Here is a 141,961-nt window from a genome sequence, read left to right as displayed (position 1 = left end):
GATAACTTGCCATGGTCACCCAGCTAGTAAATGATGGGGCCAGGATTCAAATCCCAAACCTACATTCTTACTGATGTATCTAGAAGAGATTTGCCCAAGGTCACGAGGCAAAAAAGTACTGGATTCTGAACCAGAGAGCCTGATTTTTCATTCTCATCCAGTGATGTCTCAGAATTTGCAGGGTAGTGTTAAGAATCCTCAGAAGCCTGAACTTCCAAGGAAAGGGAGGGTGAGCCAGTTCCCTTGGCCTTGATTCGTTGCTACTGGAAGGTGTTGGGAGCATCAAAGGGCACTGTCCTGCCTCATTAGCAGATGTCTCTGGGGGGAGGTCCTGTCCGGTTTGGGGGCCTGGGAGTGATACGTGTTCCCTAGTGGGGAGCAGTGCACTCTGGAGGGGCCTGACATTCCTGCCTTGCTCTGCCCCAGTGTTTGAGAACGGCAGCAAGATCGTGATCGTCATGGAGTACGCCAGCCGGGGCGACCTATATGACTACATCAGTGAGCGGCAGCGGCTCAGCGAGCGCGAAGCCAGGCATTTCTTCCGGCAGATTGTCTCCGCCGTGCACTACTGCCACCAGGTGAGCGGCACCTGCCTCAGGCCTGTGCTGAGGGGGTGGTCCCTGGGGCTCGGGGGCTGGTTTCACCAGAGAGATTTCATGGCTGGTCCAGGATCACACAGGGAGATCGAAAGAGGCAAGACTCAATTCTGGACTCAGCCTAGGGAACGTTGGTGTCTCTGGCTCCAAGTCTCTTGGCTGGGGTTGGAAGGACCATGATTTGTTGTAGTATGTACCAGTAAAGATGGGCCTCCCAGCCTACCTGTGCTCACCCCCACTCGGCCCCCTTTGTGTTTCCCTCACTGTCCAGACCAGGTCCTCATGTGCTTCCCTCCCTGGTGGCCTTCCCCTGACCCTCATCCCTCCCTCTTTCAGAACAGGGTTGTCCACCGGGATCTCAAGCTGGAGAACATCCTCTTAGATGCCAATGGAAATATCAAGGTGAGCCTCACTTCTTGTTTAAAGCTGCTTCTCTCCCCCTCCCCAGCCTGTCTGCACTGTCCCTTGCCAAGCATCTCTAAGCCCCTAGGGGGTTCCAGAAGGAGTTGAGCAAAGCTCAGACTCTTATATGGGTACTGATAAGGACCTTAGCCATCATCCATTTCAGTACCTCATTCTATGGATTGAAAGCTGAGGCCTTACAGATAAGCAGTGATTTGCATAAGGTCCCATGGCTAGCGAGTTGCTGAGCCTCAGCTAGAACCAAAGTCTTCTGACTCCCTGACCAGTGCTCTTGACATCACAAGGCTGAAGTAGTCTAGATCTAAGGTTGGCTTCTGCTCACGGCCTTGGGACTGGCATAGAGAGGCCATGGCCTGAGTTCTCCCCACCTGCACGCATGCACATACACGCACGCATGCGCACTTTAATCTGCCGCAATTAGGTAGCCCTTTAGCACCTTTCACCACAGCAAGCACTCCAGAGCCAGCTTCCTGCTTTCTGCAGCTGCTGAATTCCCGTGTCTAAGTAGTTAAATTTAGGCCCGAGAAGTTCAGGTTGATGTGATAAACTCAGGTCTCAGGGCTGGAAGGGGAAATGGCAAGGGCTGGCCCCTGCAGATACCTGGAAGGGCTCTGACTCTGCAGTCGGACCCTCCTCAGAATCTTCCCGAACCCAGATCATAGTCCTTTCCCCAGTGACCCCTGACCTGTGCCCTGAGGCGCCCTGGCACTGAGTTCATTTTCCTTACCAATTCCCGGAGTAGGTGGGGCTCTCTTTGATGTTGACCAGGGAGGGGGAAGCCAGAGCCAATAAATCCACACAACCCAGGCAGGCACGAACTTTCCCATCTGCACCAATCATCTGCCTCATTATAGGCTTCAACTGATAACTGCTTGATAGGAGGGCAATAAAACCCATAAATGAAGGAGCCAGAGTTCATAAACAACTTCTCCCCACCCTGGGCACACATGACCCTCTGCTGGGGATGAAGAGGTTGGGAGCAAAAGGGCATTGGCCTCAGCCTTTGTCTGAGGATAGCTGGCGGAAGGGTCTTTCTGAGGAATGAGAAGATGGGCTTGGGGCCCCTCAAACCCTCAATATCAGAGGGCTCAGGAAGTCCTGTAAGAAGATCCCTTCTCCTGGGCTATAACCATGGCCGTAATCTTTGTTCTTCCTTCAGTACTGCTTCTCAGCTTTACTGGGCTGACCCCAGTCCCGCCACCATGTTCCTGTCCGGGTGTGGGCAGAGAGATGTATTCTTTGATGGGAAGGGCAGCCCAAGCCCAAGTCATGGGGTAGCTTGCTTCTGAGGTTCATGGCATTGGCATGAGACATTGTCTGTCCCCCTCCAACTGGTAGACCCTTCCTTCAGTCAATAAGTGGCCATTAGTCCCACCCATGAGTCACAGCTGTGCTAGGAGTTGCAGGAGGGGTGGGGGCAGGAGGTCGGCATGGGGAGCATATTGATGTGGCAGTATGAGGAGACGGAACTGACAAGCAGGGGCTACCGTGAGCCACTGGAAATTGTAGGGCTTCATGGGAGGAGGAGATCTCAGGGCAATGGAAGGCTTCCTGGAGGAGGTGGGCTTGCTGGGTCAGGAGGATGTGTGTAGGCAGAGAGAGCATCCCTGGAGTAGAGTACAGCATGAGCAAAGGGGCCTGGGGAACAGTGAGGACCCTGGAGCTCCCGCACACCTCTGCCCAGGCTCTCCTCATTGACACAACTTCCAAAGGGCTCTTTCTTCCAGGGCCTGAGCTGTGTGGGTGGTGCCTGGTATGGGGTAGGGGTCATGGGCACCCTTTCCTCCTGCTAGGGCCTGGGTTTCCCCGGGGTCTGGCGGGGGGCAGACCAGGAGCTATAGAACAACACAGGCCTTGGTGTGACCCCTGCCTGTGTTTGACCCAATTCTGCAGATCGCTGACTTTGGCCTCTCCAACCTCTACCACCAAGGCAAGTTCCTGCAGACATTCTGTGGGAGCCCCCTCTATGCCTCGCCCGAAATCGTCAATGGGAAGCCCTACACGGGCCCAGAGGTGAGTGTCTGGACTCCTCTGCCAGCCTGCCTCAGCTTAGATCCTGAGAGAGGGATGCACTAGTTTTCTAGTTATTCCCTTTCTCAGATCACAGAACTCACTTCCCCACCAAAGTAGTGTGTGGCCGGGTCTCTAGTGGGAGTGGCAAAACTGGAACAAGAACTTAAGTCTTCTGACCCCCAGTCTGGTTCTGGGCCCCTCACCTTCCACATTCCCATTACCTTTCCCAGCCCCAGCCAGCCTCCCTGGAGGGATGGCATCTGTCATAGCCGCCACTCCTGGCCCAGAAGGGATGACCTCGTCACTGATCTTGTGTTTGTGGCTGCTTCTCCCAGGGGAGGCAAATGACAACAGCTCTCCCCATGAACCTCAGTGCCTTCTGCAGTGTCACCCTCTCTGCCCCTGGTACTAGAAGGAGGTGGTCCTCAGATACACTGGGCTCTGAGTTCTCCAGCATGGGCTCCCTTTTCCCCACGGTATTGAAGGTGAGGCTGGAAGCCCTCTAGCCTGTGGCATGAGGAAGTCTTGGCTGATCCTCTCTCTCCCTCAGGTGGACAGCTGGTCCCTGGGTGTTCTCCTGTACATCCTGGTGCACGGCTCCATGCCCTTTGATGGGCAGGACCATAAGACGCTGGTGAAACAGATCAGCAGTGGGGCCTACCGGCAGCCGCCTAAACCCTCTGGTGAGTGAGAGGTGTAGGTGTTCTCATCTAGGTGCTGGGTGTCCTTTGCTAATTCCTGAGGCACGAGTTAAACAGTGACAGTAAAGTGAAGAGGGCAGCCCACTGTAGATGGAGTGTACCTTCCACCTCAACTCCTGCTGTCATCTCTTTGCCTCCTATGTCTGAGACCTCCGAGGAAGGAAGGGATAGCTCCTTCCTTCCTTTATGGGCAAGCTTTATCATATTTGGAAAGTGCTTCCTAAGGTCTAACTTAGATCCTCTTTGCTACAATTGTCTCATTTCCTACTGCTTTTGTCCTTGTCCTTAGAAATCTTTTTGTCCTTTCACGTACGCTGTATAAGGCGAGAAGAAAGGTGTGAGGACCTTGGTTTACTCTTGAGCAGTCCCTACTCTCAGAGGGTTGCATGTCAGTGGAGCAAAGGGGGATACACACTAACACATAAACATGGCTGTGGTCCTGAGGGGTGGTGGGATGGAAGAGGAAATTGACAGTCAATCCAGGAAAACTGGAGACTGGGGAGCCGGCCCAGGCTGCGGCGTGTATGGAGCCATAGGTGGGAGTGGCATATCTGACACAGGAGTGAGCAGTGTCTTAGCACAAATGGGGGTAAGCCAGTGAGGGGGACTGTGGGTGCCCATGCTCATGGCTATGGATCTGAAACCCTTCTTCTTCTTTTAGATGCCAGTGGCCTGATCCGGTGGCTATTAATGGTGAACCCTACCCGCCGGGCCACCCTGGAGGATGTGGCCAGTCACTGGTGGGTCAACTGGGGCTATGCCACCCGTGTCGGGGAGCAGGAAGGTCTGCACGAGGGAAGGCACACCGGCAGCGACTCTGGCCGGGCCTCCGTGGCTGACTGGCTCCGGCGGTCCTCCCGCCCCCTCCTGGAGAACGGGGCCAAGGTCTGCAGCTTCTTCAAGCAGCATGCGCCTGGAGGCGGGAGTCTCGCCCCTGGCCTGGAACGCCAGCATTCGCTCAAGAAGTCCCGCAAAGAGAATGACATGGCCCAGACTCTCCAGGGGGACCCAGCCGCTGACACCTCCCCTCGCCCTGGCAAGGGCAACCTCAAGCTGCCGAAAAGCATCCTCAAGAAGAAGGCATCAACCTCCTCGGAAGGGGCAAGGGAGGGCCCTGAGCTTGGCCCCGTCCCTGTGAGCCCAGGACAGGCTGCCCCCCTGCTCCCCAAGAAGGGCATCCTCAAGAAGTCTCGCCAGCGGGAATCCGGCTACTACTCCTCTCCTGAACCCAGTGAGTCTGGGGAGCTCTTGGATGCAGGGGACGTGTTTGTCAGTGCGGACGCCGTGGAGCACACGCCCCCCCAAGCCTCAGGGCTGCTGCGCCATCGCAAGGGCATCCTCAAACACAACGGCAAGTTCTCCCGCGCGGCCCTGGAGCTCATAACCCACACCACCTTCGGTTCTTTGGATGAACTGGCCTCACCTCACCCTCCAGCCCGGGCCAGCCGCCCCTCGGGGGCAGTGAGTGAGGACAGCATCCTGTCCTCTGAGTCCTTTGACCAGCTAGACTTGCCCGAACGGTTCCCTGAGCCCCCACTGCGGGGCTGTGTGTCTGTGGACAACCTCATGGGGCTTGAGGAGCCCCCCTCAGAGGGCCCTGGGAGCAGGGGCCTGAGGTGCTGGCGGCAGGACCCCCTGGGGGATAGCTGTTTTTCCCTGATGGACTGCCCGGAGGTGACAGAGGCCTACCAGCAGGCACTGGGGGTCTGCTCAAAGCTCAGCTGAAGGTGGGGGGCACTGCCCCATCCCGGCTAGCTCTAAGATGCAGCTGGCTGCACCCTGAGGGGAAACTGCCTTCTTCCCTGCCTCCCAGGACCAGCATCCCAGCCCAGAAGGCTGAGATGGTTTGCAATTGAGCCCTGGGGAGGGCTGGATGTGGGAAGTGGGCAAGTGAAGTGCACTGAAGGTTCAATGTCTTCAGCCCCATGGATCCAAGAAGGTAGTAGAAGGGAAATGAGTAGAGAAGTAGAGAGGAAGGCCCAAGGCTGAGTCCAGGTTGCCTGTTTCTTGTACACATAGTAGGGCCACAGAGAGCTGGAAAGAGCGCTCTCAGCGCCCAGCTCCTATAAAGGGTAAGTTTTGTGCCTGGTACCTTCCTGCCAAGGTGGGGATGGAAACTCTTTATTCACATACACATTCCCATCTCCGCCGACCACTCAAACTGGAGTGTGGCACCCCCTAATGTGCCTGGGGTGCCCTGGGAATGGTCTTCTAGAGTGTGCCCTTCCTTATTTATCTGAGCAGTAAAAGAACACAGCCTCTGTTTCCTCAAAGGTTCTCTCCCCTTTCACATCCTCCAAACCTGGCCCAAGCCTCCTGGAGTCGCTGCTATGAATCTAAAAGACTTGAAAAGGCTCAGGCTGCTATTGGACATCATCTCAAGGGGCCCAGATTCCCCTGGACCCCACCTTGGACCTCAAAGACTCTGAACTTCTCTAGCCTCCAAGCTGCTCCTGCTACTGAGAATGGATGTATCTGTTTCTCTGGGCTTTCAGGGCCTAGAATGTTCTTATTTATTTTTATGTTTTCAGCTCTGCATTTTTAAAATAGTGAATCTTACTGTTTTCAATAATGTGAATACTATGTTCTGGGGAAACGCACTATGACATCTAAGTTTTGTGTACAGGGAGATATTTTTGCAATGATTCCCTACTGATCAAGGGGAAGCCGGGGGCCTTTTATAAATCTACATGTCCTATCGCACTATCTGGAAGGGGTCTCTGGCTCCCTCACTCCACGCCCTGATTCTATCTACCTGATGGTCCCTCTTCCCTTCTGTGGTGGCTAGAAAGAGCCACCCCATTAAAAACCAGAACGATGATTGGAAAATAGCTTCTGTGGTTCTATTTGGGGAAGTGGGGCACAGGTCTTCGAGTTTTCTCTTAACACACACTCCCTTGGGCTCTCCCAGGTGGAAAAAAGAGAACCTGCTTAATAAAAACAAAACACACACCAAAAACCGAGCTCTTAGCTCCAAAGGACTCCCTGTTATACCTCCATCAGCGGTTCTGCCCTTGTAAAAACACACAGCAGGGAGGGTGCCCTGGGCTGAGGGTCCCAATTTGCTCCTCCTGCCTTTAGCACTAAAGAACTGGGTTTGGCAGATTATACAGCCCTGCCCCCACCCTTCCCCCTCCTCTCCCATCCCTCCCCCATCCAGCTCCGTCCCCTGCTGCTTGTAGGCACCTCCACCGCCTTTATTCTCTCCCTCCAAAGAAATCCCTTTCCCTCCAATGCAGGCAGCTGCTCCCCACTCCGCCCCCCAACCGCCTGACTCTTGGAGGAAGTAAAGAATGCGTGGAATGCCCCCCTCGTTGGCCGTCCCTCTCCACCCCCTGCAGAGCATTCCCCGGACGCCCGCTCCATTGAGAAACTCCCAGGCTCTGAGGGCTAGGATGAAAGGGAGGGTAAGGACAAAGTGCAGGCAGGCAGCCGGCTGGCTCCAGCTTCAAGCAGGCTCCCTCCCCCATACCTCACCCGGCTCTGGTGTTCGCAGGCCTCCACACAGTCTACTCCCCGTACACCTGCCCTCCTGCCAGCCTTCCGTGCCTGCCGGTGTGGAGCATCTGCACTGCCCTCCCCGCCCCTGCATCTGGGGAGCTGGCAAAGTTGCTGAGTCTGGGGAAGAAGTGGGGAGGCCAGGCAACTATGGGATCAGGATGGGAGAGTAAACAAGAAACCGTTTAGGCTACAAATGGGGTACTTCAGTCTGATAATTTTGAAAAGGCTCCATGTCTCCTGGTGATGGGGTTCCCACCTCCAGCCTTTTCATGGAGACTTTTCAAAGCTCTTGCAGCCCCGAGGCTCCACCACTTGAAAACAAGGCAGGTCCAACTGAGTGCTGGATCTCTGGGCTAGACTGTGGGTAGACACAGGAAAAATATAAGGGAGGGTCTTTACCCAAGAAACATAGAGTTCAGATGTGGAGTTAACTGTGTTCATTTATTCATTGACTCAGGAATCAAGCCCTACTGTGTGCTCAGCTCCGTGGAAGACAGAGGTAATTGCTCTGTTTCTGGCGCAACGCATAAGATCCTAACCTCAGAGAGGTTGCAGACTGAACAGCAAGCCAGCATGCATAAAAATAAGTAAAATTCAACAGAAAAATTTTCAGTTCAGAGAATGTTGAAGGGGAGTTGGGATGATGAGAAAGAAGAATTGCAACTTAGGAGATAACAGGGCTACCATTTATTAAGTGCTTACGTATCAAACACTTGATATGTTATGTAATGCCCAGGAAAGCCTTGTTAGTTCGGTACAATTTTCATCATTCTTGGGTCACAGAGGAAGAAATTGAGACTCAAAAACATAAAGTAACTTGCCTAGTTAGCAGGTGGGAAAACTCAACTCAAATCCAGGTCTGAGGGATGCCAAATCTTAGCGGAGTGGGCGATGGGGGGCTCATTTAAACTAGATTGGGTTTGGAGAGTTGGGAGAATATCAGTGAATGGAACTACAAATACTTATTGAGACACTATTACATGCCACACTCTTGTCCAGGCACAAGGAGTATGGCAATTCCTTCTGCCCCAAATGCCTTCCCCTTACCTCCAAAGCCCCAAAAGGGAGCTGGGAAATAAAGGGTGAGTGAGAACACGGAGAAGCTAGAGTGGGGAGACAGGACGGGAGGAGAGAAGGGACGCCAAGCCCCTGCAGCCCATCCTACTAGCACTGCTGGCGGGGTGGATTTCTAGGAAGAGGAGGGGATGCAAAGGTACTTGGTCCTGAGATCTTTGTCCTCTTTGAGGTCTGTTTGCTTAACCTCTTCCAAGCCAGGGGCTGGGAGGGGTGGGCAGGAGAGGGCATGGATGTGGCGGAAGCCCGCTGGGGAAAGAGATTCTGGGTGGGAAGAGAATGTCTATTACTCCAGCCCCTAGAGACCCAGGCTCAGGGATTCCATTTGCACGGAGCTTCCCCTCACTTGCCAGGATGCTTCATACCAAAAACATTCCAGAAAGCAGGCTCAAAGAGATGACTCTGGGCCCCAGGGGTGGAAGGCTGGAGCCCTAGGTATATTTAGTGCCACATCAGTGCTTCTGGAATGTGAATAACCCAGACAACCACCGGGGGCAACTTTGGGAGACAGGAAAGGGCCTTCAGAAACCAAGACAAGAAAGTCTTGGTCAGATTTCTCACCTTACCCTCAGCCCTTTCCTGGGGCAAGTCCATCCAGGCTGTCCCTGAGTGGAAACCCCCTCACTGGGTAGTACCGAGGCTCCTCTGCGCAGAGCGGGGAGACCCCCACGGCAGGCATGTCAGGAGGAGCCCTTCCCTTCTCCCCAGACCCCATCCAGTCAGGCTGCCTTGGACCTTCTGATGGGCTGGTGGGAAGGGGAAATGTCACTTCAACAGTCCCCCGCATGACACAGCGCCCACATCCCACTAGAGCTTCTGCTCAGCTCTGCAAGTCAGAATCCAGAGACTCACTGACAGCCAGAGCATGTCTGGACCGCGATGAACCCAGGACAAAGGGCTAGCTGAGGAGCCTGGGCATTTTTAAGAGGAGACTGGGGTTGGGGGGATACAGTTGTATACAAAACGGACAAAAATCTCTACCCTTATGGGGTTTCCATTCTAGTGGAGGAAGATAGACAAAGCAATAGATATAATAAATAGGTGAATTATATAGTATATTAACAGGTCATAAGCATGAGGAGAATGGGAAGGGGACAGGGAATAACGTTTAAATTGGGGTGATCAGAGAAGGACTCATCGAGAAGGTGGCATTTGTGCAAAGACCTGAAGGAGGGAGGTGCTAACCACATAGATATTTGGGGGAACAGTGTTCCAGGTGGAGGGAACAGACAATAGAAATGCCTTAAGGTGGGAGCAGGTCAGGCAAGTTCTAAAACAGCCATTGTGGTTTTTGGGCGAGCAACGCGGCGCCTGCCATGCCGGTGGTGATGGTTCTGCCGTGGCCCGCAGCCCAGGGACTCCTCCGGAAATGTTGGGAGCAGCTGCAGCGGAAAGTTCGGCAGAGCCGGCCAGGCTTTCCCAGTCTTCAATGGGGACCAGCATTAGCGGTCCAAGGTCCAGCTATACTTACAGAACCAGCAAATGATACCAATGGAAGTAAGGAGATTTCCAGCTTCTTGGAGAGCATCTTTTGGATGGCAGCTCCCCAAAACAGACGCAGCATTGAAGTTAACAGGTGTAGGAGAAGAAACCCTCATAAGCTTATTAAAGTTAAGAACAATAGAGACATTTCTCCTGAATGTGGTCACCTGAAACAGAAACACGTCCTCTGTGGCTATTGCTATGAGAAGGTGTGTAAAGAGACAGCGGAAATCAGACGACAGAGAGAGAAGCAAGAGGGAGGCCCTTTCAAGGCTCCTACCGTGGAGACCATGGTGCTGTACTTGGGGGAGACACCCTCCAAGCAAGATCAGGGCAAGAGGATCATTGAGAGAGCACGGAAGCGGCCTTCCTGGTTCACCCAGAATTGACACCAAACATGTTTCGAGAGGATAACTTCACATAAGACGTTTCTCCTGAAAAAGAGGAAGATTCTTTGTTTTTATGTTGGTTGTGTGCTTGTTTTTAAATCATCAGCATAGCCTAAAACATTCTTTATAAGCAGTTAGTTTTTTGTGGGTAATTTGAAGAATGCATCAGGAGTAATGTCTGAAAATGTTTGTTTATGCAGAGGCTCAGTGGATTTATGTGTCTGTTTCTATTATACTATGAAGTTTTAGTAAACAGAATTTTCAGGACAGAAAAATAAAACCTAATTTAAAATTCGTAGCCAGAATTATGCGTCTGGGCTCTGGTGGTGTTTGTTTGCCACTGGTTTTTCTTACAAGAATACTTACACAAATGTTTTTGTTTAAGTAATACCTGAAAATAGGTTATTTAAATTCTGGGTGTCGTTTTTTTAAGATGGTAGATGTAGCAGTAAGAAAAAGTTCGTTCTGTTTGGTTTTTTTTGTTTGTTTGTTTTAGCAAATTAAAATTGCCTTTGTGTGGCACTTTAAAAAAAAACAAAAACAAAAACAGCCATTGAGGCTGGAACAGAGTGAGTGAAGGAGAAAGTAGCAGAGAGAGGGTCAAGATAGGCAGCAGGGGTCGGGGAGTAGAGCACCTAGGGCCTTGTGAGCCATTACACAGGTTATGGTTTTTTTCTGAGGGAAATGGGGAGCCAGTGGGAAGTTTAGAGCAAAAGGAATGGCGTAATCTGACTAAGGATTTTTTTTGTTAATTCCTCTGGCTGCTTGTTGAGAATAGCCAGGGGGTGGGGGTGGCCTGAAGGACTTGAGGGATGGCGTGTCCACTATTCCAGAGGGGGAAAGGAAGGTTGCAGGTGGAGGGGGGTGGGGGAAGCCAGGGAGTGCTTCGACCTCCAGGGGCGATAAGAGGTATAAGGAGTCTGGAATTTGGGAAAGAGATGTGAGTTGGAGATAGAGATTTAGGAGTTGTTGCTAGGAAAGAATTTCTGCTTTGGGTGGAAAATCACCTTAGTTGATCTCTGAAGTCTCTGAGCTCTAAAGGTTCTAGGGTTTTATTGAATAGGAAAGCAGTTATTTGTATAGCCAATCAGTTGTTTGTGAAAGCTTGACAGCGGGGGAGGTGGGTGTTGCTGAGTTGGGAAGGCAGTTCTGTCTGTTTGGAAGACAACTTCCTCTCCTGAGGAAGACAACGGGGCTTCTCCCATCTTTGGGAGAAGGCTGGGGGGCAGGGTGGGCGGGGAACAGTCCATTGTAGAACCGAGTCTTCCTGTGCGAGAGGGCTGTACTAAAAGACTTCTCAAGACCCTCCCGCTCTGAAACTTTATGACTGTGCATCTTCTAAGGCTTTTACAGATTTTACAAGAACATTGGAAATGTCACCCTTGGGCCAGGGCTCTGCCTCTGACACTGGCAGAGGGGATGGGAGTTGCCTTGTACAACCCAGGCCCCAAAGAACAAGCCAGCTCCCGGATTCCCAGTTCTCTTCCTGTGTTTCAGAGCTTCCTGCTTCAGATCACTGGGGAGCTTGAGCGCAGCCCACAGGGGCCTGGGAATCTGCATTTTTAACAAGCCTGGTGAGTGGCTCTGATGACAACAAAGTTTGAGAACTGACTCCAGGTGAGAGCCTTAACTTACCTCTACAGAGCTGCTGCCTTTAGAGGAATTTTATGCCACTGGGCACACAGCTTCTCTCTGGGATACAAACCTCTCTTTCTCCCTCTCTCACTCTTATTCTGCCTCCTTTTGGCTCTAAAATCCTCCCCTCGCTGATTGTTTCTCAGAAGAATTCCCCATTGCTTTTCAGGCTCTTCCCTCCTCACTCCAGCCACCAGTCCTCTCCCCCAGCTAATCCCACCTTCTCAATTTCACCTTTTCCCCTCTGGGGGCATTTAGGTCAAGTTGGGGGAATGAGTCATCCTAGGGTTGGGGAGGGGGGCTTTAAGTCCATAAATGGGCAAAAACTCTGATTTCAGGTCTCAGTCTCTAGGAAAGAGCCAATTTCTCCCCCACTGTCCCCCGCCCCCAAAGGAATTCCCCAGAGAAAAGGAAGGCGTTGGGAGAGGTGTTGACCAATGAAATTTTAGAAACAGCAGTTTTTTAGGAGATAGGAGACTGACTCAGCTTCCCTGATAAACAGACAGTGCCGGCCAGGATTTTCCCAGCCCAAGAGGCCAAAATCCCATTTCCGGGTGGAAACGAGGGCCCAGCCAGCACCACCCCCTCCCTACTCCTCACTGCTTTCCCCTCCTAGGAGAATGCAGCTCCAGGCGGCGCTGACCTGGGCTCTGGACGGCACAGGCACTCAGCTATCCCAGCAGGGCTGACCACATGCCTCACCCAGACCCCGGGGAAAGGGTGCAGTGACCTTTTAAATTTCCCCGGCTGGATTCTGAATCACCCTCCAGCCTGGCCTGCAGTGTCTTCCTGATCCTTGGCTGTGCCCATCAAGCAGGTGGGCCCCTGGTTGGTAGCAGGCCAGCCGCTGGCATGGAGCCCCCCTCTGCTAAGGGACCCCTGGCTTGCTCTGCCTCCCAGCCCAGTGCCCAGTTCTCTGTGAATGGAAAAGCCGTTGGCCAGGTGGCACCTGGGGAGAGCTGGCTGTCTCCTCCTCAGAGCCTCACACAGTGGCCAGGTCTCCCTTGAGACCCTTTCACAATTCAGGGTCTGGGCCTCACGTGGCTGCTCAGAAACCTTGCTTGCAACAGGCCCAGGAGACTAGGGGGCAGACTCACAAAGCTCCAGGAGATGAACAGACCCAGCCAGAATGTCAATTGTTGATTTATAATGAAAAATATAACTGCTGTGAAACCAACCAGACACTCGGGTTTGCTGATGAGCACATTCGCCGTCTGTTGGCCATTTCACACGAGGGGAAGCCGAGATTCAGTGGGAAGGTTACTCGGGGAGCACGGGAGCTGGGCAGGGAACGCTGTGACCATGAACGGTCTTCGTGGAGTACCAGCCTCTCAGCCAGGCCGCACCAGGTGGCCGTGTTCAGGACGCGCTTCCCCAGTACAGCTCTGGAGGACATCCCACACATGTATTTGTTGCCCCAGAGACAAGCTCCTGGCTTAGCACGTTCCTCCTTTAGGCAGAACACAGTGCAGTCACTTAGAGAGCCCCTTTCACAGCACACTCACACCAGTCCTGTTGCCCCAAGGATTAAACTGGATGACTCATGAATGTGCTTTGTAAGCAACGCCTCCCCAAAGAAACTAAGGAGTGGGAGAAGGTACTCAATAAATGTTTAATAAAGGGCCTCCACCTGCTCTCCCGGCCCCAGCCCCTTAGAAATGGGACTCTGATAGTTGAATCAGTGAAAAGCCATCCCCTAATAAACCCATCCATGACTCTGATAGTTGAATCAGTGAAAAGCCATCCCCTAATAAACCCATCCATGTGTATTGAGACCTTACTTTGTTCTAGGTGCTGTGGAAAATACAGAAGCAATAAAGGCATGGTTCCCCCCTTCAAGGAATTTGTATATAATAAAGTTGAAGCTATAAAATAACACCTACAGGATGATCGTGAACAGCCCAGAGGTGAGTGTGCTAAGGGTGTATGTCTGGTACAAAAAATGTGTAGGACACTCATGTTCCATTGGACTTGGTTGTAATGGGACCACTTGTGTGGACGAGGGATGGACCACTGGCTGTTTGGGGTCCCCACTCTTTTGTCACTAGATTGGTCAGTAAAGGAATAAGCTCCCCACTAACTAAAGTCTCTAGGTGTCTAGGCCCCAAGGCAGGGTCTCACTTGAGTCCACTCAGTTGAAATGTGAGGGCCCAGCCGTCCTTCCTCACAACCACTAGCCATGGCAGGAAATGAGAGGGAGGGTCAGAATGAGCAGATGAACACCAGGGAGGGACGGGGAAGTAAGGTGGTCAGCTCCCTCCTTGCTAGCCATGGTTGGGGCCGGTTGGGGCAGCGAGGACGTTGGTTCTTTGACCCTGTCCCCAGGAGCCCATCCATTCTTTTCTCCCTGCCTGGAGGAGTTTACCTTCTTTAGAGCCTCTCAGAGCCTCAAGATGAGGCAGAATTGTAACTCTCTCTCTGACTCAGCTTGGTCCACTTCATAACTTGTGTGCCACCCCTAGGTCCCTTGGATCCGAGTCTTTCTAGACCCATTTTTTTTTCATCCCTGCTAAGGCACTAGGCAAGATCCGGCCTCAGCCACCTCCTACCCCCACTACCTATCTCAGAAATAAGAACCAGCTTGGAATCACATTAAATTATGTGTGCAGTGTGTCATATCCACCCCAAATCAATGTCAGGGGCAAGGTTGCTGCTACTGATCACCACTGAAGCCTCTGGTGTTGCTCTAGTGCACCAGCTCTCAAAGTGTGGTCAGGGACCCCTGGGGGTTCCCCAAGTCCTTTCAGAGGAAAACAAGGTCAAAACTGTTTTCATCATAATATGAAAACATCATTTGCCTTTTTACTTTCATTCTCTCATGAGTGCACAGTGGAATTTTCCAGAAGCTTCATGGTGTGTGATATTATAACAGACCGGATGCTGAAGGAGACATAAGACTCCAACTCTGCACAGCAATGTGAACATACTTAATACAATCAAACTACACACTTAAAACAGTTCGGATGGTAAATTTTATGTTATGTATTTTGTTACCACAATTAAATTTTTTAATTTTAAAGAAAAGAATCTGTCTCTTTTTCATTAAGCCAAACATTAAAAACATTTGCAAAAAATGTAGAACAATGCCACTCTTCTCACTATTTTGTTTGTTTGTTTTGGAAAATATAGCAAGTTTTTGTAAAAATGTTTTGTATATGTAAATGTGTAATGAGTTATTACTGTCACTTTTTAAAACTTATTTTAAAATAAATTAATAAATATTTTTTAATTTCTAATATGATAAACATCAGTTCACCCATATAAATGCTCTTTGAGTGTCCTCAATAAGTTTTTAGAGTATAAAGGGATCCTGAGACCAAAACATTTAATAACTGCTGCTCTACTGAGAAGGAATACAGCAGGTAGGGTTGCCAGATAAAATACAGGATTCCCAGTTAAATTTGAATTTCACATAAACAATGAATAATTTTTTAGTGTAATATTACCTAAAACATGCTGCACTAAAAAATTATTTGTTGTTTATGTGAAATTCAAATTTAAATGGGTATTCTGTATTTTTATTTGCTAAATCTGGCAACCCTGACAGCGGGAAAGATTTAGGTTAGACTGAGAACTTGAGTCAGATGTTGGGATTCTGACCCAGGAAAGGATGGAGAATTTCTGACAACTTTGAGAAAAACGAATGGGTCTGCGGGCCCTAAATGCTGAGGGCTGGGGGTTACAGCCAGGAGGGGGCGCGGGGACAAAGGGTCTTCCCTGAGCTGGACCCGAGACTCACTCCAAGAAACCCAGGCAGCTGGAGGATGAGCAAAAGCAGTGGAAAGTGAGACCCAACGTTGGGAGGACTGAGGTCTCCGGAGGATGTCAAAAACATGAGGCAGTGAGGTCATTCGGCCCCCCTGACCTCTGCTAAAAATAGTTGTGGTTGCCATAGGGGTGAGAGCTGTCAGGAAGCCAGGGGTGAATCTCCATGTCTGGTTGGGGCTGTGCAGAGATATAGCTGGGGCGGTTGGGCCATCAGGCCAGGTGGCAGGAAACCTAAGACACACGTTTGGGGCTAGAAATAACAGAGACAAAGAACTAGTCTTAGGAGCAGCCCAGGGGAGAAGGGCCCACACCTCCAGCTAGAATGGAGGCCAATGACAGGTCCCTCCTCCCATCAGCATAGGGAAGCTCTAAGAAGCTCTTTCCTTTAAGAGAGGCAGGGGTGCCCCAGAAATAAGACTAGGAGGGAGGTTTTGGTGCTTTTTTAAAAAATTATTTTATTTTTTTGCCTTCAACATGTATTTAGCATTACTCTATACTTGGCATTGTACCCAGCCCTGAGGATTCTGAATTGAATAAATGTGGTTCCCACCCTCCAGAGTCCGGTGGAGGAGAAAGATGCATAAAACCAACACAAATTTATGAACTCTTTTTGATAAGAGTTAATGATCAAAGGCCCGAGCAGCAACCCACCCACTGCACACCAGGCCCCTCCCTTTAGCAACCCCCAGCCCCAGCCCGGGCTGCAAACCAGCTGAGGGTGGAGAACCACCCAGATGCCTGCAGAGCAACACGCCAAGTTCCAGACCCTTTCTCTGCCCACACATCTCTGCCAACTGTTTGGAGCAAAGGAAAATAACCCAGTTTGGGGAAAGACATAAAAATGACAGTATTCTTTCTTGATCCTTCTCCCTCGCCACGTCCCAGCCTGGGAAAACCTGTTAGATGCTTCTTGAGAGGGTTTCTAAAGGCCATTATTGGCTTCCAGTTAAAGTGGGTGAGTGTGTGTATTGAGGCGGACTGGCTTTCGTTGACCATGGAGGTTTGGGACCCAGTTCGAAGTCACAGAACAGGTAGAGACAAAAGACAGTCAGTCATTTCTGGTGTCTAGAGCTTACTGAACAAACATGGATTGAGCCCCTGTTGCCAGGGACCAGGGTGGGATGTTGAGTCCAGAGCTCCAGCCTGCTAGGGGCACTGTCATTACACAGGACACTGGGGAAAGCTTCATGGAGGGAGTGAGCTGAGTGTTGCAGGCTGAGGAGTTTTCTGAGTCAAGTAGAGGGGTTTTTAAGGAGAAAGAATTCCTTGCAAACTTAAACACTGACCTCAGACAGTCAAGTCTGGTGCCTGTATGTAAACCTCATTCACTCAGATGTGCTCCAGTATCCTGACTGCCACCCCTCTCCAGCCCCATTTTATCCTCGGATATGCCCCTGCCAAGTAAGGTGTCTGCTGTCTAGGGAGAGGCAGGGTCCAGGGGCTCTTTTTCTGTCCCCCGGGTTCCTGGGGTTCAGGCTCCAGGCCTGGTTTCTGCCCTTGTCTCTCCTCTCTCACAAGCTGCAGCCTGGTAGCTTGGCCCCTCACTGCTGTGCCACGAGGGAGGCTGTTAGAAGCACAGCTCAGCACGGGGGCAGGTTGGGTGTGTCTCTCTGGAGCAGCAGCAGGAGCCCGCTGGGCACGGTCAGGAACGGTCAGGACCAATCTCCCCTGAGGCCAAGGGCAGCCATTTCTCTGTTGTGTCTTCCCCACGGTCGGACAGACTGTGTTGGCTCCTCTGAGGCCCCATGTGAGATGGAGAGTGTTGGCTCTGCCCAGATTGGCTGTGTGACCTTGGTCAAGTCAGTGGACGTTGACCTCCTATTTGTTCAAGTATAATCTGTACTCTAAGGTCTGTCCGAGGCAATATGTGTGAACACACTTTGTGAGCTGTAAAGCACAGCACTGGTGTGAAAGGCTGTTACTTTGTGGGAGTCCTGAGCCCCCATGGTTAGAACAGGGAGGCTGTCTCAGAGTTTACTTTTCAGGCATCATCTTCCAGATGGGGATTCCTAACCTGGGGTCCCGATGTTCTGCAGGGAGTCCTGGTGGCATTTGTAGGGTTTTTGAGAAAGTACGTTTTCTGGGAAGATGATGCAGAGCTTTTCATCAGACCCTCAAGAGAGTGGACAAGTGAAGACCTGTTGAGAGCCACTGCCTGAGCCTTGGGCTTCATCCCTGGGGGTCATCTGCCAGGGAACCCCGACCCAGGAAGGCCGAGGGGCCTCCGAATCGTTGGAGGCAACAGTCACGCAGGCTGAGTGACCTATGTGTACCCACTCAACAAGGACATGTCTAAACAGCCACATGAATCCAAAATCGCCAAGGAGGTGTTTGCTGAGCCCAAGTTCAATGCAGGCCAGCAAGACAATAGAGCTCATGGGATCTATATCATGCCAAAGTCTAGGAGGTGATTGTTCTGTACTGTTCTCTATGTTGGCCTGATTTTGACTGGAATGCCAAGTCCCATTCTAGATACCATGTTACTCTAAGAATGCAGATAAATGGAAATATTTCCAGGGGACACAGGCCAAGCTGTCAAAATGTCTTGAAACCAGCCTTAGGAGGAATGACTAAAAGAACTGAGGGTATTTGGCTCAGAGCAAAGAATTACAGAGTAGATGGAGACTGCGAGTGGACATTAAATTCTTGAAGTGCTGTCTAGTGGATTCTATAGGGAGGCAGATAGTAACTCAGTAAAAGGAAATATTTTCTAACAGTGAGCTTCATGGGGTGGTTGGACTGGAACTCCCCACTACCCCACATATTTGGTCTTTTGGAAGGGAATAAATTACAGGGTCTAAGCTCTATCCCAGAAGAAGAGGAAGAAGAGACAATGACCATTCCTCCCGTGGGACTCAGGGAGAATGGGGGTTGCCTTGTAGAGGGGAGAAGGGGCAGGGCAGGGAACAGCAAGCCAGATCTGGGCCCCTGTGGCCTCTGCCTGCTTTCACAAAGGAGTCTTCTCTGACTGCCTGGATCAACTGTGCTCGAATCCCTTCCTCCATGGACCCTGCTGTCTTGCACACAGCGGGGAGCAGGGCTGGGTGAGGAGAGAGGAAGCTGATGGCCAGAAAGGCTGGTCTCCAGCCCCCTTCAAAGACAGGATGGGCTGTCCTAGGCAGGCCAGAGGGGTGGGGATGGGAAGATGGCTCACTGGTGAATCACCCATGGCCATTGTCTGCTCCTGCTCCCTCTGGGGAGGGTTGCTGGGGGAGACAAACCTCTGGCCAGCTGGGCCGATGAGGACAGGTTTCCCACTCCTGTCCTCACAGCTCTTGGGGCCCTCCTGGCCCACCACCCAGCAGGGGAGGGCCTGTGAGTTGGCCTTGGATGGATGTTGAGGGGAATTCGTCCAACTCTGCTCACCCTTCACGAAGGATGGGGGTCCCACAGAGGAGCCCAGAGACGTGGTCTGCAGGGGAAGCTGCCCGGCCCTGTCTGGCACAGCTGAGGAATCTGGCAGGCGTGCCCCCTCTCTAGTGACCTCACCTGAGCCTGCCAGGCACACCCTCCCTGCCACACCCTTCCTAAACCTCCTTCCAAACCTGCCCTCACCCAGCAGGCCTGTCGAGCACCACGCCCCACCTCAGGGCCCCAGGGGAGCCTAGGGAGAGTGAGGTAACTGCGGGTCAGCCCCTCACCAGGGCCTGGTCTGGTCTGAGGCACAGGGCTGGCCTCCTGCCTCCAGTCGAGTCTGGGTCCCTGATGACTTCTGGGGTTGGAGGTCACAGAAGTGCAAAATGACAGACTGTCAGGGTTGTTATATATATGGAGAAACTGAGGTCTGCAGAGAGCAGACACAAGCAGCAGGACACCCAGTCTGCAGTGGGAAGCTGGGGGACCGCATGACAGGAGACTGCTGCCCTCCTGGCTCCGGCAGGCCTCTGACTTGGGAAAAGTCTGAGGTTTAGAGCCACCTGACAGTTCTCCTGCTGCCTCCCTTGCTTCTTTGCTTTTTTGGACCCATATGAAGGTGTTCTGGAGGGTAGGAGCGAGGTTAAGAAAGGGATGGCCCTGTGGGGTCAGCAGCGTGGGCTTTGGAGCCAGACAGACATAGGTTAGAACCCTGGTTCCTGCCACCTCCTGCCAGCAGGACCTTGAGAAGTACCTAGGTCTCGCTGAGCCTCAGTTTTCTCATCTGCAAAATGACAATAATTACTATCTCGAAATGCAGAATGTGTTACATCTATTATCTCATTTAACTCTCACAGCAAACAGTTTGAGGTAGATATTATCTCCAACCTTCAGATGAGAAAACTGAGGCTCAGATACATCGTGCAGGATCTCGGGAATCCTGATGAGTGGTAGAGCTGGGACATAACCTGTGACTGTCTGATCCCAGGGCCCGCGCTCTGGACCACTCTGCTATTCTGCCGTGGCCTCCGAGGATGGTTGGGAGAAATGACGGGGGTGAGGTAACAAGATATAGCGCCCCTTCCCCAGGACCTGATGAGGTGTCGCAGGGAGCAGGGCTGGGTGAGGGAAGAGGAGAGAGGGGCTTCTGGGTCCAAAGCAGAGGCCACTGCGAGGGTCCCGGGCCTGTGGCACTTCGGGTTAGTGGAAGGGGAGGGACCGGAAGTCTTCTCGAAGGTGGATGAGGGCAGAGCCAGTGAAATAGAGATTCTGTGGTTAAAGCAGCCCCTCAGTGTTGCTGAGACCGTGGGGCTGAGGGAAAGGCAGACTCAGGAGGAACACGTGCCAAGCTGCTGACAGGGCTTTCCCCTGCGGAGGGACAACATTTTTACTCTCCAGCCCCCATATTGTTTGCATTTTTTACACCGACTGTGCATTATTTGAATTTTCTTTTAAAGGAAAAATAAAGGCTAGAAAGATGTATGTCAAATGCTAATAGTGGGTGGAGGGCATCACCTGTGACTGAAGTTCCCTCAAATTTTCTACGATAAACATGTATTAATCATTCTCAGGAAATATTATTTAAATGAGATTATACATGTCAAGTGTCTGGAACAGCACTTCTGCCATGATGGAAATGCGTTCCATCTGTGCTGTCCAGTACGGCAGACACCAGCCACACGTAGCTCCTGAGCACTTGAAATGTAGCTAGTGCAGCCGAGGAAATGAATTTTTAATTTTATTGAATTTTAATTAACTTACATTTAATTTTAAGTAGGCCTGGCCTTTGAGGGTTCAATAAGACAGACAGTGGATGATGATGCCGGGCTTTATTTATTTATTTTGGCCGCGCCACGCGGCTTTCGGGATCTCAGTTCCCCAACTAGGGATTGATTGGACCTGGGCTGCGGCAGTGAAAGCCTGGAATCCTAACCACTAGGCCACCAGGGAACTCCTGATGCTGACCTCTAGAAGAAAGTTTGCTGCGCTGTCACCATCTGAGCCCTTCCTGATGAGTGCCCTCTTCCCTGCCCTCTCTTTCCTCCTCGGCTTCAGAGCTTCCTCTACCTTCCTCTACTGCCTCCCCCTCAGCCACCTTACCTTCCTTCTCCGACCCTGTACAGAGCACAGGGGTTCCTCGGCCAAACCCCTCCAGGTGTGCTTGCCGTGATGTGCCCAGCTGCAGGTGAGAGCCCAGGCTCAGCACCGCCTCACTGTGGCAATCTCAAGCAAGTCACCACCTCTATCTGGGCCTCAGTTTCCTCATATGTATAATGGGAGTCTTGGCCAGAGATTCCATAAAGGCCTCATGGCCCTTCACCTAGCTGCTGAGGTCACAGGCTGGGATCACTGGGCATGGCCAGGGGTACTGGGCACTGCTGAGCAAGAGAGACTTAAGTGAGGTGACAGAAAGGACTGTCTGGCTGGAAGGCTTATGAGGTGCTGGGATGGGCGAAAAATGTGTGATGAAAGATGTGTCATCGAGGGAAGAGAACTTTGCTAATCCAGCTCCCCTCCAGCAGCTAGCTGCTCTTTCTTAGATCATAACTTCGTTTTAGCAGTTACCAAGCTCCGTTGTCTTTTTTTTTTTTTATTTATTTTCGGCTGCATTGTGTCTTCGTTGCTGCCCGCGGGCTTTTCTCTAGTTGCGGTGAGCGGGGGCCACCCCCTGCTGCAGTGCGCGGGCTTCTCATTGCGGTGGCCTCTCTTGTTGCGGAGCACGGGCTCTAGGCACGCGGGCTTCAGCAGTTGTGGCACGCGGGCTCAGTAGTTGTGGCTCGCGGGCTCTAGAGCACAGGCTCGGTAGCCGTGGCGCATGGGCTTTGTTGCTCCGCGGCATGTGGGATCCTCCCAGACCAGGGCTCGAACCCGTGTCCCCTGCATTGGCAGGCAGACTCTCAACCACTGAGCCACCAGGGAAGCCCTCTGTTGTCATTTTTTTACCTCTGTCTTCCTGTATAGATTTTGAGATGTTTGAAGAGAAAGAGTTTGTCTAGTTCACCTCAGTATCCTCCATCTCTTACATAAAACATGTTCATGTAGGTTTGATGAACAGATGAATAAATTGTTCCTTTGGATCCTCCCTAGGCTTTTCCCTCTGGGGTTGGCATTAAGCTCTGTGGCTCAAAGGACTTAGCCTTGGGAAAAAATAGAAAGTCAATGAAATTTGTAGAAAAATTTTTTTCCCTTTCTGCCTCCTTGAAAATGTTTTTTCTTCAACCTCTCAAACCCTAACCTTCTCTTTCTCTGGCAGAGTAAAGAAAGTGTTCAGTGGGATAAACGAATTCATACTAAGGTGTGAATGGCTCAAGGTTTACCCCTCGTAGGGGCACCTGCGTTTGTACATGTAACAAGCAACGCTTAGCCTACCTGTGGGTGTCAGGCTTCAGCTACAGCTGCGGTGGCGTTGTCAGCAAGCCTGCGTTTGTCCTGGGGCAGCCATTCACCAGCTGTGTCCATGAGTAAGTTCCCCTCATCTTTCTGAGACTCGGTTTGCTATCCGTAAGTGGAGTCTCATGTCACCTCTCTAGCTACCCACTAGGGTTATGGTGGAGATAAAATGAATCCATGTACACAAAAAGCATTGTTAGCTGTGAGGCCTTGGATAGGAAAAGGGATTGATATTGCGATGACTTTGGGCCAGGGTGGGGAGGGGTCTCCCCACACCCTCAAAATCATACCTGAACAGACCACGGCTGTGCGTGGAAGTCACCTCCCTTTTAATCTCACAGCTGCCAAGTGGAGAAGAGAACCCTGGCATTCTCTCATCTTTTGCCCTGCTCCCGGGGAAAGGTGAGAGGGAGGCCAGGAGAGCCTTTGGAGCCAAACTTGCTCTCCGACTCACCTCCAGATGCCCTCCCCCCAACCTGGGCGTCCAGCAGTGAGGACTCCCCACGGTTAGAACACCGGTCCGGACTCCTCTGTCTGCATGCATTCCTGCTCACAGACCTCACCCAAACCAAGCCGCCTCTCCACCACACCGGGAGCCTGCCCTTGAGTCTGCTTCACAGAGATACTTCCTGGATTTCCCAGAAACTCACTAGCTTCGTCAATCTCTCCATCCTAAATTCTCCATTTGTGTGGAGGTGGGGACCCTAAAGCCCAGAGAGGTTGCATGACCGTCTCAGTATCACACAGCATAGTTGAGTGTTAGCCCCCAAGTCCCTAGACTTCCGGATGGTCCCAGATCTTCCTGAGGAGAATGCTTACCCTTTCCCTTCTCTCCCCAAACTCCCCTCACCTTCCCTTTCTCTTTCAAGCACCAACACCCCTCTGAAACCCCCAAGTCCCATAAGTTCTGGAGTGGGGGTTCCCTTCCCCTCTTCCCTCTCCCTCTCACTGGAGTGGCCTTAGAAGCCCCTTCCCCAGGTATCCTGCCCTCTGGGGTGTAGGCTGGGCAGTACTGATGCCTGAAACACCGCATATCCCTTCAAACCATGTAACGATGCCTCTGTCTCACCTGCAAGCCCAGAACCTGACCAAAACTATCTGCTTGGGACACTCTCCCTTCTTGCCTCTTGCCCATCCTTCAGTGCTCTGAGAAACCTCCCCAAAGGTCCCTATCAGAGTGGAGCTCTCCCTCCCTGGACTTCCCACCCCATCCCCTGCTGCAGCATTTATCTCTTCCTGCCTCTGTGTTAGAGGGCTGTGTGTGTGTGTGTGTGTGTCCCCATGTGTGTGTGTGTGTATGTGTGTCCCCACTAGGCTGTGAGCTCCATGAGGGCATGGACCATGTCTTACTTTTCTTTGTGTCTGAGTGCCTGGCACAGAGCAGGTGTTCAAAACTGCATTTCTTGAATTTCATTGAACCTAAAGCTAGTGGTTTGGGTTACAGGCTACCTGGACTACAGGCTGCCCATCTCTGATGAGAGCTCCAAGACCAGCAGAGAAGGAAATGCAGAGGAAGGAATGGGACCCCTGGTCAGCCCCTTCCTCCTCAGCATCCACGCTGCCATCGCTCAGGTCTTCCCATCTTTGGCCTGGCCTGGCCCTGCCTGGCTGAGAAGATGAGGAGGGGACCAGCCAGAGACATATAACAGGTCTGTGCTGGTGACTTGTCTCTTGCATGAGTTTATTTAATGCCCAATTTCGTGGGCAATCTTCTCCTCCTCACCTCTACCTCAACTCTGGGTGCTTGGGGCTGGGCTCAGGTAGAAAAAGAACAAAGGGACCCAAGAGAGTGGTACAGAGAGAACTCAGCCTTCCTGTAGGAGCCCAGAGATCAGAGCGCCCAAACCAGCTGGAGACCCAGATCTTTCTAAAGGATTTACTTTAGTCTTCTCTTCAGTGAGCTGAAATCGCTACAAGAACAACCAGAGTAAGGCAATTAAAGGACCTTTAGGCTGGGAGGTTGGCCGGCAGCAGGGTCCAGGCACCCAGAGCTTGTGGAATCTCCTCCGGGTGCTTTTGGAAGCAGAGCCAACTTGGTGGGTGGCTGCCTGGGGGCAGGGGCATGGCCGAGGTGGTCTATTGAGCACCACTGGGCCCCTCATCTTGACAGTTAGACTTTGGAGGGCAGGGGAACCAAAGACAGGGATCGGCTACCGGGGAGGGAGGGCTCTTCTGCGAGGACCCGAGTGTGGGAAGCAGTGCCGCCGTCACCGACCTAGACTGTCCTTCTAGCTAGCTGGGTGACTCAGGTCCTGCTGGCAGGTCTGGATGTGCTGGGACAAGTCCCAGCCTTCCCTCCCTCTCCACCTCTGTCCCCGCACGCGTGGTGGAGGCCGAGCCTCCTCCTTCCAGCCCCACTGGGGGGTTGGCTACAAGCCTTCAGCCTGAGGGGCCACTGCCAGCCACTTTCTCAAGCCCTGCCCCAGGCCTGGCCCCGAGCAGGTCAGAGCCCTCTGTGGGCACCCCAGATGGCCCAGCAGCATCCTGACAGTTGTCTCCCTTAGGGAGAGAGATCTGGGAACCTGGGGTGCAGGCACCCATATTTGACATCTCCTCCGAGCCTCACGAATGCCCTGCCACTTGGGCAGCCCAGGCATCCTTATTTCGACGAGGAGACGGAAGCCTGCAACCTCACAGCCAGCGCTGAGTGGCTGAGCCTCCACTCAAACCTGGGCCTGCTGATGCTGATTCCTGAGCACACACCTGGGCCCGTGGTCTGGAGGAGGCTGGGCCCCAAGCACTGATATACTCACAGGACCCGGGTGGAGGCAGCCGGCCTGGGCCAGGCAGGCCTCATCCAGTCCTGTCTCAGGCTGGGGCCTGACTCCCTGGGACTGGGCCGGCTTTGTCTGCAAGTCCTAGAGGAAAGGTGTCTGGAATAAGCAGGCTCTCAGCTCGCAGGGAAAGGGAGCTGTGAGGGCCTCTACTGAGCCTTCAGGAGTTGGAGGCCAAGACCTCCTCAGTCACCCTCAGCCTTGCTCGTTTCTGTAGGGTCTGCCTTAGACGTCTCTGAGCAGTTCTGCACTTGAACATCCCCTTGGCTTCAGGATGGAGGAGGAGTCATAACTTGCCTTGGTTAGTCCCTTATTACGTTCTAGGCACCAGGCTAAGGTGTGACACGCAGAATGTCCTCTCTCCTGCACCCCAAACCTGTAAGCCAGATGCCATTTGCTTTCCTATGGGCAGAGGAGGAGGCTAATCTGAGACTGGAACCTTGTCTGAGGTGAGTGGCAGCACTGGGACTGGAGCCCAGAGCTGCAGGCTCCAAAGCCCAGGCTCTTACATTGGAAACCAGACCTCACTTAAGGGCCCTGTCACTGACGGGGGCCTGCCACGTGGATCCATCCAGGCGTCCCGGCTAAAGCTCCCCTCCTCTCCCACCCTGTGGCCCCAGGTCTTTCCTCCTTTGCCTCCCCCTCTCCCCAGAATCACCCTTGAGTCACCTGGAGGTGCGGGGGTCAGGTCACTGCCCTCTGCCCCGTGCCGTCTGAAGGCTTTGGTGTGGGCCCAGGCTGCACCTGCTGCAGTGCCACCGTTTCCACAAGGCTGGCAGGTAGCACCAGCTCTGCACGGGCACAGCAAACATGGCACAGCAAATACGCCGGCTCCAGGCCAGCCAGCTGCCCGCCAAGTGCTGCTGGAGCACTACTGCACCAAGCAGAGATGAGTTCTCAGCTGCCCCCAGCCTGGGCCACTGAGGCTGCGGGAGTGTGCTGGCCTGGCTGGGCCCTCTGAACCCCAGGTGTGGGGCTGGGACCTGCAGGACGGACCCCCGGGGAGAAAGCCTGCCCGTTGGTCCTGCAGTCTAAAGGAGGGTGGTCCCCTGCAGAGGCCACCCTGACTCAATGTCTCACCCTGTGACCCCTGGTGGGAGGGGCAGGCAGGTCCAGATTGGAGCAATTTGTCCCCTTTTTACAGAGTGGAGAGAGGCTCAGACATAAACAAGGAATGGCAGTGACTGTCAGAGGAATGAAACCCAACTCCTAGTCAGGGCCTGGGCTTAGCGAGAAGCCCCTTGTCACAAAGAGGCAAATATAGAGTCTGCCTGTTCCGTCCTTTTTTGCAGAAGATGGCTCTGTAGCCGGGGCTGATGTTCCCCTCTCCTAGGGCTGTTTGTTTACTTTGCAGCCTCAGGATCAGCTGAGAATGTCATCCCCCAGCCTCCCTCTTCCCTCCTCCCTTTCAGTGTGGACTGTGGCAGGCAGTGACATTTAAGAACCAATGCAGGGAAGGCACCTGACCTTGGGGAGGAATGTGGGAAATGTCTGCAGCCTGGAGCAGCCACCCCCCACCTGGGGCCCAGGAATGTGGGCTCCTGGCCCAGAGCCCGTGGCCCCCAAGGGAGGTGTGCGTGTGGTTGAAAGAAATGGGTGGTGCAGGGCCCAGGAGTGACATTGTTGGAAGGCCCTGTAAGGTCACCTGGTGAAACTCCTACCCGGTTATAGAGGGTGAAGATGAACCATCAATGCTGCCCTCCTGCCAGCGCCAGCACAGCACCCTCTCTGATCCAGTTAAGGGCACAGTCCCTGACTCCTAAAGTCCCCTAAAGCCCAAGGTCATGGATACATCTGTAACCTGACTTCTCAGACCTACAGAACCACAGAATGTCAGAGCCCTTTGAAATTAGCAGCTACTGCATCCATCCATATTACAGATGTAGAAACTGACGCCCAGAGAGATGGGAATTGACCACAGGTGCACTAATTATGGGCCAGGGGTCTGGGGTAGGTGCTTTCCCTACAGCCCTCCTGCCTTCATGAACTGGGGGCATCTCCTTCTCACAGTAGGGAGACTCAGGTGGGCCCACTGAGCTCCCACAGGGTTCCTGCTGGGAATCCAGTGCCTTCTGTGGGTGCCCTCAACTGTCAGGGGTGGGAAATACAGTACCAGAGCAGACACTGAGGGCCTGGCCTCTATGCTCAAGGCAGGTTATCTCTGCTCTGGCTGGACAGAATTGAAAGGCCAAGCTAACGCCAACAGATGCTAGTCTTTGGAGCTGAACCCTAAGAAAGTGCTGAATAAGTACTCTGCTGCCCTCCTGTGGCCATACCTGGGCATGACTGCTGTCATCGAGGCCTCCAGCTGCTTACGTTCTCCAAACTAAGGAAATCTCTCCCAATTCCCCTCCTCCTAGAAAGCACTGCAGCGGGGCTGGATGGGGTGGACATCATCTCACCTCCGTATCACCCAGGCCAGAGCTTTGGCTGTGGAAAGCAAATGGGAAGGGTGGATGACGCTTTGTTCAATGTCAGATCCTGGAGGATGAAGGCCGCAGGCCAACAGGTGAGGTCCAGTCTGTGTTACCCAGAATGCTTGAGTGTTGGGAGAGACTCGGTGGTTTCCATGGAAACAGCCTAATCAACCAACGCTAGACGGGATGGTTTGAAAACTTAGAGGATATTTATTTCTCGGGAAGGTCCACAACAGCTGGCAGGCACTGCCCTCCCCTGTTCCAGGGGATTTCTCTCTCCTTTTCCGAGAAATCCCCTCTCTTCTTGGAAGTGCGCTTGGGGAGGCTGGGATGTGAAGAGAAACCATACACAACACTCCAGAGCCTTAAAAAAAGGAAAGCAACAGACAACCTCCCCCACACAAATACACACATACAGAATAAACAGACGTATAAAAAGAGGCTGAGGCTCTGCTTGGGAGAGTGGGGCTGGGCGGCTCTGCCCCACTTCCCCCAGCCAGGAGTCTCCAGATCTAAATGGCATGGAAGTGCCTGACAGCCAAGCAGCAGCCCTGGCTTCAGAGAGAGGACCGGGGAGGGAGGTGGGGGGGGACCTCTCCCTGGAGCTCAGGGGGATAAGGGACAAAGGAACAAATAAATAAATAAATAAACAGACCCCTAAGAGTTCGGGCTGAGGCTCGGGACCCCTGGGGTCTCTTTCCCTGAAAAGAGCAGATCCAGGGACAGGCAGAAAGAATAACAGGGAACACACAAATCCAAAGCCACACCCAACTGGCCTCCAGAGCCTGCATCCTTCAGATCCCAGAAGGGCCCAACCCAGAACCCAGCCTCAACCCAGCTCTGGAGGAGGGAGGGGTGAGCTGGGGAGCTTCCCCAGGGCCAGTGGAAACTCTTGCCTTCATCCTGACCATCTCCACAAAGAGGGAGCCGGAGCTGCCTCCAGCATGGGCTGTTCCCTAGGAAAGCCAAGGCATGGCCCTCTCCTGCCCCTCTTCTCATTGGCCTTCCTGACCCATGGCATCTGCATCAGCTGGGAGGAGCCCTTGTGTGACTGTAAATAATCAAAACAGTCCATCCGGGTGTCCTCTGCTCCATTTGGCCACCAACGCCCCCACCACCTCCAGCCAGGGCTACACTTACGGCTCCCTTCAGGCCAACAGGGAGGAGGCACTGGACAGAAGAAGCAAGGACAGAGAAGGGGGCAGAAGTTGCTGGAATGGACAGTTTGGGCAGGAAGCCAAACTGGACATATGAAGAAGTCCAAGGACTCGGGAGTCCCAGGGTCCCCCCGGAGAAGCATGGCCAGCGGGGGGCTGGGGAGAGCACGGGGTCGGGACAGGCCGGCCACTCAGCTGGGCAGTAGCACGTGCTGCAGGAGGTAGGTGAGGGAGTCCCAGTGCTTCCAGAGGAGGAAGAGGACGAGGACCAGGAGGGCGGTGCTGGTGATGCGCAGGCGGGTCTTCATGAGGGGTGTGATGAAGTTGGCGAGAGTGGACACGAACACCAGCAGCACGGCCATGAGCGCCAGGATCACGTTGATGAACTTGCCCAGCAGCGCCCGTGCGTTGGCGTTCTCCACGCCCTCCAGCTGCACCACCTGTTGCTGTTGCTGCTGCAGCTCCAGCTTGGTGACCCGGGTCAGGCAAGACTCCACAGCCTCCTGCAGGGACACAGGGGTGGGTGCATTGGAGCTCAGGGCGGGCAGACCCCCAGCCTAAACCCTACCTGCCCCTCAGAGGAGGTGACAATGCTGTGCCCCCTCCGAAGGCCAGGCAGGGTAGAGGGTGATCAGCTGCAGCTAGGGGCCCGAGTTCTTTAATGATGACTATCTGGGGAGGCTGGTGGGAAGTGGAAGTCTTGATTAAGGGGAAGGGGTGGAACCAGCCCACTCCCAGATTCCTCCTGAGGCTGCTGTACCTGGATGTCCCGGGCCCTTTCGTAGGACTGGTAGGCCACCTTCTCCTCCATGCTGGCCAGCTCCTGCTTCAGGTTGGTCATCTCATTCTGGTGAAGCTCGGTCAGGTCGTTGAGCTGCTCCTCCAGCCGCTCATACCTGGCGGAGGGAGAAGGTATGACACCAGTCCCAGCTCCCCAAGCCTCTTGTCTCCCCCCAGGATCAATTTCACTCATTCTCAACAATGACTCAACCCACCCCAGGTGTCCAGCCCTGTCCAATTTTAACAGCAACAACAATGAAAGCTACTACGTACACAGCACTTCTTATATGCAGGCTCTGGGCTAGGCACTTTAGCCACATTATCTCATAGGATCCTCCCCACAAACCTTCAAGATAAGTACTAGTGTCATCCCCATTTTACAGATGAGAAGACTGAGGCATAGAGAGGTTGAGGAACTTGCCTGAGATCACAGAGCTCATGAATGGAGGAGTCAGGGATTGACTGACTTCAACAACCTCGGCCCTTAAGCCCTGGGCTAATAGGCTCTCTTGGGTACCAGGGACACAGGGATATAGAGACACAATCCCTGCTCTGAAGGCACAAAATATCAGAAGATGACTACTATGTGGGGGCGGGGGGGGGTAGTTAGTTTTCAGGCAGGTTTCCCCCTCAATTTTCCAAACCTTCTTCACATATATGAAGAAGAAAAAGTGCTAACTAAAGAAAAGATCCCTAAGAATCCCAAGGAGCAAGTGCCAAATGCCACACGAGAGGCGCAGAGCAAAAGCAGAGCAGACAGAAGGAAAGGAGGGGACAGGCTGACTCAGGACCCTCGGCTGGATGTTCACATGGACCATGCCAGACACCTACATACGGTGACTTTACAGGTTTGGACTCAATCCTCACAAACCCTATGAACGTTATTCCCGCTTCACAGATGAGGACACCGGGTATGGAGAGTATTAAGAACTTTGTTCAAGGTAAAGAGTAAATAGTAGAGCTGGGATCTGAACCCAGGTAACCTGGCTCCAGAGTCAGTGCTCTTAGCCAGAGTCTCTCCAGATAAGAGGCCATATAGCTGGCTCCTGCCTCGGTTTCCCCTTTTGTACAACAACCATGTAATCATCAAGTAGGGATGCTCAAAGCTCCTGAGACAGGCAGAGCCTTCCTTCCACAGGCCCCATAATCCTAACTTCCAGCTGCCCTGGAAGCTGGTGGAAGGGTCCTCGGAGCCTCTTCCTGGCCCCTTCCAGCAGCCCAGGACCCTTCTAGATGCTCCCCCATCTGCTGCTACCACCAAGTGTGAAAGCCGGTGCTCGGCCCCTCTCCCCAAGGGTGGGCCGGGCGGCACACACCTGTAGCGCTCCTCCTGCAGGCACTGGGTCATGTAGGTGTAGTCCCTCTGCAGCTGAGCCTTCAGGTCCTCCATCGAGTCCTCCAGGTGGGACTGGCCCTCCTTGATCTCCCGCAGCTCTTCCAGCACAGCATCCAGGTTTCCGGGGGCTCCGTACAGCATGTTTGACTTGGGGCTCCCCAGCGCCGCAGCGGGCCCGGCCCCCGAGTTGCTGCCCGCCCCGGCCGAGCTGGCGCTGGCGCTGGAGCACTCATCGTCGCTGCCGTACTTAGGGCTGGACACGAGCGTGGCACTGCCGCTCAGCGCCCGGGCCGCCTCCTCGGGGGGCCCGTCGTCCAGAGGGTCCTTCAGGTGGGCGATGTTGTCAGCGCTGCCAAACTTGTTCCGGATGAGGCTGGCGAACTCCCGGGGCTTGGACACCACGGCGGTGTGGGTGGCCTGTGAGAGGCCCGAGAGGCTGCCCTTCACGCCCTCCACCACGCCACCCCCAAAGCCGCTGATGCCGGCGCGCATGTTGGCGCCCACGTCCTTCAGGCCCTGCTGCATGTCCCGCAGCACATCCTTGGGCTGCCGCGAAGGCCCGTTCTGCTCGATCTCCTTCAGGCGCCGGCGGTAGTGCTCCAGCTTCTTGTGCAGCTGGGCGATGGTCTGGGCCGACTTCTGGTTCTTCTTCTCGAACACCTGCTTGATGCGGGACACCTGCTGCTTGTCGGCGTTGTTGGCGAGCTTCAGGTACTCCGCCACATTGTCGTCCCGCGCCTCCTGCTCGATCTTGATCTGCTCTGTGATCTTCAGGATCTTCTGGTGCAGGTGGTCGATGGCGGCCTTGGTCCGCTGGGGGTCCGGGGCCCCGTCCGGCACGTCCAGGCTGATGGGGCCATCGGTGTCACCATGGCCAGGGCCGCCAGGGAGGCTCAGGGCCACGAGGTCCCCCTTGTCGACCTGGGGAAGAAGGCAAGCAGAAGAAGCGTAAGTCAATCAGGAAACCAAGGGAGGGGGCCCACAGGAGTCTCTCGTGTGTCCCTGGACAATTCTGGACTTGGTTTCACTGCCTGGAAAACGGATGTAGGATGAACAGGAAACTTTAAGAGTCCGAAAGAATAACGGCAATGACAACAGGATTCCCTCACAGCTGCCATTTAGGAAGGGCTTGCACATCTGCTATTTACCCAATCCCCACAACAAGCCTAAAATGCAGTCTAGGCAGACCTGCTCCTCCTTTGGCCCAGAGAGTTCAAGCACGTTGCTCAGGGACAAACAGCTTCAGGAAGACAGAACTGGCAGCCCAGAACTCTTTTTGCCCCATCACATGGACCAAGCAGGTCTGAGGCTTCACTGCAGTCACGGGGTTATTTCTCAGGGATGAGACACACTGCCCCTCTGGACTCAGCCCTCCATAAGGCTCCTGCCTGGAGCAGGTCTCTCCCTCAGAGCTGACCAGAGCCTACACTCGGGCCCCATGCAGGCACAGGAAGCACTCCCCTGCACCCTCCCCACCTGGGCTTCCCCAGTGCAGCTCAGCGGGCCACCTGCCTCCGCGGACACCTCTCCCAGCCCTGCCCTTACCTTCCAGCTCCCTGGAGCCGTCAGCAACCTCTTCCGCTTCATGATGGCGGGAGCGCCCAGCCCTGCCCGGTCTCCCAGGACAGGGAGAGGAGCACACCCCCACCTGCCTGCTGGCTGGGTCCCCAAGGGCTCGAGTCCCAGAAGTAACCCACAGGCCGAGGGAAGCAGGGCCCAGGCTGGGGGCCTGGGGGTGCCAGCCATCCAGCGTGGAAGGAGGTGAATGTGCAGGAGGGAGAGGACAGCGCCTTTTCCTCGCAGGCAGGCAGGCAGGCAGGCTTCCTGAGTGCATCAGGGTGGCACAAAGAAAGGAGCAGAGAGACTGAGAAAGGATAGGGGGCAGGGAGAAAGGGGAAGGAAAGGTCACAGAAGATAGGAAAGATGGGAAGCAAGGTCGGATGAAAGCAGGCGGGCCTGGAGCCCCACTCTCCCAGGGCCAGACCCGCCTCAGCCTGTTGGAGGACCACTGTCCACAGCCGAGTCCCAGTGTCTTATCGCCATGCAACAACGGAAGCAGCAGGAAATGGCTCAACCCCATGTATTTTTACACACAGCACACCCCTGGCCGGGTCAGATATTCGCTCCTTTTGTGTATGCGGGGGTGGGGGCAGGGTGAGGTACACATGGGGGAAGGGGTTAAACACAAAGAAAGTGGCCCCAGCTCACAGCTCACGCACCGGAAGCAGCCCGTGCCAACTGCAGGCAGAAGTCACTGGGCTCCATTTCTGCCGAGGTGCAAAATTATTGGCAAACACTGTTAAAAACAACAGCCCTGCCAAACTCAGGAGCCAGGGGAGGGTGTCTCCTCTGTGGGCTTCCTCTTCAGCCTTTTCAGGTCCCAGTTCCACTGGGGATGCTGGGTACAAAACCCATCCCTTCCCATACCTCCTGAAGTCAGGACTTTCCTCTGACATGTGTTTTGGGTCTCCCCGCATGTCCCTTTGCCCTCTGCCAGGTGCTGATACCTGCAGGACCTTGTATATCAGAGGAGCCAATTCCACAGTCTCCCTTAATGACCTGTCCCAAGGTCTACTCGTTGCAGCAATCTGACTTCAAACTGCATCATGCAGTGAAACCCCTTCTTCCTGTGCTGTTCCCTGCAGTGACGGCAAACACCCCATCTCTCGATTTTCCTGACGCTCAGTATTCCCCCCTGTAAAATGGGGATAATCACATCTACTCTCAGGCCTTTGGTGAGGGTTACACAAGATGATGTCTAGCAAGCACTCGGCACGGCACAGGCAGACAGAGGCACTCATCGGTGCTGTCTGGATCTGGCAGCACAACGTTTTTCGTGTGTGGCGGAGGAAATGAAGTTTATTTAAAAGATTATACTAAAAAATTTGCTCAACATTGATACCATGAGACAAAATTTAATTCTATATGCAACACAAAGCTTTTAATATTAAAGAACTTGACCCCTTTATAAGGCCGCTGTGCTTTCCAAAGAGAGTCAACACTTTCCCTCTCTTCCACCCTCTTTGTGGGAGAAAGAATACCCAGAAAATGAGTTGGGATCTGGCTGCCTCACTGCCCGATGCTCAGCTAGGTTGTGGGCTCACCTTTATAAAGAGGAGAGCATCGGTCCCACCTACTTGGAGGAGTGTGGGAGGACCTAATGAGACACGGACTCGCTGTGAAATGCAAAAGTGCTTTGGACGACAAGGGAGTGTAAAAGAGCAAATTCGCTGCCTGTCTTGGCTCCAGTCTGGCAGCTTGGAGCCTTTTACCCTTCAATTTGGTGGCTGTCTGGCTTACAAGTAGAAAAGCAGAGTTGAAGCTGGCTGTGAAATCCCCATGAATGAGAGAACAGACACTCCGGGAAAATCAGCAGGGCCTGGTGGTGAGCTGAAGTGGGCTGGGGTCCCACCCGTTTCCCCACCGCCCGCCCCTCTTCTCTGCCCTGGGGCCCAGACTCAAGCCTGGGGTTCCTGCGGCAGTACCCCAGGCAGTACCCCAGCTCCGTCCTGCCCCTCCACTGGGTCTACAATGCCTGGAGCCTCTGGTTGGCTCCAGTCACGGAACAACCCTCTTTGTCCCCGCCCCCAGGGAGTTCTCCACTCCCTCCCCTCCCCAAGCTCACCCCCCCAAGGCTGCAGCGCACTTTCAGGACGAAAGGGAGACAGGGTGACCAGGGAAAAAGAGCCAAGGAGGCTGCAGACAGACAGGCAGAGGTACAAAGAGAGATTATGCTTTAACAAAGGAAGGAAAATTAGAGCATTAGAAGAAAAAAGATGAGGAAGCTGTTAAGAGGGATGAATCAAGCAGAGCATGAGGAGAATGAGATTTGCTCACAAAAAATAAAAGAAGAAGAATCGCAATGGGACAGGATACAAGGCCCATGCAGGACAATGGAAAGGGCACTAAGTGTGGAAGCAAACACCGGTTTAGAATCCTGGCTCTGTCACTTACCAGCTGTGTGCCCTTAGATATGTCATTAACTTTTCTGGGACTCAGCTTTCTCATCTAGAAAAAGGGGGTATTTCTACCCACCTCAACGGATTGTCAGGAGGATAAAATGAGACCGTGAAGGCAATGATCACAGTACAATCTCAGGGCACACAGCAGGTGCTCAGAAACAAATCACAATCAACTGACACTTCACATCCACTAGGACGGCTATAATTGAAAAAGGAAAATAACAAGTGTTGGCGAGGATGTGGGGAAATCAGACCCTTCACACCTTTGCTGGCGGGAATGTAAGATGGCGCAGCTGCTGTAGAAAACAGTTTGGAGGTTCCTTAAAAAATTAAACATGGATTTGCTTTATGACCCAGCAATTTCACTCCTAGGTGCAGCCCCAAGGAATTGAAAGCAGGTATTAAATAAGTACTTGTACACATATGTTCACAGCAACACTATTTACAATAGCCAAAGGGTGGACACAACTCAAATGTCCACTGATCGTTGGATAATGGGTAAGCAAAATTGGTAGAGTCACACAATGGACTCTTATTTGATTATAAAATGAATGAAGTACTACAGGCTACAACTATAGGCTACAACGTGGATGAATCTCAAGAGCACTACACTAAGTAAAAGAAAACAGATACTAAAGGCCACATATTGTACAATTCTATTTCTATGAAATGTCCAGAATAGTTAAATTCATAGAGACAGAAGGCAGACTAGTGGTTGCCAGGGGCTGGGGAAGGGAGAAATGGGGAGTGACCGCTCAATGGGTACAGGTTTCCTTTAGGGATAATGAAAATGTTCTGGAACTAGATTGAGGTGATGGTTGCACAACCTGGGTGTGGAAGGCCAGGGCCCTCAATCTGCTGGCCTAGGTTGCAGGGCCAGCCCATGTCCCATTACAGAGTGGGTCTGTGGGAGGGTATCTGGGTCCTTCATCTTATGGGCACACTTTTAACACAGCAGAAGCTCTAGCTGGGACTTCCCTGGCGGTCCAGTGGTTAAGACTCTGTGCTTCCACTGCAGGCATGGGGCACAGGTTCGATCCCTGATCAGGGAACTAAGATCCCACATGCTGCTCAGCACAGCCAAAAAAAAAAAAAAAAAAAGGAAGAAGCAGCTCTAACTCACTCACTAAAAGAGGAGCAATACAGATCACTGAACTCCCGGTCACTAGCAGGTGAAAACTCCCAGGGTCCCCCAGCCTGGAGCACGGCAGTGGGTGGGCTACACAGGCACTGCTGTTCCTCTCTCGAAACTGACACAGAGCCTCACACGGTCCAGGCCACCCAGCCCTCTGTCCATGCCCAGCCACCAGCACCATGGCCTCCTTACCCTACTCTCCTGCCTGAGAGGGGCCGGACACTCCGCAGGCACCTGACCCCAGGAGGAATCCCTGTGCACAGGGGGGAAAGTTCTAAGAAGAGGAGAAACGTGGAGAGTGGCCCATGCTTCTTCCATGACCCTTATCCACACAAGGCAACCCGGAGGCCGGGTCACGCTCCCTGCTCAGGGTGCCCACCAGCCAGGGCTGAGGTCACTGACACTGTTCTACACAGACAGTGATGTCCGAGAAGTGCTGATGAATGTTCTGGAAGAGCCAGAGCTGGGACGTTGTCAGAAGTGTCCGGGGCACAACTTTCCCTATTCGTCTCCCTGCTCTGGCGAGACACACCCTTGGGAGCACCCCCTCCACGAGGCTTCACAGCCCTTCAGACTCTTCTCCCTGCCCGCTTCCAGCAGAGCTGAGCAAAGCCGGATTAGGCGCTCTGCCAGATTACAGGGCTCCCACCTCCTCCAGGGCCTGAGCTCACATCTCCATGTTAACCCGGCCAGACACGGGACATGGGTCTTCCTCTCACACACTGGCCCAGCAGCCTGGGTCCCTGAGGCAGACACTGTTGGGACAGAAGCATCCAGGCTTACATGAAGCTACTCAGTGCAAAGGGGAAGGACGCTAGCCATGTAAGCTGTGAGATGTGAATCATGGGTCTATTGCTCCAGCAACAGTACAAACACATTATAAACATGCTTCAAGATGGACCATATCAACAATCACACTTGCAAGGAATGCGTACTCCACACCTGCACTCCCAGGTTCCCAGGAGACCGCAGATGGCTCCCAGCCTGTGACTCCCCTCCCCCAGGGACAGGCAGCCCCTTCCTACATTTACAAAGTGCTCCTGTCAGGGTCCCCAGAGCAAGCTGACACAGAAGATGATTCCTGTCCTAGCTACCTGCTCAGGGGTTGGAAAGCCAACACTAAGGTCACTCTTGGGAAAAAAAAAGAGGAAAGAAAAGAGCTTTGGGGCTCCTATGCTTCCCTTTAGGAGAGCAGGGTGGCCCTGTAATCCCGGGACAGGTGGCCTGTGTGTCGCCTCCCAGGGCGGAGAGCAATGGAGTCAGGTGCCAACCCTGCTTTGTCTGTGGGTCTGACCAGATGGGCCGAGGTCCATGCAGGGTGCTGCTCCTGGGCTGCAGTGACTAAGAGCCCTGCGGGTGAGTGTGACAGGCCTGTCAGGCCCGGGTGACTCAGCAGAGATGCTTCCATCTGCTGACTTCTGGCCCTGTGACTCTGATTTGAGCACCCTTCTCAGGATGGAGAACACACAGATTCCCCTCTTCTACTAGTTCCCCGAGGAAAAGGGAGGTAAGCCAGGCCAGGATGGAGAGGAACAGCCATGGCCAGCTAACACCCCGCCCCCTGCCCAAAGAGGCAGTGTGACCCTACAATGAAGCTGGGAGGGAGGCAACCTGACATCTCCCACACCAACCTGTTGTCCCAACCAGAGCAGACTGGGAAGATTATGGCGACCCTTGGTCCTTAGCCAGGGGCTGCCCCCATTCTCCCAGATACTGCAGGCCCCAGCTCTGGAGGCGTCATCACAGCTAACCCAAGCCAGGTGGGGGAGGGGCGGGGAGGGGCAGGAACAGGCAGGGGGGGTGGGGAGGGGAAGGCACCGGCTCATCCAGTGGTTCCATCGGTGCCTGGGAGCCCAAGTGGCTTTTCTCCAGAGGACAGGGAGGCAAATGCTTAGATAAAGGGGTACACGTGGAGGAGTATATATTATACATATACACCTGGGTCTGTTCCTTGGGGAAGAGTAAGATGAAAAACTCCTGCAGTGAGACCCCAGCCGCCACACGAGGGATTCAAGGGCAGGTGCGTGAGGGACCTGGCTCTTCCTGCAGTGCCCCTTCCTCGTTGCATGAGTGCCCTCGGCGGCTTTACAAGGAATTTTACGCTGCTACAAGGGACTGCAGGGTGCAGAGTCCATACAGATGAGGAAACTCACTCTCGCATCCTTTCATGCAGCACCTGCGACCTCCAGGCAGCCGGGCACTGGGCGGAGGCTTCAATCAGCCTCACCTGCAGCCAGCAAGTGCTTCCTCCCACCCTGATCCTAAGGGTGACTCTTCCTGGCAGAGCCACACTCCTCTCATCTAGCCCTCGGATTCCAGTCCTTTCTGATAGGTCCACCCCTTGGCTCTGGTCAAAACTACACCCTCGGCTCAGCCGCCTCATTCCCTGCCCTGCTGAGAACAATGCCCTTTTGTCCACACAAATGTCCTGCTGTGCGGTCCCCTCTGCCTCCTCATACCCACACCCTGGCTGGAACCCCGGGGCTGCCCTCCCACCTTGGCGCCTCCTTTATTCTCAACCCTCCAAATTCTCCCAAAGCTCTAAGTACCCAGCACTTTGCTCCTTCCGGACCCTCCTACTGGGATCGTGCTCACTGGCCCTCCACATTCCTCCCTCCCGGTCACTGTTTCTCCATAGACAGAGGCAACCACAACCAGGAACACCCCTTCCGCTTAATTTCATGTCAGCTCCTCTGGCCCCACGCGGAGTGACGTCTGGCCACTGGTTTCTGTAGGTTTCTGTGCCAGGGCTCCCTCACCCAACCCCAAGGGCCCTGCCAGCACCCGTCAGCCTAAGCCTGGAGGCCTGGTGTTTACCCCTCCTCCCTTCTCCCATCTCTATAATGGAGAGAGAAGAGGAGAGGGGGCCACAACCCAAGAGACTGGAGGGGAGCACAGCCCGCCTGATGAACTGCAGAAATGGCTTTCTTCCATCCCCCAACCCCACCCCCATCCCTACCAGGGCCTCACCTGTGTGGGTACCATTTCCCAAAGCCGTGCTGGTGATGGGGTACCAGGGGCCCTGAGGCCCCAGCTTTCTGCAGGCTGTGCCAGGCCCCCGGGATCACAGTCCCTGGGCAGCACGGGGCTTGCCAAGGAAAGCCGGGGTCTGCGAGCAGGTGTGCCGGAGCTCCCAGGCTCTGCAGCCGCCATCTCCAGTCTGAGGCCCAGCCTGGGGATTAGGGGCGGATTGCGCTGGGAGATTTCCCCCTCCCTGGGGCTCATGGCTGCTCCTTCCCATCTGGGAGGAGAAAGGGAGGATCACCAAGTGGGTGCCCTCCTCCACCCTGCCCATCCCCAAGTCCAGCTGTTGCCACTATGAGTCCAGTGTTCATGAGGACATCCAGGTGTGACAGACAGCAACGCCTACCTGGGGGGCAGGTCGGGGAAGCACATGGCAACACGTGCACCTGCATCTTTCACACAGCTGGATGGATGCTCCGCCCCTGCCCTCCCCTCCCCTCCCCTCCCCTCATGCACGTACACAAATGCTTCTGTCAGAAGCCCCTCTCACAAACAGACACAGTCCCATGAACTCCCTTCTTCAGCCTCAGAACAGAAGTGGACCTCCTAGCCAGGCTTCCAGGATGGAAGCGAGCTCTTCAAAGCCAAAAAGGCTGGAGCCTGGAGGGGACTCCTTGGCAGATGCTAACACAGCCAGCTCAGCCTGCAGTCTTCTGCCTCTTTCCTTGCTGTCCTGTCCACAGGCTGAAGGCACCATCACTCCCAAGGCTTCCTCCCTACTCTAATAACTGCCTGGAGGAAGCAGACAGCAGCCAGCCTCACCAGGGGATTTCCTCTTCTCTGAGATCCTAGAAATCGACTTTCTGCTCTGGACACCGCTGAAGCTACTTCCCCGCTAGCTTCTGCTTCCCATTCGTCACCCCCCCACCTCCACCTCGCCCCACCCCCCCAACACCCAGCAAAAACACCCAAGATAAAACATGGATGGTAAACTCACAGCCGTCTCTTCCTCCTTGGACTTCATCTTGACAGTCCCAGCAAGAAATCCCGTGAGCGGCCAGCAGAGGGGGCCAGAGGCCCACAGTAGCGGAGAGCAAGCTGTTAGGAGGGTGCCGGGGTGGCCAGCAGAGCTCAGGTGTCTGCTGGGTCTCTCTAAGGGCAGCTTCCCACAGCAGAATCACCAAAGACGACGCAGATTCTGCACCCACTTGAGCCTGGTGAGAGACTCAGGGCTTAAATATTAAGGATCGGCATGGATCACGCTGACGGGGCGGCCCAAATTCAAGAAGGTGCACGGAGATAAGGGCCCAGTGCTATCTCTAGGGCCCAATGCCAGGGCCCTCAGCCAGAACACCAAAAGCAGAAGTCCCCACACCCTAGGCTCGTGGAAACCTTACAAACATTTGTGGTGGCAATGACTTGGGGTTTGTGAGGACAGGGGCCTAGCAAGGGCACAACGCTCAGGTCCCAAGTTCTGGGGCCGGCTCAAGCATAAGCAGTCAGGGACATGTGGGGTCAGGGACACTTCTGGCAGCTTCCCACATCTGTAAGTGACCTCCCGCCTATGGTACTTGAGTTTTTTCTTTATGCTTTGGGCAGGTGCACTGTTCCTATTGCATAAACAAGTCTTAGGTCTTAATGCTCCCAGGAAGGCAGGGATCAGATCTTAACTATATCCGGGCCCTTCACTGCGTCTAGCAAAAGACTGACCCTCCCTAGTATTGACGTCTGTAGATGACTGCCTGATCTATCCCACTGAGCTGAGATGGAAAGCAGTCCATCTACTGCAGTCTGTCCTAGGTAGCCACGGAGGCGGCCTGGTCTTCTCACACTCAAGACATCCCTCCTCTGCCCCCCTCCTCTCCAGGCTCCGCCAAGCTAACATTTGTAACCTTTTCTTACAAGCAAAACAGGGGGAGGAGAAAAAGGAGAAGGCAGTAGCAGCAGAAGCCCAGAGGCGAGGAGGGGGCTGAGTAAGCCGAGCCCTGGGGCTCTCATGACACCTCACAAGGTCTCACTCCCCAGCTGCCCAGGATCATGAAGGCTCAGAAGCACCAGAAAGAGGTTCCTTCAAGGCCTCATTGCACCACCAAGATGACCCTGAGGTGGTATCTGGCATCTCCCTAATGGGAGGGTTCAGCTCCCCTCCAGGGACAACTCACCCATCAGCACAGTAACTGAAGGACAGGAAAAAGAGGGGTGGAGCTCAGGGTGAACCATTAGTCTGCTAAGAGAAAAGGGACAAACAGGAACCAGGGGGATGTCTGCCAGGCAAACCAGCAGGAGAGAGGTCCCTTTTCCTCTAGAGTATGTTCTTGTCTTAACATGTCTGAAACGTTCCCAAATCTGCCAAGGATGTAGAGCTTCCTGCTCTGGGGGTGGGAAGCAGGAGCCCAAGGTGCCATGACGTGGTGGAAAAGGTGATGCCCAGGGTCTGGGTCTCAGCTCCATACCTGCTATGGGAGCTTGGTGGAGTGAGCACAGGCTCTGAGACTCAGTGTCTACCACTGCACTGGGAGGGGTGTGTGAAGGGAGGGGGGCTTGGAAAGCCCTGGCAGGAGATGAGAGTGCTGCAGGAAGACACCTCGCTCCCTGGGGGCAGGTTACACCTTTCAGCCCACGGCAGAGGGCTCGGGTCAGAAGGCCTGCTGTGACTCCTCACCCCGCCACTCGCTAGCAGTGCGGCCTCCACAGGCCCTGTACACGCCTCTTCACAACTGCAAGAGGAGGCGGCAGCACCCACAAAACAGCAGGCTGGAGAAAAAGGCCTCAGGGATGAGACCGGTGGCATCAGGAGCTGGAGGAGAGGGTGGGTGAGCTGAGCCCTGGAGATTCTCTGCAGCTCAGCTGCAAAATCGTACATATGATCCTTATCTCCCAGGGCTGTAGGGAGGGGAGGATCAAATGGGAACATGAGTAAAAACGCCTGACACATCGTAGGTTTTACTGAAATAAATGACTAACGACCCAGCAATCCCACTACCATCCACCCTGAGAAAACCATAATTCAAAAAGACACATGCACCCCAATGTTCATTGCAGCTCTATTTACAATAGCCAGGACATGGAAGCAACCTAAGTGTCCATCGACAGATGAATGGATAAAGAAGATGTGGCACATATATACAATGGAGTATTACTCAGCCATGAAAAGAAACAAAAGTGAGTTATTTGTAGTGAGGTGGATGGACCCAGAGTCTGTCATACAGAGTGAAGTAAGTCAGAAAGAGAAAAACAAATACCGTATGCTAACACATATATATGGAATCTAAAAAAAAGAAATGGTTCTGAAGAACCTAGGGGCAGGACAGGAATAAAGACGCAGACGTAGAGAATGGACTTGAGGACACGGGGAGGGGGAAGGGTAAGCTGGGACGAGGTGAGAGAGTGGCATGGACATATATATACACTACCAAATGCAAAATAGATAGCTAGTGGGAAGCAGCCGCATAGCACAGGGAGATCAGCTCGGTGTTTTGTGACCACCTAGAGGCGTGGGATAGGGAGGGTGGGAGGGAGACGCAAGAGGGAGGAGACATGGGGATATATGTATATGTATAGCTGATTCACTTTGTTATAAAGCAGAAACTAACACACCATTGTAGAGCAATTATACTCCAACAAAGATGCTAAAAAAAAAAGAAAGAAATGCCCAGTCCTGAGGCTCCTTCACATGCGTATGTATACACACACACACACACCCCACAGTTATTCTAGGAGGTGCCTGGAAGACTCCGCCTGGGACAGAAAAAGCCAAAAAGTAGCTACATATGGAGCAAAGTTGAGAGTGGCAGGCGGACACAGGAAGAGCTGCAGCTGCACTAAAGCGACAGGCTATGGAAAGACATTAGCCACCAAGCAACTGTCCTTGTGCAAAGAGAAGTGCTGCTGGGTAACTGCCACCAAGTGTGCTTCCTGGCAAGTCCTGGCTACCCTGCCACCTCCTCTTTGGCCTGGCAGAAACAGGCTCCATCTGAGCAGGGGACAGGGCAGTTGCTGGCCCTTTGCAGGCTCAGGCAGCTGAGCCAAGGCAGGTGTCTCTGGCCACACTCTTTCCGCTCTCGCAAGTTAGCCTGAGTCCAGGGCGACAGACAGCTTCCCGTCATCCTGGAAGGGGACCCCTGGAGGAAGCCTGGACCCTGAAGGAAGCCCAGGTCCTGTACGCCAGGCTCTCCTCTGCACGCCCAGCAGGTTTCAGCCCTCTCTTTCCCTGAGTTCCCCTTTAGTTTTTTCTTCCTCTTCCCCTCGTTTTCATGCAGTGCCCCTTCTTTCTTTAATACTCTTAAATATTAAGTTTTTTCTTGTCTCTTCCTTTGCCATTGTTATTACTCTTCAGGTCCCCACACCCGCCCCCCCAACACACATTCTTTAAAAAAATCTTCCTTCTTATTTTTCTTTCTCCTGGGGAAAAAAAAAAAAAAAAAAAAGCACAAACCACACACACATTCTGAAGGGTGGGAAACCTGAGAAGTCATAGGCTTCAAGAGCAAAGACTAATGCTGAAGAGCAGCTAAATTTAGTAGCTTCAAATACAAGGTGAGGTCTTCAAAAAATTTCAGGCTCCAAATGTGCTGTGAAAATCTCCCGGTTAGAATTCCTCCATGAAAGCCTGGCAGCTGCTCCAATGCTCACCTCTTGGAAATGGGGGTTTGGGAACTGGTCAGTACCCAAAGGTCCCTCCCCTAACACTCACTCTTAGAGTCAGCCAGTTGGTCCATTTTCTTAGAAACTCATGTCACCAAAGAGCCCTACTTCCCTCTGGGGACACACAGGAGGAAGGGCCATCTTCTTCAGGATGAACTAGAGCAACTAAGGTGGGCGCATTTCCTAGGAGCATGTGGAGAGGCTCGGCCACATGAGCTGGCAAAGCAGACAGGAAAGGCCAGAGTAGAGAGCGCTGTGGGGCGTGCACACACCACACCACCTTGCAGCTGCTTCCAGGGAGGGAGGAGGCCATCTCTTTCGCCCATGGGTCCTCGCCCTAATGACATGGACACTCCTGTTACAGAGTTCATGTCATGAGCCAGACGCCGGGCAGTGGAGAGGACCACACACTCAGGTCCCTTTTAGGAAAATCAAAACTGGTGCCAGCTGGGTAGGAAAGAGGAACGATTTCCATGCCTTCTATAGCCACTCTATTTCCCTGGGGGGAGGCGACATTGGGAACAGGACTGGGAGAAAGTGACCCAGAGAGGAAGCAGTGTCTCCTTTTTTGGGCAGTTTTTAGGTAGCAAAGCGCCCTCCACCCCACCCTATTTGCCAAGAATAATTTACGACGACTCCCTTCTAAAAGCAGAGGACTGAAACACAGAACTCTTGGGGCGTCCTGCTGACTCAAGGGCTCAGAGCTTACCATGAGCTGACGTGATTCAACGAGAAATGTATGTGAAAGCAAAGCAGTCTGCAAACTGCAGCATGCTGCCCAGTGGGCTCAAAGGGACACGTCAAAGGCCATGGTTGGCATGGCCTGGGGGTGCCCACAATGCCCTGAACCCTTGAGGAGCCAGTAGACAGGCATGGCACCCAGATAATATTTGGGTCTGAAGCTGCCTTCTCAGGCAGCAAAGAAACCTTATATAATGAAGTTAATATTACAGAGTACTTTTCTTTCCAGGGCAGGGTTCGCCTTTCCGGCCACCCAAAGGAGGCCTCCTGGTCACAGTATCACTTAGGATCTGATTTAGCTTCTGCGGATCATGCTGAATTATTCATTAGCTATGGATACTGGCCCAGCTCTGGGGTCCCGGTGGTGGGGTACCTGAAGTGAGCACACTCCCCAAATCCAGACTTGGAGGAAGGTCAGAGGGACGAAAGAATCAGGGGCATCAGACTCAGGATGCGGAGGATGTGGGTGCAGGAGCTGGGGCAGCGGGAGGGCTGGAGGCAAAGAACAGTCAGACAAGCTGCCTGCAACACCCCAGCGCCTGCCACTGGAGAGAGAAGGGAAGTCAGAGAAGGCTTCTGTTCCCAGGAACTTTGCTCACTGCCTCCAGCCCCCACTGCAGTTCAGGGGAGCCCTCGGTTCCCTGGGAGCCTAGAAGGAATGCAGTGGGGTGTGTGCACGCATCACTGCTCCTGTTTCAGAGTCCTCTGCCCTGTGGCGCACAGAGAAAGCCCAAACTGTGCCTATGAAAAGAAAGAAGAAGCAGAGCAGGGATCAGGTAAGTGATACTGTATTTCCATTGCCTCATCTGGCACCAGAAGAGACCAGGGTCACGTTTCGCATCTCAGGGATGTGGTGCATCCAGAGAGGAATGTGCCCGGTGGCTGGGGAGACCTGTGCTAGCTGCCAGGACCCATGCCCACATCACCAGCGCTGGCTCGTCATCATCTGGAACCGCTGACAGAGAGCTCCTCTTGCTGCTCTTATCAGCTCTGTTATCACCCAAACCTTGAGCACACCTTCCACTGGGGCGTGTCTGAGGGGGCTGAGGCTCCTGGGGGGAAGGCTGGGGGCCTGACTGCTGTCTCCCACCCGTGTCTGGGCTGGCAGCATCTCACCCCCCACCCCTGGGGCTGTGCTTAGAGTCAGGTGGGTAGAGAAGGCATGACATCAGGTCTTGCTAGGTAACTTGGACGTTATCTAACTTCACCCCCTGTACCTAGGGGAATTTTGTTCTCCCAGAAGCCAGAGCTAATCTGGAGAGCACTGGGTACTTTCTATCTAGAAAGAAAGTCATGGATGTCAGTAGGGAAAAGACGAATAGAGGCTAGTTCCAGAGACCAGCTGCCTGCTGGGGCAACTGAGTCCAAAACCCTGCTCTAAAGTCAAGAGGCTGCTGCTGCCTATGATCTCCGGTGTCAGAGCTTTAGGTAAGGGGCAGAGTCATTTTTTCGGCCCCTCTCCTGATTGGACAGGACCCCTAAAAAAAGCAAGGGGGCTTCACCTGAACATGAGGAACTCAAATCGGACTAAAGGAAGAACTTAACTCACCAGGTACCTCAGATATACTGGGCAACAGGGGCTTTTAATCACCGAGACAGGGAGCAGCGGTTCATGGCGAAGCACAGAGCTGCCCTGTCGTGGCCTGGCGGGCGGCTGGCAGCGTGGGCACTGCCTTGGCTGCCCCTCTGCCTAAGGAGCCTTTCCACACAGAGGAAGAGAGAAGGGAAGAGGGGATGAGAGAGGGTGGAAGAGGGGAACAGAGAAGGCAGCTGTCCTCCCCAGCCACTGCATGTGAGTCCAGGCTGGCACAGACCGGCGCATGTACACGAGCGACTGAACGGAGAGAGTGTAACGCAGCTCTAAAGGTGGATGCGTCTGTGTGGACAGGCCAATGGGCCAGCCGGACAGGGCCCCGTCGGCCTCCCACGGAACCTGGGCGACAAGCTCAGACACATCAGGAGGCCTCACAGATGAACGGTCCAGCCTCCCCCAGCTGCCGAGGGAACCTGTTCGGAAACCTCTCTCAGCAGAGCTGGCCCCACCCACCTCTGAACCGGTAGGCTTCCAGACATAAAAAAACCAGGCTCCTCGACACCTGCCAAGATCTGTCTTCTTGGCAAAAGCCTAGGGCTAAGGGCAGCCCCTCACTTGCCATTCCTCAGAGTAAACAGGGGTGCTTATTTATGCCCCTTATTTATTAGGGCAGAGGAGAAATCTTGTTGTTGGATAAATCCGGCGGGGGAGTGTACAGGACAGGCTGTCCAGAGTCTGCTCTGGTTTACGTGATGGGCGGAACGTCCCTGGTCTCCCCGTCTGGGGCCTGGAGATAACACCTCCATGAGGCCACGGGGAAGCGTCCATCGTGGCATCATCTCCACACTCTCCCCCTCACCTCTCAGCACCTGGTCCTCTCTCCCGCCCCGCCTGCCCTCGAAGCCAGGGGGCAGCAGGCTGGCCTGTCGGTAAAGTCCTCCTGCCACTGAGCACTCCGTGCTGGTCTCCTAAGGCTCTGGACATCCTCTGTGAGCCTCAGGCTCCCACCACCCCAACCCATGCTGCTCCTCATCCTGTGGGGACCAGCCACGCTGCACAGATGGGGAAGGATGACCAGGGCAAGGTCAGGGGCCAGGCTGGTAGAGCTGGCTGTGAACTCAGCACTCCTGCACTCTTCCTCTCCCAAGACCCTCCAGCTGAAGCACCTTGCGCAAGCCTTCTGAATGCGGCGACAGCTGGAGAGAGCTTTTGAACAAGGTCGAGAGGGAATCAATGACCAAGCCAAACGTGGGAGAAAGGGAAAACAAGCCTCTGACCCCTGCAGGGGCTAATCCACTCTCTGAAAGTCTGGGAGCAGGTTATCAAGGCAGGACAGAAGAGTTGCTAGATTTTCCTGAGAGTACACTACGTTTCCTAGGAACTGCTGCTCAGCAAAAGAGAGACCGGGAAGTGGGGTGAGACTTATCTGCTGAGGAACCAGGAGGTCCAATTCCATTGCCACTGCACATATAACCAGTGGTTCCTGCTGAAAACTCCAGGGCCCAGATTTCCAGAGGTTACGGCCACACACAGATGGGGAACCCAGATGTCACCTGCAATCTCTATTTACCTGCCAATGCCCCAGTGCACCAATAATGATGGCTTAATTTTTCCACTTTATAGACATAAGACAGAGAGTGGTTATCTTGCTCAGTGTCACACAAATAGTAGAAAGCAGAATGGCGAGGTTGAGATGACAATCTGTTTTTGTTTTGAAAGGGGAATCATTTAAGAAACAACCTTGAAGACAACCAAGTAGATCTGGAGGGAACAAATGACAGGCGAACAACATCACTAAGACTGAGCTGCTTCCTGGGACTGTGAACCCTTCTCTGTGCCTCTGCTGCACCCTTGCTCTCCGTGGGGCTCCAGGTCCCCTACTTTCTTAGGGAGGGGCCGGGGTGAGCCTCACAGGACAGCTAAGGAACTTTAGCTGCTTCCAGGGTGTTTCAGTAATTCAACCCCTGATAGGGCCGGCTCTGGTCTGAAAGTCAGCTGCTAAGTTCTAAACAATGGCAAGGGGTGTGGGTAGTGGGGGAGGTTTATGAATTAAAAATAGATGCTAGTAATCACCAGGGAGCTTGCAGAGAGCATGTGGGGCTATGTTTACTAGAGAGAGAAGAATCCCTTCTATTCATGCCCAGAGACCAGGGTGGAACCACCACCAGCTTATCACACCAGCCAACGGCCTCTGGGTTTGGGGGAGTCAGCTGACCATGCAGGGTTTACTGATGGCTGGAATACCCCCTTCCTCAGGACATAGAGGCACCCCCTCTTCTCAGCATCCCCCAGGGCCACGCCCATCCCTGGGGGGACAGTGCCAGATCAGAAAGGATGTATAACTGAAGGGGAAATTGCAACCAAGAGACAAAGCCACCGTCCTTGGGCTGAGGCAACCCGCTCATGATGGAAATTGCATAAAATGGTCCCTGGTGGTTTTAGTGACTTCAGATCTCAGTCTGGTCTTGTGGACATGCTAGAAACATGGGGTCTAGTCTCCTCTCTGCCATGAACTGGCTGGGTACCCTTAGGCAAGCAGCCTCCTTATTCCTGTAGGCCTCAGTCTGCTCATGTGTAAAATGGAAATAACAGTACCTGCTCTGACAACTTCACAGGGATGTTATTAGGAGTAACCAGGGAGTATATGTATGACAAAGCTTTGGAAAGATGAAATTTCTAAATAAGGATATAAAGGTCCTTATTAGGTCATAGGAATAACCATTTTCCCCATTCCCACCCTGAACCCAGGGACCCTTCCCCCAGTGAGCTCACCCAAGAGTCTCCTGGCCTGTCTTCCACCAGCAGCAAGAAGAGAACCCTGCCTGCCTCCTGGATACCGTGGGGACAGTGCAAAGACCAAACAGGAGCCTGCGGAGAAGCTCCCCAGCTGATGGGCTCCCCACCCCCTCCCCACTGCATTCCCAATCAGCAAACATCAACAAACCCTCACCAGCCTCCGAGAAAGTGCCCACCGCGCACCCACTCACACAGCCTCAGGACTACAAGGTTCCCATTCTCCCTCCTCGCTAAACAGCTCTAGGACCAGAGACCCTGGCTTGACAGGACTGTACTAATTTGACTTTTAAAATGCATCCGCTGACTCGGCAGTGAGAGGCGGACTTGGCAGCTGCTGCAAGCAAAATACTTGCTCACTGAGAATTCCCTGCGGTCCAGTGGTTAGGGCTCGGCACCTTTCACTGCCGTGGCCCGGATTCAATCCCTGGTCGGGGAACTAAGATCCCACAAGCCACGCTATGTGGCCAAAAAAAAAAAAAAAACTTGCTCATTAAGGGCTGAACAACTGGTTCATCCTGTGGGTCCCTCTGGGTCTCCCTTCCCTCCACAAGGCCACATTTCCCTTTCAGCCGACACATCCAGATCTCACTCTTGGCACAGACTTTCTCTGTAGTTGAAACTAAGCTTGCAGATGGTCCAGTGCCATTGTTTTAAATACTCTCTATATGCTGACAACCCCCAAGTGTCTGCCTCCAGCCTGGGTTTCTTCCCAAGACTCCAGACTCCAACATCTGACTGCTTATTTGGTCTCTCCATGTGGACGTTTAACAACCATCTCAAGCGTAACGTGTCCAAAGACTAGCTCTTATTGCTGCCCCACAGCCCCTCCAGATATCTGGTCCGTGTGCTGTCTTTCCCAACTCAGTTAACGGCAATTTCTTCTTTCCAGCTGCCAGGCCAAAAACCTGTGAGCCATCTCTGCCTGCTCCCCTTCTGTCGTGCCCCAAATCCATCAGGAACCTTTGTAGCTTGATCTCTGAAGCGAATCCAGAATCCAGCCACTTCCCCCACTCTCACCCTGCAGCAAGCCACTGTCAGCTCACCCCTGGAGGCTTCCAACAGCTTCCTAGCCAGACTCCCTGCTCACGCTGTGGCTCATAGCCTAGTCTCCACAGAGCAGCCCAAGCGGTCTTCTTCAAGGGTGTCACTCATCTGTACAAAACCTAATGACTTCTCATCTCACTAGAGAAAAAAGTCAAAAGCCCTTTTCCTGGCCTACTAGTGATCTGTAGCCCTCCCTGCGCATCTTTTAAAAACTAACAAAAACCAGACTGCCTCAACCAATATTGGCCTCCTTTCTCCTCCCCGGAAGAGCTGACCCTCCACTTCCAGCATCTCCTCAATCTACTAAAACTGGCTACTTGCCACGGTTATCAATGACCCCCACTGCTTGATACTATCTATGTACATTTCCAAATCCAGATCTGACCTGTCACTCCTGCTGCATTTCACTCCGTTGAATACTTACTTCCTCCCTCTTTAAACTCCTTTCTCCTTATACTTCGGCATCATTTCTCTCCAGGTTCACTCCTGCAGACCTGGCTGCTCTGCCCCTTATACGTCGTCTCTGTCCTTGGTCTCAGCCCCCTCGACACATGCCCTTCGACCGTCTCATCCACACCCAGGATTTCAAGCTCAGTACTGGCTCCCAGAGTGCTCGTCCCAGCCCAGACCTCTCCCCCAAGAACCCCACTGCCAGTTGGTGCTCTTTAGATGGACAGCTCCCAAAGGCACCTGCAATTCAACATGTCCAAAAGTGAACGCATCACTTGGCTCCCAAAACATGCTCCTTGGGCTTCCCTGGTGGCGCAGTGGTTGAGAATCTGCCTGCCAATGCAGGGGACACAGGTTCGAGCCCTGGTCTGGGAAGATCCCACATGCCGCGGAGCAAGTAGGCCCCTGAGCCACAGCTACTGAGCCTGCGCGTCTGGAGCCTGTGCTCCGCAACAAGAGAGGCCGCGATAGTGAGAGGCCCGCACCGCGATGAAGAGTGGCCCCCACTCGCCGCAACTAGAGAAAGCCCTCGCACAGAAACGAAGACCCAACACAGCCATGAATAAATAAATAAATATTTTAAAAAAGAAAAAAACATGCTCCTGTGTTTCCTCAACTAAAGAATGCCCCATTCCTAAAGTTGCTAAGCCAGAAAACTAGAGTCCTCCTCTACTCCTCTTCCTTCGTCTTCCAAATCCACTTTCTCGCCTATACTATCGATGAGAACTGCCAAAGGTCTTCTGAATTTATCTCTGCCTTTCCATCCTCACTGCTGCAGCCTAGACTCCGGCAATAGCTCCAATAACGGTTTCTTTGACTCCACTCCTGTCCCGCTTCCTAATCTACTGTCTACACTAAGACCCAAAGGGACCTCCTCCTGCCATTTTCCTGCCTAACACCCTTTGATAGCTTCACACTACCCCGGACTCAACATGGCAAGGCCTTTTGTGATCTAACCCCTGCCTACCTGTCAGCCCCCAAAAGTACTGGACGCTCCAACGACAATGAACCCCGGGCAGTCCCTGGCATCAGCTCGCTTGCCTTTGTACACGCTATACCGTTCCTCCCCCCACCCTTCCTCCCAATTCTCTGGCTAAATTATACTCCTTCTTCAAGATTCAGCTCAATGGCTTCCTCTAGAAGGTCTTTGCCAACAAGCTCCCATATCCTCTATCACAGCCTCATCACCCTATCTTGTCCATTCACCAGCCTGTCTCCCCTCTATTCAGTGAGGACAGTACCTCCGGCTTATTCATTCTTATAGCACATAACAAGTATGCAAGAAATATCAATACTTATTATATGAATAAAAGAATGAATATAGAAATTCAGAAAGTACCAAACTAGATTTTCTCCTTACCCAACAGCCCTTCATGGACTCCTCCTCTATCTTCTTTGGTTGGTAACAATAATAAAAACCATACTGTGCCAGGCTCCATTCCAAGTATTTGACATATATGAACCCATTTAATCCTAGAGCAATTCTACTATTATTATCCCCATCTTCAATTGAGAAAACTGAAGTACAAAAAAATTAAGTGACTCAGGCAGTAAGTGGCAGAACCAGGGTTGATGCTAGTCTGTGCTCTCAACCACTGCATGTATTGCCTCTTGAGAGCATGTTTAAGGAAAACAAACCAACATTACTGTCAGCCTGAGCAAAAGATAATTTTCAAAAACAAATCCCCAAACAAACAAAAATCAGCCTTTTGGGGATCATCTCTTGCTTTTGGCTTGTCCTATCTCTGGCTCCTTCCGTCAGACACACAACTCTGCAGGCGGCAGCGTGTCCACACCCACCAGGCCAGGCCCCAGCTCAGGTCCTCAAGGCCACAGGCCCCTGCGCAGGTGGCTCCTGCCTCTGAGTAGCCCCGACCCGGAAGGCCCTCCTCTTGCCCCGCCTCACCTTGTCACTGAGACCCTCCGCCTCCTCGGCCAAGAGGTTGCCACCGTCAGCCAGCAGCAGGGCCGTGTCAGTGGTGGAAGAAGACCGGGGGCGGCACTGGTGCTGGTGCAGGATGGCGGCCAGGCTGCTGTCCTGGGGTGTCTTGCGCAGCAGGTGGGGGCTGCCGCGCTGAGGCTCCAGGGAGCTGCTCTTGGTGCGCCGGCTACTGCCCCCGCTGCCGCCACTCCCACTGCTGCTGTGCAGGCTAGCACCCCGCTTGATGGAGGGTCGGGAGCGGATCTGCTGCAGCACGCGGTTGAAGGCAGTGGGCCTGGCGGGCAGGTCGTGCAGGGACATGGCGTAGGAGACGCGGTGCATCTCCGGGGAGCGCTCCTTCTCGTCCGGGGAGTCATGGTCGGACATGCCCTGCTGATGCTGCTGCTGGGAATCCTGAGACGTCTGATGCTCCCTCTCCCGTGACCGGCGGCGGCCGTGGAACAGGTGCTTGAAGCCGTGGCCAAACATGGAGCCCTCTGAGAGCTGCTGGATTTTCTTAAGGAGGAAAGATGAAGAATCTGGTGAGTGGAAAGCTCTCGAATGCCTAGTCGGTTGCGGGCAGAGGTGAGGGGTCCATTCCTGGGATATGAGTGTAGCTCCTACAGCCATCTGAATCTGGACGATCCCCATGAATGTCCTGTCATGCCTTAAAGGTCACCTTGCAGAAAGGTGGCAACTCAGACCAATTCCTCTCATTCACAAAGAAATGTACCCGTATGGCTTCCCACAGGACATTCCAAATCCACACATGGTTCAGGATTACTGGTCACGATATCCTTGTGGCTATAGTCTGGGGCTCAGTGGCACATGCGGGCAGCACTTGGCTCATGAGGTTTATCCCTCTGGACTGATTCTCCCTCCATCCCCTAGTCCCTTTCTCCTTCCAATTAGGTCCTTCCTCCAGATGCTCTTTTGGCCCACCAAGCATCCATTTCCAAAGACGCCTCATTGCAACACTCCCTGGGAAAATCAGGGTCATACAATCAGGTTATACAATTGTAGCAGATATTGCTAATGACCTACCCAATAACTATTCTCCTTTCTTTCTTACCAAATTGCACGGCCTTATTGTGCCATGCTAAAAATTCTTGCTTCATCAGACCCCCTTGCAGCTAGGAGTAGACACGTGACATAGTTTGGGCCAATGAAAAGCAAGGTGAGTGTTTCTGGGGAAACTCTTGCTTACCTAATAAAGGTACTAGCCCTTTTTACTTCTTCCCATCTGGAATGTGGAGGTAATGCCTGGAGATGCAGCAGCCACCTTGCAACTGCAAGTAACTGGCATGATGATGAAGACCTACACACAGATGGTAAAGCCCCCAACAACAGGCCTGGGAACTTGATGGCCCTATGGAATCACCAACCCAGCTGTGAATGCCTACCCTGGGATTCTTGGTTCATGAAATAAACAAGTCTATCTTTATCTATACAACTCTAGAATAATTTCCTCTTATTTATAGCCAATCTCATTCCTGACATAGCAATAAAATAAATTTTACTGAAGCTTCCAAGTTGGTGAATACTTCCACATGCCAGGAGGGTGGCACATCCCAGTCCCAGGGCCACAGAAGCTCCTGTACTCAAGACCTTCCAAACCTCACCGTATGTGCCTCTTCATCTGGCTGTTCATCTGTACCCTGTACAATAAACTGGTAAATGTTAAAAAAGTAAATAAACTACCTCAATGGGCATACCTTGTAGTGCGGTCAGTAATGTGACCACTTCTTTAGAATACAGTCTTAGTGTCTTTCCACTCAGACTGGAACAAACCAAAGGGGCTCTGGAGCCCAGTGCTGCACTGGCCCCGGCTTCCCTCTGAGCTCTGCCGCTGAGATGCTCCACCTGCTCCCCAGGCAGCACTGCTCAGCGAGAGGCAGCCCCACCACCCGGCCAGGGCGAGGCAACGTGTGGGATAACTCCAGACAGCTGCTTCTGTCAGGGGGTCGGCTCACGTGGTGGAGCTGAACCCTCGGCAGAAAGCTTCAGAGCCAACAGCAGGAGGGGTGGGACTTTGAGGACCAGGTGAGAACGCCCACTCTGTAACTCCTGAGAGGGAAACTCAGAGCCCAGCCACATGGGGTTCAATGTCTTCATCTGTAAAACTCATCACCTCAGGAGGCAGCCTCGGTCATCTAGGAAACCTTGCAAAGAATTCCAAGTACTGGCTTTTCTTTTTTTTCTAGAAACAAACTTACAGAGCAGAAAACTTGAACCATGCAGACACCAAGGAGAAAACCAGCTTCAGATCTTCTGAATTAGCTGACCCCACTCTCACTGTTAACTTCACACCTCAGCGTGCTCTGTGCAGACACTACTGTAAGATGTAAGCTGCACTTACATCTGATGTCAGTAACAACGCACACTACTGTGGATTACGTCAAAGTGCAGGATTTTCATTTTTCACCTCGTCTGAGTAGCCCCACAATCCTCAAAGTAGGTGGGGCCCCTGTAAAACCCATTTTACAGGCCAGATAAGTTATATCATCACAGCTCACCGTGAACTAACGGTTTACAGTTTTCAATATGCTCTTTCTCCTGCATTCTCTCACTTGATTTTCCCAGAAACTAATAAAAGCAACAGCAGCAACATTTCCATTTTTAGGTGAGGAAATTAAGGTGACCATTACTCCTTCTCAAGAATTTAATCCTGGGGCAGCCCCGCAGACGCTAGGTTTCACAGTGCCAGGTCTCCCGATGGGAGCTACCATCTCCTCAGGGCCAGCCTGAGGCAGAGTCTGCTCAGGGTAAAACCACCACGTCCAAGGCAGGCCGGACTGAGGAGTGCACTCCGCCAGACTTGGCAATGGCCAGATCCTGCAGCCTCTGGACCAGGGACAGGCCAGGACACCCCCCTCCTCGTCGGGCCCAAGCTGACAGCAGACCATCCTCCAGGCATCGTAGATGGGGCCAGCTGGCTCTGGCATTTGTCCAGCAACTTCTGCCAAATGGTCACATTACATATTACAAATTGTCTTTCTAGCATTCTATTCCAAGCCTCTTTCTCCTCTCCCCACCACTCCTAACCTAGCTTCTCCAACACTGAGGCCCCTCTTCCACATCCACTCAGATACAGGGTTCCCTTCAAGACGGCACCACAGTCCCAAGGCATTTCCTCTCCCTGAGCCCCAGGAGAAGGGGGTAGGCACTGGGGACAGCAGCCACCACTGTCTGCTATACTGCACTGAATCCTAAAATCCTTGGTCAAATTACTTTTAATATCATACAACAGCATTTTTCAAAGTGCTTTCCAATGTATGCTGTCACTCTAACCTGACGCTAGCCTAACCCCAGGCGGCAGGATGTCACAGAGCATCAGTGTCTCCATTTTGCAGATGAAGAAACTGAAGCACAGCACAGTTAAGGGGCTCATCCCAGTCACACAGAAGAACCTCCAACTTCTAGTCTAAGTTACCTTCACTGGCTCACACACTGATTCCGAGACTAAAGCAGATACAGTATTTACGTGTGTCCCAGAACAGTATCACAGGCAGGATCAAAACAAAACAAAAATGCCTGGGCCACGGGGGGTTCCGCCCCCTGAACTGCAGTGGTGAATCTTCCCGTGCCACACCGTAGGACTGGGGCGAAACCTGTAACCAGTGTGGGTCTTCCTTTCCCACTTTCCCATCTGTTCTGCAGGTAAAGGAAAGCCAGGGTGACCCCAGGACCTTTGCCCCAGCAGCGCTGAGGAGTCTGCTAAAGTCTATGGTAGAGATGAAGGAAAAGAACAAAAAAGAAGACAAAGAATAATGGGGGGAGGGAGATGGCTCCAAACGCAGGGGTTTTTCCTCACTTATAAGGTGCAAGGCAAGAAAGCAGGGTAACACATGGGCTGGGCTGTTTCTGCATGTGGGTGTCAGGGAGGAGAGAGTTAAGGAGTTTTGACATAACACGGTAAGTGTTCAAAAAAAAAAAAAGAAACCAGCACATACACATAACCAGCCACAAGTTTTGGAAATGAGGAAAACCATGGTGACTAGCTTGAAGGAACTCAGCCACCAACGCGGCAGAAAGCACCACCTGCTCTGACTAACAGGTTCCAGCTACTAAATGTCACTTGCTTCTCCACATTGACTATTGCTTTTCCCCAGCTGCCAGAAACCATTTTGGTGGCCAAACGAAGCCGTGTATTCATTAGGAAAAGAGAGCTGAGATGTTTCAGAGTTAGAGATGGGACACAAACAGCTCTCCTGATCTATGAGAACGAGCAAGGGCTGTCCCAGAACTGCCCAGAGGCCAGAAGCAAGGCAGAAAGGAGAGCATCCTGGGGCCAGGTGCCTGCACCTGGGGAGGTAAATGAGAGAAGTTTGCTGTCTTTCCCTGAACTATCTTTAAGGGCAGAAAGGGTGCCGTCTCCCTGGAGTGCCATCATCGTCTCAGGAAGAAAGGGTAGACTAGATGGTTTCCGAAAGATCCTTCCTGAGAAGGCTGTGGTCTCTGAACAGTTAGGCTTCATCTCCTTTCCTCCCTGGGTGTGGGTCCCCCAAAGGGGAAGTCTGCTCCAAAAGCTGCAAACACAGCTGCATGAGGTCAAAAGTAAAATGCTTCGGGGTGCAGTGACTTTGGCACCATCTGGTTAAAAATAGCCAAAAGCAGCTTCTAATTCCTCCAGGTCCCTGTGTTCTTAACAACTCCCATTAGAGCTGAAAGGATCTGTAAAAGTGACACTACCTATAGTTAATTATCCCACCTGGCAGCTGACTGCATAGCTGACTGCACATCCCCTCCTCCTGCCTGGGTTTGAATCTCCCTCTGCCCCACCACGGGTCCGGCTGGGAGGGTTCAGGGGCTGATTGGGTCACCGTGAGCCTTAGCAAGCCTAGGTCGCCAACGTTCCTCTATTTATAGGGTCTCTATGGAAACAGGGCCAGCATTAGAGAGCTAATCGCTGTAAAAAACCCACAGAGTCCTACTCTTGAAATACAAAGTGGATTGCAGAAGTCTTCAATTGCCCTTAAGAGGCCTTGGGTGGGGAGCCTGGGGTTGGAGCGGGAGAGGAACTGCCACCCCAGGTTTGGCGCTGACGGCCACAATGATGAAGAGTGAGCGGCTGCAACTGTTTCTCTTAGAAACACAGTGAAGAAAGATTTTTGGAAGCATTTTTTTCTTCCCCAGCATCCCAGCTGACATTAAACAAACAGATCTCAACTCAGGGGCAAGTGATTTCCCCATTCTCAATTTTAGTTTAATTCCTCGTTCCTTTATTGCTCAGAGAATTCTGCCTGAGCCAATGCAAGTCAGGCAAGGTGACCTCATGCAGCGGATCTTAAGGCAGAATCAGCTCAACATTTATCAGCATAAAAGATTCTTTTTCTTTTTTAATGATTTTTTTTTTTTGATGTGGACCATTTTTAAAGTCTTTATTGAATTTGTTACAGTATTGCTTCCGTTTTATGTTTCGGTTTTTTGGCCGCGAGGCACGTGGGATCTTAGCTCCCCGACCAGGGACTGAACCCACACCCCCCGCACTGGAAGGTGAAGTCTTAACCACTGGACCGTCAGGGAAGTCCCAAAAGATTCTGATTAAAGTTATCTTCACGGTGTGCCCTCTCTCTGCCTCTTATCCTACACCCCGTTCACTGCCCCCTGCTCCATACAGCCCTGTCTGACTACGCCGGTCTAAAGTGACCTCACCACCCTGCTCTGAACTCCAGAGCGCTCGTCATCTACACCACTCATCTTGCAATTAATCATGTTCTGCCTTGTGACACGGCTCTGTCAAACGGTTATCCAACTTTTCACCTGCTTCTGGATGGAATCCTCCATGAGCAAATGGAGGGCAGGAGCTGTATCATCTATTATCTTTGTGCCCCCAGTAGTAGGGGGAGAGACCTTAACACAAACATGGCCAATGCTACTTAATTATTTTCTGAGTGGAAACTCTGCGCATCTACAAGACCATCTTCAAAAGGCGATTTAATCCTTAGACAACTATCTTTTCCAGAGATTTAAAATGCTCATTCGCACAGTTTTTTGTGTCTAACCCAGATCCCTCCTGCTGCAGTTAAAACCTCGTCTCAGTCTATCATCTTAGTAATTGCCTGGAAAAGGATGAACACAGACCCAGGGGCCCAAATGTGTTTCCTGTCCTCACAAACGGCTCAGGTCAAGACTTAATGTTCTCACAGCCAGCTTTGTTTTCCAGGTGGACATCATTCAGCCAGCTTGGCTGGAATAAGGAAGCCTTTAGCCATTTGGTTTGAAAAGTCAAATACTGTCTTTCTCACCCAATCACAAAACATAACTGCGATCCCTCAACAGCTTTGTTTTAACTTTTCAACACGGAGAGAGGCTTAAGTGTTTGGCTGATAAAGGGGGACCCTGTCCAGTATGGCCTCATTCTAAGAATGCACCCTCCTCATCCATGAGCATTTCAAAGCGAGACGTCTTTCTTAGAGGAGAGATGAAAATAGGCATGAATTTAGAGTTGGCCTCCAAGACCACCACTGAGAAGCCACCTGAGATATTTTTTCCCCAGCTCCTGACACCCACACTTTTTTAAAACTTCAACCCCAAATTCAGGTCCTATCAAATGTTTCAATTCCTTGTTGACGGAGAGATTCTTGTTAATGGGATTGGCAGTTAAGACAATTAAATACACGAAAAGTAGCACATTCTGTAAATGCCGAGCCTGCACGACAGTTCCCACTGGAACAAGGGCAGCTGGGAATTCATCTAGAACCCAATATGTGGCAGGAGAACAGACAGCTTCATTCACCACATGCTTTCCTGTTGGCCACCAATTCCTCCCAAGCCCATATCCAGGGCTGCTCTGAAAATTCCTGATGGCAGAGGGGGTAGGAGAGGGGCAACCCCAGGTCTCAGGACCCTCTGCCCTCCTCACATTAGGTCCAGGTGGGACAAATACAGGCACCCTCTGCATTCTTCACCACCCTCCACTGTCCCTGACTATTTACAGGGCTGGGGAACTGCTGTCCAGTCAAAAAAGGGCACTGGCCTTACAAGGGACCTGGCACTTGCCCTTTCACTTCCCCCACTTAGAAAGTGCCCTCCTCTTCTTTGGTAATTAACGTTTCCACCCTTTAAAACTTTCTCTAAGTGCACCTCTTCTGATGAATCCCATATGTTTCTGATTCCATCAGTGATGCTGGAAGCACCCTCAAACTTACACGTGCTTCGACAGATGACTTTCTTGCAAGTGTTTCACTCTGTTTGCCTAGAGGCAGAGGCAGTGCCTGCTGCCGAAGAACTGATTTCCCATTTCCTTGTGCTTAGGTCTACCGCAATCCTACCTCCCCTGATGAAACATCTCCCAGGGGTCCTGCTCCCACCTGAGACTGTGGGAGTCTTCACACCTGAACATATCACTTCTGAAGGAGAGCTGGGGGCCTCATGACGCAGCAAGGCCACAAAGAGCCCTGCCCTACCATCGGAACCCTTCCCCAGGGTCCCAGAGCACACACAACCCTCCATCCCGCCCGCATTCCCATGAAGTCGCCTGTCTTCTCCATTGAAAAAGTGGAGAAACTGAGGCCCATTAATTTTACTAAAACCCTGGGCCTTAAAAATAAATAAATAAAAGAAGAGAGGGCTTCCTTGGTGGCGCAGTGGTTGAGAATCTGCCTGCTAATGCAGGGGACACGGGTTCGAGCCCTGGTCTGGGAAGATCCCAAATGCCACGGAGCAGCTGGGCCCGTGAGCCACAACTACTGAGCCTGCGCGTCTGGAGCCTGTGCCCCGCAACGGGGCCGCGATAGTGAAAGGCCCGCGCACCGCGATGAAGAGCGGTCCCCGCACCGCGATGAAGAGTGGCCCCCGCTTGCCACAACTAGAGAAAGCCCTCGCACGAACCGAAGACCCAACACAGCCAAAAATAAATAATTAATAAATAAATAAAGTAGCTAAAAAAAAAAAAAAAAAGAAGAGAAAAATAAGCAGGGGCTTCTTGGGAATGTCAATGTTCTCTCTCTTGGGTGGTAGGTAGATGGGGTGTCTGTTTTGCTGTTGTTATTTAAGGGGTACATATGTTTTCAGACACTTTTATATGCACGTCGTGTTTCACAATTTAAAACATGCCTTCCCCGCTGAAGCCATCAGTATCTGTTAACCCATGAACCCTTTGCCAGCAGGCTCTCTACTGGACCGCTGAACGAACAAGGGGCATCGGGCGCAGGTGACGCACCTGTGATCAGCACAGGCTGCGAGCCAGCAAGGAGAATCATATAGGATTCAGTTGTGACTTTCCCTCAGATCTTTGGTTTCTAATCGCTCTTCACTCTGAGCAGACAGGAAGACCAGTGAATGGTGTGGATGAAAGAACCCAAATGAGTCCTGAGTCAAAAGCACTTCGAGGGGCTTCCCTGGTGGCGCAGTGGTTAAGAATCCGCCTGCCAATGCAGGTAACAGAGGTTCGAACCCTGGTCCGGGAAGATCCCACATGCCGCAGAGCAACTAAGCCCGTGCGCCACAACTACTGAGCCTGCGTTCTAGAGCCCCAGAGCCACAACTACTGAGCCTGTGTGCCACAACTACTGAAGCCCGCGTGACTAGAGCCCATGCTCTGCAACAAGAGGAGCCACCACAATGAGAAGCCTACACACCGCAATGAAGAGTAGCCCCCGCTCAACGCAAATAGAGAAAGCCCACGCACAGCAACGAAGACCCGGTGCAGCCAAAAATAAATAAATACATAAAATTTAAAAAAGAAAGCACTTCGAACCAGGACTGGAATGGTGCAATTCAGAGTACCCACTTCTTCTTCCAGGAAAAAATATTAGTACTGTTCAGAAATCCCTGGAGAAATTATTTGCAGGGGCTTTTGTGAGGGGATAGAGAACCTCAGGGGAAGTCTAGGGGAAGGCCTCCAGTCAGCAAACCCAGAGCCTTCCTTTCAGGAAAGGCTGGGGAGAGGTGGAGAGGTCTGCGATTTCCTCCCCTGCCCTCGGGCTTCTAAAAGGCATCAGGACAGAGCCAGCTGACTCTCGTGCTTAGCCACTCATCCCAGGCCTCAGCAACATCTACCACATGCTGTATTTTTAACAGGAATGTGTGCTCCATCCCTTTCTGCAGTTTTCCCCTGAGCTCCTCCCACTCCCACTCTCACTGGCACTGCATTTACTTGCCGGAAAATTTTGATGTACTTTTGGTCAGCCGACACTCTCTGTGACCAGCAATCTAGCATCTCCTCCCAACTAGCAAGGAACCTGGCAGCAGCAAAGGACTGGATAATGATCACAAATGAATCAAGACATGAACTCAAGTGGTTCAACAGGAATCCAAGCCATAGGGGGCAGGGGATGTGACTCTGAATTGTTGGGCTCCTGTTGCAGGAGCATCTGCTGAGATCGCCCCTGAAGGTCACATCAAATGTGTGGAGTAGCTGAGAAGGCCCCCAAAGTACCTGCATAAGCTGCCTGTGGGGCAATGTCCATTTTCAGGCTATTTTTCAGTTACAGTTTTATGATTGCTCCTTTAAGACTGCTGCTTAATTATTTTTCCTTCTTTTCACTGGTCCTCCCCACCCCATAATCACGGATCCCGGGCCACCATAGGAGAAATTTACAGTGCAGTTCTCCACAACACTGAAGGACCATGGAGGGAGACCACGGGAGTCCCTGAAAGCTCTGGCTGCCACTAGCTAGGGCACATTCAGACCAAAATTCTCTCCTCTCCCTCCACAAAACTTCCACGGAGGTGCTTCACACAAAGCCTTTTTTTTTTTTCCCCCTTTCTCAAGATGATTTCCTCCATTGCACCTAATCCATCACAATGCCTGGAGCTGTCACAAGAAAACAGAAGTGGGACTAAAGGACCAAAAGTTCCTATCTCCAAAGTTTAAAATGAAAACAACAGCAAGCCAGAACTGCGGCTTGCTCCAGGCCAAACACAGGTATGAGGCAGGGGGGTGTCAAAAATCAAACTTACCCCGTTCTGGTACCACCATCAAATCTAAAACAAGTTAGCTTCTACCCAGTGCTAGAGCCAAAGATGGAATTTTTCCATCATTGGAAAACTGTGCCAGCACTGGTAAACAAGTTTGGACACACTTCAATATTCCTGGTCCCTTTCCCCCAGAAAAAGGCTCAGAAAAGTTGAGTGATGTGCCTGAGATCACAGAGCAAATCAAATTGCGATAGCCCCCAAGTTCATGCCTGGTTCTGAAGTCCCTACGCTGTAAACACGTGATAAAGTAGACAGAGATAAACAGGAAAAGGCCCTGATTGTCTCCCCGTGCTCCCCCTGAGCAGGCAGCAGCTAGGTTTTCTCTGGGCTGCCAGCCTGGGTCCACATGGCGGTGGTTACCTCGGTGATATGCTTTCTGGTGGGGGTGGAGGATAACTTGGAAAGACAACGTCTTTTCTCACACCTGATCTCAATTTTGGTTCGGGGAAAGTCAGCATTTAACATCAAGTGTAGAGTTGTTGCTATGTCTGCCCCAACCAGAATGAGTGTCACAAAAAAAAAAAAAGAGAGAGAGAGAGAGAGAGAGAGGGAGTATAAAAGGGTGGAGATGAACGAGCTTCTTTAAGCAGCTTTATCTACAAAGACACTGCAGCCCCACACCACAACCAGTCCACCTTCCCTCATGAAGGCAGCTGGGGGAATGAATGGAGCTGGTCGTTTCCACTGCTGCCTGAGCTGAAGAGTCCGGGAGTTTCCAAGGCTGCTGCTCATGGACTCAGCGTGAGAATCCCACCTGGTCAAGGAATCAAGGTTTGCTGGCCAGACCCATCTGGATCGGCCCAGAATGAAGATGAAGTCTGCAGCAGAAGGCTGGCCCCCTCCCCACATCAGCCTTAAGAGCAGCTCTTTTCCTTCACCATCTCATTTAAAATAGGAACCACACCTCCTGACCACACAGGGTGGGCTCAGAAGTGGCAGGTGTGCCAGGTACCAAGGACTTAATGCGCACAGCCTACCCAGTGGAGCTCATCTTAGACATAAGGCTAGCCCCAAAACTCTGAAAAGGACAGCAGCAAAACCAGAGGTCACAGTCGAATAACTACCACAAATTTTTAAAGTACACACATGGAGGTAGCAGTCACCTTCTCAGCCCTCCCCAAGAAACACAGACAGGTAACACACAGGTAAGAGCACACTCACCTGCGCTCTAACTTCCTGACTCTGTGCCGCTCAGGTCGAACGAGGAATGTCATTGGTTTATTCTGGTGAGCTCCTTAGTGGCTGCTGCCATAGGATACAGGCTTTATTTAACATAAGGGAGTCCTTTTGCTCCCCTAGCTAAGACCTTGCACCCCCTCTGGAGAAAATGTCCCCCAGGCATCAATCTCCGATGCACCTAAGTTCCTTCCTTGGGCTGACATCTCTCTCAGCCCTGTGGTGAGCTGGCTTGAGAAGCCTGAGCCTGCAGTCCCTGTGGCAGCTCCAGCAAAGGTGCATTATTTATCACAGCTGCTGTTTTAATTAATATAGAGACATCCAATACAGCTCAATAATTGTCTCGGCGACCTCAGGCTGGAAAATAAAGGACTCCCAGCTGCATGCAATCGCCTCTTTCGGATCCTGGTTCTAAATGCCGGCTCTGCGTGTGTGCAACTTGAACCGAGGCCCCAAACCAGCCTAAGCACTAAGCGGCCACCTGTCAGTTCTCCACCCTGGGGTTGGTTTAGCAAGCGGGCAGGGATCTCCAAGCACTAGCTTAACCTCTGGCTCCACCTAACGGCAAGAAACCCACACTCCCCTTTCACAGATGGACAAACTGAGCTTCACTCCAGGAAGGTCCCAAAAGGAGGAAACTAATTCAGCAAAGAAACTAACGGTCTTTTGCTTGGGTTCCCACGCTGTAATTTTCTTCCCCTGCCATTTTACAGGAGGGAAAGTGATGTCAACTTTTTAGTTAGCATCTTGGATTTCTCCAGCCCTTTGTCTGCGAATAGCACTTCACACACATTATTCAAACAATCTCGGATGCGTAAGTCACTAGAACGTCTGCTGAATAATGAGGAACAAACACAGAGGCCCGAAACGAGCTGAAAGACAGAGGCACAAATGGTACCTGACGTCCAGCACAGGGTCTGGCCCAACATCTGCTCATTCTCTCTGACCTTTGTCTGGCTTCCCCATCACTTTTATTCTGTTAAAGCACTTCTGCGTGGGGCGGGGAAAGCTGAGTCGCCGGTTGGACTCGTAAGGGGAGGGTCTGCGCTCACCTTTAAATCGGGAGGCTTGCTTCGGGGACCCGGGTTGGGCGCCGCGGCAGCGCCCGCATCCGAAGTTGGCCCGCCAGCAGAGTTAGCACCCGTGGCCTCCCCAGGCCGGAGGTCCGCGCCCGGCAGGTGGCAAGCTGCATCTTCCAGCCCAGCTCCATCCTCCTCACCCTGTTGTTGCTGCAGCTCGTCCGATTTGCACCTCTTCATGGTGTATGTGGGTCGGCAAGGGGAATCTGTCCTTCCAGCGCGCCTTCTTGGGGGAGACCGCACCCCCTCTTACACTCAGAAACGAGGCTTGGGGTCTAAATTATTAACGAGGAGGGGAGTCGGCGGATCACAATTTCTTGAATTAAAAAAATAAACCTTTTTAAAGGAGGGTGAGAGAGGGGAGAGGAAGGGGAGCCTTGGTTACAGCTTGCAATAGTTCATTACGACCTGGGGAGCGGAGACAGGTCACAATCGAGGCTGGGCAGCAGGAGTCCTTGGGCAGTCATTGGAGCGGGAGGAGATAGCCCCCAGCCCCCAAACTTTCTGCTTCAGGGCAAGGGCCGGGCGGAGCGGAGCTGGGCGGCACAGCGCATCCCTCCCGGCGGGCCGGGCTGCTGGGCGCGGCAGGCATGGCGCGGCCGGCCGGGCAGGTCCTCGTCGGCAGCCCTCGGCGCCGACTGCGGCCCCCAGCCCTGCCACGGGCCCCCGCCCCACACTGGCCGGCCACGGAGCCCGCAGCTCGCCGCGCCCCGCCCCTCCCCCCCGCGCGCGCGCGCGCGCGCGTGAGACCCGCTCCCCGCCCTCCGCGCCGTCTGCTGCAAAGCCTCGACCGCCGCCAGAGCCAGCGGCGAGCGCGCAACCTACCCCGCCCAGTGCCTCGGCCCGGGAGGGGGAAGGCGAGGCAAGGAGGGAGTGACAACGGCAACGGGCCAATGGGAAGCCCGGAGGGCTGAGGGGGCGTCGCGCGGCCACGTTTTTAGGGTTGGTTGCATCGTGCGATCCCCCAGGAGAGGTCTGGAGGGTAAGGCTACTGCGTTTTAGCATTGCAGGGAGCGGGCTGCGGAGCAGAGACTGGGGGCGGCTGGCCAATGGAACGCGGTTTTAGCAGATGCGTGAGAATCTGCTAAAACTCACTCAGATGCGTGAGTCTTCCAGGAAAGACTCTGTCGGGGTTCCCCCCACCCACTCATTTTATTTGGCGGGGAGGAGACGAATAGGGATGCTTATCATCGCTGCTTTTTTGCTCTAACTTTGCACATTATAACATCTCTTCAATGAGGAAGACGCGGATCCCCTCTGACACTTGACCTGAAACACCTACCAATGCCTACATTCAGAGCTGCAAATGCAAGGAGAAGAAAGCGGGTGTTCTGCCCCATCGCCCCTTCCCTTCCCCCCACTTTAAGTAAACTATCTCATGAGTCTCAGCTTTATGCTCAGAAATGAGAAAGTATTTCATTTTTGAACACAATAATGTATGTGACAGTTTTTTGCAAACTGTGAAGCAGCTTTGAAATAAGAAGGGGTATTTATGGCAGGAGGTTGAGACATGGAAGAGAGGAAAGGAATGCAATCTCTTTTTCCCATAAATCTCAGCCAAAGTGCGCTGACTAATCTGGAGGCACAAGAGAGCAAATACTGGGGTTACCAAAATACGCAGCCTAGTAATAATAACAACCCCATATGAGTGCCTACCCTGTGCTTACTGTGGATACCATGGTTTTTGTCCACCCAGCAGCCTAGACGAACAGTTCTCAAAGTAGGGTCCTGGGACCAGCAGCAGCAGCATCACCTGGAAACTTGATAGAAATGCAAATTATTGGACACCATCCAGACCTACTGAATCAAAAATAGTGGGCCCCAAAATCAGTTTTAACAAGTCCTCCAGGTAATTCTGATGCAAGCTAACATTTGAGAAGCACTGGCCTAGACTGTAGTGAAGGGGCCACTCAGTCAGTGAGTCACAGTGATCTCTAAAGTGTTTCACAGTTTCCCAGTCTCTTTCACACCCATCATACCATTCTGGCCTCACTTCAGTCCTACTAGTCTGCGAGTCTCCTGACTCTGTTCTGTCTTTTTCCCATTCCAACCACTCATTTTAATGTGTGTCCTAGAAGAGCCTAAGTTGTTAAGAATTTACTTCAGTCTAGCAGCTACTTTCTAAACAAGGCAGCTCCATTTCTAGAAAACAGGAATTTAGGATGGGCTGGAAATGTAGAACCACCCCCACCTCCACTAGACAGTATCAGGCACAATGTGGAAACACAAGGCCACAAGCCTTTAGCATTTTCAATGGTGAGGGAAAGGAAGAATGTGCCTTTGAAGTCGGTGGCAGGAGTAGACAGAACCAGTGGGGGCAGATGACCTCAGTGCAAGATGTCAGACAGAGTCTACTGCCCCCTGCCTGACTCGCCCCAGTGAAGTGTAGGGGCCCTACAGACCCTGGGTGGCAAATAGTGAGCACATGTGGACACATGTTCATGACCTGACTCTAGGCTGAAGAAAAGTGAAGGCAGTCGGTGTGAAGCTTTAAGGGAGCAGAGACCATAATCATTTTGAATTATGTCTCATTTCCATACTAGGTTGAAGTTGACCTTGAGTTTGATGTTTATAATATTTTCATGTACCCATAGCATGATGGACAGATTTCCTGTTTGTGGCCATATTTAGCAGGTCAACAAAAAAGTGGTGGGTTTCATGAAATCAGCCAATACTTTACATTCCATTTTGGAGAAGCAGCGTTGTGCAGAGGTTAAGAGCTCAGACTCTGTGGCCAGACTGCTTGGGGACAAATCCTGGCTCTGCTCTCCACTGACCATGTGATTGGAGGCAAGTTGTCTAACCTCTTTAAGCCCCGGTTTCCTCTTTCAGAAGTGGGGATACCAACCTTATAGGGTGTTGGGTAATATATGTAAAGCACTTAGACATTGCCTGGCACAGAGTGAGGACCATGGCTTTAAACAGAGATGTCATCCAGCTTCAAAAAGTTGAACATTCCACTCCAGTGGTTCTATCCGTGGGAGTTCAAATGTGTCTCACCCATTTCTGACTTTCACTGAGTGTCATATTATAGAACAAATATGCTACTGCCAAAGAAGTTTGGGTGAGAAGTTGTGTAGAGAGCTGTGTGACCTGCAACCACCAGTTTGAAACTGATGACAAATTTTCGATTCTTGAGTACCTAAAATAAAGAGAACTTGAAAATACTTTGACTGAAATTTTGTTTAAAGGATTAAATCATTCTATCATTCTAGGTTTCTTGGGAAAATATAGGCACATACTATATTTTGACGTTCAAGATAAGACAAAAATTTACAGGTTTACAATACAAGAGATTATATTCAGTATGTAGGAGTAGCATTTTCCATTTTGCTTTGGTACCACTGGTTAATTATAAATAAATAAGTAACATGGTGTAGTGGGAAGGACACTGGTCTTGGTGTTAGAAAATACATGTAAGAATTCTGGTTCTGTTACCCCCTGTGTGTTCTTGGGCAACCAAATCACTTAACCTCTCTCATCCTTGGGTTTCTCATCTGTAAACAGGGGCTAATAATATCTATCCTCACATGGTTATTTTAAGGATTAAATTAGACAATGCATGTGAAAATACTTGACACATGGTATGTGCTCAGTAAACCTGAATGAAACAAAAATAATTAACAAACTTGTCCAAGCCCACTGTCTGCCACATGAGAAAGGCAGGATTATCCCACTAAGTTTAATGCTTTTTGTGAAAGGAAATCCCAGTTAGGCTAATGGAAGGGGGCAATCCTGGTAATATCAAATTTGCTAAACCAGTAAGTGTATAATCAAGGAGGATAAAGATTAGGGTTATGGAATCCTGTTATCCTTGTCGACAGCCACTGCATTTACCTTGAAAAACTGATGCAGCTTTAATTGTAGAAGATAAGGTGCCAAGATCAACAGGTAAGCATAAAGCAGATTTTTTTTTTCTTTTTGTAAGAGCAATTAACTCTAAGAAATAAAAGGCTTCTCTTTTTCCAATAGCAAGAGGCTTGTAGATTATCCAAGGATAATTAATTATCCTATTCTGCAGGAATTCTTTAAAAAAAATTTAAACATCAAATGGATTGTCAGAGAGCTATTTTAAGATTTAACATACTAACTAGAGTGCTTTGCTTAGAAGGTAAAAGTACTCTCTTGAGAAACCAGATATAATAATTTTGATCACTGTATTTTGATACCAATATCATTACAAGTATTCTTTTGTTAATGTAATTTTCTTCCCTTTCTTTTGGAGATTTCCACTTCCACTCAATGCTCTCCCTAAAAGAAACTGGGTTCCGTTGGATTAGGAGGTGTAAACTACGCAAATAATCATCAGGGAGATTGGCTGGATTGTTGCTGATGTCACAATCCCACCACCTAAGTACAGGCTTTTTATTGGCTATTGTAAGAGGCAGGCAGGACTGGGAAGGCTCTGCATCACTCGTGAGTTGGAGAAAGCTCTTGAGTCTAAACTAAATTTTCCCTGTTTTTTACTTAAAATGTACTCAGAAGCATTTTCCAATATGTTATTCTATTTTTCCATGTTATTCCATATGCTGTTACTTAGACATATTTCCATATGTTTTGGTAAACATTGTAAATGATTGTTTACCATGCTATCAAGTGAATGTATCATGGTTTATTTAACCACTATCCACTTTATTCTTAGCTATTTGTTTCAATTTTTTGCCTTCAGGTATAAAACTGTAGTTACTATTTTTATTGAGAAATAATATATATTATTTCCTCCATAGCGTAGGCTCTCTGTTACCTAACTAGCAATGCTATAAAGGCGTAAACAAACCCAGATTGCCAATTTTGTAAACATTTTTCTAGCAGCTTTCCTAAGACTTGCATGGGAGATCCAAAGTTTGACTCTTTCCTTGGAGCAGTGAATCTCCCATCTGTAATACAAAAAAGGGGAAGTTCCTGCTTCTCATTTCAGGTAGGATGCATATTCTTCATTCTGGGTGCTTGTTGCTTCTTAGTAATGGGAGAAAAGTCACAAGCATCATGGCCATGAACAGAGGAGGTTTGTGAAGCATAAACTTAAACCCTGATTGTACTGCTCTCTGTGAGAGCCTGGGACTGGTAAAATGGCTGCTTTGTGTCCTTTCCCATCTCCATAGGGAATCCATACAAACCTCTGGACAGTCTTACTTAAAGCTGAAAATGCTAGACCTTAAAAAGTCAGAAAAAAAGAAGAGAAAATATCAGCTTTGCTCAGAGAGAATCAGTTGTTTATTATTTTTCATCTGAAGATAAATATCTATGGCAGTTCCATCTATTATTCTATGTGGTACTTTTAAATATAATAATAAGAGTAAGCACAGAGAACTATAGGTGTTTAAAGAGAACCATAGGTGTTAGGCATTTTGCTAGGAACCTTGTGAACTCTCTCTTAATCCCCATGTCAAATCTGCAAGGTAAGGGTTATTCACTCTACAAATGAGAAAACAGGCTCAGAGAGATTATAGCACCTTCATAGGCCTGAGAGCTACACTCTGCTCTGTCTGACTCTAAAACTAAAAGCCTAATAGTCCTTTCACAACTGTAATTTTGAGCCACTCTTGTGGTAAAGAATTTATCAATGAGTATTAGACTACAGTTAGATGTATCTCCATTCATTCAAATATATTTATGAAATAAATATCATTTACACAGGCTTTACAAGATGCTGGTGGAAGATAGAGAACAAAAAAAGACATTGGTCCCTGCCTTTGGACTTAAAGTCCAGTTGGGGAAATGAGACACAAATGAAATGTAAAACAACAGCATAAGATTGAAGTGGTAATGACTGTCAATACTCCAAGGGGGAGATAAGTACCACAGTCCAGAGAGAGATCTCTATGAGGGATTAAGATGACTCCAAGGAAGAGTGTTATGCACATTCATCCATATCACGAGTGTTAAAAGGATAAAATGTCACTTTAGAATGATTCTGAAGCCTTTAAGTAGGAAAGAACTATATAAATCATCTTGAATATAGAATCACTCAATATTTGAATCTCTTTAATTTTACATCTGCATGTTATAGAATTTTTATGGCACATTAGTGATGGGAAAAACTTCTTTTTTCTTTTTATTCCCTGAGACCATAGAGCAGTGTTTCTCAAAGTATGGTTCATGGACTATCAGCAACACAAATCACCTTGGAATTTAGTTACACATGCGGATTCCTGGGCCCCACCCCAAACTAATGGAAACAGAATTTCCAGGGGTGGAGCTTGAAAATCTGCACTTGAAATAAGTATCCTAGGTGGTTCTTTTTTTTTTTTTTTATTTTTTTTTATTTTTGGCTGCATCAGGTCTTTGCTGCTGCGCGGGCTTCTCGTTGCGGTGGCTTCTCTTGTTGTGGAGCACAGGCTCTAGGTGTGCGGGCTTCAGTACTTGTGGCACGTGGGTTCAGTAGTTGTGGCTCGTGGGCTCTAGAGCGCAGGCTCAGTAGTTGTGGCACACGGGCCCAGTTGCTCTGCGGCATGTGGGATCTTCCCAGACCAGGAATCAAACCCATGTCCCCCGCATTGGCAGGTGGATTCTTAACCACTGTGCCACCAGGGAAGTCCCCTAGGTGGTTCTTATGCTCACTAAGTTTGAGAACCACAGATGTAGGGGAACACTTGGTTGATCACATTTATTGATAGATTTGTGAATTAGTAATAGCTCCTTTTTTATCAAGCACTTACTATATGTTTGGCACACACTCCCACTTAGTCTGTAAAACAAACTTTGTAGATAAGTATCATAATCTCCATTTTACAGTAAAGGAAACTGAGGCTCGAAGAGGATTAAAAATTTGCCCATGTCACCTGGCTAGAAAGAGCTAGCCAAACCAGTTTTGTTTGACTTCAATGTCTATACGTTTCCCACAATGCCTACTGCACTGTTACTTTGGGATTGAGTGCCTATTATATGTCATATAATTTCAGTCTAAACCTTTCAATACCCTCCAATGGTACTCTTGCCATGTAAGATAACTAAGATTCAGAGATATTAATATATATCTCAAAATTACCTTCCACCAGTTGGAACAAAGCTTCTTATTCTAGTATGACTTTTCCTCAATTTTACTTCCTTCTGACAGTTCCTTAAACCTTTTGCAGCTCTGACTATTGGGGCTTCCTTTCCTTGTTGTTATTTATCCTGACCCTTTGCACCTAGTTCGGAATAGCAAACCATAAGTTGAAGTCTATGCTTCGTTTTTAATAGCTACCACACCTCTTCCCGACACAGGAATGGAGAGCTTCGGTCTGTCTGAATCAAGAGGGAAATGTCAGTTGCTTGAAAAACCCTCTGCTGATCTTGTGACTGCAAAGAGAAAAAGACAACTTAATCAAGGAAACCTTTCCTGGGAAGGGGGAATCACAGTATCCCATGTGAGATCTTATTCTGGAGCATGCATGCTTGTGTTATAAATCATTTTCAGGGAGTCTCATATGGCCTTGGGGCATATCCAAGCAGATAGAGGGACAAAGGGCTGTTTTCATTGGTGAATCTTCCAGGCGTGCCTTAAACCTCTCACAGGGTGCTGGTGAAAGAAGACAATACTCTCTTTCAAGATACAATGACATAGCACAATTCAGTAATATATAGCTAGAGCCATATAAATGTCTGTACCCTTTCACCCAGTAAAACCCTCCTGGGAATTATCCTGGGAAATAATTCAAAAGAAGAAAACAGGCAACAACACACCAGAAAATGTTTATAACAGTGAAAAACCTGAAGCAACCTAAATGCCCAAGAATAGGGAGTGAATGACTAACAGTGGCATAGCAGTGTAATGGAATATCAAGCTGCTGTTAAAAGAGAGAAACATGGAGAGTATTTAGAGACACGAAAAGCCTTCTTTAAATAATATGAAAGGAAAGCATTAGAAGGCAAAATTGTGTTGAGCTAGAATAAGGGCTTTGGGGTTGGATGAACCTGTGTTATTAGCTGTATGAACTTAGACAAGTCACTTAACCTGAGTCTCAATTTCCTCATCTATAAAATAGGGATAGAAATATATATCTTTCCAGGGTTGTTGTAAGAATTAAAGATGATATAAACGAAATGATAAAATTTTGGATAAAGCCTGGATAAAGATGGGAGGGGAGTGCTAAGAAATAATCATAAGTTTTAAGCCAAGATACGGGACTATTGAAAATTTTATTTGAAATGAATTATTTTTACGATATTTTAAATTTAATACTTTTTTTTTTTTCCTTTATTCCTCCTCACCCTTAAAAAAAGGCATACTCCCTGTGCAGGAGATGTGTGTGCATATCATCTGGAAACCTGCTTATGGATCACTAAGCCCTATTTTGAGAAAGTTCTAGATCAGTGCTTCTGAAATCAGCTCCAGAAAAATGACAGGAACCCTAAACACTGACACACAGGAAGGTCACTCAGCTAGGTTCAGGGCCTGCTTTTCAGGCACTTAGAGATTTTTTTTTTTTTTTTTAACCTCTTTTTTGGAGTATAATTGCTTTACAATGGTGTGTTAGTTTCTGCTTTATAACAAAGTGAATCAGTTATACATATACATATGTCCCTGTATCTCGTCCCTCTTGCATCTCCCTCCTTCCCAACCCTCCCTATCCCACCCCTCTAGGTGGTCACAAAGCACCGAGCTGATCTCCCTGTGCTATGCGGCTGCTTCCCACTAGCTATCTATTTTACGTTTGGTAGTATATATATGTCCATGCCACTCTCTCACTTTGTCCCAGCTTACCCTTCCCCCTCCCGTATCCTCAAGTGTCCATTCTCTAGTAGGTCTGCATCTTTATTCCCGTCTTGCCCCTAGGTTCTTCATGACCTTTTTTTTTTTTTTTAGATTCCATATATATGTTTCAGCATACGGTATTTGTTTTTCTCTTTCTGACTTACTTCACTCTGAATGACAGTCTCTAGGTCCATCCACCTCACTACAAATAACTCAGTTTCGTTCCTTTTTATGGCTGAGTAATATTCCATTGTGTATATGTGCCACATCTTCTTTATCCATTCATCTGTTGATGGACACTTAGGTTGCTTCCATGTCCTGGCTATTGTAAATAGAGCTGCAATGAACATTTTGGTACATGACTCTTTTTTTTTTTTTTTTTTTTTTCTTGAACACACACATATATATGCAAGCGGGTAAGGAGATCAAGTATAGCCAAATGTTAAAAACTCGTCAGTCCAAGTAGAGTGCATATTTAAGGACTCAGTGTGCTAATCTGTTAACTTTACTGAAGGTTTGAAAATGTCCAAAATATAAACTTGAGGAGGGGGGGAGCACAACACTGTACCCAAACCCTCCCTCTTCCAGGAAGCCTGCACTGATTAATAGAGCAAGGAGAGAATATGCTTTTCTCCAGTTGACCACATCTCTGCACACACAGCTTCTCACTTTAATTAACCACCCCAGCCCTGGCTTCCAACAAACAGAATTTCTGAACGTTAAAAGGGAAAAATAATCTTCACTTTATTAAAAATATAATCCAGCAAAGGAAGCAGAGACAACCACGGTCACTTGCCCACCCTGCTCACACAGGGGAGCAGGCAGGGCCAGTATCAAGACCCTTACCTCCTCTGCCATCTCTACAGAACACCTTATTTTTGTCAGAAATGGAAAGTTGGAGTGTCACTCATCAGGGAGACAGGGCCATCATGGAGGATGGCTTCTTGTTGCCTTTGGTCAAGTAAGAACTGTGGGTCCTGTTTCCCAGTTGTCTTGTTTCCACACTCACAGCCCCTTTTCATGGCCTATCCCCATTCCTACATTTAATCACACACATCTCAGTGAGAATGCTAGGGCTTTATCACAAATGGAGTTGACTGCTTAGGACCCCCTCTCCAATCTTTCTTTTCTACCCTCTTCCTCTCAATACATCCCTCCAGGGCAGGTCACTAGGCCATTAGGGAAGAGGAATCTGGGGACAGTGAAAAGGAGCAACGCTTTCTCCAAAGTCCTCTGAAATAACCATCGAGTCCTCCTGGCTCCAGCTGAGAATCTTCTGGTGGAAGGGGTGTGAGATTTAGCTCTTATCTTCAAGGTCCTCCATGTCTACATCCTGGGGGGCTTTTGTCTTCTTTTTTGATTTGGGCTGTGGTTCACTAGTCCTGGCTGACTTGAGGGGGGCTTCCACCTCCATGGCTGCTTTCTCTTTCTGGGCAAGCCGGATCTGCTGGAGGAGTTTTCTGCGCTTCTTCCCAGACAGAGTAATGTTGGCACTTGCACTGGACGCCCGCTTCTTGAGGTGGTGCCTCGTGATCAGCCCTTCGTCTATCACAGCCCCGACCACCTGGTGCTTCAGTCGCCGCTCCCGGTTCAACACCCGCCGTCGCTTGAACAGCTTCTTCTTCAGCTCCGTTCGCGGCCGGTTGATCTTTCCCCCCGGAGCACCCATTGCTGCGTTGCGAAACCAGCTCAGCGTCCCTACATGACTCTTTTTGAATTATGGTTTTCTCAGGGTATATGCCCAGTAGTGGGATTGCTGGGTCGTATGGTAGTTCTATTTTTAGTTTTTTAAGGAACCTCCATACTGTTCTCTATAGTGGCTGTATCAATTTACATTCCCACCAACAGTGCAAGAGGGTTCCCTTTACGCACTTAGAGATTTATGTGAAGCTTGTTGGGTAGCGCTCCCTCTCTCCTCTACAGTTTGGGGATGGGGAATGTTCTCATGACCAGAATGCCTTCCATCCACCTTTGCTTCAGAATCCTAACCCTCACCTGCATTAAACCTCCACCTTGCAGAGCTTGATTCCTGAGAAAGGGGATAGACAGGAGGATGATATGAAATATTTTCTTTTGGCTAAAATATATTGAGCATACTCTTTGTGTCAGGTATTGTGTTTGACACATGTGGAGAGATACATACTAAGCCAGTTGGAAAATGTTTTGGAACTCAGGTTTCAGAATTTTCCAGAAAACCTCTACCAAGATAATGTAGACAGGGACTTCCCTGGTGGTGCAGTGGTTTAAGAATCCGCCTGCCAATTCAGGGGCCACGGGTTCCATCCCTGGTCCGGGAAGATCCCACATGCAGCAGAGCAACTAAACCCGTGTGCCACCACTACTGAGCCTGCACTCTAGAGCCCGCAAGCCACAACTACTGAGCCCGTGTGCCACAATTACTGAAGGCCACGCACTTAGAGCCTGTGCTCTGCAACAAGAGAAGCCACCACATTGAGAAGCCCGCGCACCACAGCGAAGAGTAGCCCCGCTCGCCGCAACTAGAGAAAGCCCGCGCAGAGTGACAAAGACCCAAAGCAGCCCAAAATAAATAAATAAATAAATAATTTTTAAAAAATCCTTTAAAAAATAAATTAAAAAAAATAAAAATAAAAAGATAACATAGACAAAGAAAAGGGTGTTGATAGGTTTTCAGCTATCCACCTTTCTCCTTCCAGGATCAGCCCAGAAAGATAAAAACATGTGTTACAAGGTCTTATGCTGGGCAGGTAAAGAAATTAACCAAAAACGAGTTCCACCAAAATGCCAGGCAACATAGTAGAAAAAGGATCAGAAACATTTAGACTTGGAAAAGCATTACCAGTCTTCCAATCTTACTGATGAGAAATGAATTGTGGCAAAGCAATGTTCAGCACTTCTTCTGGAAAGCTTTGGGTCAGTTACTCTAAAAAATTTCTGGAAACTTTGTTCTTCTACTTTCTTCTTCTACTTATTCTTTTTCTTGGCAGTAAAACAAAGATTACCTCTATTTGGGGTTATACTAAATTTCTTTTGATTGTTTTTCCTTCCCATGCTCTGCATCCTAACAGCCAGGGATGCCACTGATGAAATATTCAGCATTGGAATGATACTTGATGTATAATTAAATAGAATACATTTAGCAATTCTGTTTTATAGACCTTTAATCTTCAAGTTAATAAACCTACATGTAGAGAATCTCATAAACAAAACCAAAACATTCTTGGAAATACATAATTTCCTTGGAAAAATACATAATCCTGAATATATTTACTACAGGAAGGAAAGAAAACATTTATTAAGCACTCTTATGTGCCAGGAAAGTTACTAACTGCTTTACACATTATGTCATTTAGTCTTCCCAACCCTGTGAGGTAGACATTAGCTTCACTATACAGATGAAGTAACTGAGGCTCCAAAAAGTTAAGTGATTTGGATCACAGGATCCAGGATCACAAAGTAAGTAGCATCACAGCTCAGACCAGAACTTGGTCAGATTCTGACTCCCGTGCTTTTTCCTAAGTTTTTACAGGATTTCATTTCCAAAGCACTTTCTCTTCCTATGGCTCATTCCATCCTCCCCAAAACACAGTGAGATTACACACAATCATAGAATTCTCCCTTTTAGCACGTCACAGAGCCAGGATAAGAATCTAAGCTTGTAGCAATCATCAGCATCTCAGTTATCATTTATTGAATGCTTTCTATGTGCAAGCCTCTGTACTAAGCATTTTTAATACTTTTTTCCCTGTTTCAATTCTCATGATAACCTTATGAGGTGGTCATAATTATTATCCCATTTGATGGATGAGAAAACCAAGACTCCGAGGGGCCAATGACTTGCCCAGTAGCAAGTCAGGACTAGAACTCGGGTTTGTAAAAATGATACCACAATTGATAAAAGCAGTTGTCATTTATTAAACACATCATGTGGCAGATACTGCTTCTTAAAAAGACTTTTTATTTCTAAATACTTTGAGATTTATGATTGGCATTGAATTTTTAAAATATTTATTTATTTATTTATTTAAGGCTGTGCCGGGTCTGGACTCTTAGTTGCGGCATGCGTGCAGGATCTAGTTCCCCAACCAGGGATCGAACCCAGGCCCCCTGTATTGGAAACGTGGAGTCTTACCCACTGGCCCACCAGGGAAGTCCCGGCATTGTTTTTTTAAATGCTCACAATAACCCTATGAAGAAGGTACTATTATTCCCATCTTACAGATGAGGAACTAAGACTTATAGATAATAAGTAATGTCTCCAAGGGCATACAAATGGGAAGGGGTAGAACTAGGATTTGAACGCAGGTCTCTTTGACTCCAATCCTATTTCCTTAATCCTCAGGCTTTGCTGATTCCTGTTCTGTCTCTGTACACCTTTTCTACCCAAAGTGTGGTCCACAGACCAGCAGCATTGGCATCACCTGAGAGCTTGTCATAAATGTGGAATCCCAAGCCCTACCCCAGACCTACTGAATCAGATGTGTATTTTAACAAGATGCCCACATGAGTCTTGTGCACATTAAAGTTTGAGAGGCACTGCTCTGCAACACACCAGCAATATACAGAATAAGCAGAGAAGGGAGCGAGATTGTCTAGAATAGGGCTTCTCAAACAAGTTCCCTTGGAAATCAGTTTTGAGCTGGAAAGAGGTATGTTCTGCTGCTCAACTCGATAATGGTGATCTTTTCCAATTCATAAATAAAATTAAGTTAATGAATTATATTTTCTCATCTTCCATAATTTCCTCTCCTCTTTGGAGTTGATATCACTTGCCTGTTAGTAAGTTTAGACGATGACAATTGAACAGTAGTAAAGAAATACCTATGGAAAGCTCAGAAATGTTGTTTAATTGTTTGTTGTATTTTTCTCTTTAATTTGTGGGTTTTTTAATTCTTGGACTTGTGATTGTGATTTTATGGTGCATAACAGAGAATAGTCATATTTTCTCATAATAAACTTGTTCCTAACTCACATTACAGAATTCAATGTTAATGTCTTTTGGTGTTCCACAAAAAGCACCTGATTCTCACCTATATGAACATGAGGATCAAGTCTTCAGAATCTCTCTAGAAATCATCTAACCTAGAGGAACTTGCCATAGAAAAGTAAAATTAGAAAGAGTAACGTATTTCTCACCTATTCCTCTTCCTTCAAAGAGGATCAACATTAATAGATACAAATATAACCTACTGTTTTTTTCCGAATAGAAATACGAGTGGTTTTTTTTTTTTTTAATTAATTTATTTATTTATTTATTTTTGGCTGTGTTGGGTCTTCGTTTCTGTGCAAGGGCTTTCTCTAGTTGCGGCAAGCGGGGACCACTCTTCATCGCGGTGCGCGGGCCTCTCACCGTCGCGGCCTGTCTTGTTGAGGAGCAGGGGCTCCAGACGCGCAGGCTCAGTAGTTGTGGCTCACGGGCCTCCTTGCTCCGCGGCATGTGGGATCTTCCCAGACCAGAGCTCGAACCCGTGTCCCCTGCATTGGCAGGCGGACTCTCAACCATTGCGCCACCAGGGAAGCCCCACGAGTGGTTTTTAAACCATGTTCTCCTTTGTGTTTTTCTAAATATTCAAAAATATCTACAGTGAACATCCAACAAATATCTAATGAACACTTACTAAATGACAGGCGCTCTTTTAGGTGCTGAAGACACAGCAATGAACAAGCCAGACAAAAATTTCTCTTCTGGATTGGTGGTTGCCAGAAGCTGGGGTGAGGGTGAAGATGAGGGTCAGGGGAAAAACGGATGGAGTCAAAATGTACAAACTTCCAGTTATAAAATAAATAAGTCCTGGGATGTAATGTACAGCATGGCTACTAGAGTTAATAATACTGTACTGCACATTTGAAAGTTGCCAAGAGAGTAAATCTTAAAAGTTCTCATCACAAGAAATACATTTTTTTAACTATGGATGGTGATGTATGTTAATTAGACTTACTGTCGTGATTATTTTGCAATATGTACAAATATCAAATCATTATGTTGTATACCTGAAACTAATGTAATGTATGCTAATTATACCTTAATAAAACCCAAAATCTTGGTTCTGATGTCAGTGTCTTTGGGCCTTTCCTCTTGGGCTGGTCAGATTCCTTAAAGAAGACACTGCAAGTTTCCTCTCTGGAGGGTAAACATCTTGTAGCTAGAGATCTAGGAATTGAATGGAGGAGGAGGGTTGGGAATCTTCACATTCAGTATCCATTAGTTCATTTAATCTTCCATTTTATACAGGGACCTCTGATTCAGCCCTCTCTGGAGAAAAAATATTTCAGTCTTCTTTTGGAGGAGTGGGGTCAGGGGGACAGTTGAAGAAGGGGAAGGTGACTTGGAGATCTAACTGCTCTTAAACAGCTTTCAAAATCCTTGTTTTAATCCCTGCCCATGATACAAGCTGTACATGGCAGCCCTGTTGTCCTATAAACAGTAGCTAGGGGGGGAACTACTGTTACCAATTCCTGAGACTTGAGGGATTCTGCAGTGTACATCAGGCTGGGTCTCAGCTTTTCCCACTTTGGGTTTTGGATTCAGGTTTTTCCAGGCTAGTAACTTAGTTAACGCTTGTCCATTTGCTTTCCAGCTTCTACTTTGTTTTTGCTGCTGGCTCCTCTCATTACTGGGGGCTTATGCTTTTAAAAAAATTCCATTACTGTCATTTTACTGGTGTCCTAGGAGGGAACAAAAGTAGTTCTGTGCGTTTAAGTGTTTAACACTCATCACCTGCAGGAAACACTTTCCTATACTAACTTAAATCCTCTCTCGTTATCATTCAAACCCTTATTCTCCCACATTTGTCCTTAGAATTAGATATTGCAATAAAATATGTATTTTTACTTGTAGGTGATTGTAATTTAGGAAGAGTTCACTGTCATTCACACCCTTTAAAGTTTTAAATAGCAGGAAAAAATTGATCACTTTCCCCAGCAGATCAAAAATGTAGATGAGACATACACATATTAAAAATTATGTATGTAAAAGGTTAGTTACTGCAGCATTGTTCATAATACCAGAAGACTGCACAAAACCTAATGGTCCATCAACAGAGGACCTGTTAATTGAAACATCCCAATTCATATGGTAGTATAATATACAGTCAAAAAGGATGAGGCAGATCTTTATGTTCTGCTGTGGAAGAGTCTGTAAGGGCAGAATAGAGTAAGTATAGTATGCTAGATTTGTGTTTTAAAAAATATATTTATATAGTATCTATATCTGCAACAGTAGTTACCTCCTGGGAGGGGAACTAAGTGACTGGGAGACAGGGAGTAATAGGAAGACTTCGTTTTCCTTTGCATACCTTTTGCACCATTTGAATTTTATACCATAGTCCTATATTACAGTAAGTCCCCTACATGCGAACCTTCAAGTTGCGAACTTTCAAAGATGCGAATGTGACATTCCATCAATGTCAGGCGTGAGTGAAATTGCAGCTTGCCCTCCGTCTCCTATTGCTGATGATCTTTCAGCTCTACCATCTTCCACCTCCCACCTCCTCTCCCTCCTCCAGTCAATAATTCTTCTTGCCTGTTCACTCGATGCCAGCCCCTGTATGCCAGATGTTGAACTGTACTAGTGTACTTTTCAAGGTACTGTACTGTACGATTAAAAATGTTTTCTTTATTTTTCGTTTGTTTTGTATGTATTATTTGTGTGAAAAGTACTATAAACCTATTACAGTACAGTACTATATAGCCGATTGTGTTAGTTGGGTACCTAGGCTAACTTTGTTGGACTTGCGAACAAATTGGACTTATGAACGTGCTCTTGGAACGGAACTCGTTGGTATGTAGGGGACTTACTGTACTTACTTTAGAAATAAAGAACTAATGAATAGCTTTTAAAAGGATGAGCTCCATGAACTTTACCTTACAGAATGCTCTCCCTGATTACTTCCACCTAGCCATGTTTCACCCCTTCTTCAAGATGTTAATTCTCAATTCCTTTTTTGGACAACTCCAGCTCAACTACTCTCTCATCTGATCTCCTTTGCTAGAAATTACTGTGTGTGGCAAATCATCACACATTGCTTTGTTACAGCACTTCTAAAAAGTAGTATAAACCATCTTGCATTAAACTTTTCATTTTGTATTTTCATTTGTTTCACTGAGCCTTTTAGGGGTTGCAATGGTCTTTGAAGGGGTCTTCAAAGATAAAGAATGACAAATGGAGAATACGTGAGCAAGTAAAAGGGAAGGAGAACATGAGAAGGAATTTGAAGTTCCTCCTTAGGGGCAGACTTCACACGCATTTAGCAAGTAGAGATTCATGTAAGCCAGTGACCCCTTTTTATACAATACTAAAAGCCCCTGGATAGGTAAAACCTTCCCATTTTGCACGGAATTAACCCAATTATCACAACATCAATTAGCTAAGAGCACTTGCACTCCAGGAATGAGAGGTTGGAAGACCAAAGCAAACAGTTTTGAAGCAAAACTCACAAAATTTTAGAGGGCATAAAGATCAACTAGCCCAAACCCTTACTTCACAGGTCTCAAGGCAAGGCATTGGGGAAGTTCAGACTCCAACTCAGGTCTCCTCTTAAATTCAGTTGGGGAACTACACTATCCAGCCTGTGGGAAAAGACATCTGGCCTGGGTAGAAGATGGGGTCTTTCCATAGCAAGAAAGACAGGAGGGCTCTGTGCCTGGAGAAGAGGAGAAAGAAAGCAGGAAATGAAAAAGAAGTGGTTGTCAAGTTTTGTTTTCTTCCTAATTGTGTCCCGGGCTCCGTCACAGTACATGTCACTAGAAGTCTTCCATATTAGCAGAAGCCAAATTAAGATAATCAGAACTGGTTTGGAAGGCTACTAACCTCAACTTCCCCTTACCCAGCTTGGTCTCTCTACTTCAAGAAACCAACTAAACTTCGGCTTACAGCTCTTTAACGACCCTTCTACAACCCCCCTTCCACACCTGGAGAAGGAAAGTCTGAAAAGAAGGATGCAATGCAAACATGAGGGGTTTCCCTATTTCCGTGGTATTTTCAGCTGCTTCCCCAGTATGTACTGTATTGGAAAGTGAGAGCCATTTAGGGTAGCCATGGAGACAGTACTAGCCTCAGTCTTGTTTCCTTACTTTTCTTTGCTATTAAAATCTTTCGCTCTGATTTCAGTAAGGCACCCCTACTTCTGCCGGAGTCCGGGTTCTGCAGGTGCTCTCTCTCCTCAGGGACACTTCTGTAGGGAGTAGGAACATGTTTTTAAATCGGGAAGAGCGTGTGAGCTCTGTGTGAGAACGGGGGAGATGTATACCAAAGGGCGGTCGGTCGCATCCACAGTCTCCAGGTTTTGGAGCTCGGCCCCGGCCCAGACTACAAGTCCCAGGAGACCCCGCAGTGACGGGGTGCTCCGGTGATCGTTCCCTCACTCCTCTGGATAGTGGAGATAAAGGTTCCGTTCGCGGCGCACTGCGGTTTGGTTTGTTTTCAACGGCGGTGACGGAGGTTGGGAACCCGGCCGACTGCAGGCGGGGGCGTCAGGAGGCGGATTCCTCCTGCCCTAAGCACTGGGGGGCGGGAGGAGGGGAGCCGGACCAGAGGGCCGGGCACCAAGCCGCGAAGGCAGAGCAGGCTGAGGCGATGGAGGGCGACGGGGTGCCGTGGGGGAGCGAGTCGGTCTCGGGTCCTGGCCCGGGAGGCGGCGGAATGATCCGCGAGCTGTGCCGGGGCTTTGGCCGCTACCGCCGCTACCTGGGACGGCTGAGGCAGAACCTGCGCGAAACGCAGAAGTTCTTCCGCGACATCAAAGGCTCCCACAATCACAGCTGTCCCTCCTCCCCCACGGAAGGCGGCGGGGCCGAGCGCGGCCCTGCCGGCGATGTCGCCGAGATCGGGCTGCAGGCGGGTAAGGAGGGTAGCCGTGAGGAAGACAGGGCTGGAGAGGCAAACTGAGGGTGGGCCGCACCCCTGCCCCTGCAAAACCCCGGGAAGAGGCGGAAAGTGGAAGAAGGGCCGCGTGGCGGGGCTACCGGGCCTGAGCTGGCGGGATCCGAGATGCCGTGGGAGGGCATCTCTCGGGGTGGGGGAGGGGAGGGGCTCCAGGGACTCGGCCGCGGGGACCAGGGGGCAAGGGGCGCCCGAAGGCAGGAGTTCCAGGAGCAGGATCCAGGGGGCCGGGCTGTGCACGGGCGGGAGCGCGGAGGGCCCCAGTTTGAGAGGGCGGAGGTTAAGCCTCGGAGTGAGGAAAGTTGCTCTGAGTTCGGGGATGAGCAGTTGTGGTCAGAGTCCCAGTTAGGGATGGTGGAAAGGAGGGATGGAGGACGGGCGGTAGGCAGGGAGCCCTAGGAGGCCAGGGGACTGTAGTGGATTTTGTGTGTGTCCGTTGTGTGTGTGTGTGTGTGTGTGTGTGCGCGCGCGTCTGTGTGTTTGATTATGTATGTGAAATACGCTTACATCAATCATGTGGCAACTCTGTGAAAGGAATGTACTGGAGAATGGGGCTGGGGTCGCTAAAGGAAAGGATGTCTCATGGGTGCCAGGGAATTGCCAGAGATGCGGATTGCGTTTAGGGTGAAGAAGTTAGACAGGGAAAGGATCGTTTTTTGGTCCTGAAACTTGATTCCCTCTGGGATGTGTTAGAGGCCCTAAAGCATTTAAAATCGTGCAGTGTCTTTGACCTTTCCTAATTTCTTACTTCCTCTTAAACTGCTGTTGATGGGGAACTGGAGGGTTTGATAACTACTTGGTCTAATTAGGAAATAACAGGTTGGATGGAAGAAGGGACTGGCATCCCATGCAGACAGATACCTTGGGACAGTATAGCAGTCAGTGGGTTTCATTGAGTGATTCTCTAACTAAAGTGTGTATTAAGATTAATGTTGAAAATATCTCAGGCTCTATCCTACAGATTGATTATGTCTAGTGGGTGGGTCCTAAGAATCTAAACGCAAGCCATGGCTAGGGATTCTGATGCAAGTGGGCCAGCAATACACTTTCAGAAACACTAATTTAGATGCTGACAGCAAATTTGAACATGAGGCGTAGAATGCAGTGAATTCTTAAACTCTTCAGAGTTTGTGTGTTGGGCCCTATATTTCCAAAGTTGCATGTTTAATATCCTAAGTTTGTCTGAGACTCCAGAAATGGTGATAAAAATAAGATTCTGATTGATGATATTCCACTTAGTTGGCCTGGATGTAAATAAAAAAGCTTTTATTTTACCTCATGGAATAAGTGGGATGAGGGGGGATGACTAGCTTTTCTGAAGTTGTGGTTTTGCCATCTTCTGCCCAGAGATTTGTTATGCTTAAAATGGACCCATAGAGGGGACTAATTTCTGTGAGGCTATCAAAAACAATTGGTGAGAAGGGCAGATGTTTTCAGGGATGAGCCCCAGAACGTGTACTTTCACCCTCTCCCTCAGCAATGCTTTCCAGCGGCTTTCCCTGCTCACAAGTTTTTCTTATAGCTTATCTTAAAAAACCCTCTATTGCTGTAATTTTATAACAACTATTTTAGAATTACTACTGATAAAAAATCAGAGAGTAGATTCACCTCAGAGAGATGGAGGTTTTCAAGGCACCTTGGCTGGCTCTTCTTTTTATTCTTTAAAAGCCAACTTAAGAAATACAAATGCACCTTTGTATTTTGCCTCATTGGCTTTTCTAGTTGACTGCATCATGAACTAATCTTTTCGTATTTAACTCTCTTCACCCTCTGGAGTCTGTCCATCTGAAATAAAAACCAGGGGAGGGTACAGATGACAGGACTGGGAGCCATTTGATTTTGTTCCATAAAATGCTTCCATTCCTTTAGTGTGGAGAGTTTTATTTTTGGAGGTGAAAAGGAACATCAGGAGAAATTAGCGAGGTGGCACTTACTATGTATATTTTGGGGATGCCATTTTCCCAGCTGTTTGGGTGATTGTGTTAGAAAGTAGAAACCATTCCTTAAAAGACAACTAGCTCTTGTTCTCTCCCTTTACAGACTATCTTTACAAGGTGAAGTTCATTCAGAGACTGTCTCAACTTTCTTCTGTGAATGTTGGTTTCTGATTAATAGGAACTTGAAATGTTAAGCGAAGGAACACTCAATTCTTAACCTCAATTCTTAAAACCTCTTTTGAAGGTTTTAATCATCATTTCAGAATGGAAGTATCTTCTAGGTTGGATGTAGTATGGTATTTGAGCAATTGAAGATCATGGATTAACTGTAAATTTTTATTATTTCACTTTTAACCACAAAAGAGATGGGAAGGACCCCCCCAAATAATGCTTCCTTCTTAATTTTCACAGTTTTGAATTCACTGAGGGCAGTGTAGTGAGTATATAAGGTACATGATGTTTTAGAAGTTAAAAAGTGGGTGGAATCTAAAATGAGAGTAGCTCGACCTGTACAGGGAAAACTGAATTATAAGTGAAATTGCCTTGATTCAGGTCCTCCTTTTCTTCCCAAAGCATTGGCCTTCTTTTCACTTAACTATAGGGAATGACAGCCCCTCTATCTGTTGATTTTCCTCTGTCAGAGGGTTCAGAAGTAATGAGATAAAGGCTTTGAGCACTTCTGAAGACAGGCAGAGTGGAGTATTACAAAGTAGCAGAGGGAGAAGTATTTTTCTTGTTTTATGATCTATCAGAGTTCCAAGCTGTTGCAGTGTATCATAAACCTCTCAATTTTAAGAAATTGGAATGACTCAAATGTATTTAGTTGGAATGCTTTAATCTGTGCTACATTCCTTTCTTCCTGGTTCCGCTCCTTACTAACTGAGTGACCATGGGCAGATCACAATGGCGCTGTGCCACAGTTTTCTCATCTGGAAATGAGGATTATAATAATAGTAGTTGCCTCTAGGGTTGTTGGGAGTTAATATATGTGTTTAGAACAGTGCCTGGTAAGGTGCTGTGTAAGTATTAGCTATTACTAGTCAATAAACATTTGAGCACCTGGTAATAGGGTTAAAGAGTCAAATAAAAACATTGGTCTTGGCCTTGGGTTAGTGGAGATCAGTCTTCCCCTTCTATACTTTTCTCCTAAGAAAGAAAAAAAATTATAATTATCATTACAGTGCACCTGTTTGTTTATGTTGGATGAGGGAGGAAAAGGACTAGGAAGATCTGAACCTGGCCCTCTAGAAAGGGATAATCTAATCTCAGCCATATGCATATGCAACATATAAAGTAGAAAAACTGCAAAAAGCTAAAGGTAGATTACAGGCATTTTGTGTGAGTTACAGTTCTTAGGTTTTTATAGCTCTTTGCCATTGGTTTGGTAACAACTTCGTTTCTCCAACATCCTTCACCCTCTTTTGGTTGCCAGAATTAAAAGGGAGAAGAAAAACACTAATGTACTTATTTATTTAAGAAAAGCCCTAGTGCACATTTTTCTTGGACTTGTTAGACAGAAATTTGTATGGATAATACACTTTAAGTGGCAGAGTGACATCTGGGCAAGGGATGGAAAGTTGGGAAAGAGGATATTCTTTACAGCCTGGTTTCTTATAGTTGCCATCTTCAACTAGGGCTGAGGGGTGGAGGGAAGTTGGTTGTGGGGTAAAACAGCCAGAGACTGGGATGGGTGTGCTTTCTAGTAATTTGCCATGGTCTGTTTAGAAGAGCTGCCTCAGCATTTCAACAGAAGCTTAGCAGAGATGGTGCTATAATTGTGATTCTTATTTATTACTTTTATTACCTTAGATGAACAAAACCCCATTTCCCCAATTATATCTAAAACTTTCACTTTCTCTCAATTTTCTTCCTGTATGGAAGCAGCATATAGTAGTCAAAAGTTTAAACCACCATTGTTTTTTGGTGTAACAAGTGGAAAATAAAAAGTAGTCAAAAGCAAGCACAAGCACTTGAATCAGACCTGAGTTCCTCTTCTAGTTCAGCCTTTTATTAACCGTGGGACTTGGGGCAAGTTACTTAACCTATTGGAGTCTTGGTTTCTTCATATGTAAAATGGGAGTGATATAGAATGCCACATATTGTATGAGTCCATCTATTTGAAATGTCCAGAACAGGCAAATTCATACAGACAGAAAGTAGATTAGTGATTGCGGGGGGATGGGGGGAGAGGAAAATGAGGAATAACTGCTAATGGGTATGGGATTTCTTCCTGGGGAATAAAAATGTTCTAGAATTAGATAGTGGTCATGGTTGTACAACTTTGTGAATATGCTAGAAACCACTACATTGTGTGGTTTAAAAGTGTGAGTTTTCTGATATGTGAATTATATCTAAATAAATAAATAGAATGGGAGTGATAATGTCTACCTCACAAAGTTGTTGTGATATTTAGAGATAATATACATTAAAGCACTTAGCACAGGCATATAGTTAGTACTAAACATATGTGACATTTGAGTGTGTGTGTGTATGTGTGTATGTACTTGGTGAACATTAGATTAGGAGGCTGGAACAGGGGGGTCGGGGGAAGAATAAGAGGAGTGACGAATGGAATGAGGGACAGAACAGTTTTGAGCTGAAGCCAGATTTAGGCCCAGGTCTCTAAGCTCCCAGTCCCATTCTGCTTCTGTGACTCCTCCCTTGTTCTTTCCTGATCTGGCCATGGGAATAGAAAATGCACCCTGGCAGTGGAGAGATTACGTTACAAGTGAGTCATAACCCAGGCTCCATAGCTTGACATGGAACCATAATCTACTTCAGTGGGAGATTTTATCTGATTGAGTGAGTATAATGTGACACTACCTACTCAAGCCTTTTATTCCAATTTCCAGTCCCTTTCCTTTCGCCTTCCTAATCTTCCTTTGCTAGGATAATCTGTTTCCCATGGCATGGGGCAGCGCACTACTAAAAAGGCTTGGATAATTCTTCCTGCTCTTGAAAGAAAAGACATTATTACCTTTAAGATTATTATCATTTGCAATATGTTTAGTTTAGTCTTAAAAGGCATTACTGATTTCAATACGGTTAGTTCTTCAGCCTTGCAAGCAGCATTTAAAGAAAGCATGGATTTAAATAAAAATCCATCTGGTCTTTAGATTTTGTTTTGCTCTGTCCACTTTCCAAGCATCAGCATTTATTTCTCCATGCTTCTCTGTCTCACTATGTTAAGTCAACAAAGAATCTTCCTGCAATAAATGTCCTTCTCAAAAGCAATCTTTTGAAAATAAAACCTCAAAAAATGTGTTACTGAAGTAAAGGGAAACATGAATTTCACCTTAAACCTATTGCTCAATTCCTATAGGCTCTGGACATACAGATCATGTTTTTATTTATTTATTCATGTGATAGCTATGGATATATTTGTCTTATCTTGCTTACTAGATTGTGAACTCCTAAGGGTAAAGACTGTTTTACTCATCTTTGTATCCCCTGCAACGCCTACCATAGTGCTTTGTACATAACAGGCAAGTAAGTATCTGTTAGATCGTTTACGTATCTGGTAGATATTGGAATGATGTTTTTTTCCACTTCAGAAGGGCAATTTTTCCCCCATGAAAGATATGGGATTTTGTATCTTTGCCCACATTTTCCTGTCTGCGCCCCTAAAACAGAACAATGATAAGCATTTGATAGATGACTAATTAGGCTGGAGCTGCCAGTATCCCAAAGAATGATTTTCACGTCCCAAAGAATGAGTTGCATGCAATACCGGAGCTTCACCACGATATGGGAAGTAAATATTCATTCACTCAACAAATCTTTATTAATGCCTAACTTTGTACTGGGTACAGGACACACAATGGTGAAACATTGTCCAACTAATTGATATTTTTAATTCTAAGCTGATGTTATGAAAGAAAGAAGGATTAGTGTTTCATCATGTTCCCTCTAGAGGATTTCCTACACATTGGTTTCCTGCTTAACCGTTAGTCTTTGAGGACAGGAGGATAAGGCATATGAGAAATTCTAAGATTAAATGGCATTGATAAAAACAGGAGTTGAGATGCTTTACTAACTTTCTGACAGTAAAGGAAAACTAGCCCCAGTCTGTCTCTGGGATGGAATAATGATAATTGTCTTGTTTGCATGATTCAAAAGCAGAATGCATTCATGAAGATTGTTGTTAAGAGTATCTCTTATCTTCATCAGAGGTTACTCACAGGGATGCCAATATGAAGCGTATGAGGAGTGTGGGTGGATGTGGTTTGTTCCCTAACAGTTTTAAGACCTAAGGTGAATTTGCTCTTTACTTTTTGTAGGAAAATAGTTCACCTCTAGGGATAGTGGGTTTTGCTTCCTACGTGGTCCAGGGGATCTGAATGGTGTCATTCATAACAAGAGCGTAGAGTCCCTGTGAAAGATGCAGCTTTTCTTTCGTGACTCTCAGAGGTCTGACTGGAGTCCCCTGTAGGATTTTCAGTCTAAGTATAGGCCACCCCATACTTGAAAATTGATTCCATTCTTTGCCAAACGGGGAGTCTGGTAATCTTGGGGATCCTGGAACTTGACACTTTAACAGAGGAGAACAGATGTAGCAGTGATTATGTGCCCCCTTGCTTAAAGCTATAAATCAGCCTCTCTGAGAAGGTCTCCTTATAGATAGTATTCCTCCAAAGTCCAAACTAAAACTCTGTGAAGGAAAGTTGGTCAGAGCATGGGGACTCATCAGAATCCCCTGTGGGCCCCTGGTTGAATTGCCCATCACATGCGGTGCCTTCTTCTGTCGTATTTAGTAGGCAGTGTGCAATGTGAGTGGTTTGGACGTATCCCCAACCTGTGGGGTGCCATGTGGCTGCGGGAACCTTTTGACTGCAAGTCTTTGGAGTTGGGCTTTATAATGTGCTTCCGTTCCCTGGGGTGGTGTTCTCTGGGCAGGAAGATGGGAAGTAGAACTTGAGGATTGTTTTGCTTTTCACTTGTTTAATAAGACATCAAAACTATCCCAAAGAATAGTAATAGCTTATGTATTCATAAAAGCCTTTGATTATTTAAAAAAAAAAAACCCTCATACTTCTTTTAAAAAACATGCTTTTATCACTTTTATTTTACTCAGATATAAAAAAAGGTCTAATTTTAGCTTCATCAGATTAAGACTTCAGTGTGTTATTTATGCCAGACAGATTTTACCCTTTCTAGTTTATATAATGGGAGAGAATTCCATTTCCCAGGATTTTTTTGGTTAGGCCAAACTTTCCGGACTAAAGACTAAGTAAGGCCGTATCATAAAAGCAACTGGATAACAAGACTAATTTGAATAAAAGCTCTGTTTTTATTCAAATTAGAGGGACAGTGACTGAACCAATATGGAGCTTACTTTTTAGGAATATTCTGTGCAATATACTGTAGCCTTAACTTTTAATATTATGGAGATATGTAGGAGCAAGAAGGAACGAAGAACTTGGGGGAAAACAGCTACTAGGAGAAAAGTCATTTCTATTCTTTTGGCATATAAGAAGCCCCCTGGCGAAACCTATCTCAGTTTCTCCTGATTGAACAATTGGCCTGCTCTGCTGGCTTATATTCCGTGGAGAGAAGTGGAGAAGCTCTGCTGTTGCCACTTGGACGTGTGGTTGGTTAGTCGAGGATAAAAGTAGTTAGCTGGCATGTGATAAAGAGGCCTGAGCGGCAGAGGAGGCGGAGGTGTGTTCCCTACTACCGAGTCGTCAGGAGGTTGCTGCAGGCAGTCCAAGGTCAAGCTTCTTCTGGTGGCTTCTTGTTCAATGAACTGGACAGTTACAGGTAACTTGCATCAAAGTGTCCCGTCCTGGAGTGGGTGTTTGTCTACACTGCTTAGTCTTGAGGACTTGGGCTCTAAATCTGATCCTGAACTGCTTGTTTAGATGAGTGCCTTGGACTCCCCAGACTCAGAACTGGCATCAGAAAACGATCACAGGAAGATTGAGGAGAAAGAAGGTAATGTGCAGGGCAGAAGTGGGGACAGTGAAGAAACTTATTGTCTAAATTGTGTTATTACTGCATATGATGTGTTTTTTACCTGCTGGGTTTTTCTGATGAGTAGAATTCTATCTCTTAATCTCTTTTCTCTGAGATCCAGACCTGGATACATTTTGCTAGTTACCTTTTTGGCCAATATTTTAAAAATTATTTTGAAATAATTTCAAATTTATGTAAATGTCACCAGAACAGTACAGAGAGTTCTCATACCCACTCCATGCAGGTTCTCCATTTATTAAGATTTTATTGCATTTGCCCCATCACCTAATCTCTCTCTTTCTATTGTATGTATATATTTTTCGGAACCTTGTGAAAGTGAGCTCTAGATAGGTTGTCTTATCTCTTCTAAACACTTCCAGTGTGCATTTCTCCCAAACAAGGACGTGCTATCAGCATGCAACTTCCCAAATCAGGAAATCAACATTGAGTCAGTATTACCATCCAGTCTACGGACCCCATTTAAGTTTTGCCAACTGTCCCAGTAATGTCTTTTTCTTTTGATCCAGGATCCTGTCCAGGAGCACATGTTGCATTTAGTTATCATGTGTCTTCAGACTCCCTGAATGTGGACAGTCTCTCGGCCTTTCCCTGACATTTATATCTTTGGCAGGTTTAAAGAGCAGGCTTTACATTCTATGGGATGACCCTCAGCCTGGATCTAGCTGCTTCCTCATGACTAGACTCAGGTCATGAGCTCTCAGCAGGACTAGGCACAGAAATGACGTGATGTGCAGTCACATCAGAGGTACATGTTGTCGGCCCACCCACCCTTGGAGATGTTAAGCTTGATCTCTGGTCATGTTGGTGTCCGTTAGATTTCTCTACCTTAAAGTCACAGTTTTTCCTTTTGCAATTGATTAGTCTTTTGTGGGAAGGTGTTCTAAGATTTCACTGATGATCTTGTTCCTGAAAATGCCTCCCTCCACTAGACCTAGCGTCCATTGACAATGCCCACCTGCCTCAGTGGTGGTTTTTCTATCCACTATTTCTTCTATATTTCTTAGTTGGTATTTGCAAAGTTAGAGCATTCCTTTTCCATTGTTTGTTTATTATTTATTTATATCAGTGTGGGACTTATGAATTTTTTCAATGGATTATAATTTCTTATTATCATATAAAAAAAATTTTATGCTTAAATTGTCCCCAGTCCGGTGAGTAAGCCCCCCTTTGAGGTGGTTCCTGTGTCTTTTTAACACATTCCCACCATTGGGTCATTCTTAATGGTAACTAGTTGAAAGAAGCTGCCTTCCAAAGGACAGGAACTAAGCCCTGAGTGAAGCATTGGGGTCGGCTTCCTCAAAAAACTGCTTCCATCTCCGCATCCCATAAATTACAGCTTCAGCTGCCAGCTGCCTTTCTATTCCCCCTGCAGCTCGACCAGCCTCAGGAGCAGTTTCTCCCAGAAGGGAACTTGTCAGCAGGCTGCTGAGTATGGTCTCTTCATGTCACATGGCTCCCAGGAGATATAAGCCTTGGGGGGGGATGGGCAGGGAAAGGGTTGGGGGGAGGTTATGTCCCTCTTCCCAGGTACCAGTACAGTCTGCTTTTCAAAAGCTGTTCAAGATCTTAACATGACCACCAGGTAGGATAACTTTAGTGACATTTCTGCCAGCTTGACTTTCAGCTTCCAACAAGAGGTTTAGCTGCTTGAGTACATTTCCAGCTCTAATCTCCAAAAACCATCCCCTTCAACCAAAATACCTTGTATTATTTGGTCCTGAAGATTCTGAAACCCAGACTCCCTAAGCATATGTTTTCCTTAAATGGGGATGCCTCCTCTAAAATTCAGAATCCTTTAAATTTAGCTGAAGGTCAGAGAGCTTGTTTGGGAATGATAAATAAATGCTTCTTGGCAGAATTATTTCTCTCTCAGCTCCTGGGGTTTTTGTAGCTCAATACTGTGAAGCTTGTAGTAGAATTGATTGTAGTAGAAAGACTGTATAATGTTCATTTCTCAATTTAGGATTTGTCCTTTACTCTTGGCACATGTAGTTAATAAGAAATAAAACATCACTACTTATTTGTGGAAATGCATATTTGTGTCACTGATTACTTCAGTGACTTATAAAATCCTTTGTATTTCAGTCACTTTCAGAGAGGACTTCAAGTTCAGTGCTAAAGGTGAGGTAAAAAATTTTACCGAAGGAGGGAAATCCTTGGGTATCAGGAACAAGTATTGCAGTAGTAACTCTGTTGAGACCTGAATTGACTCTGAAGCCCCATCAACCTTATGAGTTTCAAGAATAGGATAAGGCAAAGATAGAGTTCCACTTCACTTATTCCATATAGTGCCTTCCCTCCTTGGCCATGGACTATACCTTACCCTGGCCTTCACTCATATTATTGACTGGGATGGAAAACAGGCAAGAAGGAGAGTGTGATGATATAAATCCATTACTCCAAAAACAATTTAAACAACGTATCTAACCTAATGGGTCACTAGAGACATCAAAAGTTCATTAATGAGAGATTGGTTCAAGACGACAGAGTAGAAGGACGTGCTCTCACTCCCTCTTGCGAGATCACCAGAATCACAACTAACTGCTGAACAGTCATCGACAGGAAGACACTGGAACTCACCAAAAAAGATACCCCACATCCAAAGACAAAGGAGAAGCCACAATGAGACGGTAGGAGGGGCACAATCACAATAAAATCAAATCCCATAACTGCTGGGTGGGTGACTCACAAACTGGAGAACACTTATACCACAGAAGTCCACGGGAGTGAAGGTTCTGAGCCCCACGTCAGGCTTCCGAACCTGGGGGTCCAGCAATGGGAGGAGGAAGTCCTAGAGAATCAGACTTTGAAGCCTAGTGGGATTTGATTGCAGGACTTCGACAGAACTAGGTGAAACAGAGACTCCACTCTTGGAGGGCACACACAAAGTAGTGTGCGCATCGGGACCCAGGGGAAGGAGCAGTGACCCCAGGGGAGACTGAACCAGACCTACCTGCTAGTGTTGGAGGGTCTCCTGCAGAGGCAGGGGGTGGCTCTGTCTCACCGTGAGGACATGGACACTGGCAGCAGAAGTTCTGGGAAGTACTCCTTGGCGTGAGCCCTCCCAGAGTCTGCCATTAGCCCCACCAAAGAGCCCGGGTAGGCTCCAGTGTTGGGTTGCCTCAGGCCAAACAACCAACAGGGAGGGAACCCAGCCCCACTCATCAGCAGTCAAGTGGATTAAAGTTTTACTGAGCTCTGCCCACCAGAGCAATAGCCAGCTCTACCCACCACCAGTCCCTCCCATCAGGAAACTTGCACAAGCCTCTTGGATAGCCTCATCCACCAGAGGGCAGACAGCAGAAGCAAGAAGAACTACAATCCTGCAGCCTGTGGAACAGAAACCCCATTCACAGAAAGAAAGACAAGATGAAAAGGCAGAGGGCTATGTACCAGATGAAGGAACAAGGTAAAACCCCAGAAAAACAACTAAATGAAGTGGAGATAGGCAGCCTTTCAAAAAAACAATTCAGAATAATGATAGTGAAGATGATTCAGGACCTCGGAAAAAGAATGGAGGCAAAGATCGAGAAGATGCAAGAAATGTTTAACAAAGACCTAGAAGAATTAAAGAACAAACAGAGATGACCAATACAATAACTGAAATGAAAAGTACACTAGAAGGAATCAATAGCAGAATAACTGAGGCAGAAGAATGGATAAGTGACCTGGAAGACAGAATGGTGGAATTCACTGCTGCAGAACAGAATAAAGAAAAAAGAATGGAAAGAAATGAAGACAGCCTAAGAGACCTCTGGGACAACATTAAACACAACAACATTCGCATTATAGGGGTCCCAGAAGGAGAAGAGAGAGAGAAAGGACCCAAGAAAATATTTGAAGAGATTATAGTCGAAAACTTCCCTAACATGGGGAAGGAAATAGCCACCCAAGTCCAGGAAGCGCAGAGAGTCCCATAGAGGATAAACCCAAGGAGAAACACACCGAGACACATAGTGATCAAACTGGCAAAAATTAAAGACAGAGAAAAATTATCGAAAGCAGCAAGGCAAAAAAGACAAATAACATACAAGGGAACTCCCATAAGGTTAACAGCTGATTTCTCAGCAGAAACTCTACAAGCCAGAAGGGAGTGGCATGATATACTTAAAGTGATGAAAGGGAAAAGCCTACAACCAAGATTACTCTCCCGGGCAAGGATCTCATTCAGCTTCGATAGAGAAATCAAAAGCTTTACAGACAAGCAAAAGCTAAGAGAATTCAGCACCACCAAACCAGCTCTACAACAAATGCTAAAGGAACTTCTGTAAGTGAGAAACACAAGAGAAGAAAAGGACCTACAAAAACAAACCCAAAACAATTAAGAAAATGGTCATAGGAACATACATATCGATAATTACCTTAAACGTGAATGGATTAAATGCTCCAACCAAAAGACACAGGCCCACTGAGTGGATACAAAAACAAGGCCCATATATATGCTGTCTACAAGAGACCCACTTCAGACTTAGGGACACATATAGACTGAAAGTGAGGGGATGGAAAAAAGATATTCCATGCAAATGGAAATCAAAAGAAAGCTGGAGTAGCAATACTCATATCAGGTAAAATTGATTTTAAAATAAAGAATGTTACAAGAGACAAGGAAGGACACTACATAATGATCAAGGGATCAATCCAAGAGAAGATATAACAATTATAAATATAGATGCACCCAACATAGGAGCACCTCAATATATAAGGCAACTGCTAACAGCTATAAAAGAGGAAATCGACAGTAACACAATAATAGTGGGGGACTTTAACACCTCACTTACACCAATGGACAGATCATCCAAAATGAAAATAAATAAGGAAACAGAAGCTTTAAATAACACAATAGACCAGATAGATTTAATTTATATTCATCGGACATTGCATCCAAAAACAGCAGATTACACGTTCTTCTCAACTGCTCATGGAACATTCGCCAGGATAGATCACATCCTGGGTCACAAATCAAGCCTCAGTAAATTTAAGAAAATTGAAATCATATCAAGCATCTTTTCTGACCACAACGCTATGAGATTAGAAATGAATTACAGGGAAAAATATGTAGAAAACACAAACACGTGGAGGCTAAACAATATGTTACTAAATAACCAAGAGATCGCTGAAGAAATCAAAGAGGCAATCAAAAAATACCTAGAGACAAATGACAATGAAAACACGACGATCCAAAACCTATGGGATGCAGCAAAAGCAGTTCTAAGAGGGAAGTTTATAGCTATACAAGCCTACCTCAAGAAACAAGAAAAATCTCAAATAAACAATCTAACGTTACACCTAAAGGAACTAGAGAAAGAAGAACAAGCAAAACCCAAAGTTAGCAGAAGGAAAGAAATCATAAAGATCAGAGCAGAAATAAATGAAATAGAAACAAAGAAAACAATAGCAAAGATCAATAAAACTAAAAGGTGGTTCTTTGAGAAGATAAACAAAATTGATAAACCATTAGCCAGACTCATCAAGAAAAAGAGGGAGAGGACTCAAATCAATAAAATTAGAAATGAAAAAGGAGAAATTACAGCAGACACCACAGAAATACAAAGCATCCTAAGAGACTACTACAGGCAACTCTATGCCAATAAAATGGACAACCTGGAAGAAATGGACAAATTCTTAGAAAGGTATAACCTTCCAAGAACCAGGAGAAATAGAAAATATGAACAGACCAGTCACAAGTAATGAAATTGAAACTGTGATTAAGAATCTTCCAACAAACAAAAGTCCAGGACCAGGTGCCTTCACAGGTGAATTCTATCAAACATTTAGAGAAGAGCTAACACCCATCCCTCTCAAACTCTTCCAAAAAATTGCAGAGAAAGGAACCCTCCCAATCTCATACTGTGAGGCCACCATCAACCTGATACCAAAACTCAGACAAAGATACTACAAAAAAAGAAAATTACACACCAATATCACTGATGAATATAGATGCAAAAATCCTCAACAAAATACTAGCAAACAGAATCCAACAACACATTAAAAGGATCATATACCATGATCAAGTGAGATTTATCCCAGGGATGCAAGCATTCTTCAATATATGCAAATCAATCAATGTGATACAGCATATTAACAAATTGAAGAATAAAAGCCAATATGATCATCTCAATAGATGCAGAGAAAGCTTTTGACAAAATTCAACACCCATTTATGATAAAAACTCTCCAGAAAGTGGGCATAGAGGGAACCTACCTCAACATAATAAAGGCCATATACAACAAACCCACAGGAAACATCATTCTCAATGGTGAAAAACTGAAAGCATTTCCTCGAAGATCAGGAACAAGACAAGGATGTCCACTCTCACCACTATTATTCAACATAGTTTTGGAAGTCCTAGCCACGGCAATCAGAGAAGAAAAAGAAATAAAAGGAATACAAATTGGAAAAGAAGAAGTAAAACTGTCACTGTTTGCAGATAACATGATACTATACATAGAGAATCCTAAAGATGCCACCAGAAAACTACTAGAGCTAATCAATGAATTTGGTAAAGTTGCAGGATACAAAATTTATGCACAGAAATCGCTTACATTCCTATACACTAATGATGAAAAATCTGAAACAGAAATTAAGGAAACACTTCCATTTTCCATTGCAACAAAAAGAATAAAATACCTAGGAATAAACCTACCTAGGGAGACAGAAGACCTGTATGCAGAAAACTATAAGACACTGATGAAAGAAATTAAAGATGATACCAACAGATGGAGAGATCTACCATGTTCTTGGATTGGAAGACTCAACATTGTGAAAATGACTATACTACCCAAAGCAATCTACAGATTCAATGCAAACCCTATCAAATTACCAATGGCATTTTTTACAGAACTACAACAAAAAAATCTTAAAATTTGTATGGAGACACAAAAGACCCCGAATAGACAAAGCAGTCTTGAGGGAAAAAAGCGGAGCTGGAGGAATCAGACTCCCTGACTTCAGACTATACTACAAAGCTACAGTAATCAAGACAATATGGTACTGGTGCAAAAACAGAAATATAGATCAATGGAACAAGATAGAAAACCCAGAGATAAACCCATGCACCTATGGTCAACTAATCTATGACAAAGGAGGCAAGGATATACAATGGAGAAAAGACAGTCTTTTCTTTTTTTTTTTTTTTTTAAACATCTTTATTGAAGTATAATTGCTTCACAGTGGTGTGTTAGTTTCTGCTTTATAACAAAGTGAATCAGCTACACATATACACACGTTCCCATATCTCCTCCCTCCCGCATCTCCCTCCTTCCCATCCTCCCCATCCCACCCCCCCAGGCGGTCACAAAGCACCGAGCTGATCTCCCTGTGCTATGCGGCTGGTTCCCACTAGCTATCTATTTTACATTGGTAGTGTATGTCCATGACACTCTCTAACCCTGTCACGTCTCACCCCTCCCCCTCCCCATATCCTCAAGTCCATTCTTTAGTAGGTCTGTGTCTTTATTCCCATCTTGCCACTAAGTTCTTCATGACCTTTTTTTTTTTCCCCTTAGATTCCATATATATGTGTTAGCATACTGTATTTGTTTTTCTCTTTCTGACTTACTTCACTCTGTATGACAGACTCTAACTCCATCCACCTCATTACAAATACCTCCATTTCATTTCTTTTTATGGCTGAGTAATATTCCATTGTATATATGTGCCACATCTTCTTTATCCATTCATCCGATGATGGACACTTAGGTTGCTTCCATGTCCTGGCTATTGTAAATAGAGCTGCAATGAACATTTTGGTACATGACTCTTTTTGAATTATGGTTTTCTCAGGGTATATGCCCAGTAGTGGGATTGCTGGGTCGTATGGTAGTTCTAGTTTTAGTTTTTTAAGGAACCTCCATACTGTTCTCCATAGTGGCTGTATCAATTTACATTCCCACCAACAGTGCAAGAGTGTTCCCTTTTCTCCACACCCTCTCCAGCATTTATTGTTTGTAGATTTTTTGACGATGGCCATTCTGACTGGTATGAGATGATACCTCATTGTAGTTTTGATTTGCATTTCTCTAATGATTAATGATGTTGAGCATTTCTTTTGTGTGTCTGTTGGCCATCTGTATATCTTCTTTGGAGAAATGTCTATTTAGGTCTTCTGCCCATTTTTGGATTGGGTTGTTTGTTTTTTTGTTATTGAGCTGCATGAGCTGCTTGTAAATCTTGGAGATTAATCCTTTGTCAGTTGCTTCATTTGAAAATATTTTCTCCCATTCTGAGGGTTGTCTTTTGGTCTTGTTTATGGTTTCCTTTGCTGTGCAAAAGCTTTTAAGTTTCATTAGGTCCCATTTGTTTATTTGTGTTTTTATTTCCATTTCTCTAGGAGCTGGGTCAAAAAGGATCTTGCTGTGATTTATGTCATAGAGTGTTCTGCCTATGTTTTCCTCTAAGAGTTTGATAGTGTCTGGCTTTACACTTAGGTCTTTAATCCATTTTGAGTTTATTTTTGTGTATGGTGTCAGGGAGTGTTCTAATTTCATACTTCTACATGTACCTATCCAATTTTCCCAGCACCACTTATTGAAGAGGCTGTCTTTTCTCCACTGTATATGCTTGCCTCCTTTATCAAAGATAAGGTGACCATACGTGCGTGGGTTTATCTCTGGGCTTTCTATCCTGTTCCATTGATCTATATTTCTGTTTTTGTGCCAGTACCAAACTGTCTTGATTACTGTAGCTTTGTAATATAGTCTGAAGTCAGAGAGCCTGATTCCTCCAGCTCCATTTTTTGTTCTCAAGATTGCTTTGGCTATTCGGGGTCTTTTGTGTCTCCATACAAATTGTGAAATTTTTTGTTCTAGTTCTGTGAAAAATGCCAGTGGTAGTTTGATAGGGATTGCATTGAATCTGTAGATTGCTTTGGGTAGTAGAGTCATTTTCACAATGTTGATTCTTCTAATCCAAGAACATGGTGACAGTCTTTTCAATAAGTGGTGCTGTGAAAACTGGACAGCTACATGTAAAAGAATGAAATTAGAACACTCCCTAACACCATACACAAAAATAAACCAAAATCGATTAGAGACCTAAATGTAAGACCGGACACTATAAAACTCTTAGAGGAAAACATAGGAAGAACACTCTTTGACATAAATCATGCAAGATCTTTTTTGATCCACCCCTAGAATAATGGAAATAAAAACAAAAATAAACAAATGGGACCTAATGAAACTTCAAAGATTTTGCACAGCAAAGGAAACCATAAACAAGATGAAAAGACAGCCTTCAGAATGGGAGAAAACATTTGCAAACGAATCAATGGACAAAGGATTAATCCCTAAGGTATATAAACAGCTCTTGCAGCTCAATATTAAAAAAACAAACAACCCAATCCAAAAATGGGCAGAAGACCTAAATAGACATTTCTCCAAAGAAGACATACAGATGGCCAAGAAGCGCATGAAAAGCTGCTCAATATCACTAATTATTAGAGAAATGCAAATCAAAACTACAATGAGGTATCACCTCACACCAGTTAGAATGGGCATCATCAGAAAATCTACAAACAACAAATGCTGGAGAGGGTGTGGAGAAAAGCGAACCCTCCTGCATTGTTGGTGGTAATGTAAATTGATACAGCCACTATGGAGAACAGTATGGAGGTTCCTTAAAAAACTAAAAATAGAATTACCATATGATCCAGCAATCCCGCTACTGGGCATATACTCAGAGAAAACCACAATTCAAAAAGACACATGCACCCCAATATTCATTGCAGCACTATTTACAATAGCCAGGTCATGGAAGCAACCTAAATGCCCATCAACAGACGAATGGATAAAGAAGTTGTGGTACATATATACAATGGAATATTACTCAGCCATAAAAAGGAACGAAATTGGGTCATTTGTAGAGACGTGGATGGATCTAGAGACTGTCATACAGAGTGAAGTAAGTCAGAAAGAGAAAAACAAATATCGTATATTAATGCATATATGTGGAACCTAGGAATATCGTACAGATGAACCAGTTTGCAGGGCAGAAATTGAGACACAGATGTAGAGAACAAACGTATGGACACCAAGGGGGGAAAGCGGCGGGGGTGGGGGTGGGGGTGGGATGAATTGGGAAATTGGGATTGACATGTATACACTGATGTGTATAAAATTGGTGAGTAATAAGAATCTGCTGTATAAAAAAAATAAAATTCAAGAATTAAAAAAATTAATTAATTAATTAATTTTAAAAAGTCATTAACATTACTTCCCACCAATTCTCCCTTTTTAGAATAATCTTAACCTCAACCCAAAGGGTAATACACACTAACTGATGAGAGGAACATTAAAGGTTTTTCTGAAAAGTACCTACTGTTTCTTTTAGAAAATGGACTCTAGAGCCCTTAGGTAGAATAAGAATAACATTTTTTAAAAGTGTTCACCAGCTAGTGTTAATGCTGTTTTTTTCTCCCAGGCCTCATCGTCTTGGGCGGTTTCCGTAAGGACTCTGTCAGTCTGCTTTAAATTGGGGTTCTACAACTACTGAGTTGTGTTTGGCCCTACATTGGGAGAAAGTGTGGTAGGGCGGGTAGAGGAGGAAGAATTTCTCCTCTGTCTTCTTATTATTTCCAGCTGGGCCTAAGAATTAAACTGACATAAGACAGATAAACAGGAGAAAAGCATAAGCACTTTGTTAAATTTTACATGTACATGGGGGTCCTCACAAAAGAATGAAGACCCAAACAAACAGAGTTGAACTGGACAAAGAAGTAAATTATGAAAGCGTGACAAGACAAAGGGCCTTGGGCTGGGGCAGTTAACGGTGGGAAAGTAACTAGGAAGGTACTGGTTAGTTTAACAAGGCTTATTTGTACAGATTTTTCTTGATCTCGACTCCCAGTCTCTGGTGATAAGAATGTTGCTTTCCTTCTGTTATAGGGAGGACATCTTCCCAATGGGGGTTTTATCTCTTGCTTTCAGGAAGATAAAGCGGAGGTCAGAGCGCCCTTCTTATACCTGCTGTTTGTCGAGTGCCTTTAGCTCAAAATAATCCTTATGCCAAAGTGACATTTTGGGGGATGGCATATTCTGCCACCCTTCAGGGACATTGTTTACCATTAAGTATTCACCTGGCCCCCTGAGACCTAAGAACAGTTCCTGCTCTGCCCTGTGTTCCACTTTTTATCTGCTTAGAGAAATGGAGAAACATGGCTTCTTTTTTGTTCTGTTTTGCCTTTTAAGCTACTGCTTCCTCATCTACAAATGGGGATAATAATAGTTTATGTCTGGTAGAATTGTGAGCATTAAATGAAATGGGGCAAATAAAGTGATGTACTTAGAAAGGGCTCAGTAAATATTATTGTAGGGAAGGAAAAATAATTTCCCTCTACCCTTCTAGGTTCTTGGCTGAGACGCTCCTGTTATAAAAAGATTAATGGGAGAAAAACAACCAGAAATTTAATAACATGTGTACCTCCTGTACACATGGGAGATACCCTGGAAAAACTGCGTGACTCCAAAATGGCCCAAGCCACTACCTTAAATACGATTTCCAGCTAAAGATAAAACACTCGTGTGGGGTGAGGTGGGGGGAGTCATTTATGGGTGGTTATCAGGAAAAGCACAGTAAACAAGGGTAAGGTTGTTATGCAGTTTTAAGTGGTTGCCTTCATGCATTGATAAGAGTTTCTAGAGATTTTGAGCCCTCCTCTTCCTGGTACTGGAGGAAGACACCCTTACAAATGGAGATTTCCCTTTTAAATATGTCTCCTACGAAAGGGTAACTTCTCAGTTTCCAGAGCTTCACCTGTGTCTGCTGTTTCTTAAAAATAACCTGCTCAAAATAATATGTCAGAGAGACATATTTTGGGATGATATATTTCATTCCCCTTCATTATCTAAAACAGATAAACAAAATGCGTTGCTACTTTAGCTGCTCTTCTCCTTGTAGTTTGAAACGTTTGTTTAGAAGTAACGCAAATCAAGATAATCTGTTTTTAAGAATCATCACGAAAAAAAAAGTCTTGCCTTGCATTTAAGACAATCTGATTTGAATTTTCCTGCAGCCAGAGTTGGCAGGGTTAATGTGCTCCAGCTGAGAGGCCGTGCTGTTACCTTCCGGCAGCCCCATATGCAGATGCTGTTATATTAATTACAAAAGAAAACTTGATTAACTCGAAGTCCTTTAACTGTCAGTGAGGCAGCTGCTCTAGCTCTGCAACAGATTTTCTTCCTCCCTCCTACCGTCAGTCTACAGTTTTTAATCTCTTCTTTAGAAAACTGTTGAAACTGCCTGGTAGGTCCTCAGAGCCCCTGGCTAGTTCAGTCAGCTTTTGATCTGCCGTTATAGTAGTCCAGGGGGAGCTCGAGTAATTAAATTCAGGTACAGTTTAAAATAAAAACTATCAGACCAACTGCCCATCCCCCTCAGTTATTTTTCTTTCAACAGTTAAAACCTGATGGAATCCTGGAATTTCAGAACTGGAAGGGATGTTAAAGATGATCTAATCCAAGTCCCTTAGTTCACAGATGAGAAATCCAAGGCTGAGAGAAACAAGTAGGTTGCCAGTCAGTGGTGAAGCCCGGGATGGGAGCGTGTGCCCTCGGCTGGTGCTCTGCCCACTCCCTCACCGACGCATTTGCCGAGAGGAGCAAGGAGTGAAACGATCTCGTTTCAGCTTCATTTCTCTCCATGCTCTTGTTCAAATCTTGTAGACACGTTGAAGAGCAATGAAAAAGCTAAAGATTAGTGGGAGAAGCAAAGGCCTTGGATAATGACGTTTTGAAAAACAGATGGCGATATCCATTTTGAAGACCTTTTCTCAGTCCAGTGGGTTGCACGCAGAACCCTAGCAGAGTGCGTGGAAACGAAAATTAGAACTGGTTTCGCTGTCAGCCCACTCTCCCATTGCACTGGCCTATGGTTGTTTGACTCTAGCGGGTTTATTTGTAGTGACTATTTTTGTCACTACAGAGATGGGGGTGTGATAATTTGGACCAGATGAGTAATGGGGTATGTCCGCTGTGGTTTTGGCCAATGCAGCATGGTTTACTGGCTTTCCTATAGTTGACCCTGAGGTCTCAGAGGTGTTGAGATCTCTCCCTCTGGTTCTGAAAAATGGTTACTTGGTTTTTGTTCTCTGTTACCTGCTCTCCAAGCAGCAGCAGTCACAAAACTCATTTAAGCTTATTTTTATTATGGCTTTTATTTAGGCTTATTTTTATAACTTTTGTTATAGGAGTTTGGACACCCGTCTGAGATCTGAGGAAGACTGGGAAAAGAGAAAGAACAGGAAGGGTAGATAAGAGCGAATCTAACTGGACTTCTCACTGCTCAGGCTGAGACTGTGGTCTGCAGGTGAATGGGGAGGTACTATTCTCTTGTCCACCTCTACTCTCCATGTTGAGATGAAGGAGGTTTTTAGGAATGACAGTTGCTCCTATACTATTCATGGTACCAGACTGTTCATCATGCTACTGGACTTTTCTCAGTACTTAGTAGAACCACTTACAGCTTTCTGTAGACAATTCTCCATGGTAAATGGATTCTTACACAGAGCAAGCAAGCGTATAACAAAGCGTATAACAAAGCAAGTGTATAACAAAGCATTAACTATTTTTTAGTCATTGTGTTGGGTGTTGAGGATACAGAGGGAAATATGGTTCTTCCTGCTTTTGGTAATTATAAACATACAACTAGAATAGTCTGTATAGGGGAGCAAAATTTACCATCCCAAAATGTGTCTCTGTGGTATGAAGATTACTTTAGGCTTGGTTGTTTTAAAGAAACAAAAGGCTCAGGAAGAGCTTTTATCTCCTCTGCCTTAACTGCCTAAAAGAATTTAGATAGAGGGCCTATCCCAGAAAGAGAGCTATCACCAGGGTTAGCTACAGTGTAATATGAACCAGGTGTAGTAGTCAGGGGAGGAACCTAGCAAGGCCTGTTTGGTCAAAGTCCTCTCTATGTCCCGTTGTTTCTGGATGGCCCAGCAAACATTTGTTTACCAAACATTCACTCTTCATTCTTACTGTGAATTGCCTTGTTTCCCTTTGAAGACCCAGCCCCCTACCCCCTCTCCTTAGTCCAGGATGACATATGTATCTCATTTAACCCGTCTTTGGAATCTCATGTTCAGATTCCCCATGTGTACCTAATTAAATTTCATTTTCTCCTGGTAATCTCTCTCATGTCAATTTAATTCTTAGACCCAGCCAGAGGAAACTAAAAGGGTAGAGGAAAATTGTTTTTCCTCCCTGACAACTGTGGTAAGTGTTGTTTAGTTGTCAATAAGATATGAAGGGACTCAGGACTCACTACTTGCTAAGTGGTCGCACAGCAATTGGCTGTGTCCCCTTGTTTTTAGATTGTATCAGTGGGTCAAAAATTAGACCAGTTGTCTGGTGTTTTACTCTCGCGCTTAGTAAATACCTTGCACACAATTGGGCACTCAGTTAACACTTTGCTTTCTCATCTCTGTCCCAAGAGAATAGATTTCCTGTTTCAGTGTCTCGTATCACTGGTTTACATGTGCTGGCCAGGTGATGTACTTATAGGCCGACATGAAAGGAAGGGCTTAATGAAATTCATAAAGGGGTGAAAACCAACTTCCTTAAATCTTTTGGTGGTGCCATTTGTGGGAGAGAAAAAGATTTGAGGATTTGAAATACTGAGTTTGAAGCAGGATAGGTAGAGTCTGAAGTAGGACAACCTCTTAAATGAATCAGGCCTCTCTTGCTTCAATTACATAAACAAAATGAACAGCTCATGGTTAAGTGACTAAAGCAAATACTGTTTCACTTGGTGCCACCCTAAATTTCAATTAAGATGTATGTATTTGGCTCCGAGATTGGACTTCTAACAGCCTAAGAACCGTGTGTCTGTGCCTTTCTGGACAAACACAAAGTTGCCTGAATCTTAGACTTGGGCAGGCATTGCCACTGAACAAGCTGGGGAGTGATCGAGTTCAGAATATGAGAGTTCTAGTCAACTAATTTCTGGTTCTTTTTCCCAAATAGATGTTCTCATACTTTAGGAAGACTTTTGTTTTCTCTCTTTTTAAAAAAAATTTTAATTTATTTTTTATTTTTATTTATTTATTTTTGGCTGCATTGGGTCTTCGTTGCTGCACGTGGGCTTTCTCTAGTTGCAGTGAGCGGGGGCTACTCTTCATTGCGGTGCACGGGCTTCTCATTGTGGTGGCTTCTCTTGTTGCGGAGCACGGGCTCTACGCACACGGGCTTCAGTAGTTGTGGCACACAGGCTCAGTAGTTGTGGCTCACGGGCTCTAGAGCACAGGCTTAGTAGTTGTGGCACACAGGGTTAGTTGCTCCGAGGGATGTGGGATCTTCCCGGACCAGGGCTCGAACTCATGTCACCTGCATTGGCAGGCAGATTCTTAATCACTGTGCCACCAGGGAAGTCCCTTGTTTTCTCTTGAGTATTATTTGATCTGTTTAGATGAGTGTGGTGTCCTGAAAGGATATTTCTGAGATGGATCACACCTCTGCCTAGATTTGCCTGGATTTTATCCTAACAGGTAGTTCTTTCCCTTTGTCTTATTCAGGGTCTTGTCCTCCATAAACTGAAAGAATGTGATTTGATTAGGAGATATTGATCTTAATTGAGCACCCAGTGTTTTAAGAAAACAGATGACTTGGCAGCTGGGATGCTGTCACCAGCCATCAGTGAAATGAACCAGAAAAGATTCTAGAGCTTATGCACACTTGAATAACATTTTATTTCAATACATGCGTATTTAAAGACTGGCTCATACATTTAGTTATAAAATATGTTATAAATGAGGAAAATAAGCTAAAACTGCATGTGGTAGAGTCATTTTAAAGGGCCTTTATATGTTCAAGTATTAGGTCTTGTGTCACAAGGAAGGTTTTCATTTTGATATATTCAGGTCTTGGATTCACATCCCAGTTAGTGTGGTCTTTTCTGGCTTTATCAATTTAATGATCTTGTACCTGAGTCCTTGTAAACTCCTTAGGCTGTCCCTCCACTGGTTGAAAAACGAGAGGGGAGGGTAGATCAGGTCACTGCCACCTTTCTGGATAGAAACAACTGTTCTGGGAATGAGCCAGAGAGGGGAATCCTGTTTGATATTTGAGGAACCTTTTCTGACTGGGATGTTTTCCTGGTATCTCCTTCAGCCAAGAGCTTCCTAGAAATTTCTTTTCTAGGAGCCTGACATCCTAATGGGATCTCCCTGGCAGTCTTTCCCTACCCCTCCTCACTCTTCTCTCTGTACTCCTTTCTCCTTCTCCACCCTCCCCTTCCCCAACCAGGCCAGCTGAGCTGCATTTCCTTCCCACCTAAGGAAGAGAAGTACCTCCAGCAGATTGTGGACTGCCTCCCCTGCATCTTGATCCTCGGCCAGGACTGTAATGTCAAGTGCCAGCTGTTGAACCTGCTCTTGGGGCTGCAGGTGCTTCCCACCACCAAGCTGGGCAGTGAGGAGAACTGTAAGCTTCGGCGCCTCCGCTTCACCTATGGGACTCAGACTCGGGTCAGCCTGGCACTCCCTGGCCAGTATGAACTAGTGCACACGCTGGTTGCTCACCAGGGCAACTGGGAGACCATCCCTGAGGAGGACCTGGAGGTCCAAGAGGACAGTGAGGATGCTGCCCATGTTTTAGCCGAACTGGAGGTGACGATGCACCATGCTCTCTTACAGGTACCAAACTCATATAGTTGCACAGATATATACCAGCTTTCCTTGTATTTGAGCTTTCTCAGAAAGTAATTTGGCAATATGTACTCTGGGCTCTGAGCATCAGCTGATAGAGTCAAAGGAACATGATCTAGGAAGTTGAAAACCAGACAAGGCTGTAGCAGTGCCCATCCCTGCCCCTGCTACCATGCTGCAAGGCCCTGGGCAATTTGCTTAATCCCTGTCTAAAATTGAAGGACTGTGGTACTTGCATCTCAATGTGCTTTGACAGAATTAGGATCAGGGTTAGAAATCCTTTTTTCATTTCTTAGCAGGAAGGTGTTGCTAGAATTGTCTCTAGCCATCCCTTTCTAAAAGGTGCACGTAAGATGATTAATGTTCTTATTTGAGTTGAGAACAAGTGAAGAACTTTTGAAGTTTTCCTTAGACCTGCCATTATTTACTAAGTGGGACAGATCATGTCTCCTACTTTCTAAGGGACTTCAGAACTTGAGGACAGGTCTGGCTCAATGTAAGGAGATATGGAGATCCTGTCATCTGAAGAATATCTTTGCTTTTCTCAAAGATATTCTTCCAACTCCCAAACAGAACACAGGTCTTGCGGCATCTCCTAAAAGATCATATTGTCTATCTGGTATTCAGATCTCCATTTAGGAAGGACTTGTCTCTTGTGCAGGGCTTCCCTTGCTACTGTATAGCTAGGACTGGGCTGTTTGATTAGGCCAAATGGGGATGAGCAGAGGACGTGACTATGTCGGGGGTCAGGAGCTGGTAGGAATAAAAGAATGCAGACATGCTCAAAACAGAGAGTCCATCACCATGGTTAGCTGTGCCAGGAAGGAAGGGCTAGTTTGGCAGGACTAGGAGAATGGTTTCTTCTTCTCTTCACCTACCCCTGTTCTAGAAGGCTTGATCTCTCAGTCAGTGAGTGAGTGCTTTGGTTGTGGCCTCGGCCTGTGATCCTCTAGAAGTAGAAACTGTCATCTCATTTCCTTCCAGAGTCCAGATTTCTTTTATCTCGATAAATGCTAGAGGGGGCTACGTATACCAGCCAGCATTTCCTCTCAGCTCAGTTTCAGTGGTGGCTTTCCTCTGTGTTCAGACTGGGAGCGTGCACTGCTTAGCTCCAGGACGATGTTAGAGTTCTTGGATAACTCTGACAGTAGCTCTGACAGTAGCTCTGACAGTGATCTTTGTTTATTGACTGAGCCTGCTCAGTTGACCCACAAACTTCTTCACAATTCATAAGTATTTGATCCATACACAATCTCTATAGTATTCTGTTCTGGTCTAGTTCCTTCAGTTTCCAATAGCTTGGTGGTTTTCAAACTTTTTTAGATTTTAATTCACTCTAAGAAATAACATTTTATTATCAGGACCCAGTACATATATACATGCATACATTTGAAATAAAGTTTCATGAGACAATACTTTTACTTCTTGCAAAACACACTGATATTTTCTTCTCTCTTCTATTTGACTTCCTTTTTTTAAAAAATGATGGTAGCAACCCAGTAAATTGATTATCTGACTTAATGTGTTGTGACCTGCAACTTAAAAAACACTGTTAAGTAGCTGAAATGACTGCTATTAGTTGGGTGGTGATTTTTCCTGTTCTTGCCTTTTATAAACAGTCTTGGAATGTGAACAAAGCCATCTGCAGGACAGGCACATTATTTGATTGATTTTTCTGTGTCCCTTCATTTTATTGGTTTTAATTTTTAATGCTCATTTACTTTTGTCCCATGAATTGAGGCGATAAAATAAAGTCACAGAAAAGAAAGTGAGAGTCATTTCCCAAGTGCATACCTGAGCACGTATCTTACTGGTGAGAGTTCCCAGCGCTGCTCCAGGTGTATGTAGTAAGCACTCAGACTGAGTTAACAGTTAAGGAGGCTACTTGGCTGGGAGGAAAGTTGAGATACCTAATCAACTTTCTCTCTGCACGGTTGAAATATATATTCTCTTTCTTGAGAAATATTCTTCTCTTTTCTTGTGGAATTCTCCAGCCTCTCATGTTCTGTCTCATGTGGTTTGTGAGGCTTCCTTAGCCAGTGTTTCTCCGGATCTGCTTTATACTCCAATGGTTTTGATGTGGAAACAGCATTTCTAACTTTAGAATCCCTTGATGCTGAGCCTCAGAGGGGCCTTAGCAGCCTTTGGGGCGCTCAGGCCCTGCTCTGTCACTATAGTCAGGCTCCTGTCTCCATTTAGTGTTTCAGGGATGCTCAGCTTACTGCTGGGAGCATTTCCTAACTACCTTGAAGATTCTCTGTGCCAGTGAGAAAGATCTTTTTTTGTTTAGCTCCAGTTATATTTAGGACCAGGGAGTTAGCTCTAAACAGCCCTTCCATTTGGTTTGTAAAGGGAGTGGTAAAGAAAGGAAACATTTAGCTAAAGGAAACCAAGATTGAAATAGGGGAAGTGAGATGTTCATTTTTAACTGTCAAATTATTAAAACAGAATTTCCCCTTACCCTCTTATACAATGGTCATTCTTCTAATATGTTACTTTAAAGGCCTCATAAATTAGCCATTTTCAATTTGTTCTGGAATAGGCCAGCTCACATGGAATACCACAGTATTCCCAGCTTTTTAGCTCTGGGTCCCCTGAGATTCTCAGTTCATAATTCAATAATAGAGGAATACTATCAAGCTGTTAGTTTCTGAAACCTCATTTAGTGTTAAAACATAGTCATTTTCCAGCTGGCAACACATTTTACCATTCACTATATTCACTAGTTCTGTCTTTTTTTTTAATTTATTTTTGGCGGCATCGTGTCTTTGTTGCTGCATGTGGACTAGTTCTGTCTTCATTTACATACTTCCCCTTCCTAACCTTCACCCCCTTTCTGGTACATACATCACCTCCTTTTCTTTTTTGTTCCTTTTACAAGTCTAGTGGAACACAGCTGTCTGCCTTAGAGTTGCCTCAGTCTGATGTGTGAGTGTGTATATGTTTTTCCCTATGAACACCTGTAAGAAAAGGAATAAAAAGAAGCAGAGATGACTAAACTTCTTCAGCCTAAGATGGGATTCCTGCAGCCTAGCAGTGGCATTTCATTTTCTGTGGCAGTTTCATAGCTCTCAGTTTTCTGCTCTAATCAATAGCCTGTTTATCCCTACCAGGTGTTTTCTGGCCCATTGGACAAACGTTCTTGTCACCTGGCAACCAGGCTGCCACACACTGTCATGGTTACTGGCTCATGGTGATGTCTGGTAGGGTATAGTTCAGGGAATTAAAGTAGATTAATGTTTCCAGGAAAGGTCTAATGAACTTGCAAATAAACTTTTTTTTTTTTTTACTACTTTGAGCTCTTAACCATTTGGAGTAGTAAAATTTTCTCTTTATAACCCTCAATCAGTAGCCATCAATGGAAATAATCTGTTTGTAATGTCATACAGACATTGATATTTTTATTTTTTAATTTTTAAAAATTAAAAGTTTTAAATTTGATTTATAATTTTTTAGTTGACTTACAGTGTTGTACAGCAAAGTGATTCAGTCATATATGTATATTTTTTCAAATTCTTTTCCATTATGGTTTACTACAGGATATTGAATATAGTTCTCTGTGCTATACAGTAGGATCTTGTTATTTATCTGTGTTATATATAGTTGTTTGTATCTGCTAATCCCAAACTCCTAATTTATCCCTCCCCCACCCTCTTTCCCCCTTGGTGACCAGAAATTTGTTTTCTTTGTCTGTGAGTCTGTTTATGTTTCATAAATAAGTTCATCTGTGTCATATTTTAGATTCCACATGTAAGTGATATCATATGGTATTTATCTTTCTGACTTACTTCACTTAGTATGATAATCTCTAGGTCCATCTATGTTGCTGCAAATGGCATTATTTAGTTCTTTTTTATGGCTGAGTAGTAGTCCATTGTGTATATGTACCACATCTTCTTTATCTATTCATCTGTCGATGGACACTTAGGTTGCTTCCATGTCTTGGCTATTGTAGATAGTGCTGCTATGAACATTGGGGTGCATGTATCTTTTCAAATTATAGTTTTCTTTGGATATATGCCCAGGAGTGGGATTGCTGGATCATATGGCAACTCTCTTTTTAGTTTTTTAAGGAACCTCCATACTGTTCTCCATAGTGGCTGTACTAATTTACATTCCCACCAACAGTGTAGGAGGGTTCTCTTTTTTCCACACTCTCTCCAGCATTTGTTATTTGTAGACTTTTTAATGATGGCCATTCTGACTGGTATGAGGTGGTACCTCATTACAGTTTTGTTTTGCTGTTGTGATCTATTTTATTCATTTATTTTTTAAAATTTTTATTGGAGTATAGTTGATTTACAATGTTGTGTTAGTTTCAGGTGTACAGCAAAGTGAATCAGTTATACATATATATCTCCACTCTTTTTTAGATTCTTTTCCCATATAGGTCATTACAGAGTAATGAGTAGAGTTCCCTGTGCTATACAGTAGGTCCTTATTAGTTATCTATTTTATATATAGTCGTGTGTATATGTCAATCCCAGTCTCCCAATTTATCTCTCCCCCCTTCTTCCCCCTCTGGTAACTATAAGTTTGTTTTCTATATCTGTGACTCTATTTCTGTTTTGTAAATAAGTTCAATTGTATCATTTTTTTAGATTCCACATATAAGTGATATCATATGATATTTGTCTTTCTCTGTCTGACTTACTTCACTCAGTATGACAATCTCTAGGACCATCCATGTTGCTGCAAATGGCATTATTATTATTATTTTTTTTTAAATTTATTTTATTTATTTTTATTTTTTTGGCTGTGTTGGGTCTTTGTTGCTGTGCACAGTCTTTCTCTAGTTGTGGCATGCAGGCTTCTTGTTGCGGTGGCTTCTCTTGTTGTGGAGCACAGGCTCTAGGCACACAGGCTTCAGTAGTTGCAGCACGCAGGCTCAGTAGTTGTGGCTCGTGGGCTCTAGAGCACAGGCTCAGTAATTGTGGCACACGGGCTTAATTGCTCCTCAGCATGTGGGATCTTCCCGGACCAGGGCTCGAACCTGTGACCCCTGCATTGGCAGGCGGATTCTTAACCACTGGGCCACCAGGGAAGCCCGCAAATGGCATTATTTTGGTTTTTTTTGTGGCCGAGTAATATTCCATTGTATATATGTACCATATCTTCTTTATCTATTCCTCTGTCGCCTCCTTATAGTTTTGACTTGCATTTCTCTAATAATTAGTGATGTTGAGCATCTTTTCATGTGCCTATTGGCCATCTGTATGTCTTCTTTGGAAAAATATTTAGATTTTCTGCCCATTTTTTGATTGGGTTGTTTGTTTTTTTGTTATGAGTTATACAAGCTGTTTATATATTTTGGAAATTAAGCCCTTGTCAGTCACATCATTTGCAAATATTTTCTCTCAGTCTGTAGGTTGTCTTTTCGTTTTGTTTATGCTTTCCTTTGCTGTGCAAGATCTTATAAGTTTGATTAGGTCCCATTTGTTTATTTTTGCTTTTATTTCTATTGCCTTGGGAGACTGACCTACCAGCTTTCCCAACACTACTTGCTGAAGAGACTGTCTTTTCTCCATTGTATACTCTTGCCTCCTTTGTCGGAGATTAATTGACCGTAGGTGTATGGGTTTATTTCTGGGCTCTCTATTCTGTTCCATTGATCCATACAGACACTGTTAGTTTTAATTTATCAGCAGTTAATACTTTCACAACCCCAAATCAAAGTATCTTACTAAAAATCACAAATTTATGCAAAATTGTAACCCCCAAATTTACTAAACATTGTTTGTTGCTAGAAAACTAGCTTCTCTCAATTTTTGTCTTGTTTTTGGTATTTGTTTTGGCGCCTTATGAAACTAAATTTATGTGTTGCTTACTTTTAGTTAGATGCCATGTCTTCTCTTGAATGTATCTAGATTGAAAGATAATAGTTGACTGGTAAAAAGTTGGAAAGAAGCTTGGGTGACTATCTTCAAGGTAAGCAGATACTTTTGTAAGGAGAGAGTATATAGAATTAGGTCAAAGATGGCCGTTTCTAAGGGAAAAGAAACAAAGTTGGGGTAATATGTATAAGAGAAATAATGCTATTCTAGAAATATAATTAAAGAAACCCTGATTTTATGGGGCAAAAAGAAAGGGGAACTAAAGTGATGTGTTAAAAAAGGATATGGGAAGTTCAGGAAAATGCTAAATTATAAGTTCCTTCCAGGCAGTAATTCTATGTTCTTTGAATTTAACATCGCTCTTGCCTTTCCCCTAACACACACTAACATACATAGTGAAATATAACCAATACATTGCTCTTTGCCAAGAAACCTGGTAATACTTTTAATAGGTTTATTGTACCTGTTAAGGATATATGTGGCTTAGAGGCAAGATTCTTTTAAAAATCCCTATGCTCACTATAGTAGCCTTGATCCCTCTTAAAAAGAACAGCTTAAAGCTGAGGCTATATTTTCTCAATTCACCACCACTGATTCATTTTTGGCCTTCTAAGATTAGCTCTTTGGGGGAAAATCTGGCAAGAGATTATGGTCTTAATCTGCCTCTTCTGTTTTCTCCCTTTTTAAGGATCCTATCTACCTCTTTCCTGCACCAAATGGCATCTCTTTCTGTTTTCACTATCTCAAAGATCTGTTTGTGTTTCCCTTTGGGTAATGGATGGTGGCCGTAGGGAATCCTCCCTGATTCAGAGATGCAGAGGTTGAAAGTACTGTCAGCAGGCAGAAATTCTGTTATTTGGGCAATTAAAAATATTTTCTTTTTGACTTCTTTTGCAGCATTGTTTCGTAGCAGAGCAGGGCTTTTACTTATAGCCAGTGTATACTTTTTAACATAGACAGTAGGACTGTTAGGGTCCCTGAAATCATCTTGTCCATCCTTTATTCTTCTTTCAGAACTTTCCTAACACCAGCCCAGACAGTTCCTGACACAGTGGACCTTCAGTTACTGTTTAAACACAGTCTTTGTAGTTAGGTGGGCCTGGACTTACATCCTGGCTTGGTTACTTAACTGTGTGACTATGGTGCTGGGGTGTCCCGCATTTGTAAAATAGAAGTAGTAATCTGTATCTTTTAGGACTGGTGTGAGGCTTAAATAAGAGACTAGATGTAAAGCATCTAGAACAGTGTCAGGCACTTAGTAAGGCTCCCTTTGAATGATTAATCAGTGTCCTTGAGAAGAGGATTTCCTATTCTCTCAGTCACCTGTCCGTTCTCTGACAGCCATCCATGGTGGAACTCCTTCCTTTTGTCAAACTTAAGTCCTTCTGGTTCCAGCTTACTTAGAGTTATTCTGCTCTAGTTAGAAGCAAAGTTCTTCATAATTATTATGAAGTGCTTTTGTAATAAAATGAAAGGAGAGATGTTATAAAAAAGGTAAAAAATACAAAAGTTAAAGTTATAAAGTTAAAAGGTAAAGTTTCCCCTTCTTCCTTCTTCTGCATTCTACTATGGTCTCTCTTGATGGGTCTAGTAAGTGATAAGAGAATAAAGCTTCACTTTCCTACTTTTATCTGTATATGTGGGTACCTGGATGTTTGAATATCCACAAGGTATTGAGTTGTCAAAAAAGTTCATTTGGTTTTAAGTAAAAATAAAAGACACGTTTTTCATTTTCACCAAGAATTTTATTAAACAATGTATTCCCTCACCGAACGAACTTTTTGGCCAACCCAATAGACTGCACAGACGCTATTCAGTACATTCTTGTCAACTTGTCTGTTATCTCATTCATCACAGTATGAAATCAGGTAGTTCTGATCCTTAAGGGCTTCATGCTTATGAGTTGAGACACAGAGCTAAAGCCTTCACTTTGGGCTGTTTGGGATTGTAAACATATTTCCACTTTTAGCATGATGGGCTCATGCTTTCTGTGGCTAGTTCAGGGCTTTGGTTGGGATTATGGTTTTTCCCAAGTCTTGTTATGGCCTCTGAGTTACCACTCCCTACTTTTTACTAGGTAGGGAGATGAGCTTATATTTGTTCTATGCTGACTGCTGGGGTAAAGCTCTGGGTTGACACAGTTGCTTGTGGCCTGTTGTATTCTAGAAAGCATCTCAGTCAGTCGCAGCTCCCCAGTGGAGAGTGTTTGGACCAAAAGTAAAGGGATTTTCTACAATGTAACAAGAAGAGGGAGGTATTTGCCTTAATATGTAATTGACATTTAAGAGTGATAGTTCAGAGAACTGTATAAAAATGAGGAAAAATCAATCCTGTGTAAAAACAGATGGGAAAAACCTCCCATTGCCCTGTGAGAGTGGGCATGGGAGGAGAATTGATAGTGACGATAGGTAGCATACAGAGACAGGGATTGGAGTCGAGTCTGTGTCAGTTGCTGGGCAAGGGCAGGACTCATATAGTTAGGTACTTCTCTTCTGTGTGATGTAATGAGGCTTCAGAACTATAGAGAAAGCAAAGATATTTATGACCTACCTGAGTATGTGATCATCTTCTGTTTGAACCATCAGTTAAGATAATCATCCTTACCTATCATTGAGTTTCGGTAATGTGCCATGAGCCATAGAGTAAGGAGTCCTCACCAGTAAGAGCCAATATTCTTAGGAAGTGGTCAGGCTTCAGTGATTGAGCCATTTCTTCTTGGCACTTAAGGTAGTGTCATTTTACATAAAAAACTTTTACGTAAAAAACAAAACCAGAGAGGTAAATTCTGGTGTTTGCAGAGTAGCAATCTCCTTTCTATTACATTCTCTTAGTCTTGCCAGAAAAATTGATGGTAATATATCAACTTATGTAGATTCGACAGATTTGTGCAGATGTATTCTAAAAGAGAAATCTCTTTAGGAATTTGCTGTGACTCAAAATGGGAATTATGGCATACTCTCATGATTCCCTGGGATTCTTCTTCCTTGATTGAGTTAGGAGCAAAATGCTTACTCACTGCTTCATTCTTGGAGTAGATGCAAATAGCAGTTCCAGATAAATGTGTGGGATATGGGTTAAAAATAGAAAATTTTATATATGATGATTGAAAGTGGTTTTGAGCAAGTAGTAAAGGCATCATTTATTCATCCAGTAATTGCACATTTATTTATTTATTTACTATTACTGTTTTTTTGGTCACGTCAAGCAGCAGGTGGGATCTTAGTTCCCCGACCAGGGATCGAACCCGCACCCCCTGCAGTGGAAGCACAGAGTCTTAACCACTGGACTACCAGGGAAGTCCAATTGCACATTTATTTATTGGATGCTCATTAAGTGCCAGACACTGTTCTAAGTGCCAGGAAGGAATACAGCCTTCCATGAAACAGTCTGAGGTCAGTCTTCCCTCTCAGGTGGCCATAATAGGGCCCAGAACAGGGCTCATCCTCTCTGTGAATTTTTTTTCACTCCCTGTCTCCAGGAGACAGTGCTGGCTTCCCTTTTTGTTTATAACTGTCAGGCATGAGTCATCCCTTTGCCGTGAGTATTGCAGAATCACATATCACATTCCAGTCTAATTTGTACTGCTGCCAGGGTCTCAGCCAGCAGCTCTTTTTGCCTGTCTTCCAACAGTCTTGATAGTCAGAACAGTGAGACCGACTGCACAAGTTAATTAACTGGGGAACGGAGAAGAGAGAGCATGGTACTTGTTTTCTATCCATTTTTGTTTAGTACAAGATGTATTTAGGAGTAGACAACTTCTTTCTAGGTGCCAATGTACCAGGCAGTACCTACCATCAGAATTCATTTTTGGGGAATTTTTAAAAATTGAAGTATAGTTGATATATAATATGTTACAGGTGTAAAACATAGTGATTCATAAGTTTTAAAGCTTATATTCCTTTATAGTTATTATAAAATATGGGCTATATTCCCTGTATTGTACAATATATCCATGTAGCTTATTTATTTTATACATAGTAGTTTGTACCTCATAACCCCTATCTTGCCCCTTGCTCCTTCCCTCTCCCCACTGGTAACCACTAGTTTGTTCTCTGTATCTGTGAGTCTGTTTCTTTTTTGTTATAGTCACTAGTTTGTTTTATTTTTTAGATTGCACATGTAAGTGATATCATACAGTATTTGTCTTTCTCTGTCTGACTAATTTCACTTAGCATAATGTTCTCCAAGTCCATCCATGTTACTGCAAATGGCCAAATTTCATTCTTTTTATGGCTGAGTAGTATTCCACTGTGTGTGTGTGTATATATATATATATATATATACCATATCTTCTTTATCCACTGAATCCATTTTTTTAAAAATGAATTTGCAACTATGAGCAAATAAAGTCAACTGTCCCTTACAAAGGATATTGGTTCTACAAATGGACTTGGCAGCTTTGGCTGATGGTTGTGTTACACACACAAAATGGTCCTTTGAGGAAAACCTGTAAGTTTATTTTAGAATTTTAAGAAAATCCATCAAATAAACAAGCAAACAAAATTCTTCCTGAAAACTTTCTAAACAACACTTAACTTTGGTTTTGAATATTTAGGCTTTCTTCCCTTAATATTTCTATAATAAGTTTGATTGATTTATACCTTTAAAAAGATATATACTTAAGACAGAAGCAATTTTTAAAATATTTTTAAAAACCACTGTCATCTATAATTGTCTTGTTATAAATTTTCAGTTCTTGGGATTCTCTTCTAGCCTATCTAATTATTATATGTAATTAAAGTGGTGGCATTTAGGGAATTGCATGTTGTACTCTAAACCCTAAAAGTTCTTACTTACCCACTTTTTGAATGTGCCTCATGAAGTGACTGATACTCCAGCAGTGTGACTCAGTGTAGTGAAGGGGCTTGTTTTGAGTAGCAGGGTGAGTGTCACATTAGTCTTCCAATCAGAAAACATTCCATGCAATTCGAGGCACACATGAAACAGCAAATTTCTTCTTGGCCTAGGCTTGGGTAGAAAGCACGTGGATTTATACAGTGTTTGCTCAAATTACAAATGCTGAGATGGTAAAAGCACTTTTAGCTTTAGGGAGTTCAAAGTGGCCAGCCAAATGAAAGTTCTGTGACCTACCTGAGAATAAAATTTATGAGTTCTTTGTTGAGGAAGAAGGTGAGACCTTTGTACTTTGCTGGAAATAGGAGAGCGCTGTCTCTCTCTCTCTCTCTCTTTCTGTGTCCTTCAACACACACACACACACACACACACACACACACCACACACTACAAGAAACAATAGGCTGGCATTTCCCAGCCCTTTCTTCCTTATCTGGAGGAGATCAAAAAGGAAAAGATCCCAGGTTTTGATTTTTAAAAATCTTTCATCAATAATACCTCTTGCTCAAAAAAGGAATAAAAACAGAGTATTAGTCTGAAAGAAAATAAACAAATTGCATATCTTAGATTTCAAATAAAGTAAATTTACAACATCTGATAACTGTTAAGAACACAGACTTGAGCAGATTTGTGTTGAGTTCTTTCATAACTCTTTAAAATGTACTAGAATTCTGCAAAGGATTGATTTTGAGTCTGCAGACTTTGGAGTTGGTGTGCCTGCAATGGTGATATAGGCACAAGTCTCCAGGTCAGCACTCAGGTCTGGAGTGCCAGGCAAAGTAGGCAATTTCAGAGATTTGGAGGAACCTACGCATGGATGGAAATACATGCTCTTAAGTGCTTCAAGATCCTTAGGAAAGAAGTAGAACAATAAAAAGAAACTACTAGCTAGGGAAAGGACCTGTGGAAAGTTGTTTCTAAACCAAAGATCATTCTTGAAACTCACTTTAGGCGTTGGGTTTATCAGTTATGATTGGTTTCCATCGTATGTAACAATCAGAAAAATAGGGGCTTGCTTAAGCAAGACAGAGGTTACTTTTTCTCCCTCATATAAATGAAGTCTAAAGCTAGGCAGTTGAGGGCTGGTGTGGCAGCTCTGTAGTCATCAGAGATCCAAGCTCCCTATTTCTTTCTTTTTTAAAAAATTAATTAATTAATTAATTAATTTATTTATTTTTGGCTGCATTGGGTCCTAGTTGCTGCGCGCAGGCTTTCCCCAGTTGTGGCTAGCGGGGGCCACTCCTCGTTGTGGTGCATGGACCTCTCATTGCAGTGGCCTTTCTTGTTGCGGAGCACAGGCTCTAGGCGCGCAGACCTCAGTAGCTGTGGCACGCAGGCTCAGTAGTTGTGGTGCATGGGCTTAGTTGCTCTGCGGCATGTGGGATCTTCCTGGATCAGGGCTTGAACCCGTGTCCCCTGCATTGGCAGGTGGATTCCCAACCACTGTGCCACAGAGAAGTCCCCCTATTTCTTTTTGCTTCATCATCCTCAGGGCTGGCTTCTACTCTCACGTTTGCCCAAGGACTGCAAGATGATCACTGCTGCTCTGTCTGTCACATCTGTGCTCCAAGCAAGAAGGGCAAGTCCAAAGGGTGTACTTACTAGTAGAATCAACCCTTTAAAGAGCTTTCCTGTTGCCCCACCTGTTATTGGCCACCCCTGTCTATAAAAGACATTGCCTTCCGAATAATGCAGAGGTTAAATATTGGATAGGCAAACCTTAGTGTCTGCCAGAGCAAGTGAGCATGAGCATAAAGGTATTACTAAGACTTAGGTGGCTAAGACTTTGGGATGCCTGCCAACTCCTAGAATAGGACAGTAATGTTTGGCAGATATAGCCTTTAGTTTGCTGCTTGATTGATTGATTCAACAAAGTTAAGGACTTACTCTGTACTAGGCACTGGAGTTATAGTAGTGAACAAGATAGACATGGTCCCTGTCCTCAAGGAGTTTATAGGCTAATGGGAAAAAATTAGGTTTTAAATAAATAAATTATAAATGTGTTGAACATTAAGAAAAGGAGAAGTAGAGAAGTGCTCGGGATTGTGTAATAGGAAAGACTCCCGAGGGGTATGACACGATGTATACATTGAGATTTAAAGGACCTTGGGAATTAGCCAGGTTAGAAAGATAGGGATGAGTTAGTCAGGTTAGAAAGAGGGGGAGGAATGTTCTAGGCAGATTCACTCCCAGTCTGTTAAGAGTTCTTTCTTCATCTACTATTTGTCTTATTTCTTCATCAGAGGGAATTAATGGGAGTTTCCAAAGCAACAAAAGGGACTAAATATTCTTTTTTATCTAAAATGGCTAAAAGGACTGCCATCCTTTCTACTTATTTGTTTTTTCACTCTCTCTAGACGAGTGCCTGCCTGCATAGGCTGCACCAGGGAGTCTTGGTAACCAAGGAAGGAGGTGGACAAATGATTGGGGCATACCGAAGTTCAGTTGCCCCATCATAGATCTGGATTTTGGTCTCAGTGTGGGACTTTGGGGAGGCAAGGATTGGTTCTGACCCTGAAGTGCTGATATGACCCCCTTCCCCTTCTAGGAAGTGGACATTGTGGTAGCACCGTGCCAAGGCCTCCGGCCCACAGTGGATGTTCTGGGTGACTTGGTGAATGATTTCTTGCCTGTGATAACCTATGCACTCCACAAAGATGAACTCTCTGAAAGGGATGAGCAAGAGCTTCAGGAAATCCGAAAGTATTTCTCCTTTCCCGTATTCTTTTTCAAAGTGCCGAAGCTGGGCTCGGAGATAATCAGCTCCTCCACCAGAAGAATGGAGAATGAAAGATCACCACTCCATCGCCAGCTAACTGACCTGGGCTATCTGAGCAGCAGTCACTGTAACTGTGGGACCCCCAGCCAGGACACCAAAGCTCAGAGCATGTTGGTGGAGCAAAGTGAGAAGCTGAGACACTTGAACACATTTTCTCACCAGGTGCTACAGACTCACCTGGTGGACGCAGCCAAGGCCCTGAACCTGGTGCACTGCCGCTGCCTCGACATCTTTATTAACCAGGCCTTTGACATGCAGCGGGACCTGCAGATTACTCCCAAACGTCTAGAATATACACGAAAAAAGGAGAATGAGTTGTACGAATCACTGATGAATATTGCCAACCGAAAGCAGGAGGAAATGAAGGACATGATCGTTGAGACGCTTAACACCATGAAGGAGGAACTTCTGGATGATGCTGCCGACATGGAGTTTAAAGGTAGGTCCTAGAGAACTTGATGGGGTGCGGGGACTACAGCATCCTCTAACTCTTTTCCAGCTGGAAGTTGAGTACATTAATTCTGAAGCCCAAAGGAACCTCAGGATCATCTCACCTACCCCCACTGTCATTAGCAGGAGCCCACCTTAAATCATTTAGCCAAGGTGGCCTCTCTTGTTCTGAGAGACCTTCCTGGAAGATTCCACCATCATTCCTTCCTAGGACTGTTAGTCCAGCTTTTGGTAAATTCATCCCAGTAGTGCTCTTTAGTCTCCAGTTTATATCTGTATCCCCTTGACCTTGATAAAACTGGAGAGGAGCTGCTTGAAGAATGTCACTAAGTCATGCTTTAACCCTGGCTCCTTTGGCATGGTCCATGCTTCTTTGTCGGTTCTTTTTTGTGTGTCATGGTCTCATTTTCTTTTCAGGCTGCTCCTGAGACCTAACTCAGAAGGATTTCCCAAAGTAGCGGTTTTAGCTTTTCTGACGTTCCCATTCTTCATGAATGACTGTTAACAAAACTGGGCCAAATGCTTAGTCTGGTCTTTTGGTGTCTGAGGTTTAGATGCTACGGACTTTGTATACTGACTTCTGCATGAACATTAGCTCTACTACCTATTAATTAAAGTACGTGGTTTGCAAGTTACCCTTTAGGTTCTCAGTCATGGCTATGCATCCAAATAACCTGGGAGGCTTTTTGAAAATGTAGATGCTTGAGACCATTAAAGACCACTCCAGACCTACTAATCAGCATTTCTGACATGGGACCTAGCATCAGTTTTTTGTTTTTGTTTTTTTCTAAAACAACCTCCCTAGGTGGATTCTGCTTATTGCCATTTTCTAGATGAGGAAACTCAGGCTTAGACAGGTTAAGTAGTTTGCTCAAGGTCACACAGCTACTAAATAGTAGAGGCAGAATTTGAATCTAGACAGTCTGATTCCTGAGCCCATACTCTTAATTTCCATGCTTTACTGCTTCCTAATCTGTTCCCAGTTACCGATGCTACCATCTTCCTGGGAACCAGCTTCAAAACCTCAGCATGGGGACTTCCCTGGTGGTCCAGTGGTTAAGACTCCGCGCTTCCAATGCACGGGGCATGGGTTTGATCCCTGGTCAGGGAGCTAAGATCCCATGTGCCACGTGGCTCGGCCAAATAAAAAAAATAAAAATAAAAAAATTTTTTAAAGTAAAAAAAAGCCTTAAACAAACAAACAAAAACCTCAGCATGGTCTTTAACTGTTTTCTTTCTCTCGTCCCCGTAACCAGTCAGTCGCCAAGTCCTGCTGAGTCTTCTTCCCTATTTCATATATACCTTTGCTTCTCTATTCCTTCCTCTTTAGTCTAACTGAACTATTGTTACCTGACTGATCTCACTGACATCTTTCTCTCCTTTCTCCAGTTCATCTTTACTGGCTCTATTTCTACAGACTGAGTTAAGACTCCTTAGCCTAGTATTCAAGATCTTCCAAAGCCTAGCCATTTCCAACTTTCTCAGTCTTGTTTCCCACTATGCACCTTCCTGTAATTTCTTTTTTGGTTGGTCTCAACTGCTTCCTGTCCTCTGCATGCTTCCTTTACTTTTTTTTTTTTTTTTGCTTATGCCCTGCCCTAAACCTGAATGTCTTTTGTTTGTGAATTTTCAAATCCTACGTACCCTTCAAGGCCTCTTCCAAACAACATTTTTCATGAAGTTGTCTTTAATTTTCTTAGCTAATAATGATCGCAGTTCATCTGGACTCCCATAGAATTTCATCTGGAACTGAAATTTCTGGTGTATTTCACTTTTTTATCTTATTATTATATTTATGTTCCTCTATTTTCTAAAATCCTAGAAATGAAGAACAGGATCTGGGTCTTTATTCATCACTATATCCCTTGCAGCAAATAACAGAGTCTGTGTATAGTACATCTTTGGAAAATGAATGAGTGTGTGAGTGATGGTATATGTTTGTCACACTTATAGATACAAAGGAAATATACTTTAGCAAGCATAGGATGCTTGATTTCTTATCGGTCTTTCTAAAGATGAACAAAGGCAAATGGCGAATTCCCATTGTAGGGAGGAGTTGCTGAGAAGTGCTCACTTGCAGTGGAAATCCTAGGAAATCTTCTGAATGTTTAATTTAATTCAGTGCCTGAGTAAAAGACCCTGGAGCATCAATGCCAGCATCAGAGTAGACATGATAAAGGGTTGTCAGGGCAGGTAGGTGGAGCAGTCAATGAAACATTTGATTGTCTATCATGTACCAGGTATACCATGTTTGGTACCTGGGACACAGTGGTTAGCTCAGATGTGGAGTAACTGGGAACAAGTAGATCAAATGTCTGGCTCTGTTAACTACATCGTGGACTTGTGGTTCTACTTACCTAGTTGGCTACATCTTAGACAGGACTTACGTGCTGCTTCTTACCTTGTTCTAATACATTCTGGGTATCCTTGAGGCAATGACAAGTAGATTTAGAAGAGAGCTGCCACATATCCTATGGAGCCAGATTTTTATTACTGATTTTTGTTTCTTTTAAAATAAAGGTAATGCATGCACACTAGGTATCATGACATACATACTTTATAAATTATTTATATTTTGAAAAGATAATACCTAGAAACATGGTACTTTACTCAAAGATAAAAAGATACTGTCTCCTAGTCATCTAGTTTTCCTCTATATGTTCTTCTGCCCTTGCTTTTTCACTTATCCCATATCTTAGAGATTTCTCCATAGATGTGCAGAGAAATTTATCTTCTTCTAAAGGATATACCTTAATTTATTTAACTGTTCCTCTACTGCTGGATATATAGGCTGTTTCTTGGTTTCTTTTTTTTTAAAATAAATTTATTTATTTTATTTATTTATTTTTGGCTGCATTGGGTCTTTGTTGCTGCGTGCGGGCTCTCTCTAGTTGCGGCGAGGGGGGCCACTCTTCGTTGTGGTGCATGGGCCTCTCATTGCAGTGGTCTCTCCTGTTGCGGAGCACGGGCTCCAGGCGCACAGACCTCAGCAGTTGTAGCACGCGGGCTCAGTAGTTGTGGCTCGTGGGCTCCACAGCGCAGGCTCAGTAGTTGTGGCTCACGGGCCCAGCTGCTTCACGGCCATGTGGGATCGTCCCGGAGCAGGGCTCGAACCTGGGTTTCCTGCATTGGCAGGCGGATTCTTATCCACTGCACCACCAGGGAAGCCCCTTTCTTCCTTCCTTTCTTCCTTTCCTTCCTCCCTTCTTTTCCTCCCTCCCTCCCTCCTTTCTTTCCTTCTTTCCTTCCTTCCTTCCTTCTTTCTCTTTCTTTTTCTTTCTTTCTTTCTTTCTTTCTTTTTCTTTCTTTCTCCTTCTTTTTCTTTCTTTCTTAGAGTATACTGCATTGATCATCATTGTGCATGCATATATTTGAGACTTGTAAGGGTATATTTCTAGAAAAGTAATTCCTAGAAGCAGAAACAATAGTTGGGTCAAAGGGTGTATAGATTTCTTTTGTTAATTGGCTGGTTAGCTTAAATTTTTGATAGATATTGCCAGATTTCTTCCAAAGAGGTGGTACCAATATAAGTTTCTAACATTAGAGAGGGCCTTTGTAGGAGTGGAATTTTTATAGGTGATTTGTCTTCTCTTAAGTTCTTCTATCCTCTGGTTTGCAAAACAGACTTTTCTAATCCTGAGAGCTAGTAGCATAGTGGGGACAATGTTCCAGTTTTACTTTTTATTTCTCTAGTAGTTGATTAAAATTGAATTCTTGACTCTTGGATTTTTCTCATTAATATGCTAGGAAGTGTGAATTATTACAAAGATCAGAGGTTTTGGAATCCATGAGCTTTGGGTTCAAATGCTAGCTATATTACTTCCTAACTGTACCATCCCCTCCCAGTGCCCACTTTATTCTCTCTTTGAGGCTTTTTCCTGACATATAAAATATAACCAGTAATATACCCCTGACAGTGTTGTTGTTGGGATTAAATTAGATTACATATGAAAAATACTTACTGTGCATTTCAAATAGTTTGCAGTCAATAAATGTTGTTCCTCCCCTTCTATAAATGTGATATAAGAGCTGACAAAATCAATAGGTTCATTCTGTACACAGTTGCTCCTTCTCACGATTCTTAGATGCCTTAAGTAGTTGAGGATTGCATGGCCCGTGGTCATCCTGAGAGTCAGTTTGTCAACCATATGCATTTTAGTAGCTGTTGTTCATGGTAGCTCCTTGGGTCTGACTTGGGAGCTGCCTTTATTCAGTGTGCCTGCCCCTTCCCCTCACAGCCAACTAGCTTTTTGCAGAGCAAAAACCCAGAAATCCCTCTCCATAGATGTCATTGTCCCTGAGAATGGAGAACCAGTGGGCACCAGAGAGATCAAATGCTGCATCCGACAGATCCAGGAACTCATCATCTCCCGGCTTAATCAAGCAGTGGCTAACAAGCTGATCAGCTCTGTGGATTACCTACGTGAGAGCTTCGTCGGAACCCTAGAACGGTGTCTGCAGAGCCTGGAGAAGTCTCAGGATGTCTCGGTTCACATCACCAGTAATTATCTCAAACAGGTACTCAAAGGGTAGTAAAGAGTGTGTCACAGATAACACATGAAACAGAATCCACCCACGAACACAGCTTCAAGTTAGTCAAGAATTTCCCTTTCAACTTTTTGCCAGTCCAGTTTGAATTTTATTTTGTTTTCCTATCTCATGACCACTGCCTGTGGGAGGTGCTTGTGAATTGTCAAATTGCAGTTAAGTCAATGAGCAAGAAGATGAAGATGAAGTAAAGGAGCCCAAATAGTCACCGAATAGATGATCAGCCTGCATTGACTCTGCACATATACTGAGGGATAGATTTGGGAACCTTGGAACTGGACCATGTTCTTGAAATAAATATCATTTATTGCATTTTTAATTAGCCACTCTACTCAGGGAATATTGACTTTCGTTTGTGTACTGTCTTTCAGATCTTAAATGCTGCCTATCATGTTGAAGTCACATTTCACTCAGGGTCCTCAGTTACAAGGATGCTGTGGGAGCAAATCAAACAGGTAGAGGTTGTTTAGGGAAGTGTTTTTCAGCCCCTAGTTGGCTTAGGTGAATCTTGGTCGTTCCAACAGAAACTGATGTCTAGGATGTCTGTCCTAAACAAACTGATGTCTGTCAGGGCAGGTGGCCCTTTGTCCTGGTTTGCCTGCCTGGGAGAATCCTGGTTTATGCCTGTTCTGAAATAATTATTAACAGTGCCCCCTTTAACTATTAAAAGTGATGTGTCTAAATGATATTTTATGGAGCCATAAAACCCTACTTCACTACCTTCTTCATATTTCTTTTTCCCAACCTAAGTGTTTTCTCAGAACCAGGCTTTGTTGCCAGAGGCCATGAGTGTGGTTTCCTTTCTGATGTTCCATCTGACTCTTACGTAGAGTTATTTGCTGTACTTAGAAAGGGATTTATCAGGCACCCCCAGTACTGAATGTAATGTATTGATTTGTGAGCATGCAGACTAGGCCTAGTGTTCTTTGATGCTTTCCGTTGGGCTGAGCCCCGATTTTGAGGTAGATGGAATTGGAGAGTGTTGGACTTCATACAGCTCTTATCTTAAGATCCTGGCCTAACGAGTGGGTAACCCAGAGAGGGAAGGGTGTTGGTTCTTCCTGGTGGTTCCTGTCTCCCATCCCTCAGTGTTCTCACTGTCCTCATCCTGACAGATCATCCAGCGCATCACATGGGTGAGCCCACCTGCCATCACACTGGAGTGGAAGAGAAAGGTGGCCCAGGAAGCCATCGAGAGCCTCAGTGCCTCCAAGTTGGCCAAGAGCATTTGCAGCCAATTCCGGACTCGGCTCAACAGTTCTCATGAGGCCTTTGCAGCCTCATTGCGGCAGGTGGGTATATAGGAAAGGACATACAGCTGGATCAATCGGAGAGGAACCTCATCCACTTTGGAATGTTTTGTCTACTGCTGTCTACATAATTTTTAAAAAATCATCAGTATATTTCCTTTCTATTCTGTTAAAGGATAATACTAAGTTCCAGGGTGTTTCATCAGTAAATTTTTCATGTGGATATTTTTCTAACTCTAGAGAGAATGGAGGGAACTCAATTTCTCCCCACTTCACTGAGTGAGGAATGAAAATCGAGGGGTAGGAATTTTATATGAGTTTATATAGTACTTTAAGAATGAGTGACAGAAAGGGCTGACATTCCAACTTCCATAGTAGTTTGCAGTTATGTGACATCTGCTTATCCCTTTGGGGTGTGCGCGTGTGCATGTGTACATGTGTGTGGAGGGGAGGGTAGGGAGATGTGATTATGCATCCAGGAAGAAAAATTATTACTTAATGAATGCTCACTATCTGCCAATCTCTGAGCTATGTTACATATATCTTATTTAATTCCCACAGGTATCCTCATGAGGTAGATATTATTATCCCTATATAATAGGTGAGGAAGCCAAAGCTGGGGACCTGATAAGTCATATTTCTTTCTTCTTTTTCCTTCCCAGCTGGAAGCTGGCCACTCAGGCCGGTTGGAGAAAACTGAAGATCTATGGCTGAAGGTTCGGAAAGATCATGCTCCCCGCCTGGCCCGCCTTTCGCTGGAAAGCCGTTCTTTACAGGATGTCTTGCTGCATCGTGAGTCCTTATTTTTCTTCCCTAGTAAATTGGAGGAGGAAGGTTCTGGATACCTGACATCCTCATGTTCAACCTTGGAGAATCCCAGTGTCTAAAGCTGCTTCCTTGTGAAGCTGCCTAAACACCCATTGATGTATTTTTGAATTTCTGATGAAGTCTGTTTGGTCCTGCTATTTATATAGTTCAAATAATACAACCAAAGTTTATTTAAATTAAACCAGTTAGGTTACTACTGGTTTAGAAAACATCCAGATTTCTTCCCCTGGCATAATTATGACTTCCTGCTTCTAGGCAGGTCCACGTCTAAGAATCTTAGGGAGGTTGCCCAGCAAGTTCCCATCCTTCCTGCCTTATCTCTGTCTCTGTACCTTATAGGTAAACCTAAACTGGGACAGGAACTGGGCCGGGGCCAGTATGGTGTGGTGTACCTGTGTGACAATTGGGGGGGGCACTTCCCTTGTGCCCTCAAGTCGGTTGTCCCTCCAGATGAGAAGCACTGGAATGACCTAGCTTTGGAGTTCCACTACATGAGGTAGGTTCTGGTCTCATTCATCTTCGTGGGGAACGATCCAGAGAAGAAGCTAGAAGCCTGGTATAAATTTTGTACCAAGAGCTATAGTATGCCTTGTCTCTCCATTCCTATGTCTCAGAATGTTGTAGACCAGTATTTCAGTGTCTGGCCCAGAAATGTGCTCTCTTCAAGGCCTTTCCTGCTTTTACCTGCCCTTTCCCCACCATCCTAATTTCTCAGACCCATCCTTCCATTTGACTTTCTTCCTTAGTCCTTAAGGCCTGTCAGTTTTTAGATTCCATAATTCTCTGTCCTCGTTAGAGAGGCCATTCTCTTTGCCCTCTCTCTGTACTGAGGGCTATTACCTCTGGGCCTGGACTATGCATGGTCTCAGGGTTATTTCTTCCACTGTGGTGGCATGCTATGCAAGGTTAGCTGTAGCCCAGACCTTTCCACTCCTCACCAGGTCTCTGCCGAAGCATGAGCGATTGGTGGATCTGCACGGTTCCGTCATCGACTACAACTATGGTGGTGGCTCCAGCATCGCTGTGCTGCTCATTATGGAGCGGCTGCACCGGGACCTCTACAGTGGGCTGAAGGTGAGGCAGGGCAAGGAGGGAGTGAGGTCCAGCTGGCAGCCAGACCCACAGGTTCCTTTCTGGCCTTTCCTCCTTTCTTCTTTATTCAGAGCCCCTAGCTCTCATAAGACAAGGTTGGAGTAATCAAGCTTTATTACCTTCATTTCCAAAAAACCTTAAAAATGTCTCAGAACATGTTTTTTTGCCCAGTTTATATCCAGAATACTGCAGTTCACCACTTTTACCTCTCGTGGTAGTGGTAAAAATCTAGACTACACAGAAGAGCAGAAAAGCTTCCTATAACTCTGCTATTCTTTCTCATTTTTGTTCTCAGTGAATTAAGCTAGTTTTTGTTGTCAACAAATATTTATTAGTGACTACTTTGTACAAGGCCCTGTATTAAGCAACATAAGGGGATATCAAAAAGTATAATTGGCCAGGGGCTTTTAAAAGAATTGTAGGGACTTCCCTGGTGGCGCAGTGGTTAAGAATCCGCCTGCCAGTGCAGGGGACACAGGTTCGAGCCCTGGTCTGGGAAGATCCCACATGCCGCGGAGCAACTAAGCCCCCACGCCACAACTGCTGAGCCCGTGTACTGCAACTACTGAAGCCCGCACGCCTAGAGCCCATGCTCTGCAACAAGAGAAGCCACTGCAATGAGAAACCCGCGCACCGCAACAAAGAGTAGCCCCTGCTCACCACAACTAGAGAAAGCCCGCACGTAGCAATGAAGACCCAACACAGCCAAAAATAAATTTTAAAAATATTTTAAAAAATAAAATAAAATAAAATAATTGTAGTCAGTGAATATTTCATGAACAGGTGGCATTTGAGTTGGATAAGTGAACCCTGATGGGTAAAATTTGGGCAGATGGAAAGAAGAGGTCATAGCAGGGGGAAGGAATAGCATAGTGCCCAGAACATTTGAAGGACACTGACTGTGTTGGAGCAGCTGGTTCATTTGGGGAATAGAGGGGAGATAATATGCAAAGAAATGTTGGGAACAAGTTATAGAAGACCAAAAATGTAAAGAGTTCCATAGCATTCAAATTCCGTCGTAGACAGTGAGAAGCGAAAGATTTTGAATGAAGGTGAAATACCCTCAGTTGGATGTTGAGTTCCCCTCATCTAAAACAGCCACCAGCAGGGAAATAGAGAGGTTTCTTTTGTTTGTCCTCTACATTGGAGCTGGAAAAGCTAACCCCAGAGTATCTGGAAGGTCCCTTCTCACAGGTGCCTCTTGTACCAGTTTATATGGAATAAGACAGAAGAATCCTTAGAAATGCTTGCAGGAGCCATGAGAAATCAATACGGTGAATAAAATGACCCTGCAAGTGGCTTTCCTTCTTCATTTCAGGGGAGTTAAGCTCAGCACCATGTGATGCTTTTCCATAAGTGGGTTAGAGAACCATATATGGGCTTTTGGATGAGTGATATAACATTCTCCAGAATTCAAGAGACCCTAAATTGGAGGCTTGGTAGAAGTAAGATGAGTGACTTTGGTATTTGAATCCATAAAACCAAAGGCTAACCAGTCCTACAAAGCAATGGAAGTAAATCTGCCTGAGAGTCCTAGAAATACTCACTTTGAGCCTCTAAGGCAGTTCTAGAGTTTGTTCAGGATTAGAGATGCACTCATGCCTTCAGGCGTTTGGTTGTGGCTCTCCTAGTCACATTTGGGGATCATCCACCTGGCCTAAGTGCTGCCTCCAAGGGATTTGATCTGGCCTTTATAGCTTGCCCTTCCTTGCTTTTCCTTTATTTCCCTCTCCTACCTTCTTCTTCCCTTATTCTCATCCACTTTTCTGTCCTTGTGTACCCTAGTGTGGTCAGTCTTTCAGTATCTCACAGAAGGAACTCTTAGTTGGTATAAGCAAGTTGGATTGAGGAGTTGTCTTCTTAGTGACAAGTAAACCCTTTTGTCTCCCCAAGGCTGGGCTGACCCTGGAGACCCGTTTGCAGATAGCACTAGATGTGGTGGAAGGAATCCGCTTCCTGCACAGCCAGGGACTTGTCCACCGTGATATCAAACTGAAAAATGTGCTGGTAAGTAAGAGCTGTTTCCCCAAGATAACTCCCTGTCTCTATGTGTAAGTGACCTTTGGAGGGAGGTACACATAAATGTAAATTTGGTCACAGGAAAAGACTGTGACCAGTTAACAGCAGAGTGGATGGATGGTTTCTTGGACTTGAAGCTTAGGGAGGAGTTGCATCATAGGCCTAGCTTATATTGCTTAAGATTTTTTCTCCCAACACTGGTGAGAAAATTTAAACTTACAGAAAAGCTAAAAGAGTGGTACAATGAAGATTCACATACTATTCACCCAGATTCATATTCTCTTTCCTAGTGTAGTCTCTCTTTGTTTCTGTCTCTCTCTTTCTTCACACACACACATACACACACACACACATTTTTTACTGAACTATATGAGAGTAACTTGCAGATAAAACTTTACTCCTACATACTTCAGCTTGTATTTTCTAAGGAAAAGGACATTCTTCCACTTAATTAAAATGCCATTATTCACACCCAAGAAGTTTAAATTGATACAATATTATTAGTTAATACACAGTCTATATTAACATTTTCCAGTTGTCCCAAATATGTTCAACTATCCCAAATATGGTCTATTTGTTTGTTTGGCCCAGGATCCAATCCAAGGATCATACAGTGCATTTTGTCATGTTTCTTTAGCCTCTTAATCTAGAATAGTCCTGCCTTTTTTTGCTTTTGTGACATTGATATTTTTGAGGATTCCAGGTCTTGTTATTGCTTAGGGTTTGAGATGCTGGATGAGGACTGAGATGGGTAAACACACCTTAAAAGGTAAGATAGTCATGAACCTGCCAGTCCTGTTATCTAATTATAAAGAATCTTTTGACATACTCCTTTTGAAAATATATTGGATTATCATTGAAGTGTCTCTGGCAACACTTAAATGATATATAAAGAGGGCTTCCCTGGTGGCACAGTGGTTGAGAATCCGCCTGCCAATGCAGGGGACACAGGTTCGAGCCCTGGTCTGGGAAGATCCCACATGCTGTGGAGCAACTAAGCCCGTGAGCCACAACTACTGAGACCCACGTGCCACAACTACTGAAGTCCGCGTGCCTAGAGCCCGTGCTCTGAAACAAGAGAAGCCACCACAATGAGAAGCCCATGCACCACAACGAAGAGTAGCCCCCGCTCGCCACAACTAGAGAAATCCCACGTGCAGCAATGAAGACCCAACACAGCCAAAAAATAAAAATAAATAAATAAATAAATTTATTTTTAAAAAATGATATATAAAGATGATAGCAGTTTTGGGGGGAGGGAAATATCTTCCTAAAATTATAGGCTGAAACCTAAGAGGCTTGTCAATAGCCAAATGAGACAGATTTTTTTTTTAATTTTTATTTTTATTGAAGTATAGTTGATTTATAATGTGTTAGTTTCTGGTGTACAGCAAAATGATTCAGTTCTACATATATATTCCTTTTCGTATTCTTTTCCATTTTATGTTATTACGAGATATTGAATGTAGTTCCCTGTGCTCTACAATAGGATCTTGTTGTTTATCTGTTTTATATATAGAAGTTGGTATATGCTAATCCCAAACTCCTAATTTATTCCTCCCCTACCCCCTTTCCCCTTTGGTAACCATAAGTTTGTTTTCTATATCTGTGAGTCTGCTTCTGTTTTGTAAATAAGTTCATTTGTATCATATTTTAGATTCCACATAGAAATGATACCATATGATATTTGTCTTTTTCTGTCTGACTCACTTCACTTCTTTTGATAATCTCTAGTTCCATCCATGTTACTGTACTATTTCCTTCTTTTTTTTAACGGCTGAGTAGTATTCCATTGTGTATATATACATCATCTTTATCCATTCATCTGAGACAGATTTATTGTCTTGGACCTCAGGAAAGGAAACTAGAGGGAATTAAAAAACCCTCCTCAGCTGACCAGAGGACCTCAGCCTTCTTATTTAGCAACTTTCTGCCCTGGGTTCTGGAGGTCAGAGGAGAATAATCAGGAACTAATAATACTTTCCTCAGTGTCCTTCATTTATTCATTCTTCCAAGATTTGCTAAGCTCCTGATATGTGCTAGGCACTATGCTAAGTGCTGGGGATACAAAGATGAAAAAGACAGTCCTTGCCATCAGGTTGTTTACAGTATGGGGAGGAGACAGTAATGGGAGTGAATCTGGCGACAGGGAGAATAGAGGCAGAGTTGATTAAGTACTGCTGTGAGGAAGATGCCTACTTTTGAGCTTGGGTATGCAGCTGAGCGCTATGTGCAGGACCAGGCATAGGATGACTCTCACCCTGCTTTGTTGGCAGTTGGACAAGCAGAACCGTGCCAAGATCACTGACTTAGGATTCTGCAAGCCAGAGGCCATGATGTCAGGCAGCATTGTGGGGACACCAATTCATATGGCCCCTGAACTTTTCACAGGTAAGCTGGAGGGCAGGGCTCCGTGTTTTAACCAAGTGCTACCCTTTGGGCTAAGTAGTATCCACAAGTACTACTGGCAGTTCTGGCATAGGCAGGGGAGAAACCAGAACAGGGGAAACCTAAGACAAGTAGGGGGACAAGTGAAGAGGTAAAGGGGCAAGAAAGAAAAGTGTAAATGGGAGTCACCAACTATTCTACTGGATGTCTCTCTGGGCTATTAGTGCCATCATTGCCATAGTCAACCAACTATTTAATCCTAAAGTATTGATTGAATAACTCCTATATAATAAGAGTTGTCCTCTATCATTAAAGAACTTACAGTTGATGGAGATATATTGAGAGGTAAAATAATTAAGAAGCAGTATAAGATAACATGTGATTAAGTGCTACATAATGTAATGTTGGTGTTCAGAGAAGAAATGTTAGATGGTTTTGTGGTAGAGGTGAAATTCTGGATAGAAACTGAATGAGATCTGGAAAATTTGGTAGGTGGGAAGGGAACTCTATATTTATTAATATATTCTTTGAGCTAGGCACTGTGGGTATGTTATGTCATATATTTTGTTCCATTTAATCCTCATGACAATTCTGTGGTGATATTGATGCATTTTTATGTCCATGTCATGGATAAAGTTGAGGCCAGATTGATGAAGAAACCCACCCCAAAACACTGAGCTAGAAGTAATGAGGCTGGGATTGGAATTTAGGTCCTTCTGTCTCTAGAGTCCAACCATGTTATTTAGGAGAGAAAATTCTTGAGGCTGGGGGAGAGGAAATAGGAGCAAAATTGCCGATTAGAAATAAGCATGACAGGAAAGAAATCAGTTCGGGAAGTAATAGCAAACAAGTTGGAGATAAGATATATTTGAGCTTGAAATTCATGCAGTGGAGTGAAGGCTTGATGTGGAAGAAGTAAGGAGCTACTGGGCTTTTGAACAGGTGAGGGATGAAAAGAGATGTTCATGGAAATGTTTAGTAGCAGTAGGTAAGGCAGATTGAGTGGCAAGAGCCAAGTAGGGAGACCAGTGGTGGAGACCAGACCTAGGATTAAGTTGGTAGTAGTGCTGAAACAAAAAATGTTACAGATTTGAGATCAATTCAGAGGAAGGACGGGCAAGATTTTGTAATTAACTTGATATGGGTGATGAACAGAAAAGAATGACTATAAGATGACTCTGAGGTTTTGAGCCTGAACGGATGAGGAAGGTTGCGTCATTGCCAGGGAAGGTGGAAAGGGAACGGCAGGTCACTCGTTAGTATTGGTAAGACTTAAAATTAGCAATTTATAATATTTGGATTTCTCTCATTAGCCACAAGTCTTCCGCCAACCCTTCATTGAGTGATACATATAAGGATTAGGAGTTACTTGGATAGCTGTAGTCCTACGCACATTGAAAAGAAGTAGACAGTCATCATTTTTCTTTCCCTGACTTTTAAAAAAATTTCTATTCCCACTTTTATTATTTTATCTTGGCTACTTCATATTTAAATTCATTTGATTATTTCTACTGCAGTTCATCCTACTGCTGTAAAAATAATCTTTCTAAAATATTTTCTTCATGTGACCTCCTGCTCTAAAGCATAAATGACTCCTGCTGCCCACCAAATCCAGACTCTTCTGTCCGACTTTAAAAGTCTTTATGATATGGTTCCAACCTATCTACCCACCTGTATTTCCCAACCTTATTTCCCTAACATGACCTTTCAGGATTAATCTTTTTGACTGTCCCATTAAAATAAAGGCCTGGACTTCCCTGGTGGCTCAGTGGTTAAGAATCCGCCTGCCAGTGCAGGGGACACGGGTTGAATCCCTGGTCCAGGCAGATCCCACATGCCGCAGAGCAGCTAAGCCCGTGAGCCACAACTACTGAGCCTGTGCTCTAGAGCCCGTGAGCCACAACTACTGAGCCCGAGTGCTGCAACTACTGAAGCCCACATGCCTGGAGCTGGTGCTCCGCAGTAGGAGGAACCACCGCAATGAGAAGCCCGTGCACCGCAGCGAAGAGTGGCCCCTGCTTGCTGCAACTGGAGAGGGCCCGTGCGCAGCAACCAGGACCCAACACAGCCAAAAATGAATGAATGAATGAATGAATAAATAAATAAATAAATAAATAAATTGATATAAAAAATAAAATACTTCACACAAACAATAATCAAATACAAAATATAATGAATATCAGTGAAATATAAAATAAATAAAATAAAATAAAAGGCCTGTTTTCCTTCCCCTTTGTCAAGTTCTAGTCTTGGCTCTTTTAATCTTTAGCCCTCCCAGTGCCATAGTTTTTCGTATTATAAAATGGGCATTATAAATGTGTCCTGCCTAACAGGGTTGTTATAAGAGATAATGGGTATGAAAGGCTTTAGGAAAAAATGTGTAAAGACCTCTGCAGATGCAAGTTAGCGGTGATGCTGCTGATTCCCTCCCTGGCTCACTACTTGTCACCCTTTCTTGCTGTAGGGAAGTATGATAATTCTGTGGATGTCTACGCTTTTGGCATTCTTTTCTGGTATATCTGCTCAGGCTCTGTCAAGCTCCCTGAGGCATTTGAGAGGTGTGCCAGCAAAGACCATCTCTGGAACAATGTGCGGAGAGGTAAGAGCCACGAGCCTTGCTTTGCCCTGACTCCCCAGGAGAGAGCAGACTGAGACCAGGCACTGCCGCAGCAGCCTCCCGTCCTCCTCTCTGGCCACTCCACAGCAGGACCTCATACACATTTAAACCATCATGGAATCCAGAAAAGACATTTAAGTCAAACCTTTGCTTCCAGGCAGCGTGGTTCTGAACTCTCAGAAAGGTTTTTATCTTTAAAGTTTCTAATTCTTCAACATCCTATGCCAGTGTATTCCAGTTTTTCATCACAGTTACTATTAGGTTCTAACCTAGATATTTGCAGTTGAAGCCAAAGCTCACTGCATTGTTTAGCATCCTGAGCCCCAACTGGGTAATCAGCCTGTGAGCTGATCATGCCTCTTCATTGTGTTGGTTCCCTTCTCGCTGCCTCTGGTCTTACATCCATGCTCCTTTCTCTAGGGGCCCGTCCAGAACGCCTTCCTGTGTTTGATGAGGAGTGCTGGCAATTGATGGAAGCCTGCTGGGATGGTGACCCCTCTCAGAGACCTCTCTTGGGCATTGTCCAGCCCATGCTCCAGGGCATCATGGACCGGCTATGCAAGTCACATTCTGAGAGGCCAAACAGAGGACTCGATGATTCTACTTGAAAGCAGAGACCTTTCTCTTTCACTCTTTATTTCTTTCCTTCCCCTCACCTTTTGGCTATGGGAAGAATTTGACATTCATTACAGAGAGCTCCCAAGGGGACTGATGCTTGCTGGGCAACTTGAGACCTTCCCAGGCAGAGATGACTCCTGGATAGGGAAGAGTTGGATGGCTGTGAGCATATCCAGTTCACTGATGCCCAAGCTATTTCTTTAGCCAAAAAGTCAGTATAAATCTCTTCTGTATGAAATTTCAAGAAAAGTCTTACATAGTTCCCTTTTCCAGACTGTCTTTTAACTCCAGCCGTAATTAGGACTCTGTGCTCCCATTGTGGAGCTCACATTCCTAACATTCTTTGGAAGTCTTAGTTCATAGCTCCATTTACACCTGGGAGGTTAGGTTTTTCTCCACCCAGAGTCCCTTTTCAGTTTATCCCCTGTGGCTTAGTCTGCTCTCAGACACCAGCAGATTGCCCACATTTTTTGCCTGAGCAGGGAGAAGCAGGGGAGGGGCTGATGCTTAGTAAGGAGATGAGTGGTTGCAGTTCATTTTTCTGAGAAAAGGCGCAGGCCAGCCAGAGTCCACATGTAGATATTTGGAAGTGTTATTTAAACACTCAGCAGGCTGAGTACAGGAATACATATGTATAACACGCGTGTATACTTTGCTTTCGTTGAATAACAGTGTCTGCTAATTTGGGGTTCTTTGTTCCTTGGCATCCATTATTTAAGTGATGCAATGCCATGAAATGTACTGTATTGTATATTACTTGGGAAGACACTAGATATTCAAAGAGGCCTGGCAGCACTTGGGCTGTAGAGGGCTCAACAAGGCCAAAGTCCTGAAGATTTTACCTCCTAGCTTTGGTTGTCTGTGCTCCCACGTGGTGAGGTGAGATTGTGGCAGGGGGAGGAAGAAGGATGGGATGAAAGAGTTACCCTTACTGTGTTCCATCCTTCTTACCAACTTAATTAGGGCAATTTACCCCAGCCTGAAAATGATTACCTGGCCATTTTTAATGTGCTTGAGGTCTGGTCGCTTCTGTTGCTTCAGAATTGAGTGACGGACCTTCCTGCAGAGCAATCAGAAGACGCAGTGGAGCCTGGGGCTCCAGAGTAGCTGCCTTAGTGCCTAGGGAGCCAGTGGCAAGGTCAGTCTGGGGGCGTTGAGGAATGCACGTCGGGGTGAGGTTTCCACAGGCATGCCCTAGTTCCCTGGATCCTCTGCAGAGAGTGGCTCATTGATTGAGTGAAAGCCTTTCACTTCTCTGGGAAGGAGGACTGTGCTGGTTCTTCCCAGACCAAAGAAGTCATTTGTGACTCCATCAGTTTCAAGGGGACAGAGCCTAGGCAGCAGCTTCTCCTAATTTTTAACACTAAAATTCAAGGAAAGAGTGAAGGGAGGGATATATTACTACCACGGATAGAAACAGGGGACTGGTAGAACTCTCAACTAGTACCTGTCAGCTCTCCAATGCATTTTTTTGCATTTTCACTTGAGCTGCCAAAGAGGTGTTGACAAAGTTTTTTCCTGATCAGCAAAGTGGTTTGGGGTAGCAGGGCTGCAAAGTGATAACTGCACTGAATGACACTTTATTTTTTGGCTTATTATTTAGCACTGAGAAGCCAAAAGGGATTGGTGATTATAACAGCACTCTGGGGAATAGACTCCCTCTGGCCTTGCTTTGGAGAGAAGGCATGCGTGGTATTCCATCTGACTAATCAGGGAACCTCCTAAGTTCATACTGCATCAGAGTGGAATAAATGGCCCTCGAAGAGTCCATTGCCGAAAGAGTAGTTGCTTTCTTTGAGTTTTCAAAGCTTGATTTTTGGATTTGCTGGATCAAATAACCCACTTTTTCTTTAAAAGAAAAAAAAAGAGGGTTTATCCTTCTAAATATGGGGGTGGGGTGGGTCAGGGCTAGTGTGATGTTTAAGTGGGTTAGGAGGGAGTCAACTTGAGAAACCTGTATGGCAAACTCCCTTGGGGGTTTTAAGTACACTACTGTTCTGAAAAGTGTTTTATTTTTAACTTTATCTGCTTTGTTAACATCCAGTCCACAGAGCTGACTGAAGAGACTGTGTGTGAACATCTGACACTGGGGGGACACCTTACTCAGATGGTTGAAAAGGAAATTGGTCTGGACAGCTTGTTGTCTTTTGTCTTTATGTAATGTTTTTGTTTGTTTCAAAGGTCTAATGTTTATTATTACAGTGTTAAATAAAAGTGTAATATACTAAGTGTGTAGAATAAAAGTGCAATAACAAGAGAAAATTACTTTGGCACAAACTTCAGTTCTTACACTCTCTCCCTCCTTGTACTACCTGTCTCTTTCCATGATATTGTTACAGCAGGACAGTGTTAATTGTGTATATTTTTAAGAGATGCAGCTATGGGTTAAGTCTTCATTTAGTGTAATTTTGAATGGCTGGGTTTGGTTTTATAGAGTATTGTGTATACTTCTGGGGTGCACAAACACCAGATGTGCTGTATAATAAAGATCATATTAACGTTTTAGGTTTATATCTGTTTGGCTTTTGTTTTCCCTTAACCTCACTGTGTCTGCAGAATGCTCTCTATTCCATTCCATTTCCACTGGGACCCTAGAGGTCTTTCAGTTTGCCTTGGAGATTGATGGAACATGTTACTCTCCCCCATGGATTGCTCTCGGTCTCTGGGCACTTGACATGACCACTACCAGAGGGTAGGGCCCGGGAATGGGAGGTAGGAGAGCGAAGAAGAAGGGAGCAAAGTGGAGTGATAGCAATTTATTTTTCAGAGCCTCTCCTGGGTTCACACCCTTTCCGCCAGCCTCTTTTCAGCATGAACTTGCAACATTCTGAACTTCTGCACAAGCCTATCTACTCTTCATTACACTGTGAGAGAATCTGGGCATGGAATCCATATATGGGCCTATCTGCATGTGGAATATTTGAATTTTCTTCTTAGGCTCAGCCTGCTCTTCAGATTTGCTTGCTCGGCAGTGCCTGATGGACACCATCATAGGCCTCTACCAGCAGAGCAGCGCCATCTGTAGCCACCAGCGACTGTCAGTCAGCACGCAGCATGCCTTCTCCCAGGGGGTGTGCGCTGTTTGTTTTGTTTTGGATTACCACATCATACTCACGGCTGCTTCACTTTTTGCTGTAATGGCTTGTGATCTGACTGCAACACAAGTTTGGCCAGGAGATGGCAGCACACCTTAAACAGTTGATGTGTTTGTGATTAAGTCTTAAAGGAAAAGCTAGAGTTGAATCTCTGGTTCTCAGCCTCCCCTACACAATAGTCATCTAATGTAGATAAGCCTGTTACACTTGTGAAACTCTCCGCTAACTCCAGCCATCCTTCACAGCTAACTATATCCCATCTTTATGCATATACCGTATATTCTCCTACTATAAAGTTCAGAATGGCTGAGTTCTCTTCCTCATCATGATTATCTTGGAGAAAACAGTCTGTGGTGTACACATTTTTAGCCTGGGTATGCTTCTTCGAGAACACAGTCCTCAGCAGCCTTGCTCTTTAAGCAGAGCGACTGGGGTGGCCTTCCTAGCCTTCCAAACCCCTGTTTGGGTGGGGCTCAGAGGGGAGAGGCCTAGTTTCTGAACATTATTAAATTCAACTTCAGAATTTCTGTCTTTAACAGGTCCCCAAGGAGTCCACAAAGTGCTAATTGAATAGCCTCCTTTCAAGTGTAGTTATCACAGGTGGCCATGTACTGGCTGAGACCTCTTAGGGCACTTCCAGGGATGGCCTGTTCCTTAGCATATTCTAAAGGTAGCATTTCGTTATTGAGCTGCATGAGCTGCTTGTAAATTTTGGAGATTAATCCTTTGTCAGTTGCTTCATTTGCAAATATTTTCTCCCATTCTGAGGGTTGTCTTTTGGTCTTGTTTATGGTTTCCTGTGCTGTGCAAAAGCTTTTAAGTTTCATTAGGTCCCATTTGTTTATTTTTGTTTTTATTTCCATTTCTCTAGGAGGTGGGTCAAAAAGGATCTTGCTGTGATTTATGTCATAGAGTGTTCTGCCTATGTTTTCCTCTAAGAGTTTGATAGTGTCTGGCCTTACATTTAGGTCTTTAATCCATTTTGAGTTTATTTTTATGTATGGTGTTAGGGAGTGTTCTAATTTCATACTTTTACATGTACCTGTCCAGTTTTCCCAGCACCACTTATTGAAGAGGCTGTCTTTTCTCCACTGTATATTCTTGCCTCCTTTGTCAAAGATAAGGTGACCATACAAGCAGCTCATGCAGCTCAGTAACAAAAAAACAACCCAATCCAAAAATGGGCAGAAGACCTAAATAGACATTTCTACAAAGAAGATATACAGATTGCCAACAGACACATGAAAGAATGCTCAACATCATTAATCATTAGAGAAATGCAAATCAAAACTACAATGAGATATCATCTCACACCGGTCAGAATGGTCATCATCAAAAAATCTACAAACAATAAATGCTGGAGAGGGTGTGGAGAAAAGGCAACACTCTTGCACTGTTGGTGGGAATGTAAATTGATACAGCCACTATGAGGAACAGTATGGAGGTTCCTTAAAAAACTACAAATAGAACTACCATATGACCCAGCAATCCCACTACTGGGCATATACCCTGAGAAAACCATAATTCAAAAAGAGTCATGTACCAAAATGTTCATTGCAGCTCTATTTACAATAGCCAGGACATGGAAGCAACCTAAGTATCCATCAACAGATGAATGGATAAAGAAGATGTGGCACATATATACAATGGAATATTACTCAGCCATAAAAAGAAACGAAATTGAGTTATTTGTAGTGAGGTGGATGGACCTAGAGTCTGTCATACAGAGTGAAGTAAGTCAGAAAGAGAAAAACAAATACCGTATGCTAACATATATATATGGAATCAAAAAAAAAAAAAAAAAGGTCATGAAGAAACTAGGGGTAAGACAGGAATAAAGACACAGACCTACTAGAGAATGGACTTGAGGATATGGGGAGGGGGAAGGGTAAGCTGTGACAAAGTGAGAGAGTGGCATGGACATATATACACTACCAAATGTAAAATAGATAGCTAGTGGGAAGCAGCCGCATAGCACAGGGAGATCAGCTCGGTGGTTTGTGACCACCTAGAGGGGTGGGATAGGGAGGGTGGGAGGGAGGGAGACGCAAGAGGGAAGAGATATGGGAACATATGTATATGTATAATTGATTCACTTTGTTATAAAGCAGAAACTAACACACCACTGTAAAGCAATTATACTCCAATAAAGATGTTAAAAATAAATAAATAAAGGTAGCATTTCAAATCAGTGGGAAGATAGACTATTTAACAAAACTGGCTATCCGTCTGAGAAAAAAATAGACTCAAATCATCATGCAAAAAAATGTATACCAAAGATCTAAATGTGAAAAAAAGGCTGTAAAGGAACTAGATAAGAGCACACATATTATTTACCATGTGCT

General features: G+C 46.5%; 5 protein-coding genes across 13 annotated transcripts in view; 3 read left to right on the top strand and 2 right to left on the bottom strand.

The window, feature by feature from the left end:
• The window catches only part of NUAK2 (NUAK family kinase 2), an 18,538-nt gene extending 11,272 nt beyond the window's left edge, over window positions 1-7,266 (top strand). The window contains exons 3-7 of one of the 2 annotated variants that reach the window (XM_036869463.1): window positions 427-578; window positions 933-998; window positions 2,913-3,032; window positions 3,583-3,715; window positions 4,395-7,266. In XM_036869463.1, coding sequence (XP_036725358.1) covers window positions 427-578; window positions 933-998; window positions 2,913-3,032; window positions 3,583-3,715; window positions 4,395-5,458 — 1,535 coding nt within the window. In that variant the 3' untranslated portion in view covers window positions 5,459-7,266. The remainder of the gene's footprint in view (window positions 1-426; window positions 579-932; window positions 999-2,912; window positions 3,033-3,582; window positions 3,716-4,394) is intronic. The other variant, XM_036869472.1, reaches the window with a different exon arrangement.
• A 136-nt stretch (window positions 7,267-7,402) lies between these two features.
• Window positions 7,403-10,484, top strand: LOC118903925 (39S ribosomal protein L32, mitochondrial-like). The gene has a single exon (XM_036869484.1). It carries the CDS (start codon window positions 9,625-9,627, stop codon window positions 10,177-10,179), a length of 555 nt encoding a protein of 184 aa, XP_036725379.1. The 5' UTR covers window positions 7,403-9,624; the 3' UTR covers window positions 10,180-10,484.
• Window positions 10,485-27,738: 17,254 nt separating this feature from the next.
• On the bottom strand, window positions 27,739-64,827 carry TMCC2 (transmembrane and coiled-coil domain family 2). Of its 2 annotated transcripts, XM_036836855.1 has the most exons (5): window positions 64,134-64,827; window positions 51,967-52,497; window positions 30,771-31,711; window positions 29,435-29,570; window positions 27,739-29,177 (listed from the first exon to the last, which is right to left on the bottom strand). In XM_036836855.1, exons 1-5 carry the CDS (start codon window positions 64,338-64,340, stop codon window positions 28,866-28,868), a joined length of 2,127 nt encoding a protein of 708 aa, XP_036692750.1. In that variant the 5' UTR covers window positions 64,341-64,827; the 3' UTR covers window positions 27,739-28,865. The 2 variants fall into 2 exon arrangements, with proteins under 2 accessions (XP_036692750.1, XP_036692760.1); XM_036836865.1 differs by lacking the exon at window positions 51,967-52,497.
• An 8,729-nt stretch (window positions 64,828-73,556) lies between these two features.
• Window positions 73,557-74,529, bottom strand: C1H11orf98 (chromosome 1 C11orf98 homolog). The gene has a single exon (XM_036862788.1). The coding sequence runs from the start codon at window positions 74,504-74,506 to the stop codon at window positions 74,135-74,137; it is 372 nt and encodes a 123-aa protein (XP_036718683.1). The 5' UTR covers window positions 74,507-74,529; the 3' UTR covers window positions 73,557-74,134.
• A 7,702-nt stretch (window positions 74,530-82,231) lies between these two features.
• DSTYK (dual serine/threonine and tyrosine protein kinase) lies at window positions 82,232-139,032 on the top strand. 7 transcript variants are annotated; one of them, XM_036871764.1, is made up of 15 exons: window positions 82,586-82,655; window positions 87,326-87,435; window positions 90,495-90,567; window positions 106,845-107,233; window positions 120,481-121,150; window positions 125,447-125,679; window positions 126,081-126,164; window positions 126,825-127,001; window positions 127,622-127,751; window positions 128,127-128,283; window positions 128,729-128,861; window positions 130,773-130,886; window positions 133,175-133,289; window positions 135,751-135,885; window positions 136,324-139,032. In XM_036871764.1, exons 3-15 carry the CDS (start codon window positions 90,495-90,497, stop codon window positions 136,509-136,511), a joined length of 2,598 nt encoding a protein of 865 aa, XP_036727659.1. In that variant the 5' UTR covers window positions 82,586-82,655; window positions 87,326-87,435; the 3' UTR covers window positions 136,512-139,032. The 7 variants fall into 7 exon arrangements, with proteins under 7 accessions (XP_036727618.1, XP_036727609.1, XP_036727649.1 ...); XM_036871743.1 differs by lacking the exon at window positions 87,326-87,435 and having other exon boundaries at window positions 82,491-82,655; XM_036871773.1 differs by lacking the exons at window positions 82,586-82,655; window positions 87,326-87,435 and adding an exon at window positions 89,861-90,393.
• Window positions 139,033-141,961: the final 2,929 nt, after the last annotated feature.

Source organism: Balaenoptera musculus, chromosome 1 (genome assembly GCF_009873245.2).
Source record: "Balaenoptera musculus isolate JJ_BM4_2016_0621 chromosome 1, mBalMus1.pri.v3, whole genome shotgun sequence".
In the NCBI taxonomy this organism is placed as follows: Eukaryota; Metazoa; Chordata; class Mammalia; order Artiodactyla; family Balaenopteridae; genus Balaenoptera; species Balaenoptera musculus.
This window is presented reverse-complemented; position numbering and strand designations above follow the sequence as displayed.

Coding starts and splice junctions, on each gene's coding strand:
- C1H11orf98 (XM_036862788.1), bottom strand. CDS start 74,506: ATGGGTGCTCCGGGGGGAAAGATCAACCGGCCGCGAACGGAGCTGAAG.
- LOC118903925 (XM_036869484.1), top strand. CDS start 9,625: ATGCCGGTGGTGATGGTTCTGCCGTGGCCCGCAGCCCAGGGACTCCTC.
- TMCC2 (XM_036836855.1), bottom strand. CDS start 64,340: ATGAAGAGGTGCAAATCGGACGAGCTGCAGCAACAACAGGGTGAGGAG. Junction 29,571..30,770: donor CTGCAGGAGGAGCGCTACAG/GTGTGTGCCGCC, acceptor TCCCTCCGCCAG/GTATGAGCGGCTGGAGGAGC. Junction 29,178..29,434: donor AAAGGGCCCGGGACATCCAG/GTACAGCAGCCT, acceptor GTGTCCCTGCAG/GAGGCTGTGGAGTCTTGCCT.
- DSTYK (XM_036871714.1), top strand. CDS start 82,391: ATGGAGGGCGACGGGGTGCCGTGGGGGAGCGAGTCGGTCTCGGGTCCT. Junction 121,151..125,446: donor TGCCGACATGGAGTTTAAAG/GTAGGTCCTAGA, acceptor CCCTCTCCATAG/ATGTCATTGTCCCTGAGAAT. Junction 127,752..128,126: donor ACAGGATGTCTTGCTGCATC/GTGAGTCCTTAT, acceptor TGTACCTTATAG/GTAAACCTAAACTGGGACAG.